At 37.0% G+C, this 144,179-nt stretch overlaps 1 protein-coding gene across 2 annotated transcripts; it reads left to right on the top strand.

The window, feature by feature from the left end:
* Nucleotides 1-48,075: 48,075 nt before the first annotated feature.
* On the top strand, nt 48,076-118,561 carry pde4ba (phosphodiesterase 4B, cAMP-specific a). 2 transcript variants are annotated; one of them, XM_014980307.2, is made up of 14 exons: nt 48,076-48,677; nt 63,752-63,946; nt 65,386-65,422; nt 65,626-65,696; nt 67,981-68,033; nt 98,302-98,414; nt 110,608-110,701; nt 113,453-113,736; nt 113,834-113,998; nt 114,293-114,392; nt 114,500-114,654; nt 114,765-114,887; nt 115,009-115,191; nt 115,284-118,561. In XM_014980307.2, the coding sequence occupies exons 1-14, from the start codon at nt 48,577-48,579 to the stop codon at nt 115,722-115,724; spliced, it is 2,115 nt and encodes a 704-aa protein (XP_014835793.1). In that variant the 5' UTR covers nt 48,076-48,576; the 3' UTR covers nt 115,725-118,561. The 2 variants fall into 2 exon arrangements, with proteins under 2 accessions (XP_014835793.1, XP_087864143.1); XM_088008017.1 differs by lacking the exons at nt 48,076-48,677; nt 63,752-63,946; nt 65,386-65,422; ... (1 more) ...; nt 67,981-68,033; nt 98,302-98,414 and adding an exon at nt 104,297-105,315.
* Nucleotides 118,562-144,179: the final 25,618 nt, after the last annotated feature.

The raw sequence follows: 144,179 nt of genomic DNA on the forward strand, positions 1-144,179 counted from the left end.
CTACCTGGATGGACTGAGAGAAAGAGTTGGTGCGAAGGTGTGCAGTTAACTGGCACCAGGACCAAGGGGGAAATGGGAGAGCAGCGTAGTTGAGAAGAGGATTTTTTTTCCCTGTGTGACCCTGTCGTAGAGCCTCACATAAAGAACAGATCTGCAAGAAGGCACTGGGGATGAACCAAAAACAAAGAGAAAGACAGGGGGCTCAACTACTGGCTGGCTATTCCTGAAACCTGTGAAAAACAGGATAAGGAGGGAGGATCCCATTTCTGGGAGAAAGTCTGTGTGAACGGCTGCTTCAGTCTGTCTTGCAATCTTTCAACAGATGAAAACTTATCTGATTCTTCACTGAAATTGAGGAATCAACTTTACATGAAAGACAGGTTGGTCAGAATTTAACAGAGGAATTACAGTCTCCCAAACGGGAGCCAACTCCATCCTGCAGGTATGTCGTCCAACGAGCTGAGCGTGGAAATGGACTCATGCATTCGGACATTCAAGGAGCACATGCACCTGGAGCTGGAGCCCCCAAAGATGCCGGGTGTGGTGGGAGGCAAGAGAGGAGCAACGTCTCCCAAACTGTCCCCAAGAAGCTCCCCGCGGCTCTTCCGCAAGCTGATGGTGAACAAGAGCATCCGACAGAGGCGGCGCTTCACCGTGGCTCACACCTGGTAAGGCCTTTGGGTGGTCAGTCAAAACAAATGAGGAAGACAATTTAAACGTACTAAGTGTGAATGAGAGGAAATGATAAAGCACACATTAATGTACTTAGGTGAAATTGTTGGAGAATTAGGAGATAACTGATAGAAAGGATTGTAAGGCAAAGTCTCAACATGGGAAAGGATGGAATAAACATGAGCGCTAGGATTCAGACAGAAATTAATTCAAGAGTTAAGCACAATGGATAAAAATACAGAAACAGAAATAATGGGAGGGTATAAAACCTCTTGAGCTTCCTTTAAAATTAGGTTGTAAGATTCTCTGAGATGTAATGTGTTGTGATTTGTCGGTGAGTTATGGGATTACATAATGCAATAAAGATGACATTCAGCAGAGGTTCCCCTCTGTACTACTATGTCTCTGCCTTGTACCTCAATGCATTTTTTGATGAACTGATCAGACCTTGTTTTGGAAGACTGCTGAGATGTGCAGGGATTGCTAGGTGCGTTACGCAACCCGGTGGTCCGTTTTCGTCCGCAACCCCAGGGAGCAAATGAATGCCTATATGACTCAACACGAGCTACAATGACTGATGCATTGCAAAATCACCAGGAACATTAGGATTTTGATGTCACAGACATTATCTAGATGGGATTCAAAGATGCTCTGATTCAGTTCTGACTTTCTTCATGGGCTGACCCCAAGGTATACCAAGGTTAATAGGAATTCTCTGAAAATCTCTAAAGTATAGTCATATTTAATGGAAATGCTACAGAAATTGATGGATTAATGGCTAGTTTTCTCTGGCTATAAGAAGCATACAGTAATGGAGCACTGCTGCTCATGATGATTCATTTGACCCATTCATTTAGATAAATTAATGTATTGAATCATATTACAAAGTTTTGGTTTGTTTGTGTAAAGTACTGGCATGACTGTGAAAAATGCTACATCTATTCTGTCCACTGCTCGTCAGCAGATTCTAGGAAAGCTACTAAGAAGAAAGACAAATTGATCTGTTTTGAAACATTTCCATTGACAAAACACACAGTGTCATGTCACTGAAACCAAAAGAGCACCACCTAGTTAAAGCTCTACACTTGGCAAGTATTTTTTTTCAGTATTTTTTCTGAGGTCTCTGGATCAAAATCAAGATGACAAAGGACATCCCTTGGATGAATGGATGTTTTTGTGTGGTAATTTTTTTTTCTTCTTTTTTTTAGCAGAAATAGGAATAATTATTATTAAAATAAGCTTCTAGATAACGAATTTTATTTTAAGTAAAATGTGGGATTAAATATAATGATATCATGACATTGTCATGTTTTTAATCATGAGTGTAAAGGAATTGACAATTTTATACAGTATAAACCCCACAACATTTTACATTTCCCCTTTCTTATTTTTTCTTCAAACCTGCCTTTAGATCTAGCAGCTTTCAGGGTTTATATTATGTGGCGAATGTTTTTTTTTAGTTTGTGGATTATTCAAAGCAGGGAGCTGGCTTAAAGTGACTATTAAGGAAGCTCAAGGTGACTCCTTTTGTTTAAACTGAGTCATTTGAGATGCTTCCTGATGCTGGTGAAGATGAAACGCATCACTCTGAAAAGACAGGATAATGAAAAATCCATACACACGAGTAGTTTTTTCTACTTAATCAGACTTATCATGACTTGTGCAGTGGAATAAAAAGAGATCTTGTTGTGGGAAATGAGGGTCAGGAAATGAATCCAGATTTTAATCCTCTCCTATGTTTTGCCTAGAAAGGAGTTGTCTCAGCAACGGGAGGGAAAAACTAAAATACATGTTTGTTTCTGTTCGTGTATTCATGCAGCCACTAGTCGAGAGAAATCCCATCTTCTCAACCGTACGTTTGGTCATGTCAGTGATTTGAACCACACATATTTGTCATATAATTCTTGTTTATTCCTTCTTCTTCTTTTCTAGCAGCCACTTCAATTTCTGTCTTCCCTTTTCATTGTATAGGCTGCGATGATCTGTCAGAGCCGGGTGGGGGTTGGGTGGGTATGAGGGAGAAAAGGAGGAAGGAAAAACAAGGATAATGGTTTTATTTAAGAATCATTAAAAAGTTCTTTTCTTTGTTTGTTCTCATAAATCTGCCACATGTAGGCTCAATCCAGGGACCAGACAAAGGCCTATTACACCCATTACTGCCATTAAACACCAGGCGAGCCCATTACCAGCCAAGTTCATGATAAATTATCCTTGAGCGAGACACTCAGGTCTCTTTGCTCACTTAGTCTGATTCTCTGACATGAAGCTAAAATTAGAAATATTGGAAAATAAAAGCAAGTTGGACTCATACGAAACACAAGTAGGAAGAGAGAGTAAGCTAAAACAAACAAACAAAAATAAATCGATAATTGATGTGGACAGCCAGGAGAAGGTTTCTTTTAAAAACTTCACTTAATGCTTGTTCTTCACCCATTGTTTATGCAGCCACATTTCAGACATAATAAAATAAGCAGCCGTATTACAAGCCAAAAAAATGTGCACAACTGTGGGTTGTCATTATTCATTAGCCTATAAAGAAAACAAAATGCCCCTCCTGGAAGTCCCTGTGAGTATTACAGGCCGTGAACTCTGTCTGACCTACTTGTCTGCCCACCTGTTCCAGACCTTAAAGAGAACATAAAAAAATATGAATTACTGAAAGTCTCATAACCTTTCTACTGTTGAATGAATAAAATGAAAAGGTGTTACATAAACATGCTTCTGTATATTGTTTGAGTTAGCACTGCATTAATTATCATAGAATAAACAAACCGAGACAAAGGAACTACTATTTATAGTTTAGTTTGCTCCTTTTGAAGAATAACCTTGAAGAACAACTCAGAATTGAATCACTATAATTAATGTGAGGATAGCCGAGCAGGTGAAATAGTTTGGCAGCTGTCACAAAAATCCCTAAATCTTTACCTTTTAATTTGAAACACCCTGCTTATGATGCATAAGGAAGCTTTTTGCTTTCCCCCTTTCCTCTATCTGCCCAATACCAACCACCACTCAGCAACTAGCTCCTGAATAATGTTATATGAACAGTCATACTATTGATTTTGTCTTTACAGATGCTCAAAACTAAAATAGTTAGCACTTGACCACAATTTAACCGTTTACTGGCTTGTAAGCTGAAAAAGATGCTTCAGAATGATTTGTTTGCAAATGCTGCTGTTGTGTAGATTTTTTTCCTTTATCCATTCTGCTGTCTTAATAGTGATTTGTTGAGTGTGGTCTGGTAATTCTGATTATTATAAAGAACTGTTGATAACATCGCATTGTGACTAACTGGCTCTGCTGTGGACAAGTGTCTCGTGACCCCCTGACCTGCGAGCTCTCAGACAACGGGTCTTCTGTTGGGACAGCTCAGCTTTTCCCGAATCCTTTCTTTCATGCTTTCTTTGTTCTGCTCTGACTCTCTTCTAAACTTCTCGCTTTCCATCTGGTGTTTTTTTTATCTAACTTTGGTGCTGCCTTGTCCCCTGTTTTCTTGCCGTCTCTACATGCCTCCTTGTGTAATTTTTGGGCACTTCTCTCTTTTTCCTGTCTGCCATTCTGTCGTTTTCCCTTTTTGCTCTCCATAACACCACATGATGTAAATGTTTGATGGTTGGCCGAGGGGTACGTCGGCCTCTTTTCCAACTCACACAAAAAGTGCATTAAGGAGAGAGAGAGACGGCAAGAAGGTATGAAATAAGAGAACAGAACAGGATGGAAATATATTAACAAATATAACACTAAGCTTCAGTGCTCATGAAAACTGTTCTGACAAGGTTAGAAATTGAGCAAGTATATTTTTTTTAGTCTTCAAGTCGTTTTCTCTTTTAAACCTTTATCCAGATTCTTCAAGGCAGTGCATGACTTGCATTATACAGATTTTATCTGAGGAAGAAGAAAGAGTGTTTATGCGAAGCCTTTCCTCCTTCTGAGTGATGACCATCAGATGCTTTTAGTGGAGTGAAGAGGCTTTTGAGAGAACATCATAGACTTATAAACAAGAAGAGGTAAGAAAATGTCAGATGTTGTTTGTGCATATGTAAAAAGACAGACACATAAACAGAAAAACAGACTTCATTTACCGCAGCGGTTTCAGGCTTGGCTCTACAGAGAGGGCTATTTACCTCAGCTTAAATGTCAGTCTAAATATCCATCTTTCATCACCATTCCATCCAGCGCTCCATCTGCTATTGATTTGTTTCTTTCTCTTCTGGCCTCCGTGACTCATCTAAAATCATCTCTGCACGAGCGTCAGGGAAAGATTGACGTGATTATTGTTGCCTCTGCTGCCAGTGTGTTTCTGCCAACTGCTCACTTGAGTAAGAGACAGGGAGACAGATGGAGAGGCGAAACAAAGAGCACTCGATTGCAGAGCAAATTGCTCTAAAATTAAATTAAAATATTAGTTTATTAAAGCTGATTACTAAATTCTGCTAAATCTCTGGCCTCTACCTTAAACTAGAAAAACTCACCTCCAGTTACTTTGTCCACATTACCTGATTTAGATTTTAAGTGCAAAGGTTTGCAGCTTTGACATATGCCCCATCCATAGTAGCCCATTCCATACTATTTTATAGTTGGATATTTTTCTACTATTTAATATACACTGCTCAAAAAAATAAAGGGAACACTCAAATAACACATCCTAGATCTGAATGAATGAAATATTCTCATTGAATACTTTGTTCTGTACAAAGTTGAATGTGCTGACAACAAAATCACACAAAAATCATCAATGGAAATCAAATTTATTAACCAATGGAGGCCTGGATTTGGAGCCACACACAAAATTAAAGTGAAATGTTCCCTTTATTTTTTTGAGCAGTATATATACATATATCAGTATTCATTTTCCTGACCCTTTCTGGTACTCCATTAATATTCAAAAGAAGATTCCAGTATGGCTAGAGCAGATGGAGGTCAAAGATCCTCTAGAAATCTGACAACTTTTACTCGTTGTGCTTGGTGGAGGGAGCATTAGCCTTTTGGTCCTCAGCTAACTTCCAAGCACAACAAAAACTAACCTCTTTAAGTGAAATCTGCTAACTTTACAATGAAAACATACAGGCTAAGATCTGCTTGGTGCTTTCTAACGTGGGCAGAACTTTTTTATAAATGTTATGATTTACAAAGCCCATCCACTTAGAGGAATGATATGATCGGTTGATGGTTCCTCCCTAGTAATATTTACTCTCGATAAAAAACACTCAAACAGAAAGAGGATCTCTCATTAGAGAATGAAGTGTGATAGAGTAGGGAATAATTGCATTTTAATCTGAGTAAACAGAGTTCAAATAAGGGTGAATTTATATGAGGCTGTGTATGTTCATACTAACTGGGGTGATGCACTAAACATTACATTTGCAGCACAGCAAAGCACAACTATCTCTTTTCAAGATTGTTTTTGCTGGATTTCTTTTTCTTTAGCCCTGGGTCTGACCCTAGATCCTCTTTATTGGACTCCTCTGGCTGGGTAATGGAGCATACACCTCTGGGATCTCTGTGCTGCAGACTACCTCATATCTTCCAATAAAATATGTATTGAATTTTGATTGCAATTTTATTGTTTTTGCTATCGTGAGGCTTTTGATTTTAATAACTCCTTAAAAAAAGTAACAATTTCAGCACTTTGGGTCAATACAGTTTACTGTGTTTGACTAGTCTACTTTTTTATCCCAATGAAAATTTTAAATCCAGACACTTAATTCAGAAAGCCAGGCTGAAACCAGCTTTTATGTGATTCTTATCAAGTAGTTACATTGATCTTGCAATCCTATTTCCAACGTGCATGGTGGTTCATCCTAGCTAACACACCAGGCGGAGTTGATTGTTGTCTGTTTTTAAATAGCATGCTATCCTGAAATGTAGCAACACAGATAGATTGCCTGAGTAAAATAATAATTTATGGACTTATATTGACCCAGATACATTTAATTTGCCACTTACTCATTAGCCTACTTAGCTCCAACTATCAAATCATGTGAAGCACAGCCAAATCAACTTTCCTGCATCCAAATAACTTCAGGAGTGTCAATTACAAAAACGCAGCCTGCGTTGTGTGTAAATCAAAACCCGGGCTCTTAAGTGTTTTGCAGTGTTTCATTTCAATACCGTCTTGACATGAAACACAAATATTTATCTGTGCTTGCATACTTACGTTGAAAAGTCATTTTCTGAACATTCCAGCGTAAAAAAGTAGATGAAATCTCCATTTCAAATCTGCATATGTTGGCTGTTTGGTTTTGGTAGAAGTTCTATTGAATCTGTTTTCCTAAAGTCAAACAGAAAATAAATATGAAAACTGTAAGAAGCAAAAGGTTGGAATTTAATATGAAGTTATGATGGTTTGTAATCTGAAAAATATTTCACCTATTTTCTCTTGTCAATTGAGAACAAAAATATTTGACAAAGAAAAAGTCTAAACTGTTATACTAGGACTTTAAATTTGTGTTGTCATCTACATTTGTCCTGCCTACCAGGTGTTGTGATTGGTTTTCTTGCCACGTAAGAGAAAAGCAGGCACTCCAGTCCTTTTTGAGTCAGAGATGTATTGGGTGATGTTGGCGGTGATTCAGAGGTCTAGAAACAGTCTTCCTCCTGTTCTTTCTCCTCCTCCTCCTCTTTATTTGCTCATGCTGCATGACTCGGTTCAGCACCCCTCATCTCTCTCTCTTGTCTCCCTGAACCAAGCAAACCAACCAAGCAGAAAGTTAACTATTCCAGATGGGTGACGGAGGATGAACATTAAGGGTTGTGCATGTGTGAGTGTCCCTGTTCACGTTAACATCTTCGTATGCTGTAATCATGGTATGGACTGGGGTTCAAAAGATGAATATTTGTAACACATGGATGATGGGTTTCTCAAATTACAATAAAACATCATGTATTAGTTCTGAGATTGCACATTTTCATTTCGCATCAGTGCAGCAGGAAATACATTAGGCTGTCCCATTAATGATCCCATGATTCATACTGACGTCATGTGTTGGAGACTTTTAATTTAACTCAGGATGTTGTTAGTTCACGACATTATGATGATGAAATATGTGACAATTTCTTGTTAATATCTTGATAATGTCTGCAACCAACCTCCAACAACAACAACAATAAAAAGATGTTTTTTTTTTTTTTTTTTCCTGGTTTGGTAGATTTATTTCAACAAAGACATTTAGCCAGTTTCTGGAAAACATGTGACTGTGCTGGCTTTCAGGAAACACATAAAACCCCATTTGTCTTTGTTGCATTCCATGTTTATTAAATGTTCTCATTTTTTGCTGCAATTACTTTGTCCACATCTAGTTTGCCATTTGGCCTGTGCTGAAGTGGCATTTGTGATAAAGGATGTAATAAAGTAATTCAGAATATACACACTCAAGTTTGACATCATCAGATTTCAACTATATTTTCTGCTGAGACCAAGCCAGTGCTTCTGCATTGTATCATAGTACTCTGAGTTTTTTCATTTCTTTTTTTGTTTTTGCCTTTAAAACTGCTTTTTGGTACATTTCAGAAGAAATAAAATTCCTTCTGTGACTTAGAAGAAACACTTGGAGACAATATAGAAGCAGATGAGTCAAATCTAATAAGAGTAGTTTGTTGATATTTTAGTTAAGAGAAAATATTTGTGTGTTGTCTAAAAGGTGCATTTATCTTATTCACTGACAATTAGAAAGACTACAACTGTGACTTTTTCCATTGCAGTATTACTTCTGCAAGCTTTCATGAACATGTTGGACATCCATTTATTTTGTTAAAATGTCTTCAAAATGTAGGAGTATCATGAAGCCATTGCTAATAATGGTGTGCTTGTGTGTCTTTGCCTTTGTGCATGGAAGTCTCAAAGTTGAATATTCTTTTTATCAGACAAAAAAGCATACACACATTCATTAATAACAGCTGCTCTAAAGCTCCATTTGGCCAATCTGAAGTAAGCCGAACACAACAGTACATTTCCTTTCTGCTTCGTCACCTCTCTGCCGGCTCTAAGACAGGAGCAACCATTATTCAACACTTGATTGCTGCCTATCACGCTGAGTGAAAGGAACGATGGCAGCATCCTATTTTTTTTCTGCTCAGCAGGCGACGATGTGCAGCCATGCAGAACGGGAGGCAGAGACGCATTAGGCTTTATCTTATCAAATGAACATGGGCTATTGGAATCTCGAGAACTAAAATTATTCAGAAATGAGTTCATTTTTTGAGCATGAATTAAGAAGTGATGGTGATTTGAACTCACTTGAACTTGGGAAATAAGTTTCCGTCTTGACCCTGCACTGAAGTTTCACTCATCACGATTAACCTCATGAAACAATAATTGTACTGGACTTGAACGTCTCACACTGGGCGAGCCCAAAATGACACAAAGTCCTGAAACAGACTGTACGACTTGTTGCTGCAGCACAATCATGTCTGACAGAAGAAACTACAGTCTTCATATGCTGCTTAAAATACTCGTATATTACCCTTATTTTGGGTCTTATTTTAAATGTGCTACACCTGTGAGCATATATATATTAGGAATGTGTAGCTTGAAAAAAAACATGTTTTCTTCAAGTACTGGGCTTTGGTATGAGCACTTGATGAAGGGTTGAAAGTCTTTGACTGTTTCTGTTCACATTTTTTTTATATCTACGCTGTAATTCACTGAAGTTTGAAATATTCTAGACCTGAGTGAGGGGAAGTGTTTGTCGTATTTAACGGTCTGTATGGTATGTGTGTTATGAATCTTCTCACCAGAATAAATTAAACTAAGCTGCAATCAGTAGGGAATGGGTTTTGTCCTGTATTTCCAAGTTGTTTTTATTGCAGCATCAGCTTGTCCACAACTGAGATGAAAATGCAAGAGGATTGATTTGTTGTAGTCTACAACACCCCCTGCAGCATCCACAGCTGAGATGTACCAGAAAGATGAGTACAGATAAGCGTGGGCTAATTCATGTGTTGGCGAAAAGTGAGCTCAAAGCTTACGGCAAAGTAAACTGTGCTGTGAATGTTTTTGTGATGCCTGCATCCTGGCAGACATCGAGCTGCAGCTGCAGGTGAACAACACTCCGCCTCTCAGAGCAAAAACGGAGCAAGATGTGCATTTGAGTTCTTCTTGGTCTCGCCCAGCATGTCCTGAGGCTGACATAACCTCAGCCTTTTAGTCTGATGAATTATGAGATTTAATATGTGCAACCTTACATACACTATATGTCCCATAACATTTATGTATAGGATTGCTTATATAAGTGGCTTACATAACCCATGAGAATACAATAAACTCATTTGGAGTGTAGCATTTTAAAAGAATAAAGGAAGATGGGCAAATCTGTGAAACTGAAAAATCTAACGCAGTTGTTCCCAAACTTTCCAGCTTCTCACTCGCAAAATAAAAATGTAAGACTCCTGGTGTAGCATACAAGTATTTTTACCGAGTCATATTAAAAGTAACACAATAATATAGTTTTAATTTATGTTCAAGTTTTGTTTTTCTTTATTTCAATGTTAGGATTTAGAATAATTTCTGAAGAACATCTCATGATTCCAGATGAACAATATTGGGAACTGCTAATCTAATGAACTCATCTTTAATTGATTATTAACACAATGACAGAAATGTAAATGATCCACTTTATTTAAAACGTAAAATGACTAAAGATACTAAAGCCAAAATGTGTGCTCACATTAAGCTGTAGGTCATTTCTTCTTTTTGACCATTTCTAGAGCCATTTTGGAAGCTTATCTTAAGCCATTTTGGATCAGCACAGAGACTTTTCATGTCTCTGTAAACAAAATTGGTCTCCAGAAAATTTCAGTCCTCAGAATGGAAATCATTGAGCTCATTAATTTATTAATGAGGTTTATGCCTCCTCAAAATCTGTAATCTTCCTTTAACATTCAAATGTGGCAATTAAAAATATTAACTCTTTCAACAAAATCCCATGAAAATCACATGTGCTGCATGAAAACCACACATGTGGTTCACACAACTTTTCATACGTGAATGATGTGAATCACATGTGGAAAGCACATGTGTGATTTTTGAATGTTTCGTGGTAAAACCCCATGTGATCACATGTGGAAATATGTAATCACATGTTGAATAAACCATGGATCACATGAACAAAATACTTTTTCACATGTGGAAAATGGGAACCGCATGTGGAACATGTGACCCCATGTGAATTTCATGGGATTTTTTTGTAGGAGAATCGACAAGAAAAATTATTTTCAATCTCACAATAGCTCAGTGAAATTGCAATAGATCACAAACAACATAACGACTCGCTTGCCCATCCACAGTGGTCTCTCTGTGTCTATCGGCAGCTCAGCAGGTGAGTCATCTTCCTACTTCTGGGGCTCATGTTTAGCTGCTCTTCCTCCTGTGTCTTATCACTATCACACAGATAGTGATGAGTCATTTCAACACTGTCTGAAAAATCTCCAAATAAATGCTCCTGACAGGAGTTTCCAAAAGCAAATAGGACACTTCATTACTGTCATAATGTTTTAAGAAGCCATTTGTCAGTTGAGTTTATCAAAAGTTATTGCAGTAATTAAGTAGCGGCTGTCATATTTGCATTAGAAAACCAAAAACTATCATGTACTGTACATTACATCATACAGAGTTGCATGCCATATCTCAGCATTTTCTTTCTTGTCTGTTTTAGGATTGAGGTTGGAGCTTTGCAAAGTTAATTTGTCTTATGTCATAACCTTTCTATTATTTAGTGAGCATACACATGCTCTCTAAATAATGTTGTTATATTTTTTATATACCTTTTTTATTTAATTATGTAACACAGTTGCAGTTATGTGAATATTGTTAGCATTTTTATAAGGCCTGGGTTTTAGTTTGCCTTAAAACTAAGTAATAAATGGTTAAAAGGTTTTCAATGAAATTTTAATAAATACATCCTGGAGACATCTGTCAAATCTGAAGTGAAAAGTTTTGTAGCAAATAGATAAAGTAACACAAATATGTTTAATAAAGAGATGACCTCAGTTGAGCTGAACATTTTTATTATTTTTTGACTGGAATGCCTTTAAGTGGCAAATCCTGCTGTGATGATTTGGATAAAAGCAAATCTGACAATGACTGGATCAGTCTTGAGAATATTTTTTTCTGTTTTTTTTTTCAGTTTTCACTTTGGCAAATTAGACGAGACTTTGTCAGTCTTTATGGCTCAAAGGCAGTCAGTTTGAATCATCATCTTCTGGGACAATAAGATGTTCAGCGCGGCTCTCGGATAAACACGACTTGTACAACACACTTGTACATTGCCTCATTTTCACTGCTGTCTTTATGCTGCTTGTTTCACATACAGTCATTATCACAATGTGCCTTGCAGACTGTGGCGATTTGCATTACAGAAGACTACATGAATTTGTTATATGCATGTCCATCCTAGCACAAAATTTTGTCTTTAACTGTGCGCATCTCCTGTCTGCTCGAATCATGATCACTGTCAACCTGTGGGGGAACCACCGCCCACACAGTCTGATGTAGTGTTAAAAAGTCTTAAAAAAAGTTGTGTGTGTCTTGTATTTGCTACCCATGTTGTGTGAGAAAAATGTGTTTGCAAAATGTGAAGTCATTGGGAACACAATCTAAAACCAGGGTAGCAGCAATTGTTGCATAAAGATTAGGAGACGGTTAGAAAACTCGGATATCTGAACTCATCATATGTCTGTCTGCATCCCTGAATGTATCTGCACTGAGTAAAAGTGCAAGGCAATGTTTAGAGTTGGTTCCCAACATTAAACTGATTTCTTGGCCACATAAATCAGTTTGGGAAAATGTGGAGCTCTTTGTCATGTTTTCAAATGTGTTGTAATTTACATACATTGAGACTATACTGAGTGTGTCACATGGATACATGTACCGCCATAGAAGATTGGATTTGTGTCTCCTTGTTAAACTCAAGCAGAGCCACAAACAATGGCATAAACAAATCCTTTCATCAAATATAAACTGATGACCTTTTCATTGGTTACCATTGGTGATTGTCTCTTTTCAATCATTTCTGAGTCATCGCCAATTCTTCAGAGAATGATTGACAGGAAAGTGTGATGAGAAACTGTTGAGTGACTGTTACATCTACTTAGTGTAGTAAAAAGCAATTTTAGTACAAAAATGCTTGGTGCAATGATTTCTGAACCATAATATCTTTGATTTGCATTCCAGATCTGCTTATCAGTCATATATCTTTTGCTAGTTGGATGTGTTTTGTCTCTTAGGCATATATAGATCTTAGCGCCTGAAATAATGAAGCTCAACAAGAGTGTTGGGGTCACTGTGACGATAGAACTGAGAAAAACAAGAGAGGAATAATTACTTCCATATTTTCAGTGCAACATTTATGTTTTTCTGTTAAGGGGCAATCCAAATTATTATTTTATTTCACATGAATAACTTAAACACCAGACGGCCATTGAAACTTTATTAATCTCTTCAGTTTCTCAAAGATCTAATGCAAAAATTTTGAAAATTAATCCAAGGCACCAGATCATGAAATGGACCAGGTGAAAACAGAAAAAATATTTTTGCTTCTTACACAAACAAGTTGAATATTATTACAAAGCTTTGTCTTTAAGCATACCAAACTTTTCAGTAAAATCAGCCATAGCTAAATATAGAAAGGTTTATGCAATTGTATAACAAAAAATACACAGTATGACAGTTTTTTCATTGAAGTACAGACAAACCAAGCTCTGCAGAATTTTAAGCATTTGCTTAAACAAATGTATTTGTATTTCTCAACCCTAGACTCTTCATTTTTCCAATCTCATTGCAGTGGGAAACCTCTTGCAGAATGAATTTCTTTAACAAGATACTGAAGCAAATATTAATTCAGCTTGCAAACTTCACCTCACCACCATGCTGATCTTTGTTCAGTTTGTTTTCAAAAACCCAGTGTTTTCAAAAGACTGCAAGCTGCATAAAAGTATTTCAGAACATTTTTTATTTTTGCTATGTAGCTACCTGCCAGTTAACTCCAGGTTGTATTTCAGTAATTTAAGAACATGCGGTAATTTGTAACTGATTGCTCTTTTTGCTGCTCTATGGGTTTGTCCTTTAAATAACAGCCCTCAGGGTCACACCGAGCCATTTGGTCAGTGTTTATCCATGCTGGGATGTTGGCAGGGAAATGTTGGCTCTAAACCTGCATCCAAATGTCAGCCACTCTCTCTCTCCTCTGTCTCTGCTGTCTTCATTTGCAGACAAAATTCACACTGTGATTGAGCAGTTTCCCATGGGTGTGTTAATTTGGTCAGATCACCCGTGGCTACTCTCAAAATTGCTACTGTCCCACTTCAGTTTTGACCTGTCCAAAGCTGTAGAGTCTCCAGAGGCGACAAGTTTTGCTGCTATTCATGTTTAAGGTAGCAAAAAAAAGTGGGAAGTTCCTCCAACTTTAATACATAGCCCCAAGTGTCTTCTTAGAGCAGTTTAGAAAGGAACAAACAGATTTAGTTGAAACCAGTGTGCCAGGGTATAACTGCTGCTGGACAGGCTAAAATTAAAACCATTTAAACTCCCTGAACTGTAAAAGAACATTTAATTCAACCTGAAGAGCTATTGTTTGAAATGGGTGTGCAGTGTAATATTTTCAACTTCCTCTTCTGCTTCTTTTTAAAGCAATTTTCCACCTGCCTTCTCACTTTTCCTTCTCGCTCCATCACGTCTGTCTCATGATTAAGACTCTGTTTGCTTCAGTCCTTTTCTGTTCATTATCTCGGGTCTCCAGCAGTGTCTGTTTAGTTAGTGTCACATTGATTTACACACGCCCACAATGTGTGAGGGCTTTTTCATACACTGCGCACACTTTCCTAATGACCCTTTAGCTCTACAGCCAGCAGGTGTGTACGTGTGCTTGTCTAAGATTAATTTTTGCATTAAAACTCTTTAGATAATCATTGTAACACCAGCAAATTAACCCTTAAAGAAGAAGACCCCACATGTGCCAAATGTGATTACACCAAAAAAGCCCAGGTGAAAATTACTTAGCAAAAAATGTTACATCTGAAAAAGGCTTTTTCACATGTGAGAAGATTTCTGCATGTTGCATAACATGGCCAAATGTGTTACCTTTTTCTGCTTTGTCCACAACTTTAAAATCGTAGACTAGGCATACAAAATGGAGGATTTTATGTACAAGGATATGATTTAAAATAATCATATGGTCCTCATCAAGATTTAAAATGCCATAAAAACTCAGTTGAAGTTTGTCATTATCTAATTTTAATACCGGAAAAGAATCAGATTTCTCCAAACGACATAAAACCTTCCAAATGAAAAATGTCTCATAAAAACATTCTAAACATGTGGAAGATAATTCATCTTGGAAAACGTTCCAGCTGGGGTGCAAATGCACACAGTGACTAAAACAAACACACCCCCAGAGGGACACGCACATAGAAAAACACACACCAACAGTACACACAGACTGATATGGATTAGTGAAATATATTTGGCACTTAGCAGGAAAGTTAAGGGAAACTATATTCCAGTGCAGCACTGAAAATACACACAGACCCATAAATACGCTCACACAACCCACCATTATTTAATTGGTATGACAAATCGCTGGCTGGAATAATATTTCACAAGATGTGGCTTTTCGATCCAGGTGGGATTCATGACCTCGTTTTATCTGGATGTGGAGGGAAGAAGTGAAGCTCTGTCCCCCACACATAGAAATCCACTGCACCCGTCTTTATGCATGTAGGCAAGCAAGACTGACTTCATAATGGTAAATACAAAATAAAGAAAAAATTACAACCTTTGTGTTTACATTTCTCTCTATCTGCTTTCACATGTGCCTTCCCTTTCCAAGCCTAAGTTTTATTTTCCAAACATGTTACAGGATGTTTACTGGGGGAGATGTCACGCTGATACCAATCAGTTTAGCCTAGTTTATTTTCTTGATCACAGCTTTAGATATAAATGAACCGCGAAGATTCATTTCAGCTCGCAGGGATCAAACATAATTTCCCACCGTCTAGATGAGACATTTGGATGTTGCTGTAAATTATTTGATTCAGAGTGAAAGAAGATGACCCTTTTAAGGAAAGTAAGGTGATGGCATAAACATGCAACTGGTGGATGTAGAAAAACACTTCTTCCTTTCTGCCAATGAGAGATGAAGCAGGAGGGTTCATTCATTTACAGCTGGACAACAGTTTGTGTAGTTATTGTTCATTATTCATTTTCTCTAGTATTGACCTGCTCTACATTCCTTACACATCCTGCACAGGAAACCTGGGAGTATTGAAATGAGAGTGAAGCTCCAGTTGTGTATAGCCTATTTTCTTCTGCAATGGAGCAGCTGAAAAAAAAGTGGGTGGTGGGAATCTAAACAGATTATTTTATGTCTGCCCAACATTCGTCTTTTCTTTGTACATATGATAATATATTCTTCTTTTTGTCTCTTCTCTTTGTGATCTTCTTATTTCAGTGAGCTCAGTGAGTGCAGAACCTTTAAGAAACCTCCCTGTTTTCTATCTTGGTGTTTCCATGTGGGAGCTGTCGGGTATATTTTTAAGGAGAATCGGAGCTCTGATCCAACAAGATTGGCTATTGAAGGTCGTTTGCAGGTGACCTTCAATAGCCACAGAGGAGCCAATGATCAGACTGCACAGCTTTTTCAATTTAAAGGAGTCAAACACCTCAACTGGCTATTTATCCTGTCTATTTAATCTAGGAGAAAATACAGTTTATGGCATTCTGACCCCATCAGATTTCTTTTTTCTTTTTTTCCCTGACAATAATATATTTCTGCATACGTGTAAGGGACAGCACAGGGAAGCCTTGAAAATTAAAATTGGAAATTTTTTCAACTTTGGTTTACTGACTTACAGTATTGTATGTACAGACTAATTAAATAAATTAGAATATTATTGAAAAGTCTTTTTTTCCCCCAGGAACTTTATCACAAATATTAATTACACAGATGTAAGTTTGAAAGCCTTTATTTCTGTGAATTATAGTAACTTTACAATTACAGTTAAGGAAAACATGACATTTGAAATTAGAATATTATATCAGACCAATAAAAAATATTTTAGCATCAAATGTGGGCTTAATGAATAGTAGGTTTAATACCTGCTTAAAGGTTGTTGTTTCGAAAGGCCCATTAAATCTGACAGACGAGACTCATCTGGACTTTAATTTATTGAATGTGACTGCATGTGTAGAGGTAATGTATTACTCTGCCCTCTGGAAAATGAAAGTTGACCCCTGCACACCACACTGTAGTCACAGTAATACCTTCCATGTAAAGATAATGTCTCCCAAGAGCCAAGGATCTTCTGTCTTCAACTTTGTTGCCTTCATCTGCTGCGGTTTCTGTTCCCCAGAGTCCTTCAAAGCCCTCTGAGTCTCTGTTGTTTTTTTGTTGACTCATGGTTGGGAGAAACGCAGACCAATAGTCTTGGAGGAGGCCGTTTCATTTTTTCCTTTAGAACAATGCCATATTTTTGATGTACCACCTACAGCAGTGAAACTTTTTTTTCCCCCTTTCTTGTCATCCTGTGACATCTTCTCATTTCCACTTTGTTCTCCAGGCTGTTCTAAATGCTCATCCATTAAATAAGACAGCTCCTGCTATGAGGGCAATGATTAAGTTGATCGCACTATCAAATAGTCTAGTTTCTTTTCTTTTTTTCTACTTCCCAGCTAGGTACTGAAGTATTTCTATTTTCTCATAGTGCAAGATCAAAACTTCTCCAAAAAATATTGACATTCTTTAAACATTTTCACATTTAGTCATGTTACAACCACAAACATCAATTTATTTAATTGGTATCTTATGCAGTGAAGATAAGATTGTGCACAATAGCAAAGGAAAAGAAAAGAAAATTTAAAATTGTTGCTTTACAAAATAGTGTGTGATCTGTTTGTATTTAGCTCATGTGAGTGAATATTTTGTTGAACCTTTTTTCCTAATCTTCCTGTTGGGGTGGAGGGAGATGGCGGAAACGTCTACCTATGGAGACGCCCAGAAGGCATCATTAAAAGATGCCCTCTAAACTATTTTTGTATCTCATTTAAGCGTTCAATAATTGAACAACTAGAATCCGCCATCATTTTGAGATGAATGACAATGAATTTATTTGTGCACCTCACGAGAGAATCAGAAAAGCACTGAACCGTGTTTATTAACATGTCACCTCTTGCGTGTATGTATCTGATTTGGCCTTGGTCTGTTCACTTCTCTAGGCCATTATGGTGTGTTTACTCTTCCATAACTGACTGAGGTAATTAAATCTTCCTCGTTTTTATCTCTTTTCTCCTTATTTGTTGGAACACTCCTCCTCCGCTCTTGTCTCTTCTCATTAAATCCTTTGCTCTCTTTTCACCTCACCCCAGTTTCTTATAGTTGATTCATTTTATTTTTTGCTTAGCTACTTGTTTACCACAAAACCTAGGCATGGTATTTATCGCTAACATTAACCATGAAAGCTTCTCCTCTGTGACTGATGGATGTTTGCATTTGCTCAAGACATTAATGTCAAGAAAGTGTGGCTTGACTTTATGGCACACTTTCTTAGGAAATATGTTAAAGAGCGACTTTCTGAATTAATTTAGTTATTAGAAAAGCTCCAAACAGCTACAAAAATGCAAAAAAGGTAAAACTGACACAAATCCTTCCCAGTTTGAAGGAAGAACCCTAGAGCTTAAATAAGAAGATTTAGAAGAAAATCTTATTTTGTTGAACCAGCGGGCTTTGAGATTTTACTGTAATTATCTCTCAACCACATTCCATGCAGCTACTTTAATAAAAAAGGAGGATGTCTCATGCAATGTCCACTCTTTCTTTTTCTGCTTTATTTTCACCTCCAGGCGTCTCAGCAACACTGATCCAAAGCCTTTCTTCATTGTAATCTATCAGCACAATACATTTTGTTCATCGACTTTGTGTCATGCATGCTGTCTAATAACAGTTATCTTAATTGAAATCAATAGAAGGATACAGCATTGATTTTGGCCAGAGGGGACTGGTGACAGTGGCCTCCTGCTGCTCTGTCTTTACGTGTTTGTTTCTCTCACATGTAATGGCTCAAAGATAAATTTGTCATAAAATCAACCTACAGCCATTAGCTTATTGGATGAAATTAGTTGTTTATGCTGTAACTGTTTGTCTACCTAGCTCCAGGCTTCTTTATGGTTGTTTTTTTTTCCCTTATCACTTCTGTTGTGTTTGGTATTTGACAGAAGAGACAGACAGGAAAGATGGGAGAGAGGCGGGATGGCATGTGACAAAGGTTGCATGCCAGATTGGCGGGTACACAATCTGCGCCTGAGTCATCTGGGCTGCCACAACACCATCAAGCCCCGACGGTTTATAGCACTTGCTTTAGATGTAGCTCCAAAAAGAATACTAAGTTGTGAAGGATGAAAGCTGCTCTGTTGCATCTCTTTTACTACAAACTGTCTTCTTTACTTTGACTCCTTTAAATAGGACTGCACGTTTGTTTTTTTTTTTTTTTAATTTCTTACACAAGCTTTCAAAGTGAATATTTTAAACTACATTTTGATTGGAGAAGCTACATGATTTTGAAATCTCATCTTGTCTGTGATTTTCATACAAACTATACTACGGCCATATGAAAGTTACCTTTAATTTAATTTCACCTTTTTCTGCCTTTAATAATCATATGTTGCAAGAACTTTCAACAATTACTAAGAAAAGCAGCCCAGATTCATTGATTTATTTTTACAAAGAATTCTGCAAAACCTGTTCTTGTATAAAAGTACATTCAATCCTGTCTTAACCTTTTCTAAAGCTATGTGCGCTATATAAATAAATGGTTATATGAATAAATATAATATTCTTATTTTGATATTAAACTACCTCTCATAGTTTAAACTGGATATTTTGAAAAGATTGTAAAGAGACATATTTTTATTTTACAGTGCAGATGGGGTGAGATTTTATATATATATTGAAATTCAAAAGTATAACAACAAACATCAGATAATGAACACAAAATGCAGTTTAAAAAATTCAATGCACATGTGTAAATAGCATTTCTATGGACTGAAATATTGTTTCATTGAAATAAATGTGTAACAATATAGTGTCATTGTGCATGACAATGAATGCACAAAAATGCTGGCTAACGGATAAAATCTTAGATTTTTTCCCTGCTCTTACCTATGGCTGTGAGGAAGCAGCTGGACTGTAAGGCTCTCTGTGTTAATCCATCCATCTCACTCTTATGAGTTAAGCTCTTTAATGACTTAAAAGACAACACTGTGAAATCAAGTGGCTTAAATAAGAATGTTACAGTGGTAACATCTGACCAATCCAGATTTTAACTCGCACAGAGCGGTGCAGTCAGGAGATGAATAACCCTACAATTCAAGATCCATTTCTTTGAGAATTTGCAGAAAGTATCTAGTTCAATTTGTACTCATTAAATATTTGAAATGCTTGCCTGTAGGATATGGAAGTAATGTTTTTGTTTTGATTGAAGATGTAATAACAGTTAACAGGGTGTTGACAAAATGGGGCAACACGCTAGCCCTGCAGTGTTCCCAGTTAAACACAGAACACTAAAAATCACACTTTCTTTGTTGATTAAAATCACCATGTTGTATCCACTAATATTCCTAGACTGTAAAGTTTCAAACTGTTTCTAATAATTTCTGCTCTTTCTCTCTGGTGCACACCTTATTATTTCTCTTTTTTTTTGCATTAATTGTATTTTTACATCAGCCTTGACATGGCTGTCAGCATGGCAGCGGGGGATTTTTAAAAGCCAATTCTTAAAGCAAATGCTGCTTTAAGTGAAGCACATTGAGGAGGGAGGCAGGGTGGCACCTGAATAAAACGAGTTTAACGAACGAAAACTTTTCTGTAAACGAGTTTACATAAAAAGTTCTGTATTCTGTATTGACTAGTGAAGTTTAAATCCCAAATTGTAGAAACTACCACCATCCATCTTTCAATACAGCAGTCGGCTACCATGGAGACAAAATACAGCCTGGTTAACAGACATTACTCACTAGGAGAAGTACTGATTTATTTAGCCACCTGGTTCTTATGTGTTAATAGAAATTTTCCACCTAGAGCTGTCTGATCTCCTAGATCTGAAGGGGGACATGATCAAAAACACCCAAACGGGTGTCATTGTATATAATTTTGAAATATCTAAAGTGACAAATTAACTTTATTATGTGGCCTTTTTGAATCCAAGAATTAAAAATAATTTAATTAACAGTAAAACTTAATTCTGAGAGCAGACAATCTTTGGAAGTATGTTTGCTTGGAAAGAACAAACAATGTTGTATTTCAACAAAATATACACCAAATAATCAGTTTAATTTGAAAAAGTTAAACATCATTTTCAGTGCTATAATAATCATACCCTTTCACACAGGGTTACAAAAACGCAATGACATAATTGCAAAAGACTAGATTCTAGAAAATGTCTTTTAAGTCTTGTCATATCAACCTAAAATGTTGAAATTTCTTTAGGGCTTCTCAGACTGAAACAAGACGAGCCGTGATGTTTCGTCTTGCTCACCTTTGTGTATTAGGCAGTATGTTTGACCACATATTGTGTATAGTGTGTGTGTGTCTGTGTGTGCTGCAGTGGTGATGAGGTATGAAATCAGAGACGCTTCATTCTGAGGGGTTATGAATAAAGACTTAGTTGTGCCTATACACTATTCAAGCACTAACAGTGCTGGTGCTGTTGGTTCCCATGCAGGATGTACCCTGCTCCCCATTTTCAGTTCACAACCCCCTTGAAATGCTGTATATCCCCCCTCAATACCCCTGAACACACACGCACACACACACACACACACACACACACACACACACACACACACACACACACACACACACACACACACACACACACCCCTCTTGTCTGGCAGTGTGACAGGTTGGAGTGATGTGTGGGCACCAAGCAGTCTGGCGGTGACGTGGTGAAGGCGAGAGGAGTGATGCTTTTCAGCCTGATCACGGTCATCCTCGTGACCTTCTGGCCCCGGGGGAAAACAATCACTGAATTGCATCACTGTGTGTGTGTGTGTGTGTCTGCGTGTGTATGTTTAGTGTGAAGAAAGAACTCTGACTGTTGTGCGTTTGCCTTGACGACAGACGTAGCGTGTTTCTACGTCGTGTGTTTCTACGACGATGAAATGCCAGGAGAGGTGGGGCTACCACGTTTTTTTTTTTTTTTTCTATTCTGTCCACGGAGACAGCTGCTTAGTCGCCATGGTAACAGAAGGATAAGGGACCATGGGGTTTAGCCTCCTTGTGTGTGTGTGACGTGATCACTGAGAAGGATGAAGGTTAGCAGGTGATGTGCCACGATCACAGGTTGTCAGGTGTTGTATCTTCCAGAGCTTCCAGTTCATTGTACTGCACTTAGTTTTTGAGCAGATGGCAGACGTAAGATTTATGATTCTTCATAAAACCTAGGTGTTCAAGTCAAGCTGAAAATTATTGCATTTTGGTCGTCTGTGCTATGCTGCAAAGACATTACCTTATCACACATCAGCAAGAACTTATATCTCATCAGATGTTTTACTTTCTGCTTTTAATTTCTGCTAAGAATTGTTGACTAATTCTTTTTAAAGGTGAAGAAATTCATACAATTAGCGTTTTTATTTGTTTGAATAAAACATATTTAGTATTCCTCAGGGACGTAAATTCACACCCAGCTCTTGAGACAAGTCAATACAAGCTACTGCGTACAGTATTTGGGATAAAACGATGCATCCAGATGCATTTAGTTCACAAGGTGGTTGGTATTACTTGGTTCACAAGCATGAAACAAGAATTCAACATTTTTTGGTTGCACACAAAACAGTTTTCTTAAAAAAAAAAAAAATCTGTATGAGTGTGACAATACCAAAGATGTCGAATTCAATAATGATTTCGACTCATATTACGCTTACTTCACAATTTTCATCTCATTTAGATAAAAAAGAAGCAAAAATCTCCAGTAACTGATGTAGGCAATCTACAAAAAACAACAACACACTAAAAATGTCACTGGGCCTGAGCTGCACTCTTAAATATTAAACAGAAAAACATTGACTACATTTTTTTCTTTGAAAACTTAGAAGTATTAAGATGAAAATGTTACGCTTATCAGTCAGTATTCACTGAAATGATATTCAAGTGAATAAAAGTAATCATGCATTGAAGAAACATTAAGCCATTAGTTGTGTAATATCATTTACTTGTGGATAAAGTTAAGTAAAGAGCTGTAGACTTGTCTCAAAAAAGATGATTAGTATTTAACAAATGAAATATGATTTTCTTTGAATGTCCCTAAATGGAGAGACCAGTCTAGCTTTTTTTCCTGGCTTTCTTCTTTTTTATTGATTTTGACAGTTTCATCAGGTTTTTTCTGAAAGTAATATTAAAAATAAGAGAGAAATGTACCACAGGATTCTTGATGGAGGAAGTAGTTCAGAATCCAACAAATAGCACCCAGTTTGTGCAACTAAGTAGGTGTCTATAATATTATAATTTTTATAAAAATCTACATAAAAATACATGCTGTTCATTGATTTCTATATGCACCAGTGAGATTTATTAAGCTTATTAAATGCAATTTTAAGCATCTGACATTTCAGATCAGAGCTAATAATGGAGAAAATGGCCTTTCTCAATTTTGGTGTGATTGATTGGAGCATCTTTATCCTCAAATTAATGCTACTGGGAGAGAAAATAGTGCTACTGAGAGGGGAAAAAACAAACCTTATGGGGTTTTTATGAAGCCTGATTTGTTTGAGTTTTAATATAAAATTGTGGTTTTTCTGTTTTGTGGACTTATTGTGATCATTCCTTAATTCAGCACCAAATAAACAAGAAGGCTCAAGCAAAACTCTAATTACACCAAAACTGAACACTGAACTGAATATTTTATTAAACACAAGCTAAGATTTAAGTAATCGCTGTCGCTAGAGTTATAATGATTGTGTGGATTTATGGATAATCTACACATCTTTGAGGAAGTATGCCATTGAAGATACAGAAAACCTTCTCACTAAATCAAAATATGTCTTAAAAAAAACCTCAAAAAGAAAACTATATACATAAAACGCTTTTTAAAATGTATTGGTTGAAATTTATTCACAGAATAACGTCCAGAAGATATTAGTTTTTTTTTTGTTTTTTTTTCTGAGCTACACACACACACACACACACACACACACACACACACACACACACACACACACACACACACACACACACACACACCACACACCACACACACGGAGACAATTTCCTGCCTCCTCTTCATAGTAATCATCTGACATTTTAACCATCAGAGGAAATTGAATGGGCTCTTTGGCTCTAATGTCACCGTGTCCAAACAAATGGTCCTATGTCCTTTTTTTCCCAGCAAGATAAAACTGCACATCTTGTGGGAGCTTAATCCAATACAAGTTTGAAGAAATTAATAAACTTGTTCCTCATGCTTGTTAAATTCAGATGGATAAACATTATATTTCCTGTTCATCGCCGCGCTGTCTAGTTCTGCAGAGTTGAACCTGGTAAACATCTAAATCCTTCAGGACACCAGCAGTCAAACTCTATCCCATTTTTTTTTCTCTTGTTTTGTTTTTTAATCTGTTATTGCACTGTTCCTCATGCTCGTTAAATTCAGCATGCACTATCAAAAACATACAGAACTACTAAATAACTGATGCAATCTGAAAGTTGATGTTTTCTTGAAAAATAAGGAGCAGAAATAAGCTGCAGTGTTCTTGAATAAGTCTGTGGAATCTGAAAATTCTTCCTCCTGTGGAACGAATTAACTTATAAGTGTTTTGTTAGTATTACCTGTACTGAAAAAGCTGCTCTGTGCTGTTCATCATGCTGCTCTGCTCCAAAAATAAACATGTTTTGCTGACAAGATGTTCTACTTTTTAAGGTTGTTGATTCCCTTTGGTTTGGATTTGTTTTTGGTCTATGAGTAAGTGGTGAGCAAACATCTCACTATACACCTGCAGACACATCTCTGTGCTTGAGGGAGTTCCTAATGATTAACTCGTAGTAAGTAGAGTGTTGCTCATTTTTGACGGAGCTTCTCCCTGCCTCCATTTCCTCCTGGGAGAGTCCAGGCTGTTTTAAAATTTGGCCCAGAAAAGCCTAACCGGTCCGAGGATGAAATATGTTACTGCTTATGTTACTGGTGATTACATTTGTAATGAACAGCAGTGATTGCAGACTTCTGTGTATTTCTGAGAGCCTCTGTTGTGTGTTTAGGGTCAACCAGTGTGCCAGCACCTTGTGTCAACTGTGTAAGACCTAAAAAGCCTCCTTGTATCAGTACACCACAGTGCGCTCTGGCAGACGGCATACAGCGTTGCAGTCCTGCCAACACCCGCCATCTGCCAGTGTCCTTGCAGGGCTCCTCGAGAGGAGTCCAGACAGAGTGTTGATCAAAAAACAACAGACCCCTCTGGAACACAGTACAGCACAAACAAATTTCACACTGACATACACTGGCTCGCACACGCATGCACTGTCACTCGGTCGCACTTTTTTGCTCATCATTCAGTGGCTGTCAAGCATGATGAACTGGAGAGAGCGTCGATGATAAATGGTACTGACTGAGTGGCCTTAATAGCTCGATGATCGTTAATAATGACAGTGGTAGCAATTATGCAAGCATGGTAGTGAGGATTGGATGAAAATGCTGGCAACAGCAGCACTGGTGAAGAATGTCAATGAGTGATTTTTGCCACACAAGGCTGGCATGACGCTCATCCGTTTAATGTTTAACCCTGTGAAACCATTAAGCGTCATTACTACAAGGGATGACGGATACTATGAATACTTAAACGTTAACGAGATCAACTTAAAATGAGGCAGACAAAGTTGGTCCCATAGCTGACAAAACAACAGCCTCCCTGTCTGCTGTAACTACGAAGCTAAAAATGCTGGTGCCCCTTTTGCCCCCGGGGTAAAGTAAGAGGAGGAAGCTATCTGCTTACTGCCACCAGGGAGATGAAAAGTTATGAGCTTTTAATTACAGACTTGTTTACTGTTGTCATTTTTATCACCTTAATATGTCCCTGCAGGGTTATCTGCCCAATGCAGTGTCTCATCTGTCATTACAAACCACTCAGCCAGGCTGGGCGATGCATCTGGGGCTGCAGCAGTAGACATAAATATTTCCATCTGCATCTGGGTTGTGCAATAAAGCCAGGGCTGCATCAGACGCCTATCTGCTCAAAACGAGACAAACATGTAACAGAATCTCTTTTTAAAGGGAAGATGACAGACGGGGAGACCATCTGCACTGGTGCTCATATGGCTTATGCTGCCTCACCACTGCAGAACGTTGGAAGTTTCTGTCTTGTCGGGTTGCTAACCACCTGCAGTAGCGCTGACTCATTCATGTAATCTTTATGTGAAGAATTTGTCACATGAAGACATGATTCTGAATATATATATTTGGCATCAGTAGGTTGTGTGTCATTACTTTTTTTTTCTTGGATTTTATTTTCCAACCTTTTTGGTCTGTTCAACTTATCAGCCTGTTACATTAGAAACATGGCAGAGAGGGAGAGAGAGAGAGAGAGAGAGAGATCCAACAGTTACAATAAATTAAAACAGTTGCTACAATGTTGCTATAATTCGATGTCCATGAAATATAGATGTCACTTGAGATGTGCCCCTGTTAGTGCATCAGTTGGATAAAGTGTTTAATTGATAGAAACAGAGGGAATAACTTTTTATGCCAGTGTCATGTCTTTTTGTTTATTTTTCCATACTTAATAGATGCCTGAGCAGAAGTCAGAGACAGCTTTTTATTAATATTTTAACAGTTTGTTAATGGGTTTTATCAATACATTCTGCTGGAACCGACACTTTGAGGACATTCCTAATCTTGATATGACCCAAAATGAAAATGACTTTGACACCCCTGCTGTACACTATTAAAATGCAGGGGTGTATTTCAATAGTTCACTCCTAGACTATTGAAGTACAAGGGTATTGTATGACAATTTTACTGATAAAACACTTGATAATCATAATTCCCAGGTACAGACAGTGCTGATGTCTACAGAAGACCCTAGCAAATGCTAATGGGTGGTGTTGAGATGGTAAAAATGCCATTACATTGGCTTTACTAGTAGAGTTAACTAGGAGCTGTTATTTAGGCTTTATTTGTCCAATCTCGTCATTTGTCTGCAAACATAGTTGTCTATTCTGGTCAGATACTGTGAAATCATAGCACTTTATGTTTTTTCTTAGTTGTATTACATTTTACGTTTAGCAAAGCTTAATCTTAAGGTCAGCATTGCTTTTATGTACTGTGCGAAATCCCCTCCGGTTCTCAAAGACTTTTTGTTTTGTGTTAGCACTATCAGTTTCTGAGATGTAATACAGAACATTTGCTATATATAGTGCTTAAGTATCCCAGTGTCTCCATACAAGGACAATCTCAGCCTGATATAATGGCTGCTGGAACATTTGTTGCCATTATAGCCAATGGAGTGCTGCCAGAAAATGCCACTTAGGTCTCAAAACAGACGACCCTTTCGAGCTCCACATTCAGGTAATCAAATCAAACTGCCCTGCAGCAGATAAAGAAAAGAGGGCACTTTCAGTTCTGTTCTCAGATTCTTAACCCCCTAATATCATGCAGGTGACGGTGAGAGTGCAAGCATGTCAAACTGCAACGTCTGGCTGCATAATTTGTTTGGCTGAGTGTCATCTCTTTCATTTTTAATGTGCTTGCTTATCTCACTACTACTTCTAAATTGTAGCTCTCACATCTTTACAACAAAAGCATTTTTACGTGTGAGGTAAAGAGTTTTAAAACACTCTTCTGATGTTTAAGAATGTTGAAAACACATTTTTGCTACATGCTATTTAGTAGTTTAAACACTTCAGCAACTTACTTCCGTGTCTTGCTTCTTTTTCAAAACAAATCAAGCATATAGAAGAGATTGATTTGCAGTGTTTATGTAGAGCCACTGGCTATATGTCTTTATTAATTGAAGCTGTAAATTGCCTAACAAACCACTAGTCCCATGGCAGAGGTTGGCTGTTTGGGTTGTTAATCTAGCTCTACTTTTTCACTGTGGCTTGGTAAAGCTGGGAGGCTGCACACAACAGTGCACTTGCACAGCCAAACTATTTAAATTGCAATTACTTTTGCATGATGACACAAAATATGCCAGATAATTTTGCACTGTGGATCGTAAGGGACAGCAAGAGCTTATTGTGTTACTAAGTGTTACCCTAGGCAATGTAACAGCCATTGTCAAAACCTTATTCATTAGATTTTATAAGAGTCTCAAAAAGAGATAATTACATGTTAAAGTGAAAGTCCTGTGAGTAAGTATTTCCCCCTCTACAGATTGCTTCACTTTTTGCTACAGTGTCATCATAAACAAAATCACTAGCGTCAGTCTGGAAACGGTTGCAAAGCAATTTGTAAGGCTTTGGGACTCCAGTGAACCACAATGAGAACCATTAACCACAAAGTGAGAAAATACAGAATAGTGGTGACCCTTCCCATGAGCGGTCATCCTACCAAGATTACTCCAAGAGCTCATGAATGAATCACAGACGTCCATCTCACATTTGCTAACAGATGAGTTGTTTGACCTAAAACAAATCATCCAAGCAATCAAACATAAGTAAGAACAGGGCTCTGTACTTTTTTACATTTGTATCAATTAATTTCTTTTGCTTTAAATTATATATATATATATATATATATATATATATATATATATATATATATATATATGAAATAAAATAAAGTAACTTGAATGTTTTTTGTGTGTTTTTGCCTCAGGATTGCAACATGCTTTGGTTATTAAATTAGCATACTCTATGCTCTATTTATTAGACATCGTCAGAGATTCAGCCTCAGAGCTACAGTGGTAACGGTGACTCTGCTTGTTCTATAATTTAACCGAGCCTGTGCTGTGAAATTAATGCAGGAATGTCGAGGGGTGGCACTACTCTGCAGTTGCTCCGCAGTGAATGACTCAGCTGGACCAGACCTGGGAAAGATTGTTTTTTTTTTTTTTACTTATATTTAATCTTGATCTTCCTCATCCTTTACTTCCTTATCTGGAGCACCCTTGTTTCCATTTTTAACATGTTTTCATGCACATTTTATCTCCTGCATTTATTCTCTCTTATTTCTTTTCTTTTCATTTCCTTCCTAATCCACATTCCTTTAAACCACTGATCCCCCTCCTTGAAGGGCTTAAGACTTTGATGCAGACTGTGTATTTTTTTTTTTTTTACTGCTGCTCAGCATATAGACTTACAGGTAACAGCAGAGGATGAAACAATACTCTTAACGCCTACACAAAGCTTTTACACCACAGGTCTCATTGAGCTCATCCTTAATCACAGGCTCTTTTATGTTCACCAGGATTACGTGTGAATTCTGAGTTCTAGATGCTGCCCAAACGACACCTGATACCGTCTTCACTGATAAATAAAACAATAGGAAGTATAACAAAGGGTAAAGTAGCAGGATGGAGCAACTGAACGAGCAACAGTTAAGAGTTGGTATGAATGGCATGAACAGAACTGGAGGAAGAAGGAAATAGAAAAGTCCAGTGTGTTAAAGCTGGTAGGAGTCTGGACTTTATCATTTGTAAATTAAGTTTCCTTCCAATGTGGTTCAACTGACGTCCTGATATCATCTAAACTAAATGACTGTCTGTGAAGCCATGTTGGTCCTTCTAAGGCAGAAGCTTCTTTGTGTATGCATGAGATAGAGTGGCATCTGAATGATGGGCTGGAATTTCATTCTCAGAATCAGATTGCAGACAGCATGGTGTTGCAAGGGCTGTTTATGTTTGAAAAGTCCCTCATGTACAGGATTAGTTTATCAAAACATGAGAAAAAGTGTATGTACCAGTTGAACCTTTTTGCATTTTGTTCTATAATTAAAACATATGTGCACATATTTTTCAATTTCAAATGAAATAATTGCATGGTTTTTAAAACATTTACCAAACAAAAATATGACAATTGTGTTTTTTCCTTTGTATTCAGTCCCTCATTCTCACTGTTTACTGGCATTACAACTGCAAGTCTTTAGGAGTATGACTGCCAGCTTTGCACATTTAAAAAAGTGAAATCATTGCAGACAATCTCGAACTAAGTCTGATAGGACGGCAACCATTTATGAACAGGAATGTTTATCTGCCTAAAATATAGGCTCAAAATAACCTCTTCAGAACATATATTCTACTTTATTGATAATGATTTTCTACCTTTTTCTCCTGACAGTAACACATATTTAGTTCCCGCAGGAGTAATATTCAGCTCAAGAAAGTAATCATGGTGCATGCATAGCTTGATATTTTTTCCAAAGCTATATTTGACTTAAAATTAACTTCCTCAATAAACTCATGGCTTTCTCCAGTTAACTGTTTTCAGTAATAGTATGCCGTGACTCGATGATGACTCATTTCATGTTGGTTCTAGGTTATCATGTGCAGAAAAAAAACATACAGAAAACTTAGACTAAGGTTCCAGCTGGTTTCCATATAGATTCTGCAGAGCAGGCAGGGCAGGTCATATGGCATGACAGACAAACTGGGGAACTGCAGCACCCAATATAATCTCACTTACATTGTAAATATTGTAAAAGCTTTATGGCTCGCTGGGGTACAGCAGACATAAAAATCACCAATCCTTGTTGAGATAAGTCAGACTCTGACTTGATCAGGAGTTCAAGCCCATTCCTGGATGTGAGTCAGAGAAATCTCTTACAGCTTGATGTTCTAACTGTGACATGGTGAAATCCTTGGATGCTGTTATTTTGATTCTTTTGTGGTTTGCTGTGGTGGCAACCTGAGAGCTCAACAAGGGCAGTGGTTTGTCTGACGAAACCTATTGACTTGTGAGCCGGATTAACAATGAGAGTAAGACTGCAGCTTCTCTTTGTAAAATCAACAGCATGGTCTTAAATGAACAACAGTGGTCACAGAATTAGAATTGTGAAGGGAACTTTTACTAGAAATAGACCCATAGCAAAGTTGAGGTACTGACTGAGAAAATACAAGGAATAATTTTTCCTTTAATTTCCAGCTTTAAAATAACTTACCAGAAGTTCCAGAGATGTCCCAGAAGCAGTCAGCTCAATTGAATCTAAATAGGAAAGGGGAAGATGGAGATTTTCCATGTTTATTTTCTAAGATTGAAGCTGTTTGTGAGTTTTTAGCAAAACTATTGGTGTTCAAATATTGAAAAAAAATGAGCAGCAGATGTACTCCAGTTGTTCAGCCTCTTTGAAAAAGCAAGAAAATCACTGGGTCCTGCAAAGTTGTCTTTAGCCAACTGAAATATTTTTTATAACATCTGCAAGTGTAAATCTGCATTAAGTTTGTTTTACAGTCAGATTTGTTGAATCATGTTCATACACATGGCAATTCAAAGTCTTTACACGATAAGGAACAAAGTTAATTGAAATTACATTAAGAGTAAGTAATTCAAAAATAAAAATAACACATAACTAAAAAAAAAACAATGCAACTTTAAAATGACAAAAATCATTACATAAAGCAATTTACTGAGATAAGTTTCCCAGACTTTTGGGAATTAATTTTCAAATTTAGGAACAAAGAAACCAAGAAAAAAAATCACTTAAGATCATGGTGTGCTAATTGGTCCCTTAACAAGATTTTAAAGTAGATTATTTTATAAATCCAATGAGCCATGCAGTGATTTAAGGACTGCTGTGATGTGATCCATCTTCCTAATGACGTTTAGGAGTTTAGAAGAAGCACTTTGGATAAGTAAAGAAGATATTACTTTTATCTACTAAAAACAAGCGCATGCTCAAGTTTTAATGTTTTGGAGGTAAATCCTTTATTCTGCCAATGTTTTTAAAAATACTGATTCAGGATTTGACTTTGTGCAGACAGTAATATTTAAGTCCGCATTCTCCCAGTTGTCCTCAGTGAGTAACCAACTGCTGCTCTATAACCCTGCCTAGGAAGCAAAAGCTTAAGTTCTATCTGCAGTAAGTGGGAGGAAATTCTGCCCCATCTGCTTATGGATCTATCAAACTGACTCGGTGACTGCAAGGCCCTGAGGTCATGTGGCAACACAGAAATATAAGGCTGTTATCATCAAAAGTGTTGTAAGGGATTATGTCGTTCTTCACAGTTCGCGCTAGAAAGGGCACATATGCACTGAATAAAACCTTGAGAAACCCAACATTTGATCTTTATTTAATCAGGTTTAAAATCACCAAACGTTGCAAAGTCCTCCTCATCTGTCAAATAAGACCTGTGTACGCAGACTCAATGATGCACAAACTCACACAGGAAACTGTTCAGCAGGAAACAGTGTTCACATCAAACTTTTTTGAATGTGATGCCGAGCTGATATTAGGAATGTTGTTGAGTAAACATTGGGAATTCAGAGATGACAGTTTGTGGAAAGACGGATATAAATTTACAAATGTAGTTTCCTATGGTTTTCCTGTGGCATTCTGCAAACGTCTGAGTGTATTGCTCAAAAATGTCAAAGGCTAAATGCTTAATGACCTAATCAAATCAATGCAATTCTTTAAAAGCTTATATCAAAAACTGAATCTGGTATGCAAATTGTTTCCTTGCCTACACCCCTTCCTCTGGTGGACAAAAACTAAAATAAATAAGGAATTGCATGCTTCTTCTTCCTTCTACCTTCTATTTAGAAGATGATGTTTACTGAATGCATTGCACATAGCCATTTTCATATCAACTGGGCACATTTTAATTGGATCCGTATCATTTTATGGATATTTTTTTTATGTTGAAGTGAAAGGTTTCGTGTTGCTCCCTGCAAAGCATAATTTCATGTCGGCAAAAGTGAGCCCAGACTAAGATCAATGCAGATTCCCTGCAGGGGGAAGCATGAAGAATCTGAGCCCACAGGTCGATGGTGGGGCGGTGGCTGTCCGTGACATGCGTTGGCAGCCGCAGCGGTGGCGGTGGCAGCAAGCTGAGGAGGATGATTTTCTTCTTTTCTAGTCAGAATGTGACCTGACAGCACAGACATGAAGGGATTCTTGTTTTATAAATAATACCCTAAGTGAGGAGGCATTTCTTTTCCAGATTTAGACACATAGCAGATGATTAAACACGCACTTTGCCTTCTTCATATTTGCTAAGGAAAAACTTGCTCTTCTTCACAAGCTGTTTGCAAAGACTATAACCACATCTTGGTATCAAAGATGTGCTTATGAACTTGGCATTAACATGGTTTAGTAAATGCCGAAACTTTATAATGATCAAACAGCATAAAATCTGAGAACTCGACACTAATTTTAGGCTTGTATCATTTTATGTATTTTAGACGTGTAATAATTAGATTGTTTTGCATTAGAGGAGAAATTACTTTTCAATCATTCCTAAACTCCTCTTAATTGTTGTACCTTTTTGGCCAATTAATCAGTACACACACAGAGGATCTCCAGTCTTACTACTGCCACGCATAATGATTCCCAGGACTAATGAAAACTTCACATATTGCGTCTTCCTTAGGGTTAAGAACACATAATCAGTCATAGCTCATAGTTTTGTGTCCTCCTTGTGCCAGCACTTACTAATCAGAGATTGGAGCAGGAATTTCTGAATAGCATTGATTGTCTATTATTATCTTTGAGCCTTGTGCGCCATTAACAGCCAACCAACTTTAAGCATGTTGCCTAGGTGCTGCTCAGGTTACACCGGTCGACTCATATTACACTCTGCCTTTCTGTGTTTCTCAGTCCAGTTAGAACTTATTTGATTTTGGCTGTAAACATGCATTTCCTTAAGACTCCTCAGGCTGGGAAGGGATTTGTTTTGCTGACACTCTGTGGGGGGAAAAATGGATGAAGTGAGTGTACATTTAAAAGAGAAACTGCATGTGTGCATATGAGTGAGCTGAACTTTATATCACACTCCATCTGTGAGGTTTTTGCTTGTGAGCAGGAGGTGGAGCTCTCAGCTACAACAAAAAAGAAAAGTAGTGGTTCATGATTTGGGTATATTAGCCAGTTGTAACTATGAGCTCACAGAGTAGCAAAGGCTTAAGATGAGGTAAACATCTGCTCTTTAAAAACAAAATCATACTGCATCGTTTTACCCATTCAAGATGCATCTTTATTTTTGCCTTGACTTATTTATACTGAACAAAAGGTCAGTGTAGCTCAGGTATTTACTCTAGTTTGTTATGATTGAAAAATATTTAGCAGACCTTTTATTTAGTTAGTATTCTACCCACAGGGAATTGACAAACCTCTGTAATGTCAGTCTGGGTAATTTTTTTTAGGATTATGGTTAATAGTTAGCTACTGATATTAATGAAAGAGTGCCTACCTGTTCGATAAATCTATTTTTCTGGGCTTTGTGGTTTTAAAAACTGCTTCAGTTTAAGGTGAAACAAATGGCAGCCTTTTAAACCAGAAAAAGACTCTTTCCTGTTGAGTGAAATTGTATAAAAGAATAATTACCTGAGTAACCCACAGTGCACCGAATGCAGTGAAAAGCAACTGAGTTCAAATTCAACAATGGCCGACCACACAAAGCATCAAGTCAAGTGGTTTTGAACCCAATGGTTGCCAGGCAGTTTCACACGTTGTCGTATGGAGGCACTCTGTATGGACCAGAGAAACGAAACGACTGACAGCATTCAGCTTGCAGGATATTTGTGCTTGGTGAAAGCTTGATAAATATAGTTAATCTGCACATTAGCCAGTAACATTTTTAGCACATGGTCTGGTTTTATATGTGGGGTTTTTGTTTACCAATGTGCGTTGCCATTGTTGCTGGTGATCTGTCTAAATAAAATAGTGTCCTGTTGTTGTGTAAACGCACTCTTGTACAGGATCCTTAAGCTTGCAAAACACAGCAGACTGAGTAATTTTGACAAATAGTGCTATAAAAGAGATGATACAAAAGAATTTGGGCAAAACAAATACTTTCTTTGTCAAAAAGAGACACCAGCAATGAACTCCCAAAAAAGTCTTGCTTGTTTAGCTGTTGTTGATCCTCCATGAAAATCTGGGCTTAGATTGGATTTTGGGATATTGAGCATCCGTGAAATGTGACTGGGACGTGTTCCAGGGGGTTTGAGTTGATACCGAGACCAAAATGAAACAACAGTGTGAAACAAATCAGGATGGAGACGGGCTGAGCTTGGAAATGAATGCTTAAAGAAAACTGACACATCAACAACAATCTGATTAACATTTACAGTCTCCTATTTTTATTTTCTATTTTTGTTTTTGTGCCTGTCCAGTTATTGTGAGAATGAAAGAATATGCTGGGAAAGCTTTAAACATTGAGGTTTGTGGTGACAGAATGAGGATTGCTTTCATCGTAACCCACTTTTTTCTCTTATTCTGTTTTGAAGTTTATGACCTGATGTGTTGTAGGAGTGTTTTCTTATTGGCTGGTTGGATATTTGAGCTACTATCGTGTGTTTTTTATTTTTATTTTTTTTGCATTACATTTACAAAAACAGCCCTGGGACTCTTCACAGTGAGATTACAAGGATAAAATTAAATACGTCTCAGGCTTGATATTTGATGACAGGATTAAGCGAGAGAGTAATTGTTTTCTGACCTCCGGTGTGACTGAGTTGATGATGAAATCACCCAGGCTGGAACTTAAGGTCATATCATATCAGCTTTTAAATGAACTGCATTTTTGGCTTTTTTTTAAAACATATCTTACTTCAATCAGAACACTTTTGATCTATTTTTTCTTAAAACACATGTTCCATCTGTTCATTGGTCAAGCTATCCATTAATTTGTCCATCCATCCAGTCACCTATCCATCCATCACCTTCTGCTTATCTGAAATAGGTGGTAACAGCTCTATAGAGCCATATATGACGTTTCTTCCATATGTGGCTCATTTCATTTCAGCCACTTGTTTTAAGTCATGCAGTCACAGCTCCATCCTAACATACCCATGATCAGGGTACCATCGGATATGAACTCTAAAGCAAAGACTCTTCCCCAACCCAGAAGAAGTAGCCCATCTTCTTTATTTCATGCTTTATCGCAACAGTGCATGCATCTTCTCAGTAACATTTTGACAGTATGAAACTTGTGTATGCAGCATTTAGCCTTCTAAATAAGACATGATTCCATCTGTCACAAACTGTCAGCTGCAGGATTATGCTGGACTAATTTGAGTCTTACTGTGACTTTACTGGGTTTGGAAAGGAACCCAGATTAAGCTGACTAAAATTGTTTTTGTCCAACTTAAATATGACTTATTGAGCAGAATTCACATTTTGCATGTTTTTGGAAAAGTTAATGTTTTTCAGTGTCTGGAAAGTGAGCTGCTTCAAAATCCTCTCGATTCTTAAGGCACATCTGATGAGCACTGCGCCGTTACCGAGCAACCCCCAGTTGAGCCAAGCTCCTTTAAATCAAGATTGAAAAGAAGAATCTCAGTAATGAACTGTTTGCTTGATTATTGATTAATAATTCAAGAGTGAGATTGAAGATGGCCAGCAGTGCTGCTCTTGCAGAGCAGATTAATGCCTAGAACATGATTTTTAATTAGCCATTAGTCCATTTTAAAATTACATTAAACCTTTCCCTTTCTTTTTATCCAATGCTCTTTAGTGTTTGACGTATTGAGTTCTCCATATGAGCAAAGTTTAAAGGTTTATGTGATCATAATGTCTTTTTTGCTTTGCCTAAAGTCATTTCTTATTTAAGAAGTATAATATTTTCTTGCTGCTGTGAGCTGCGTCATTATTTCTATTAGAAGCAGGGTCGAAATCACACCACATGCGAGAGCAAAATCTTTCTCTGCTTGACAGCTTGATCTCCCTGGGTGAGCTCAAAGTTGACTTCTTTAAATTGTCAGTGTTTTTAATTCTGTTCAGTGCAACATTTTACAAACTGTGGTTATCACTTTTTTAAAATGGTCTTTGTGGATGTTACTAATTTGTAATATGTTGTAACCGTTTAGTTCCACTCTCCTGCCAGATCTCACTTGAAAAAGACATCGTTAATCTCAACCTTTTACTTAACTTCTCGGTTAAGGAAAGGTTGAATAAATATAAAAGAAACATAACCTTAGCTCTGACATTTTCAAAATGCTCCCAAATACAGCAAGTTCCAAGACAAGGCATATGTTGACAAAAGAGCAACTTTGCTGCTGCTCCATTGAGCCTTCATGTTATCTGCTGGAAGCATTGCCTTTTTTCTTCTCTCTCTCCATCTGAATACCATGTCTCTACCTTTGTGCAACCTTTCAAACACCTAACCAGGCGCGGAGCTATAAGGGGGCCTGGGGGGGGCTGCTGCCACCCAAACCGGGCCGGATGGGGGCCCGGGCCTGGTGGTGCCAAGGAGGGAGGAATGGTTTCAAGTCATTGAAATATGTGATTATAGACAGAGAAAGTGCGCCCTCGCCTGTTGAGAAGGGTGTATTTAATGTTAAATATATACCCCCCCCCCCGCTCAACAGTTTCAGTTTCACTCCACGTAAGGGGCCCGGTGATTCATTAGGGGCCCGGTCATTGGTTAGGGGCCTGGTAATTGGCCCCGCCCCCCGGCCCGACGCCGACTTGTTCCGCTAGTGCACCTAACTGATACTAAAAATAGCTAGCTTTTGGTCTTCTTCACTAATAATTACCACCATTGTTATGCAGTCATTCATGGAAAAAAAGATCAGATTTTTTTGAGTTTCAGATCCAGTCCCCAGCTGATTTCTCAATGCATCTTTTGCAAATATGTGCATATTTGGCATGTTTGGGAGAACTGTACACATAGCTCTGTTCCAATCGCAGGAGGCTTATAACTGGACCAAGTTGGACTGTTGAGTAATGCTCATGAGATGTAGTCCTTAGGCTGAGGCTTAGCTGTTCACAGTTTGTAAATCACCATTAGAAGCTGCTGATAAGCCTTACAGCTGCAGAAACATCACCTCATTGTCGAGGCAGAAATCTGTGTTGAGAAAACTGCCCCTTTTATGTTCACTGACAGTCATAAACCTTTCTGCTGACTAGCTCTCTTTCCTTCTATTAGTGGCACAGATATTTCCAGCCATAACACTTCAATAATTACTATACTTTTCTCTTTTTTTATATGTTTATACCTCTTAAAAGGAATGTAAAAAAAAAAAAAAACCTACTCATCTGCTTGAAAAATCAGTACTACAAGGCAAAGTCATGCTTTACTTGGAGTTCAAAGACATTCAGTCTAATTTTGTAACTTTTTATAGGCTAATTCAGCAATTAATCTAAATTTAGCCTAAAGCAATAATATTTATAGCTCTACACAACTTGGTTATTGTTGAAAGCGGAAAAGAAAAGCTCCAACACATGTCCATAACAGCTGAACAGGCTACAGTTCTGCCAGCATACCTTTGGAGAACATTACCTCATTTGTTACCCCTTGATCTGTGAACTTAAAGTGAATCACTGTTTGAAACTGCAGCCACTTAGCAGTTTAATTCTCCCACAGATGTTATGGCCTGGCAGCCAGAGATGAAGATGATGAAAGCAGCATCACTTTTTGGAACAGAGAGAAAAGAATCGGAGCGAGGAACGTTGACAAATGTAAATCTTTTTACCTGATTCTCTGTTTTCCGCTCAGGATGGCGTCCCCCGACTTTAAACACAAACCATCCTTCTTGTCCTTAGTCTTTAATGTTTTCACCACAATAAACACCTGTCCTTGAAAACAGTTCCAGGAAAAATGACGCAAACATTTGTAGAAACAAAAAGAAAAAAAACATGCTTTGTGTTCTTCAATTAAAGCAGTGCTGTGTGACTTTACTTTCTGTTTTTGTTTTCTTTTTCAAAATCTTGGCAAGCAAAAAACAAACAAAAACAAAAAACTCATGATGGTTTTGTGGAAAACGTCATTCACTAATGTTCTCTTCCAAACCTCTGGGGCTTTCACAAACATTTAAATTACACAAAAGTGAATCTAATTACTGATTAGGAGCTCAGAAAATTGGTTTATTTTATTTAAAATTATCAGAGAAAGGTTGACTCAATAAAATTATATGTGGCATTTTGCAGATTTTACTTGTAAAATCTCACCGTTCTGGTTGTTCAAAGCTTCACAACATCTATACATTAAGCTCATTCAGTAGTTCTTTTTATTAAATTAATAACAATACCTTTTCTAGTAACAAGAAAAAGTAATTTAACAAGCCTCCAAGTTGACAAAAATATTAATTCTGTTGTGGGAATAGCACATTGGTTAAAAAAAAAGAGAAAATATTTAGACAACTGTAATAGGATCCTACAACAACAAGTCAGAGTTTTTTTTTTACCTGATAATTATCTTTTTAAATCTGGAAGCTTGTTTTTCCTCCGGTGAACAACGTGGCAGGAAGGAAAACAAGTGTTAAAAAAAGAGAGAGAATATATGCTGTGACTGAGGAAAGTCTGCCAGCTGCAGCATTTTATTCACCAGCCAGTGGGTAAACAACACAAAGCCTTAAAGGCACATCTGTGTCGCTTCTATACTTTACTGATCTGGAGAATGTTTCATCTCAGCATTTCATTAGCAAGAAATGCTGATATATCCAAAAAACATCTTCAAATTCAAGCGGTTGTATGAACTATGGATTCAAAACTAGTTTACCATGTTTGATTCACCAGAGGTAAAGCACGACAATATGTAATCCATTTTAGCTTTTGGAATTAGCTGGCGGGTCTGACGTTCAGTGTGTCGCCTGTTACAACATTAGGAGCAGCTTGATTTTGATAGCAGATCCTGCTTTTCAGAATAACATGTTCCATGTTGTTGGATTTTCATGCATCTGAACTGACAACCAAAGATGGACATATTGACCTTTACTGTCAGTTTCTGTTTGAAAGAAATATGTAAAATATTTAAAACTAACCTCTGAGAAAGGAATGTGTTAATTTTAGACATTTACATTTGACAGACTTAAGAAATGGATAGAACTGGATCTGAAAAGAAAAAAATATATAGATATTTTTCTGAACTTCATGCAGAAAGACCCCAGGTTGGGATTCAAACCCAGGACCTTCTTGCTGCAAGGCAACATTGCTTTCAAATACACATGAAAAGGATTCCCAACCAAGTATTCAAGTGTACAGCACTTTTCAGTAGGCTGATGCTCTATATTAAGATTTTTTTTTTTTTTTTCGCCAGTCGTATCCCAGAAACTAATCTTTGGATCGCAATAAAATTAGTTTTATTTTTCAGTGAATATTGGATCTAACATTTCAACAAGATAAACACTTAATTTTCTTTACTCTTCTAAAAGACACTTAAAGTTTTCAATAGTTATTTACTTACTTGTATGTAATGCCTTGTTTTCAAGCTGCAATGCCTCTCTATTTAAGACGGTTGCTGGCTGTAGATGATGGTGAGGTGTTGGGCTTTGCTTATGATTCCCAATTCTGAGTTCCCCCCCAGGTTATCATAACCTGAGTGCAGCTGACGTCAAGTACTTAATATTGCAGCCAACCAGAGAAGCCCAACTCTGTAAAGGGATTAGGTTAATCACAGCGGGGAATGACTGCAGTGCCCTCTTTTCATCTGGGAGAATTAGTTTTATGGTGAAAGAGATAAAAATAGGAAGGGGAAGCTGTACTGTGGTTAAGACGGCAGGACAAATGTTATTGCATTTTAAATTCCCCCCTTTATCTGATGATCGGGTCTGTCAGCAATGCAACCTGGAAGAGGTCGTAATCTGCTCCTCAATCACGTCTGCTGCATTGCTTCTGTCCAGAGCGGCTGCAAGCTTTCACAGATATGTCAATGGATTAATGAGCGTGTGAGAGTGAAGCTCTTGCTGAAGCCAAAGCTCTCTGATCTTTGGGTTTTTTTTTCATTTCTCTCTGCTCACACGTCCAGGTGAGGTTTCTGGGGAAACTGCAGTTGCTTCAACCGTGATGTAGAAGGAAAAAAAAAAAAAACATGACAGTGAACAAATTCAAACCAGGTAATTTTGAGAACCATGAAAGAGAGTATCTGTATTAAAGTACTACACAACTGAACAGTCACTCTGCATAAATCCACATATATGAAGGACACTTCTTATTGAGTGGTAGGTTTTTAAGCAGTTTCTGCAAACCCTCTGATGCTCTACCACACAGTCAGATGCATTTTGGAAATCGTTGTCACTTGAGTCACATTAACATCTCTATGTTACGATCCGTGTTTCTGTGTGTTTATTTTTTGACATTTTCTGTTTAGTCCTGTTTCCCTGTGAGTTTCTGTCCTGTCCTCCCCGTTGATTGATCCCAGCTGTGTCTCGTTCCTGTGATTACCCTCCCAGTGTATTTAGTCTCACCTGTTGTCTGTGTTCCTCGTCGGGTCCTTGTATAACGTCAAACGTGTCTAGTGGTTTGTCTATTGCTGTCTTACGCAAGTCGTTATTCTGTACTCTTCAGTAGAACTGCCAAGTCCTGGTTTGTGCGTGCTCCAGTTTAGTCCTTACCAGTTGCTACCGGCATTTAGCTGCGTGCTTGTTTCCTGCCGTGCTGCCTGTTCTTGGACTGTTTGAGCATCTTCACCATTAAATCATTCATCATCATCACAATAACCTGGGTCTCAGCGTCTCTGTCCTCACCACCAACCACACCACCTTATGACACTCTATTGTATTGGATATTTTAAAAGTTTAGACATTCTCCATCTTCAGTTCCATGAATGCTCTCTGCATCAAATATCTAAAATGACTAAATAAGTTCTGTTTTGTTCTGTTCAGTGCTCCTTCATTTCAAGGAGCAACAAATGCAAAAATCCTAATGCTATTAAGTTGCCATAATGGTATGGCTTCTGTCATTTCTGAAGTTTAAAAGTCTAAATGATCTGAAGCCACATGCACAAAGAATGCCTGAATCTTCTGAGCACTATGGAAAAACATTGTTTGCACAAACAAATCCAGAAGTAAGAGTATTGGAAATGAATATTTTTGAATGGATCCACACACAATTTTTTTGTACATCCAACATGGAATTAAAGGCACTTGAGAGAAAAATTGAGTCCTCCCTCGATTCGCCTCCACTCATGCAAACAGATGTAAGTATGTTCTTCAGGTGTCATTCTCCTGTGAATTACAATCTCATTGTAAGTCATTGAAGTGTGCCAGGAAAATAATGAGTCTGAGGGATCCCCAAGTTTGCATATGTTTATTGGCATAAATATAAACTCAGAGGGGCTTGTGAAATTTTAGCTTACCCAGCAATAATTCAAAGACCAATCACATGCTGTGAAGTGGAAGAGGTCGTAAGTCCATCAGGGGGGATTAATATTAGGATTAATACAAGGACAATAAATGAACATACACTCTAAGAAGCTAGTCATCCTGAACTGCCAGCATTTAATCCTTTCCAAACTATTTTGTTTATTAAAAGAAATCAATCATGCGCTGAACCAGGCCACCTTGTTTCAAGGTTGGTTAGCAGTATTTACCTTGAGGATGAATGAAATGATGATGGTGCTCGTGTGACATGCTTTTGTTGCTAGAAATCTCAGTTTGTTTAGGATCTGAATGTTTCACACTCGGACTGCACATGGTTCTGACAAGACTGCTGATTGTTCATCAGCCAAAGCAGCTGATGAAGCAGTTATTATCTCTCTGGTTGATCATCAACCTGTTTACTTTGTGCCATTTGCATTGTTGTCTAATAATGATCTAACATAGTGTTCAAAATACATTCTTCTTCCTCATTTCATAGCACACATGGGGATGTATTAACTCGTTAGTCTCATTTTTCTGGTGTAAATAATATTTGTTTTCATATTCTTAACAGTGTCCTCCATAGCATACGTGTCAAACTCCAGTTGTTAATGTCTGGTGCCCTGCAACTTTTAAACGCGACACCTGAATGACATCTGTTTAACATAATAAAGTCATTCATAGGACTCTGTGGTGCCAAGGAGGTAATTAAATAATTTTATTCATTCATGTTGGAGCTGGAAAACATTCAGAAGTTACAGGACTCCGCCCTCGATGACTGGAGTTTGAGAAGGAATGGAGGGGCCCTGCACAATTATTTCAGGAGGTGCTAGTGTTTGCCTCTTTTCAAAATGCTCTAAATCTTACCAGAGTGTCCAGACTTTCAGATTTTATTGTTTGGATAAACAGAGATTAATAAAAGATTAAGTCTGTGAACAACTACTTATGCCTCTGAAACTCCTTAGATCTAATGAAAAATGGGGTAAAATCCAAATTTTTGTAAAATAAACTGAAATAGCAATTGGTCTTTCTTTGCTAAATGTCTGAATGTAGAAGAAGAGCTTTTTAATTTTTTATAGCTTTTTTGACATTTTGACCTTGCTGAAGCAAGTACTTGCTTATTTACAATATGTGACAACACCTTAAGAAGATTGATTAGAGAATAATGTTAAAATAGATAAAGGTCTATGCTACAGAATCGGTCTTCTATCTGGGAGTCAAATAACGAACTTACATAGAAGTTGGATGATTTGATTGTCATATTTGATTGTCATATTGAAAATATTTTTGCCATTCCTGTCATCTTCTGTTGTTTTTGATAAACTTATCTTTTTGTCAGTCTGCCCTTATGAACTGGAGCCCTCTGCCTTCCTTTATAAAGTTTATATTTAAACTGCTTTCAGGAAAACTGCTCACTGTTTGATCTTGATTTAATATGATTGTGTGTGTCTGTGTTTGTGTGTGTGAGGAAAGTGTTGACATGAGAGGTGATACTGCGCCTGTCTGCTTGAGTCACAAGCAGCTGTGGTCCCGTTTGCTGCTGTCCGTCCTGTTTTGTTAAGACAAGGATTATTTATTTGTGTTACAGTAACAGCTGAGGTCAGCAGGTTGACAATATACATGCAAACATTTCATTATTCAATGTTCACAATGAAACACCATCAAAGTTCTAAATTAAAATAATGGTGAGGTATGCAAGCTTAGATGGTGTTTGCGTTGACTAAATGCATTTCTTACAACCCATTAAATTTTGGATGCCAGTTAAATTTAAAAGGGTTAATTGTGGCAACATCTTTCAATCTATAGATTGCAGAGGTCTAATGATAGGCTTGTAGATTTCCGTATTGAGAAAAGCTGCAGTGTAATAGCTCGGTCTGCAGAGCACACCGTCCTTCTAATTGCTAGTTATTATGTAGGCATGCGAGGCGTCAGCTTCCGATCACTTTCTACATAACCTCTCACCAGTGTTATCACTGCCATTTTAAGCCAGCAAAAACAACAAAGAACAGACCTGTGCTTACATTATGTGCAGCATATTTCATGTCACTTCTTGTAAACGTGAATTGCAGGTCTCAGTATGACAAATTCTGGAAAATACACTGATACAACACTGTCATCTTGTGGCCATTGCTGTTCACAGAACCCTGGCTACTGCCAAGTTTATTTGTAGAATGAAATTGTGCCATCTAGTGGTTATGAAAAGGACTTGCAGAAATGTTTTCATATCTTTGAGGGAGGGCTTTGGAGATTTCTGTTGTGAAAGTTCTCATGGTGTGAGCATACTTTCACGAGTTCTCCGCCCCACAGTGAAAAGGATGTTAACAACATCTAACCCAACAGATACTTAATCACTGACTAAAATTAGAAGTGGCATCCGAAGTAGTTTTGTTATGTTGCCAGAGGTTTGTGTATAGAGCGTGACAACTGCCTCGTCATGATGTTTATACTACCAGGTGAACGACTGAAACTAAACAGATTCAAGTTACATAACACTGCAAGTTTATTTGGCCTCCATGTTATGACAGAGGTGGTTGATTTAAATGTTCAGCTATATATATATATATATATATATATATATATATATATATATATATATATATATATATATATATATATATATATATATATATATATAGGCCCTCATCCTGGCCGCCCAGGAACAGGCACTAAACACCAGAGCAATAGAGGCTCAGATCTACCACACCAGACAAGACCCAAGGTGTAGGTTGTGCAAGGAGGCCTCTGAGACAGTCCAGCACATAACAGCAGGGTGCAAGATGCTGGCAGGGAAAGCATACATGGAACGACATAACCAAGTGGCGGGCATAGTGTACAGGAACATCTGTGCCGAATATGGACTGGAAGCCCCGAGGTCAAAGTGGGGGACACCCCCAAAGGTGGTGGAAAATGACCGAGCTAAGATCCTGTGGGACTTCCAGATCCAAACAGACAAGATGGTAATGGCGAACCAACCGGACATTGTGGTGGTGGATAAAGAACAGAGGAAAGCCGTTGTGGTGGATGTAGCAATACCAAGTGACCACAACATCAGGAAAAAGGAGCATGAGAAACTGGAGAAATACCAGGGCCTCAGAGAGGAACTGGAGAAGGCCTGGAAGGTGAAGACCACAGTGGTGCCTGTGGTCATAGGGGCCCTCGGGGCAGTCACCCCCAAACTGGAGCAGTGGCTCAAACAGATCCCAGGAACAACATCAGACATCTCAGTCCAGAAATGTGCAGTTCTAGGCACAGCCAAGATACTGCGCAGAACCCTCAAGCTCCCAGGCCTCTGGTAGAGGACCCGAGCTCAGAGGATGAAAGAGGCCACCCGCGGAGGGTGAGAAGGGAATTTTATATATATATATATATATATATATATATATATATATATATATATATATATATATATATATATATATATATATATATATATATATATATATAATCCCTGCAGAAACCTCCTGTTACCCTTCTCGCTCATACAGAGCTTTGGGTTTGCTTTTGCTGTCTTTATATTTGTTTTCTGATTGTTTGCAAAAAACTTAACACTTCTATTAATATCACAAATGTAATTATGCTACATTTATCAGTGATTAATTTTATGATGTAAAGTTTGTTGTGGCCAAATTAAATATTTCCTCAATCAAAAATAAAAAGTCTGCATATTGCAGTTTATATATACAGATTGTTTGACATTTCATTTATTTATTTTAATTATTTAGATATATTTTGGGATGTATTTGGTCAATATTGTTTAGGGGTGATTTATAATTTTAGTCATATCAGGGATTATAATCTGTCTTTCCATGAGAATAAAATGCCTCATAAAGGGAACTGGAACTATAATAAATGGAAATAGGTTTTGATAAAATATTTTGAGATAATAATTAATGATTTAATTGAACAACAATATTTAAGTAGTTTTAAATTATGTCTCCATAATGCATAGAAACCATATTAAAACATTCACATGTCAGAAATGGTAATAATTAATCTGAAAAGTCAAAAATGGTGAAATGTCTGATATTTTTAAGATCAAGCCTTGTTAACAGAATATTCAAAAGTGCAGATTTTAACTCAAACATTTATTTACAAAATGTTTAGCTATAAATGGTCATCACAACCACAAGAACTGTTGTTAGATAAAGAAAAAGTCACACAATGATTGCAGAAAAAGAAACTATTGAACTTCCAGGAAGTCTTTATCCTCCAGGGCTGTCATAAATACTGCATAAGAACACAAAGAAAGACTTTCTATATGTTCTCTACCTTGGGTTTCTGTTTCAGACATTAATGGGAGGTGTCTTTTCTTTTTTCCACATTGTGTGCAGGGTGCCCTGTGGCTACCATATCTTCTTCCTAGTGTGCATTTACAAGCAGCGGGTTGAGCTGCCATGTACGTAGTGGCTATTCAGGTTTCGGTCTCTGCGATTGGACTCCTCCCATTGTGTGGTTGTCTGAGTGCCTGTCTAATGTGTCATCCATCTGAGTCATTCTTAGTTAAGTGATGTGGCAGCTGGCTTGTCCTGTCGTGTTGTTGGTTTTGAGAAACACCTGGGGTTGTTACTCAGGATGGTTTTCCTACGGAGCTTAATTACCTCCTCTTGAAAGATGTGAAACGTAAAACACTTTCTCACTCAACCAGTGTCACATTTTATTTGAGGTAAGAATATGAATTTATGAGTCCTGCTCGTGCACATTCTGCTGCAGAAAGGTTAAGCTTGAGGAGCCTGCATCCTGAAACTCAATACAATTTAGAATGAGATTACAATTTAGCATTTATTTTTAATATTAGTTTGAAAGATAAAAGAAAAAATTAGAATCAAGGTTCCAAAATTTAAACTATTTCTTTGAGCCCAGTGGTCACAACTGTTTGAATAAACAATAGGGTAATAAAAAAAAGTTTTCTCCCTCACTTTTATTATCTTGAAGCAGTTTCTCCACTTGCTCAATTATTCAGGTGCCTAGTCAGCGTTCAGGTTAATATTTTATATGATCTGCTTTACATGTTTTTAAAATTGTATGCAGATGATGCCAGATTTTCATCAAACACAATGATACTAATAAAATAAAAGAAATATGAAGTAAAGGTTTAGACATAATTTATTTTGCATTCTTAATTTTTTAATGTTGGAAATTAGGAGCTCTATATATCAAAACTGACGCGAATGAGATTTGTGTCAGTTTGGCTCTTTGATTTTTATATTTAAGCTTTACTGTGATTATAGAACATTTTATTAGCATATTTTGTCATGTGCTGCTATTTATCACAAGTGTACTTTTCATAAACTGAGGTCTTGTTGGTTTCCGTACCCTTTCATGTGAACAGGCACTGCGGCCCCCTGAGATGACACCAGATGCCACCTAGTTTTCACACAGAATGACATTTAAGGTGGACTCGATTGTTAATACCAACGTCCCTGTTTGAATCCTGGAACAAAACAAAATAAATTTGAAATTTTTATTTGTATTGTAAAATATATATATTTAGTAAATTAAGCAATTAATGTTTGCAAATTGTGATGTTGCTACTGTAGGTACTAAGAAGCTGGTTGTAGCATTTTATATTTAATGTGTCTTAAGGTATTTGGGAAGAGTTAAGAATAATAAATAAATAAAAAAATCATACTTTTTATTTGTCTGTATTTACACCTAGATATCAGATTCCCAACAAACAGATAAGCCTTTGTTGGACCTTTTTATTTAAATGTTGATATTCTAACAATTTGTCAAGCTGTACTCAAAACAACGTATTTGGACGCTGATATGGATTTATAAGACACTGGGTGGAGCCTGACTTCTTTTTTTTATCAAAGCAAACAAAAATAATCAGAAGCCATTAAACAACATTTTACAAAGTAAATCATAAACTATCCCTTAAAATTCAAGTCATTATTCATAAATTACTGCCAAAAGTGTTTTATCTATAATGTTCCGTCATAAGAAACAATCCCATTTTGTACTCAATGTACTGTTCAGTAGACTATTTTAATCCTGTGAGAAGCAATTTTATGGGGAAATTAACTCTTATCTCACCACAGTTTGGTCAGTTCTGTTTTGACATGCTCTTCTGTGTGTACTGCATTGATACAGGATTAATTAAAGGCTGTCAGCAGTGGATGAGTTATGACTCCTCTCCAGCAACTCCACTCCGCAATTTAAAGCTTCCTGCCAAACTCTGCCGGGTCGCCTGAAGGGAACAGAGCTCCCCATAGACACACAGACACACACGCATACACACACGCAGCATGGGGAGGAAGTAAAGTCTGTGACGAGAAGAGTCCGTAAAGAGAGCTCAGAGAGAGAGAGAGAGAGAGGAGTGTGACCAAGTGTAAAACGGGATGAAAGAGTTCCGTGATGTGACGTGTGGATTGCTGCTGACATTGTTGTGTGTAACAGGAGATCGAGTGTGTGGAGAAGATGTACGGACACCTATTTGCTGCATGTTTAGCACCACGGACAGGGTGGCCAATGGATGATCTGCTGAGAAACTTTTCTTTTACAAAGGGTTTATAGGTAACAGTTGTGTGAATGTCACGGAGCATGCCTGAGTCACGTATTACTGGACTCAATGAGTTTTTTTAGCACAGACATCAGAGTTGTGTATCCACGACTCTACTTTGCAGTTATCGCTACTGGAACTGTGTGTGTGAACGTGTGACGTTGGGTGGTTTGGGATGCTTTAGGATTAGTTTGACATGTTTTTGGTTACAAATGTGATATGTGCAGGGTAGTGTGTGCATGAGTGTGTGCTTGTGTCAGGGAAATGTACCGGCGTTCACCTTGTGCCAGAGGAAGAGTTCATTTTGACTTCAGTGAGGAGGTCATCAGAAAACTTCACGCCGCCAATCACAGCCATCCTCACAGGTTAGAACTTGGTTCACAAGTTTCGACTTCCATGCATTATCATGCTTTTGTTGATGTTCATTTGGGCAGTTCCGTTTTTTCATGGCTTCTAAATCCTTTAATAGTCCTGCTCGAACATACTTCATATTTTCTCCTGTATTGAAGCACTTACTGGTTTATTTCATATCTGTATTTTTCTCTGTCAATGTTTTAAAATGCCTGTTACTTCCTTGTTCTATGTCATTAGAAAATGCACTATCACACCATCACTAACCACCGTCTGCTGAAATGTGGTTAAATGCACCCTAATGCAGTTTTGATGAGAAAAACATTGAGAACTAGCTGACATGTTTCTGCGTGCAGCAGTTTTTGCAGAGGAATGTATCAAACCGTTTTTGTGCAGTGAAGAGAGTCAAGTTGTTAGCCATGCAAATTACTCTGGAAGTGTTTCAAAGATTTGTTTATTATCATGGCTTTTTTTTTTTAGCTGTGGTGTAAATATAGCCATGTGTCTTTGGCACACTGGTGACCAAATGACCTGGAGGATGAAAACACAAAAAAGAACAAATGATGACATTGAAGGGTTTGTGATGGCTTTAGGCATTAGCAGCTTCTGTGTATTTGACATAGTTGCCATGCAGGCTTTCTAGTCTGCCTTCTTTAATGTTTTTTTTTTCTGAACCCTTTCTGCCAAGAGTTTTTTACTCTTGCCCCAGACCTTAAGAGGGAGAATACTTGTATTTATGGTTTGTGCTAGTTGGTCAAAGTTTGTGAAGCAAAACTTCTTCTTTTTTTTTTTTAACAGATTTTATAGTTTTGATATAATAAAATAAAACACTGATTGAAATGTGTAGCCACATTTTAGCATTTTGTCATGTTGGAACCACAAACTTGAATGAAATTTAGGTAGTGGTTATTTATGAACTGTGAATCTACTGTGAGGATGCAACAATCTGCCGTGTAGGAATCAAAAACCAAAACTTGTCTGAATGTTTAAATTCCTCTTCAACCAAACTGGAGGGTAGATTTATCCACACGTTGCAGCAACAGAACCTCATTCAAGCACAACTCCAAACTTTGCTAGTAATAGTTGTGATATTTTTGTACAGCAGTTCTCAGAGGGTTAGGATCTTGACTAAATTACTAAATGACATGATGGGATAATGATGTTGTGGCCTAGATTTAATCTTAGAATGCAAAGAGCTTTGTTGAATTTTAACTAACAGGAAATGGTAAGATTTATTTATTTACTTGTTCATTACTCATTTTGTTTTGTATTGATACAATAGTAAAGATGGAATCTAAAGGTAATTTGTTGGTGATGCACTATCCAGCTTGTAGTTCTACATTGTATAAAGTGTGGATGTTTATTTGTGTCTGATTCATGACTTTCCCCCATTTTTCAAAGCATATTTCTCTGAAATTAATTCAGCAGAATGTGTTTACATTTGTTTTGTTTTTTGTATTAAAACAGCTTGTAAAACATAGAAATTGGTTCTCTTATAGTACAGAAGGAAGTTTTACCATACAGTACGTAAACATACAATTTAAATACCATATGAACATTTTAATAAAAACCTGGGTTTAATATGTAATGATGCAGCTCATGAAGCCAGAAATGGGAACTGATTCATGTTGACTGTATCAGGGCAGAAATAAACCAAGAGAAAATCTAGGCTGGGTTTCACCCCAAGAGGACTATAGGTGTCCCAGCTCAGATGGCACATGAGGAGGGGAAAAGCCGAACAAGCAGTGGCCATATACAGACTTAACATAATTAACAGTTTAACATCTCCCAATTTGTGAAATTGGGAGATGTGGAATCTGATTGGCAGGAGACTGTCTGTGGAGTACCACAAGGATCAGTATTGGGACCAATTTTATTTAATCTTTATATAAATGATATCAGTAAAGTGTCCAATGTATTAAAATTTATCTTATTCGCTGATGACACAAATATTCTAGCCTCTGGCGACAATTTAGAGCATCTTCTCTCAACAGTCACTTCAGAGATTAGTAAGTTAAAGATATGGTTTGACCATAACAAATTATCCCTAAATTTGGACAAGACGAAAATCATGGTCTTTGGGAACTGTTATAAAAATACTGAAATCCAAGTTCAAATAGAGGACGTAACTCTACAAAGGGTTTTTGCTAATAAGTTCCTCGGTCTAATAATAGATGACAAAATCAGTTGGAAACCTCATATTAAACATTTACAGAGTAAACTCAGTAGAAGTATATCCATATTGGCTAGAGCTAGACATGTATTGAATGTTAAATCACTTCATATTCTATATAACTCTCTGATTTTACCATATCTATCATATTGCTGTGAAGTGTGGGGAGTTAATTACAAGAGCTCTTTACATCCGGTAACCGTCCTACAGAAACGAGCCATTAGAATCATCCATAATGTCGGTTATTATGAGCATACAAACCCGCTCTTCATAAAATCCAGAATTCTCAAATTTGACGAGCTTGTAGAATTTAAAATGGCTCAGTTTATGTTCAAAGTATCTAAAAAGTTGTTACCTGAGCACATACAGAGCACGTTTTCTGAAAGAGAAGGGGGGTATAACTTAAGGGGTCACTCAAACTTCAAGATCCGCAATTTTAGAACAACAAGAAAAAGCTTCTGTATTTCAATTACAGGTGTAAAGTTATGGAACAAGCTACATGAAGATTTAAAACAAAGCAATAGTTTAACACAATTCAAAAGAAAGTACAAAGAGGTAATTTTCAATAGATACACATATGGGTGACAGAAAGCAATAAGGTGTGTATTGCAGATAACTTGGTGTAAGGGTTTAGAAAGACAAACCAGCATAAAATGGGAAAATGTATAGGTAAATATTAGTAACTGTTACTTCTGACTGCCACTTTGATTTTGATTTTTTTAATGACAGTAGGACTATAAAGTTTCAAGTGTTTAGGGGGTAGGAGTTTATAAGTTCTCACTTCTTCCTACCCCATTTTGAGCATGATATGTTAACTGAAACAAAAAAATCTGTATTTTCTCTTCTTTCTTATGCACTTCTTGTTACTGTGCACTATTTTATTTTTATATTTGTATCATGTTCGAATAAAATTTCATTTCATTTCATTTCATTTCATTTCAAAAACAGTAGATTTTTGTAAAACTGTAAATATTTCTTGCAAGATTACTGAAAGGACCTTAACATGGATGAAATACGACAAAACTTTCTTTTGCCTATTTTAAGAACTGGGTATCAATTCATAAGGATTCCCTGTGTAATCACACAAAATACTTAGTGAGTGTGTCTATCTTTTAAAGCCATAATGCTAAAGTTAGTATGTGTCCATGGATGTCTGAAGGTGTTGGGCTAAGGAGACGGTAAACCTCCACCTCTGTTTGGGTTGGTTCCACCTCTGTGACTGAGGATTTCCTGTGGAAAGTACTGGCCTCTACAGCAGAAAAGAGAAGTACACACATGCTATATTGTGCTCTGCTGCATGTCTTAAATATCAGAGAAGCTTTTGAACTCCACACAAGATTTCTGAATACACCAGGGCTCCTCCCTTATTTTGCACTGTAAACATACAAGGTTTTGTTAGTTTATGACATATTTGCACATTGCTCTTCTTGAATGTATTAGTCTACATAGTGTATATGTCCCAGACATTGTTTCTCACACTTCCCACCAGGACAGTTAATCTCCTAGACAGGCAGGATAAACCAAATATTTGTGATCAGTGACCCGGATTCATATAGAATAATCCCAAAGGTTATATTATGTTTTGTAGTTTATGAATGACTTGATTATTATCCCTTGTCACTGCTGAGGAGTCCATTTCAGTGGAGGATATTTGGATGGTGCTACAATGTGCTCTGGCTTTGTAAATTTGAAGTTCTACCTCTGAAATGTGGGGATAAAAACACAATTACATGTGATGTGGTTTTACAAATCACTCCACAGAAGACCTTCTGGTTTAACTTTTGAGTAAGAGCTTCAAGACCCACAGCCTAAAATATATAATTCACACAGACGCTGCACTGTAACTTGGGACATTTTAAAGCAGAGTTTTTTACAGTGTGGTGACCCATTTCTCTTTCATGGCAGGACTTTGAATAGTGTTTTGTGCTTGCTTGCCCATGGGTAGAGAAGCTATGTATTAAATAGTTTTGTGGTTTAGCTTTATTTTATTTGAAGCAGCCTTTACTCACCATTTGACAAGCTTGTTAAGCAGAGTTATAAACAAAAATACAGTGAGGAGTCACAGAGCTGCTGTGGTTATGTGGTGTGGGATTCAGATTGTTTTAGTTGTATTGTTTTTGTGAATGACTAAAGCTGAAATTAGGTGCTGCTGCACGCCAGTGAGTTTGATGATGATTGTGATTTCAATTAAGATGATGAAGATTACAAGCAGTGGTAAATATTGCGGGTGCCTCTGATAATGAGGATGGTGTTTTGAGTAGGAGGTTAGTGGTTTTCAGGATGTTATCATTGGAGTTATGGAAACATTTGGAGCCTTTTCTTAAAATTAATCTTCCCTTTCTAGAAGTGGTCCATTGTATAGAGTAGACCCACTTGAAGCTCCACAAAGTCTGTGTAAATCATTACAAATATATACAATCTAGCTTTGTCAAATTAAAATGATGACTAAGTCAGTAAAATAAAATAGGAAAATGGGCATTCTCCGGTTCTCTGAGCTGAAATGTAGCTTGGCGGTCATCTTCTAAAATTCCAGCCTTATTTTTAGATTTACTTACAAAATTATCTAGTATTTTTTTTATTTTTCTTGTTGCACAGATGAAAATCTTCACAATGTTTTCCATGATGAAGGTAGAAAATGTATCTGGCTAGTCTTCAGATGCTAAGCTAGTTACCTAGCTAGCTAGTTTGATGCCAATGCATAGTAGTCTGATTAAAAAAAACATAACTTGTATGACCTCAAATGATAATTACTGTAATTATTTGAGGTCAGAAAAGTAAAAACATTACAGATGACCTGCATTGTTTTTGTTTTTTTGTTTTTTTTAGTCGATAGTGAGTCAAAATAACACCAAAAACGATCACAAAGAGCAATCCTGACCAAATAAACAGTTTTACCAACAATAATTTTCCTTGTAATTATTATACTGAGCTACATTCATATATTTAGTGTTACTATTAAGTGTGGAAAGCACAAACAATAAAACAATGAAAAACCAAATCATTTTGTTTTGAAAACTCTAATGTTACAACTTCTGTGTGTGCAGTCCAGAGGTTTCATTTGAGCTAATGTCTTAGCAAACGAGTAAAGTTCCAGCCCTCAAGATGAACTTGACAAGTTGTGACGTCTTTGACACCTAGGAAAAGCATTCGTTCTAATTTAAATTAAAAAAAAATTCCTACTTACTCTGAGGCATAAATGAAAAAAACACATGAAAATTTTTTAATAAAATGTAGATATAGAGGGATAGAAATTTCTGACAAGATTATAGCAATACTTTTCAGTTGTTGACTTTTGTGAGAACTGCTGTATAGTCACTTCCCTAAGCTATCAGTGGTTCTAAAGATTAATAGATCCTAACGTTTCCACCTTTGAAACAACAACATAGCTGTGTAAAGAAAGTACTCAGATTATTCAGTTAAACTTGGTTGATGACATACACAACATCAACTACCAGCATAGATTTATCACAAACAAGCGTTTAGCACACAACGTATCGTAAAAGTTATGTGTTTGTGCTGCCAGGAAGAAGGAGGAACCGTGACCTTGGATAGCCTACTTGGGAATACACTGGCATTATTGGGATGCAACACTGCTGTTTCCCATCTTGATAAAATGTTTAGAGCAAAAATATTTTCTTCCTCTGTATTCTCTGTCACTGTCTGGTAGGATTATTTGACAAGTCATAGTCTTATTACTATGTGTAAAGTAGCAGTTTATTTCATTTCCTCTTTTCACTTCAAATTTGTGTGTTCATAACCTTTATCATCATACATTTTGCCAGCATTGCTCTGGGCTTCCTCATGTGAGCACAGAGCTCATATGAGAAGAGCTGAGTATTTAGACTGTAAATGATTGTGAATGAGAGCATTTGCTGGATGACTTTGTACATCACTGTGCAAGTATAAAGACAGTGATTGCGTCAATGGCCTCATTTCTATTATTACATTGTGTATCTAGTTGAAGTCCAGTTCTCTTCTATTTCTGGCCACAGAGGATTAAAGGTTGAAGGAGATACTTGAATTTATTTGTCAAAGTTTACTACTAAGACTGCCAGTGACTGTAAATGTGCTAATAAAATGGATCCCATATTTGTTGGTATTTATTAATTGCATCACAGTTGACCAGTCAGAAAAAACAAATTTTGGATTACAGTGTGAATAAAAAAAAAACATTTAAGAAATTAACTTCCTGCTGAATCAATTTCTCAAAAGTGCAGCAACAAACTGGGGAACCACCAGATTAACAAAAACTAGCTTTCGGTATATTTATGATGCTGGTTCAGATTGTTAACATAAAAGATATATTTTAGAGAGAAAACACACAAAAGAAATCACCGCTCCAGCCAGCCCAAAGTCTCTGTTTAGACTAAACTTATTTGTAATACAAACACCTGCATTAGGAAGCAAAATATGTCTATTGGTGGTGACATTTATTGAGCTCATTTAATAAATCTGATGTTGATATATACAGTAAAAGTTCAAAACTAAGAATATGCTGCCTCTCACTGATTATTGGACTTTCAGCTGAAATCTCTCTTTAACCTTTTAACTATATTCTATGCACATCTAAAATTCACATCATTTTATGAAGCAGCATCAACATTTACATAGAGAAAAATCTTAAGGCTTCCTTAGGGGTCAGTCGTATAATTGTTGTTTGATGTGACAAATTACATTTTTCAAGTTAGACTGTGGATTTCAGCTAGAAGCCGTCGGCATCAGCTTGTGTACTCTGCTTCTGGCAATTACCCCAATTTATGTGACGTATATTTGCCAGAGATTTATGGAAGGAAAATGTCAGAGAGATCTTTGGGACATAAAATTCAGTGACTATTTTTACTTTGGCTGATGGGATAAACTTAATCACTCCTTCTAGGGAATGTTAGAGAATCTTATTTTATTGAGCTGACTGTTTGGGAGATAAAAAAAAATCTCCTAGAATGGACAAATATATTGTCTCCATGTCAGTATATCCTCTGCAGTGCCAGCAATTTTCAGTGACTTTTAACCTCATTTGGCAGTCTGCTTGATTGTCATTGTTAGCACTATCATTAATCTGAAGAAATGACATCAAAACTCAGAAAACACGGTGGAAAAACAGGAGGTGTTGCCATAGCGCTTCTGTTTGTTCAACCCCAAAGGGTTTCCTTTCCAGGAAACCCAAGATGATCAGTTAAAGCTAGTCAAGTTAAGCTTAATAGGTAGCAGTTTCTATTTTTTAGGCATCTCTTGTAACAATAATAAAACAGTTTCTACATCTTCTTGATAGACTGTGGTATAGCAACAGTGTTTGTTTTAGTTGATTTTGCATGTGAAATAGCTTAGCAACAGAAAATCCGTGTCCAACTCTCAGCAGGAAATAGATTAAATTAGTCTGTTTGTTTAAAAAAACAGATGTTAGAAAATTGTTTGAATGCCTATGTATCTGTCTATCCTTTATATATATATTTTAAGTTACAATACAAGGTTCTGGAGCTAAATTAGAATATCTTTTTACTTTTGTCATGAAGACGAATAGACACATCAATGAAGGTTAAGTTACAGTCGAGCAGCGTTGCTTCGCTTTTTCCAGAAGTAACTAAGTTCAATTGGAAATGCTGTAAGAAAACTTATAATTAGTTCCAAGTGATGTTATTTAATAGTTACCTGTTCAAACATGGCTGACCAGAAGCAAGAGCAAGTGAAAGGGAATGTTTGAATTGTATTTGCCTCATAACTGGAAGAACCAACCAAACTGAGCTTTATTTAAAACTGCTTTATGTAAATATGCTTCTGTTTGCTCCTATGTTTACTTTGCCATCTTTAGAAGAACACATAGTGTATTGATAGCTGATTTCAGCTGAGGAACATAAATTATAAGTCATCAGGAGGCAGTAACCAAGCTCTTAAAAAGTTTAGTTTCAGCGGAGCAAAAGTTGTCCGTCACACGATTCCTACACTTTAAAGTCGTTTTTAATGAGATTCCAGGAAAATCACTGGAGTGAAGAGAGTTTTCTCCAGTTTCATGGACCACGGTGTAACACAGTACTGCCCCTCCTCCACCTGTCTCTACAAATATGATAGAAAAAGGGAGCCATTTTCAAAATATTTCTGAATGTTACAAGAAAGTCTGTCAGTATTTTTGTGCAAACTAAGAAAATGGTGAAATATTCTATGCGACAAGCGCACTCACTAAAAAAACTATTAATATCAGAGGTCATTTTATAAACAGTATATGCATGCATTTAAACATTTATAACATTTAAATATTATTCATAAATATACATGCTGGAGCTAAAATCTTGTTTAAATTATTTTATCAGCAGTTGTTTTTGGTTTTAAAAAAAAGGATTACATTATACTTTTCAGTTTTGGTTCAAAGTCCGTCATACCATGAAAACGTGGCATCTTTTGAATATTAATTATGTTATTGTCTCTTAGTTGTATATGGGGTGTCACAATCAGAAAGACTTAGTTTTATCACCAGCGTTTTCACTGTTGTTTATTTGCATGTTCAGTGAATCCTTATGTTTTTGACTTTGTTTATTTAATTATGTTCAGCTTTTTCCAACATCTGTTTTCCTGTATTCATCCTTGCTTACTTGCTATTTTTACTCAGTACACCAGTTCCTTTTCTCCCACTGTTACATAAAGCTTGGTTATTAAACACATTTGTTCAATATTCCAGGAATCGCTCCTCACAGTCTATGTCTTTGTTGAGTTGTCATGCTACCACAGATGGTTTGCTTTTTATTAGTTTCCCTTCGTGTTAGCTGCTTTTTTGTGACTGTTTTCCGTCTATTATTGTCAACATTTTACTTCAGGATGATCTTTCCTGCCTCTTGCTTGTACTTGGGTCTTCCGCCAAAGTGACACACTGACTCATGTTAGAGTCGGAGTTTAGTTTTTAAAAACTGTCCATCCTTCCAGCATTCATAATGATCAAACTTTAGATAAGGGTTCTGATAAAAAAGCATTGGAGCACATCAATTATTCCTATTATTCCCACATTGTAAGGTGGGGTCATCAGATACAGAAGACAAACAACTATCCATGTTCTCACTCCCTGAAGGGCAACTGAGAGCCTCCAATTAATATAATATGCAGGCTGAGACTGGAATACCCACAGAAAACCCAATATGGTCATGGAGCAGATACCAGCTCCGCCAAAACAGGAGCCCAGGATGTTTTTGCTGCGAGGCAACCAGTGCACTGCAGATTTGTCCAATTTTCAAACTGCTGTGACACTTACCAAAAATCCTGTCAGACTCTACAAACAGGATGCTGATTACAATACCATTGTCTCGTAGCTGGGAAGTGGAGTCGCATTTCCTAGAAGAAGAAAGAAATACAACTGGCTGTCTTAATCATAAGAAAAAATGTGTTGAAATCCGTTACACAATGTTGTTATTGAATTTAAAATGTCCTAAATTCCTGATTTTACAATTAATGTTTTAACTAACATCTAAGGCTTTAGACCAGTAATGTGTATAATTAATCTTTGATTGGGTTGAACTGACCTGCGTTGAAAAACAAAACTATGGAAAAAATACTATATCAAATTTAGTGGTCTTCTGGTAGATAATATACAGTTTCAGTAATATGAAATGACTGCTGTGACCCACAGCCAATAAATCACATTTAATGCTGATTACCAACTACATTAAATAATTGAGTTCATCCAATTATCCACCCCTTAACAATCATAGCTCATAATGTGGCCCTTCAATTTCCTATTCCTTCTACTGGAGAATATTAATGGATTCATTTGTCTGGCATTTACCGGAGTAACTCTTATTTACTCATTTTAGCAGTTTTCTTGAATCATATTTAATTTTGTGCTGGTTAGATTTGCTAAAGCTGAGGCTCAAGTATCTAAACACTAAATGGTGGGAAAGCAGTTCTGTCCCGTTTCAGGGGGTCTATCTTCACACTGCCTGACGTGTGTGGATGGATCATGGGAAAGGAATGCTGTGTCATCCTGGCGTCAAAGTAGGACAGTTCTGATGGCTTTAGTGATAAAATGGAAACAGTATGACTGAGACGCACATTGTAGTTGCTTAGAAGAAATGAAATTACAAGGGAATTTCCATAAATGTGCTCTCCAAGGACTCTGGGGGAAAAAAATAAATAAATCTTTATAACTACTTCCACTTAATTTCTGTCCACACATTCCCGAACTCCACGAGTGTGTTGAGTTTACTCATTTCCCTTCAAAGTGGAAAACTCTTTCTGTTTCATCAAGTGTTTGAACTGTGGGTGCTTTTATCTTCAGTTTGGATAAACATTAACTGTTCTCATCCTTGAGACCTTACCGGTTCTCCTGTGGTTGGAGAAACATTTAGATATTTAGTTTTTAATATGTCTGTTTGAGATTGTAAGGTGTTAGTGTTTGTACAAAAAGTTTTTAGCAAATATGTAACAAGATCGCAATAATCATTGATCATTACAGCTATCTGTATCATGTATTTTAGTCCTGGCATACAGAATTAAACAAAAATGTTTCTAAAACTTTGTCCAAACTGGGGAAGTTTTAAGCTTGCTGTGTCACATAGTGTAGCTTTTTCTATTCTGCTCTATAGAAGCTCATGTTAGTCAGGCTATGTGCTTCTGTAGCCAGCTTACAATTGGTTGCTTTATGGACATGCTGCTAATAAGAGTTTCCACACCCTCACTGTTTCTGCTTTTCCGTAAATTTAAATATTTCCAAACATCAAAGTTTGTCTTGTTTTTTGTGCATGGAAGAAGCTTTGTAGTCTTAGTTCAGTTTGCAGAATCTTGGTTCACAGCAACAGGTTTTCCCTGTCTCCGTAGAGAGGAAGAAAACGTTGGCATCTTCTCTGGCAGCCAATTGAAAAGATTTACAACAGTAAGAACTGTAATGTGGAACATTTTTGTGTTTTGTTTTATTTTTAAGTCATTTTAGTTTGCTTTATCAAGATGTAAACTTTACAGAGAGATAATAAATTTGTGGTTTCTTGCCAGCTTGCCAGACAAATCTCTTAATCCACCAAACCACCACAGCTCTCGCTCCATCACATAGCAAAGGATCTTTGTTCCCAAACTTTTCCAAGGCTAACTTTCTTGATGTCCCTCCCTTTGTACTAGAAGGCTTGCTTACTATTTGTGTGTCATTACCGGTAATTACTTTCTAAACCATAAAAAATGCTGTTAAAAGCTTCTGTGTCATAAAACTGACAATGTGATTTAGTCTGCTGGATGAATCGGTTCTCTCTTTATTGCTGACTGCAAGAGCACACAGATATAAAGAAGGCCACCGGGGCATTGAGTTGTGCAGTTTACAACCATAATAGATTATGTAAGATTTTAATGTCAACTTTTGGTATTTCTAAGTTTTGCTGCCTCAGAGGAGCTAATGAGTGGACATTTTCTGTCCTGAAGTATTGAGTGATCTTTGAGAATCCTATATTTCCTCAATCATCTCCCTATTATGGGTTGACCTCACATCATGTGTAAAATGTGCAACAAGACCTAAACGTTGCCATTATCTGTTCACAGGAGAGTAATAATACTTGTTTCAAAATGTTGTTTTTATATAAAAATCAGACTGCCCTTAAATGGTAACTTTTGAACTTCAGTTTATTGTAGAGACGTTTTATGCTGTTACTTTATACGCTTAGAAATGAAACTCTTCTCAATGTTTGCTTTATTCTCTTATTTCAGTAGCTAACAGAACACCAATCTAACTTAAATACAAACACTAAGGGGCATACAAATTCTTTTAAATGTATACATTTTAAATGGTTTCCCATTTTGTCACTTTATAATTTCACACTCACATATTTAGTAATAATCAATAGAGTCTGTAAATATTGTTGTCAGTGCTTTCGATTTATGCTCACTTAGTTTGGTCTATTTTTGCAAAGAAGAACTGGCAACTATTCCAGTTTTTGGATGTGTGAAGCTGGTAGAGACAAACCTCAAAAGACTTGCAACTGAAGTGAAAACTCCTTCTACAAAGTTGACTGCTGGGACTCAACACATGCAGGCCATGCTGTGCACTTCTTTGTGTTGGCCTGTCACTTAAAATCTCATCAAAATTCATTCGACTTTTCAATTTAAATGCAACAAAATGTGAAAGATTTCAAAGAATGTGAAGATTCTGTGTGTGAAAATGTGAAAATGTGCTTCTTATATATATATATATATATATATATATATATATATATATATATATATATATATATATATATATATATATATATATATATATATATATATATATACACACACACACACACACACACACACACACACATCGTTGTTTTCCTTCTCTGTCTGTGCCAAGTTTCATGCAAAATGCAACAGCCCTCTGTCTCTAATAGCACATTTAATACCTGTTCTACAGCAGTCACTTTCTGACACGAGTTACTGAACTGAAAAGTCTTCCCTCATGAAATGAAACCCAGACCATTGTTGGTGTGCACTGTTCTGCTAATTCAGTGGTGGTAAGATAAAAAAAAAAGTCTTCCTCAAATAGTCTGGTTGAGCAGAGCTTGTTAAAAGCTATAGTTTTATCACACGTGAACATTGCCGTTAGTAGTACTTTTCCACATTTTAAACAAGCCTATTTTCTTCAAGGTTTTAGTAGCAACAAAGATTATTTACTCCCCATTTTATTCTTGGCCTGGTATTTTTTTTTTAATTTGAAACAAAAATGTGAAGTTTGTCTTGTTTTGCTTTGAGGGGAAGCAAGACTACACAAATGTGAGATGTGTTCAGCAGCACTCATTTCAGAGTAAGTCGTCTGTACATGTGATAATGCAAAGCAGTGGGTTGACCTGAGGGCAGAACAGTCAATCTTTTATTGCACAACACTCTCAGGGTAACTGATACTGTCTATAAGTTTTATTGTTGTTGCTCTGAAATTCCATACTGCTCCTTTATTTTTTTATTTTTTTTATTTTTAGGTCTCTGTACGCAGCAGAGTCTTAAAAGTGTGGGAAAGTATGAAAATAATCTTTAAATATTTATAAGGTCTGGAAAAGTCTAGAACAAAGAAAACATGGAGCATGCTTTCATAACTATACTGTTGTTAAACTGAAAAGTTGGTGCTATATTTGAGTGAAGTTATTGCATGATTAGAATGAAGAAGCAAATCGTTCAGATTGGCAACATGATTAGAGACACCAACCACCAACTAAACTGATGTCAACACGATGTGTAAAACACCACTTTTTTTTTCCATTTAACATTTTACCATGAAAAAAGTGTTAAATGAAACAACAGAAGCATTATTGTTAAATACCTTTGTTTAGATTTTAGTTTTTTATTCTGTTTTAAATAAATAATCTTGATCCCTGAAGAAATCTCTGATAACAAGTCCAAGAAGAATTTTGTTTATAGAAATCTAGAAAATGTGTCAATGGACAGCATTTGCTGAGAAACAAATGTTGGTAATGTTTAATTTTATGAATAAATACACATAAGATACACAATGCAGTTCATAATAGTTCTGCTTAATATGGTTTCTTTTCACATTTTTTGCAGATTAAAAACTACGACTATTCTTTCATTTTAGTTGGTGTCTAAAATTTGTTTAATACCATCCCAGTACCACGATGAGTTTGTTGCTCTGAAAGCTTTATTTAAGTTTCATTTAAGTGGCCCCCTCAAGTTTAGAGGACCACTTACAGAGTTATTGCGGGCCGGATTTGGCCTCCGGGCCTTAAGTTTAATGTGGTTTAATGATTTTAAATATTAAACCTCTGAAAAGCATTACTTTTACAACTTCTGATACCATCTCTCTTTATAGATCTATATGCCTGTAAAATTCTGTCGATATGAAGCAGAAAACAGTACTTAGGTCATGTTTCTCTTCTTTAATGTTATTTTGATCTTACTTGGTACTATAGCTCCTAAAGCTCCTCTTCTTAGGCTCAGCTCCCAAACTAACAACACATTTTTTTAGTCTTTGGCCTTAGTCTGTATCATTCTTTTCAGTTATTTGTTGAGTCTTATTAACTTCCTGTTTTTCTTGCAGTGGGTAAAAAAGTCCAGTGTTTCTGTGCAGGGACGGCATTCATTAAAGTAAATAAAAAGCCCTCCGCTGCAAATTTCCCACAAAGAGCGTACAATTATAAGGGACAAGCCTTTTTGATCGCTGTTTATAGTGAAACAAAGTGATGCCAGTCAATTTCCAACTTCATGCAGGTGATTTTTGTCACCTGGAGAATTGTTTTGCATACATGATTCTATCTGGGGCTGCACAGGAAGGACTCGGCATGTTTTGGTGGAAAAGCAAAGGTGAATATACCTGAGTTCTTAGTCTTATTCATGATCTCATTTGTTGTGTAAGCACCAGACTTTTTGCCAACCTGAGTTTACTACACAAAAGGGGCAATGAGGGCAGCAGAGCAGAAAGAAAAAACAGACGTTAGGAATTTCAGCACTGCATATTAACAAAAATAAAAAAAAGTTTGTATGCTAGAAGATCCCAGCAGGACATTATGTTGTCCACTCCCTCCACTACCGGTTTTCCCTCATTTCTCCATTTTTTTCATCTTGTTAGACAGAAGCGTCATTCTCTCTACTCATCAAGAAATAAACACCATGTCAACTTGCCCTCCCTGGAACGCTCATGTTAAGTCATTTCACTGCACTGTGTGCTTATTCAGTGACATAAATAGGTAGGAGTGCACAAACGCATCATAGGGATATGAAAATATTTGCCCTCTTTGTCTTTTCATTCACAGTCCGCAAAACCAAATGATGTGTTAGATAATAAAACACTGATCACGAGAAATTCCTTTTGTGGACTGATCTATGTTTTGTATCTCATGTCTTATGTATATTTTGTCTAAATTTCAGAGCCGAGACTCTTCGATGATTTAATAAATTATGAAGACAGTCAGTATTTAAACAAGAGAACATATTAACTTTAACATTAACATTAAAACTTTGCTCTGTTTGCAGTTTTGACGTGGAGAATGGCCCATCAGCTAGCTGCAGCCCACTGGACCCCCAGGCGTCCCCTGGCTCGGGTCTGGTGCTCCACACCAACTTCCCGGGACATAACCAGCGCCGGGAGTCCTTCCTGTATCGCTCTGACAGCGACTATGAGCTTTCTCCCAAGTCCATGTCACGAAACTCCTCTATCGCCTCTGAACTGTAAGTTATTGTACCACTGAGACGTTTAAAAACAAATAATGGTGTTGGCCTGTCCTTTGCAGCTGCAACAGCTCCAACTCCTCTGGGAAGTTTTTCCACACAGTTTAGAAATGTATTTCTGCTATTTGACCATTTTTCTAGGAGAGCATTTGTGAGATCAGACACTGGTGTTGGTCATCCTATTTATTCTAAAAGCATTGTCTGTTTGAAGTCGGTGCTTTCATGAAGCTCTCTGGGTACTGTTCTTAAGATAATCTGGAGGTCACACAAAATCCGGAGGCCTGTAGCTGTTGACTCTGCAGACAGTTGGTGATTCCAGCATACTGGAATCACCAACTGGAATCAGCAACTGATTCCAGTTGGTGATTCCAACTGAATCAGTTGGAATCAGTTGGAATGGCCAAGTTGTTGTTGTTTCCAGCTTCTTCAGTTTTTTTAATATCACTTAAAATTGATTTTGGAGGGTTTTGTGCTAAGAAATTTTCATAAAACACTTGATTTCCCAAACTATGATGGGAGACACAGTATCTTAGACTCTAAGTGCTGGATTTCATACTCTTTTGGCTACAGAAGAGACCAAAACACCTGCATTCATTAATTAGGAGGGTCTCCGTTAGGAGCTTTTGAAATTGCAAATTTCTCCAAGTTGATTGATGATATTGCAGGATTGGATCTACAACGTTGAACAATCCAATATTGCAGCTCCCTTGTCACTACTCCCATTAGACTATACCTGCAGCACGCTGAGAGCTGAGGGAACAAAAGTTGAATAACTTCTCACAAACAAAATGATAACATTCTGTGCGTATGATACTGAAGTTTAACTATGTATCCTCACTAAGAAGCACAGCAGTTTTCCTTTAAATAAATAAGATTTAAAGAAAGGGTCAGGTATCTTGCTCAGTTTAAATGAAAGCAGCACAATCTCCTCTGTTTTCACCTCTGACCATTCTGCAAATGAATGGTAATGTAATTACAGTTATATAAAGCAGGGGTTGTGATCTTAATCTGGAGCTCTTACCTAAAAATAACTGAGTCCATAAGCCTGACAGCACTCTAAAATTTGCTGCTCTCAAAAATATTGCCATAAAAATGTATTACTTTGTTTTCATTTGGTTAACATAAAATTGCTAAACATCCTAATAACTTTTCCATTAAACATGTCAACAGGGTAAAGACAGATTTGATGTCATTTAATGTTTTTTACTTCCCAGTTGTTAAATGATTTTAGATCAAATTGTTTACTCACTTAGACATTGTCTGAATGCCACTCACTGAAACAGAAGGAGGAAGTTATTTAAGTCACATCATATTTTATGTTTGCACTTGTTGCACAGTATTTACCATTTCTAACAGATGCTTTACTTTCCAATTATGTGAAAATATATTTGGGGCATATTTCTTTTTATAATTTACTTACTGTATTTCTCCCCATGCAGACATGGCGATGACCTGATTGTAACTCCATTTGCTCAGGTAAACACCTCATTGTCTGCTTTCTGGAATGTTCCTGTTTTCTTTCATTTCCCTATTGATGAATAATGTTTGCTGAACCATGTTCGACAAAACTAAGCCAAATAAAACAAATATTTAATGGCCGTGTAATACATAAATAAACCGGCTGCTAAACTAACAAGCACAAAGGATGCCACTGATCACCTCTCTCACTTCCTTTGTAGGTTTTGGCAAGCCTTCGAAGTGTGAGGAATAACTTCACTGTTCTGACAAATGTCCAGTGTGCCTCCAGCAAGTAAGTATGACACCATCAAAGACCAGGCATATATATTTTTCCTGCTTTGAGAATACATCAGCAGTTGTTCACAACATTGTAAAAATACCTCAATCAGTCATAAAAAAGAACAAACATATACAAATCTGCATCTGCAATCAAGTTCAATGTTTATTCTAAATAAACATAGACAGAAAATTACATACCCTGAAACCGGTATTGTTTTTTTGTTTTTTTTATATATAAAACAAAGCACATTAAGAATTCAGATTGCAACTACATCCATTTTCCACATGGTGTCAGTATCGAGTTGTAAATAAAATTGAGGTTAGACGTGTGACATCACTGCTGTTCCCACCGCTCACCAGCTGAGATGCTAGTTGGAGCAACAAACACTACCCTCATGCAAATACACAGATTGAGACCATCTGCGAAGAGTTTTAACATTTTGCAGTAATAATAATTTGTCACATTTAATAATTTGTTGCAACTGATTTTTGCAGTGTAAACAACCTTTTTGTAAAATTTCTTGAAGGTAAACTGATGTACAAAGAGCTGCTTTGTTGTTCTGAGGCAAATGCAGTCCCACATGGACCCACTTATTGTTTTTCAGTGTTCACTGAGGCTGCAAAAATAAATTTTACATTTTTAAGTGTGACAGCAACATTGTTTTTCTTACAGAATCAGCAATATTCTTCAGCATCAGTAGTCGGTACTGATTCATTTGCTCTTAAAACATATGAATCATAGTAGGTCACCTTACTATGTTCTTTCCTAAGTGAGGGCTTATTTATTTGTGCATATTTCACTTTCTTAACATGCCAAGAGCAGTCTGCTCCAGCAGCAACCAGATTAACAGTTGGAATGGAGTTCTGTCTACCTGAAGGCTGTGTGACCTACATTCATCTGACTCTCCTTCAGAGACAAGAGTGAAGAGCTAGAGACAAGGGCATGTCGACAGACAATGGCAAATATATTAATATGCAAACTCAGTATACTTATTCTACACAGAATGTTAGATGCAAAATTCAGTGTTTTTTACACCTCCTTAGCACAAATTCACACATTATCATTGAAGTTATCTATTGTGACAAGCTACACAGCATTGGCCATGCTGACAGTTAACTCGTTATAAGCAAGGATATTTAATTTTCCTTTAATATCCTTTAGCATAGATTCCAACTAGATAAGTTTGAATCCCACCCAGTTTCTTATCTTTCATCTCAGACACATCAGTTTTGTCTTCTTTTTCTAAAGCAATAGTGACGGGATTGAGACTAGACATGAAATGTAAAACGTCACAGAAGAGCACAGAATGAACTAGTCTAAAAGTAGACTAACAGGAGCAACCTCTAGTTGCATATTGGCAAAAGAATCTGATTTGGTTTGTATTTGTCTGCTGTGTGAATATAGCATAAAATTGTCTGCTGAACAATTTGTATTAAGATTCTTGGCATTAAGTAGATAACATTACTTAATCAGGCAGCTCTGATTGTGAAGCAGCTAAACCAAGGGAGATAAGATTTTTGGAAATGCTGAAAATATCCATGGTGAAGATTCACTCACCATTGCATGCATAATGCTGAAATAAGTAAATAACGGAAAAAGACCAGTAATACCACAATAAAAAATCACCTACTCCTTCCTTACATCATATCAACTTGCTGCGATGTACGTCTATTTCCTTATAACTGTGATCCAAAGAACATCTTCAAGATATAGATGTGACCAGTGTTTCATAGAAATACATGCAATAAGAGTTTGCATAGACAAAAAATAATCCCTGCACCAATGTTATTAAACAGCTCAATTAGAGATTACATAAAACTTGAATGCATCCTTTTGGTAGCATAGAAACATTAAAAATATGCTAAAAACACTCCTAGCTTCCTTAATGTGCATACCTGAAGATTTATTGTTCTTAAGAAGATAAAACATAAAGTATATATATTTTTTATCCTGCCCCCTCATGCCCTTGAGCAAAGCTAACATAGCATCTGCTTGGCTTCATTGTTTTCTTTCCCTTTATTGTGCAAAAAGTAAAAAATGTTTAAATTTTGGATAGGAACTGTATTTCCTAAGTTATTGGACTAAATATACATGTATATACATGTATATTTTACATGTGTATATACATGTAAAATATACATGTATATGCCTGCAGTTTAAAATAACATATAGGCTGCAGAAAGTTTGGAAACCAACTAAATGTATACACATGTTGACATGTGTATACATGTAAAATATACATGTATAGTTTATAATTTTTACTTCATATCATTTTTCTTTCTTTTTCTTCAACCAGGAGGTCTCCAGCAGCAACAACTCAGCCTCCAATCACCAGAGTCTGTCTGCCTGGTAAGAAGTCTCATGTGATATCTCAGCTCTAATTAAGGCTTTACTTATCTGAGTTACATCTGACTTGGACGATCTATCACAGAATATGTCTTCCTCCTTTAGCACCCTAAATCACTCTTTTCTTTATTCATATTTTTTCTTTCTTTAACTCGCCTACGTGACAACTCTCACTTTTTTGCCATCTGTCTGCAGCCCCAACGCTGTGCTCCAGACAAGTTTGTCATCAACCTCATTAACATTGTTCAAACTCATTTTATCAGGCAGCTCAGACAAAAAAAAAAAAAAAAAAAAACTTGTCTATGCACATACAGTCTTGCAAATACACAGCTGTGTGTGTTACAGCAGCTCGTTCCAAGATAACAGCGAAACTCTCTGTCTTTCATCATATTTTTAACTTTAAACCGCTGTGTGAGAGTTTGTGAGCTGTGGTGTGTCCATGTATGTCTAGATCTTAAAGACGTGTGAGAATCTATGGTTACGCCTTTAGGATTTTCTGAGCAGTCTGTAATACAATGTAGGTACACATGGGAAATACATGATTTAAGTTGCTCTACTTTTCTAAAGAAAAAAGAAATCTTCTGAATTTTTTTGTCTTTTTATTATTGTACAGTTTCAACTTAAAACAACACTTAAAATAGGTGGTATATGTGTTCCAGGCACATACTGCCATCTTATAGTGCAATCAAATAACTGTTACCTTCAGTTATTCTAAAATGTTTTATATCTCAAACATGACTTAAAGAAAATTAACTTTGTAATCTAATGCCTTGAAATTGTGCCCCTGTCTCTTTGAGAAGCTCCTGTTCTTCATGATGCTCTACCTTCAGCAGGCCATCACATCAGTGCATCTCATCATGCCTTCAACCACCGTTTGACTGAGACGTAGTTTGTATGATAAAGATCAGCAGAAGCACATTTCAGCAAAGTGTTTACTAATTGTTACTGACGTTAGTCTGAAGGAACTGAGAGGGGGAAGTGGTGTTTTGTGAGAGCCGGCGATTAGGTAGGCACCCCCAAATGGAGCCTATCAAGGCATCAGAGAGTCAAAGGATTCCTCAAACATGCATGAAAGAATCAAACCAACTCCAAGTATATATATTTTTTTGATAGTTGTCATGACATAAAGGCCCACTTTTAATGTTGGTATTGACCAACAAATCTGAATTTTGATTAAATATTGCAGCTGATGTCAGCAATGATGTCCATACACCAAGCAGAATACATTTGAAAGTATATATATTTATATATCTTTACTGTCAGAATATTGTTTTGATATTTGGGACATCATCATTAACACTAAGTTGTTATGTATCTTGTGTTACCAAAATATGGAAATTTAATTTAAAGAAATATTTAAAAAATAGTAATGAGAAAGGTAACTGTTGACATAGAGCAATGCCTACTGACGTCTTTTGCTTCACACCTATTGGCCCTTCATGTTTTGCACTGTCAGGTCAGAACAAGATTCACAATGAAACTGAGAACAGTGAGCGTTTTAAACATCAAATACCGTGTTTTAAAAGAAACCCACTCGGGTCAAATGTGACGAAAACATAGGACAAGTGAAACTACAGAGTTGGGCAGTTCAGTAAAGGTTAGTTCTGTTTTCATACATCTTTCCTCTACCCTGGCTTCTGCAACATGCATCATTTAATTTCAGTCTCTATTTGGACCAAATTACAGCCAGAAGTTAAAAAAAAAAATTCTAAAAATTTGTCGCATATAATACAGATGCGACCAGTTTTCAGATAACTCTGGTTTGTAAAGCTTGAATCTTGTTGCTCACTTTGGATGCTGAGTATATTTGTGCAAATGACTCTTCATTTTAGTGTTAAATGGCCCTGTGAGCATTTCATTGTTTTAAACAGTTTAAAAGTTAAGCCTCGCTTAGTGTTGCGATTGTGGACCGATGTGAGATCTGATGCTATCGAGTCTATCAAGGCATATATGCATCATTTATGAGTAATGTGAAGCGTGTGTGTGAGTGTGTGTGTGTGTTATGGGGAGGTGTTCCTGTGGTTCTAATTGACGTCAGCACGCCTGTATGTGGCTTCTGTTGACTTCCTGTTAAAGCAGATGGACTGAGTTTTCACTTCCTTCTTCAGAACCGCAGCTCATCAGGTGCTCATGAGTTTGACTACAAGAGTTTGTGTGTGTGAGCGTGTGCGTGAGCGAGCGTGTGTGTCTGGGTGTGCAAAGGAGTGTGCCTCATAAAGCTCCATGTTGTGAAATGTGACCTATTTTGCTGCGATTATGAGTTACATTTAGGAGCATTTTTTGTTTGTTTTGTTTTTATATGTTTTCACATGTTTAAATATATTACTTCGTTGATCATAACTGGAAACAAGAAATGAGATGCAAAACCCCAGACTGAATACGACTGTGTAACGCTAACAACTGACGCCTGCAGTTTAAAATAACATATAGGCTGCAGAAATTTTGGAAACCAACTAAATGAGCCATATGGTTAAAGTGACATTTTGAGCATTTTTACCATAAACGGTTTGATCTTGAACATTGCACAAGCCAGCTCCTTTCAGAAAACCTATAAAACATTTTGGATTTTTTTATAACTTTGCAGCATTAATCTTTCATTACATTGTTTGCTCATGTTTTTCAATTTAATGATTTTTTTTTCTCTCTCATTTTTATATTTTAGAGTCAAAGTTATTGTATGCATAGATTAATCTCCAAGACTTGTTGAACTTATTTTGGTTTTTATCTAATTACTAGTTGCAGAGTATTCAGAGGTTTTGAAATATTTGCTGCTTTAAAACTGCAAACGATTCCACTGCTGCAATTTAAAGTCTTCTTAAGTGTCAGATTGATTTGTATTTACTTCCACTTTATGGGGTAGTTAGTCTAAGCCAAACCGTCTCCCACTTGTTGCTGAGACAGGTATCCAAATACCTGAGGTTTTTTTTGTTGTTGTTGTTTTTGTTTTTTACAAATAAAGACAATGCACTGGGATTTTGCTATAGCTTATACAGCCCCCCCCCCTCCCCTCCCCCCCCCCAACCCACATTCACACAATTTCCTCTCAGCTAGATTTCATTCAGCTCTCATGATCTCAGACCACATCCTCACTGAAGGCAGCCCACAGTCACATAAAAAACACAAATTTACAATAAAGACCCCCCACACATCTACCCTTCCAGTTCTTCCTCTCTGCCTCTGTCCTCTCTTCTCTTATTTATTCCAACTTGTGTTTTTGCTACTTCTTGTTTTCATTCATCTTTTTGTTTTACTTCTCTTTGATTCGGGAGTTGCTAGACCAGGAAATATGAGGCAGGAAGAGAATATCGGATTGTTCCTGTTTTGCTGTCTCTCAGCTGTTGTAGCTTGATGGGTGGAAACCATGCAAAGACCAAGTGTGTGTGTATATGGGGAAAAATAGGATGCAGAAAGACAAAGGCCTATTGTCTGTCTCCACACACTGCACAGACTGACAAACTGATACATAACATGATATATGTAGTACATAAATATTTGAAATAAATGCAGGTGAAGCTGTGAACCTTACTTTACTGTTTTTGTACCAGATGTGTAAAATTCTTTAAAAGAAACTTAACTTTTATTGTAGTGCTATTTACACTAGCAAAACAAATAGAAGGTAACTTTAATGAGTGCATTTATTCTTTGAGCAAAATATTCCTCTTAAAAATAGAATTTCCCATCATTTGTCGCTTCATTAGAAAATAAATGTCACTCAAGTTTTCCCTTGATACATTATTCACTTTTTTAAAGTGAATCGGAGAGTTGAGGAAGTTTTATTTAGTAAACCGAGACAAAACGTTTTGGATTACCAAATAAAAGTTCCTAACTTTTACCTCACCACTGTTACAGTGGGGCGCTTGTAGAGGAGATTTTTTAAATAATCTGCCCAAAGAACACTATGGTAGTTTTTCATTGTTGGATCATGTAATAAAGATGCATTTGTTTAAAGGTTTCTACACATTGCTGTTAACAGTTTACCAGTGATTCCAGTTAGTATGCAGGTTGATGAGTGAGTTGAGACATTTGTTTTGAATTGGCTCTATGTACAGTACATTGATTACAGTTGTTAGGATTGACCCACCTATAAAATACTGATGGGGGTCATTGAGATGTGAGCCACTAAACCTTAAGGGGTTCATAAATTCTAATGATCATGAATCAAATCCAAATTACAAAAGATGGAAACTTTTTTCTTCTTTTATCCCAAGTTACATAATTTCAATTATGTAACATGCAGGCTGCATTCCCTAATCAGTTAAATGTAGGAGTTAAGGGGAACTTGCACAACCTGTAACAACAATGGATGAACTTCCATTTATAATATTTTTATTAAATTAATTTTGAGTGGAAAAACCCAGAGAATGCATTGTTTTCCAGTACATTGTCTGCTAAAGTTTCGGTATAAAATCTCAGAGCACCCTGTACACACCAATGTTGTCATGCCACTTATCCAAAACCAGCAGAAAATCAGCAGAAATGGTCATCCCTCAGTTATAACTGTGGACTTTCTCATCAGCTGGTGAGTTGGGCAGGAAAACTACAGCACTTCTTTCTCAGAAGATAAAGGCAGAAATGCCACAGATTATCAATACATAGATTGTGAAAGTAGATGTTTTCTAAGGGATGTCTGACGGATGTCGGGCTTTTTTGTAAAGGAAACTTTTTTAGAGCTGAAAAATTTTAACAATATTTACATCAGTTTTTGCAGAACTCTTTGCTAAACGGTTAGTGATGATAACAATAATAAAAATTATTTCCATCATTTCATCACAGTTATGCTTTGGGCACACTCAAACAGGTTAGTAAGGTCTGCTCACACAAATGCTAAACATTTCTGCATAACAGACCGTCACAGTCCCAAAGCAGCTGTTTGGTCGTCACAGCAACAGAGGCAGGAAATATTCTGTCAATTCCTGCAGCATTTAGCTGTGAGAATCCCACCAAGGTATGACCTGACTTCCTGGCCATGTTGACCAATGTGATGAAATGTGATCATCCAGGATACATGTGATGTAAAGGCCCATTGAACTCACCAGACCTTTGTCACATTCACATCTTGTACGTCTGTGTGTTTGTGCATTTAGCTGACTGGTGATGTGGAAAGGGGTCAGAGAGTTGATTTTTTTTCATTCCATTGTGTCCTTCCATTGTGTCGATGTTTTCATATAAACCCAGCTGGCCCTAATGGCATCATCCCAAAAGGAAGCCGTCTTTATTGTTTGATCATCTGGTCATAATAAATATTATTAACTTTGAAAGGTGTTGAGTCACTAAGGATATCTTGCGTCATAGCCTAAGAAATATTGTATTTAAATCTGCTGAAGTTTCCCAAAAATCAGAATTAAAATCAAAACTTGGCAAATTTTAGTTACAAAAGGAATAAAAAAAAAGATTATGGACCAAATAATTGCATGCTCTTGGTGGATAAACGAGCAAGAGCCAATTTAACACAAAATTTGTGTGAAACACATCAAGTGATTAATAGTCACAGAAACTGGCATGGTTAAAAAAATAAATGCAGATGAAACGGCCAGATATCAACCGCAAAGCCCTCTCTCATTTATCTTCAGTTTTAAAAACACTTAAACAATTTGATAAATTTTCATTGAAAAAAAAAAATTTCTTACACTAATGTCTGTGGGTGGCAAACAATCTAAATGGCATTTTTTTGTTTTTCTCCTTTGTCATTGAAACCAAAACTGCCAACCTCCACTTGGTAAAAATGCACCACTTGGTGCATTTCCCCCCATTTTGTAAAAACAAAATGTTTTCTCTGCTCCATAGTTTTTAAAATAAACCAAATAGTTATTTAGTTTCACAATAAGATGCATTCTGTCATAGGTGTGCAGGCTCCGAACACGTCATTGTAATACAGGAAATAAAATTGTGTGTTTTGGTTGAAGCCTGGTGTAGTCCAAAGGTTTCTGATAGATTTTAAAAAATGTTTTGCCAGTTTTAGCTGAAAGGGAAACTAGTTCTTTTTTGTCTCCATGAATTTTCTTGCAAAACTGTTCATACCATTTTTGACAGTGTGTTAGAATACAGCCACAAACTGTAGTTTATTTGGATAGTATGTGATGGATTAAGACAAACAATTGCAAAATTGCAAAGTAGAAGGGAAATATAACATGGTCTTGAACAATTTTTACAAAGAAATATCTAATAAGCAAGTGTATTTAACTCCCTCCAGTATAACAAAATTTAATAGAGAGCATACGTGTTTTATCAAACACTTTCCTGTAAGTACACTCTAGGGATTCACCCAGGAAACATTCACTTAAAAAAGGACAAACAAACTGAACAAGTTTGTTGCAAAGGACAGGAAATTATATATACATATAAAAAAGCAAACAAGCTGACTTCTCACCTTTGCACAGTCAAAGAAACATTTGAAAATCCTTTTCTCGTTCAAAACTGCAGAGTAAATAATTGTCTCCTTTTGTTGAGAATATTGATTTTTCAAATTTTCCTTAAAAGAATCTGAGCAGCAGGAGTGTTGGTAACTCTGAACAGAACTGGTACTTCTCATTTAAGTTGAAAGATAAATGGCTTGCTTTATGCAAGCTGTGCCTTTATAGAATCTGACTAAAACTGCAAAGTCTCTTTATAAATGTTGTTTCAAAGGAGCCATAGACAGCCCTAAACTCCCTTCACCAAGCAGTGACCCAGTGCGTGCAGGAATGCACTGCTGAGGTCACAGAGATCAGGAGGGAGAGCCAGTACAACAGGAGGGATGAAAGAAGGAAAGCTATGCTGGGAGGGACACCAGAGATAAGTCATCTTTGGAAAGGAGGAAAAGTTGACTAAAAGGTGCTGCAGAAGATACGATGCAGAGGACACAAGAAAAAAGCTTTTTACATCATAATGTAGTCATAAGTCAATATTTGTTAACTTTAGTTGACAGTTTTGTGATTAAACAGCCAGCAGAACATATACCCAGATAAACTCTATCTAAAGAAAAATCCTACCTGTGTGCATGCTTTTTAACAAACTTTCTCACAACTGCACCAATACCAACATATGAGGCCAAAATGTAAAGATAAACATATATTATTTAAAACAAATATGGTGCAGTGCAAAAGCCTTGAGTCAGTCCACATTTTTATTTATGTTTTGCTTCTATTGAGCCAGACTTTCTTGTAATCTTTAAAATTATATGAAGCAATAATTCTTTCAGGTGACACAAAATAAGCTTGAGTATAATATTGTCAATTTAAGTCTTTGTTTTTCATATCTGGCATCCAAGTCCATTGCATTTCCATGTCAGTTACCTCACATCAGCGCCTTTTTGCTGATGTGAGGTAACTGACATGATTTTGCTAATCTTAATAATGGTTATTGATGGCATTTCCATGACGTTGGACACAGTAGGCAGACAAAACAACAAGAATGCTTCAGTTGTCACATTCCTTGACCAAACCATTAGGTCAAATTCAGAAGCATAAATTGTCCCTAGTTGAGGTGGTTTGTGGCTCTGCATCTTCTGTCAGAATGATTAGAAAATAATAAAATTATTTGTACATTGTTAAATGATTTGTGCTAACATATTAATGATAACTTTGCTTATAGTTGGTAAGTGTGGAGCTCTAAAAAAATGATTGTCTGTGCTATCAGTGCGAATTTGATGCTTGAAAATCAGCTGATTAGAGCCCTGTACTCCAAAAACAAGCTACAGGATTTTAAAGTCACTGGTCCTGATGACGTCAGAAGAAATTACGTTCTCCATGACAGATTTATTGAAGATATTCTGCATTTTGCTGCAAACACTGAAGGACCCAATCTTCCTGAAAAACTACTGTCTGTTCTGTCCTTTCTTGTAGACGGCTTCATTGTTGTGTCTACAGTTCAGTCTGTTTCCAGGTGAACGCTGAAGTATTTGTACTCCTCCACCACCACAGTGTGCTCATCAAAGTAGCACAGTTCTATACCGTAGTGAGAATGAAGGTAACACTAAGCCAGATTTGTTGGTTGCATCATTCAGCAACGTTTTTGACAAGTTGTTGGTCAAGAATAAAACCAGAAAGGCAGAGATTTAGATTTAATGCACACACTTATAGCTAATGGAGGAGCATAAGCATCGGATTTCTGCACTCTAATTTAGGTTTTTCAGTTTACACTTCAGAAGCAACGCTGCTGTGCCACAGCCATCTGTGTCGGTGATGTAATGCCGGTAAAGTTTCAAGGTCGGGTGTCTATATATGCATCTGTTCGATAGGGTGACAGTGTGACGGTGTAAGCATGTTTACATGTAATAGATATGGTATGCACAAACATCTCTTTCCATTTCTCAGCTCACAAACTGCTCTGCACGTACACCACGTAGGCTGTTGCCATGGCAGCGGCATGCTCCACATCTATAGTGTCTCCTTGTCTCTCCCCTGTGTTATCCAGGTGTCCCAGCACTGAGAAATCCACACTCCTGGCTCTGTTTCCCTGTTTGTAAGCAGCTTAAAGGTCTCGGTATTTCTGTGTCTGGGTGTCTAATGATCCTAAGCCTTTTTACTACTTCCCGACAGTTACTGCTATATTACATTACATTATACAAGAGAGTAGCAACCTCATTCTAATTTGCCAAAGTTACTGTTTTATTAGTTGAAATAGGTTTTTTTCTTTTTTAATAAAGACATATCCAGGCAGACCTGCCATGTTGGCAGGCGGTGTAAAGAGGTTAAAGCTTTCAAGATGCAACTTATGTCATCATGAGATGGTTGGTTTCTCATAAGGGAACTGTTTGGACAGCTGGCAGGAGAGGGTGTGATATCTCAGGATTACATTTCCCCTCTGATTTACTGCAACCGTTCCTTAGACAGGTATTTACATCAGTTGACAAGATTTATTCCTCCATGTTTGCCTGACAGTGAGAGAGATCCTTCTACCATCTTAATTTGTGCCACACTCACAAGGTGAAGCACTCATGTTGCAGACATCCGTGCTTGTCAGGATGTTTACTACACGGTTTGTGTGTTGTATATCCATTGGTCCTTACAGGTAGCTTCTAGTTAGAAGGAATGAATCAGTGCTAACATTGTTAAAATTATGTTTGCCAGGACGTTGTTTTTGTTTTTATCCTGGATTTTTAGTATTATTCGTATCTGTGTTTTCTTAGTTTTTCTTAGTTTTTATGAGATTAACTTTGCTTCTCTTTTATTTTATTTCAGTCATTACTTGCTATTTTACTTAGATTGTTGTTGTGATTAGATTTGTTTCCCCAGTTCACTGTTTTATACTTCTCCTCACTCCTTTGTGCCATACTCTCTCACTTCCTCAGCCTGCCGTCTGCTCTCTCCTCTCATAACTGCAACCTGTTTGTAATCAGCCCCAGACTGTTGTTCCAGTATTCACTCTCTCAATTTTTAACCACCTTTCATTCACTCTCTGCTGGTTTCTCCTGTTTAACTCCATGCACACATGGAGTTAAACAGGACTTCCTGCTCTTGGTATCATCCTGGTCGTTTTTCTAAGTTCTTATTTTATTTATATTTTCATTGGATCATTTATTGCTTCAGCCTGTCTGCATTTGGGTCCCCACCAAACAATACATCACGACAGGGTAATTTTTTTGATAGTCCATCTTAACCATGAATTAAAATTATTAAAGGCACGGTTTCACTAAAGCCGCAACACATTTTCGGTAAATGACTAAGCTAAGGTAAGGTATCTATAAAAAAAAACCCCAGCTGTGGAACAGTAAAATATGATAGTACAGAGCTTAAACAGGCTATCCCCCCCTGGAAAGCAGCTCCTTGGCAAACATGCTACACGTGGTTAAAAAGACATTAAACTGCAGAAATGTCATGGCAGAAAATCTAAACAGTTTTGAAACATTACATTCAAACGTTAGTATAACTCATAAGAGAAATGAGCCAATGCCTATCTGGGACATATAGTAACACAGTTAATAACTAAAACAGGAAAAACCCTAAAATGGGCCGTATCCCATTCTAAGCACTATTTCATATTGATATAACACTGATACGCAACTTTACCATATTTATCTGTAGGCCCAGTTCAATCATTACACGGGTCAATTTAAGCACACGTGTATTTTGGACTGTCTTTAGCTTCTTCCACACTGTTATAGCAATATAGTGAAATGGCATAAAACTACTTTGAAGTTTGAGAGGATATGTTGAGTTTAGGTATAGCTGACTATTTGACTATGATTAAAGTATTGCATTGAAATAGACATATTTTCCCACTTAAAACATCTAATAAAAATTAATAAATAAATTGCAGTTGGATATTTTCAGTTGATATTTTGCATAAATCAGTGCCCTACACTGATTAAACCATTCTATAACTTCTAAATTTCAAGTCTTGTATGTGGAGCCACATTTACCATACATTTGGGATAAATTGATGTAGAGGAATGCATGCATCTGCAGATGATCTGACACAAACATGCATGCAAATCAAGTCTTTGATTCTTCCACGAGTGTCCCATGCAGACACCTTTCTGTCCATAGAAGGAAGTGCAAGCTGGGCCGGACTATGATACCAATGAGGAAACGGCCCACCGAGATGATAGTGACTTCCTCACACACATGCACACTCAAGCGCATGCACACCCGCAGAAAGGCACATAAACAACCAGCCTCCTGTGGAAGCTTTTTCAACAGCAGTTCATCCATCTTTCTCTGAGGACAAATGAGTTCCTTTGGTGTGACAGGGAGACAAAGACCAGACAGGGACTGACCTGCGTCACAAAACTCAGCATGAAAACAGTCTTTTATTACCCCATTCACCATTCATTCACTGCTGCTGGCTAGTTCACAGGCAGGTCTTAAACCTGGCTTTACACAACTGGTCTTTGTTGTTAAGTAAGTTGCGGGCTGTCTCCTAAAATGTTTGATCTTGACCATGTTGCTCAAGTTTCTACAAGCTTGTCATTGGAAGATGTTTTTTTATTATTATTAAATATTAAATTAGCCTTCAGAAAGCTCTGAATGTAAATTATACATCTGGAGCTCTGCATTTGCAGACCCTCCATCTGAAAATTCATAACATGCTGGAACAGTTTTACACCAACGAATGAAATATAAAAATCATGTTGTTCTTAAACATTCCGCATTTTTAAATATGTCTCCCAGACATTTTGACATAAATTCCAAATGTAAGATTAGCATAGGCTGGCTTGTAAAACAAAGTAAACTATTAGTTAGCTTGTGGTTTTTACATTTAAAAAAAATTAAGAGAAAGTTTTTGAATAAAAAAAAAACACCAAAATGGTTGTTTACATTACCTGCAGAGTTCTATAATACATACTTTGATGGGCCTTTGATGGACCTTTAATTGCAATTACTTACAAATAATTGCAATTAAAATTAAACTGCTTTGAACAATAATAATATCCTTGTTTCTATAATGACAAACCGATATTTCTCTGCAATTAAGACTGGACTGAAAAGTGGTTGTAAGTCAATAAGCTGATGTTATTCTGACCACATCACTCATCAGAGATAACCTGCTGAATGTTTACAACAATGTCTAAAAACATTATCTATAATTAGTGTTTCACGAATCTGGAAAATGGGACAATATCTTATACTGCCGGTTGGCAGCAAGGCAGGGCTGTCATTTAGGCATCAATCTGCTTCTCTTTCATCTATCAGAGTTGGCATTTTAAACTCAGCAGGGTTTAATAGGCTTTTGATATTGACAAGAATATATATATATATATATATATATATATATATATATATATATATATATATATATATATATATATATATATATATATATATATACATATATATATATATATATATATATATATATATATATATATATATATATATATATATATATATATATATATATATATAATATATATATATATATATATAATTTTTTTTTTCACTTTTTATCAGGGAAATGCTTGATCCATTGGCCCAGCTACTCTCTTGGCACGTATTTTAGCTTTAAAGAGAAAGTCAGTGAAATGGTTGTAGCTGTAGGTTTTACTTCCTTTTTGCAAAGAAATTATTGGCCTAAGTTCTTTTGAAGCCTCTGAAACCACTGCTTTTTTTGTCAGACCTTCATTGGTTTGTTATGCAAGTTTCACCCTAGACAGAAAAAAATGTCTGTCAAGTTATTTATAAGATGTAACAGTTAAAAGTCTTGATATAAGTCCTTACAAATTGCTCCAGTGTTTAGAGAACAATTAAAAAGTCTACATGTTCAGATAAGGCCTCATTCCTTTCTGAAAGGGGATAAAGATGTGCACTTAGCCAGTCACTTTCCTTTTCAAGCTTTTATTGTTTTATTACTCACTGTCAGTTTAACAAAGCAGCACAAAGAGTTCAGAACAAAATGTGCCGGCTGTTGACCAAATCGGTGACTTTCATACCTGGGTAAACACTTCAGACTTTACTTAAACCTCTTAAGCGTTAAGTGGTATACAGTGTGTGGAGCTGGATTGTGCAGGGTGTCCTGCTGTTTAAAGAGGAGCTAGTTTTGTTCACTCAGTCTGTAAGAAGAGTCTGTTCTTGGAAAAGACGTGATGCTCTCTATTTTGGAAAAATGAAATTGATGACTAGCGTTTGCTTAATACTGGAATGTGTAGGTTATTAAACATCATGCTGGCTCTCTGATATGTCCATCACCAACATATTAACATAAATTTTATTATTAAGAATAACTACAAAGCTGCTTATTTTTGACTTTTTCTGTTATTCTTTGAGTTAGGTTTTATCAGAAATAACATCATGGCAAAGGTCTTTATCAAACTTTGTTGGCTGAAGGGCAAAAAAAACAGCCTCGTAAAACACTAACTCATCTCAACTGAAGTGAAAAGTTTATTTTATTAAAATTATTTAAGCATACAAAGGGGGTTATAACTTGACTATGGAATCATTCTCCATTTTTGCACCTCTAAAACTATTTTGTGACGATGTAAGATTTTTTTGGTAAATCCTTAAAAATCATTTTCTCACATATATTATCAGTTAATTCTGTCTCTTATTAGTGAGGATGTGAATTAAGCATTTGTGTTTCATGTGTACTGTCCAAACATACAGGAATAAAAAATCTCCTTTGACAATCTGACCTGTTTTGCCAGTAGCGGCTTGTCTTTCTCAAAACAACGTCCACACTTCTTTGAAAAACTTCGACTGTGGATGAGCTGTTTTCAGTGAAGAAGCATTCCAATGAAAAGCAGGCCCCCACTGTTGAGTGTGCAGCAAGATTTAAAAGAAAGGTAGAAAACTTTAAATGGAATACTCTTGTGTTGTCAACACAGGTGTCCCAAAACAAAAGATGAATCCTTTTGTGCGAACTGAATGTTTATAGTGCTCATGACCTCCATAATCGGTGATTAATGTTTCCTCATCAACAAACATATTTTCAGATTTTTTTTCTGATTTAATTAAAAGGGTTGGGGTTAATCAGTTTAATTGCGCCTGAACACTGTGTCTCGCTTGGAAAGGGGGCAGTGTCAAGCTCATTATAAACACCCTGTTTCTGCGTTGGTGATTGACCAGGGGTCGTGTTTTACTCTCTTCAGCTGTTGGTTGAATGTTCGTCTCTCATTCTCACACCATCTCTACAAAGCATGTTTATAAGTTACAAGTGACCTGTTGTTTAATTTTCCAGTTTGATTTTGCAGTTGTGATTCAGAACAATGATTCTTTCAGACATGTCCCCAGAAGCACTGTGGCCTAATAAAACAGCATCTGACCAGCTTTACTATGTCCAATTGTCCCAAGTTAGTCATTTGTGGTCCAGCTTCGGTTTGTTTCCTCCACCAATTTTCACTATTAATATATTTTTTTCTTTTTCATGGCTTTACGCATGTCAATTTTTTTTACAAGCATAAACTATAATAAAAATGTAGAAAAAGATGGATAATTGTGAGCAATCATCTCTTTGTTATTTGTGTAACTTTAAATATAATTGTTTGACAGTTTTTTCAGTTTTTTCATTTACACTAGTGCTATCAATCGAATAAAGTGAGTCACAAGCGAGTGTGATGTAACGCACACTCTCAGCGCATCTATCAAGACTGATTGCAAATTAATCACAGAAGTTTTGATTATATTAAGGAAACAAAGTATAATGAATGAAATGTAACAATTGGGTAAGCAGGACAGATGTAAAAGGTTGAACGTGGGCTCATTTTTCATGTCTTTGTTGTTTTTGTATTCATTGTTTTTCTTTTTTTTTTCTTTTTTTCAAAGATTATTGTTGCTTTAGTAATGAATAACACCATGCAAAATGATGCCAGGCTGCATTTTCTTTTTGTCTACACTAAAATAATTTCTGAGGTTCTTCCTGTTTCTGCCCTTCTTAGCCGTAAAAAAATAAAAAAATATATTACCAATATGACCAACCAATATTAATAATCAACATTGGTTTATACCAATGCAGATAGCGATATATCATGCCCCATATAGAAATACCTGAAACAAAGAGCAAAATAACTACCAAAACAATACCAAAGCCTGTGCCTTAAAAAATTATGGCATTAAAAGGAATTTGCATTAATGTGCAATTAAAATAACCTTTTACCAAAAGTTTGTCTAATGCAAATATAAACTGTAAAAAAAATCAAATAAACTTTATTGTAAAGTTTATCATTCAATATATTTTATGAGAAAATCTAAAATAAAGGATCTTAATCAAGCTACTTCTGTTCCATTTATATCTTATAAAATACTTTGATAGGAAAAAAATTACACATCTTACTTATGCTTGAAGATGTTTCATATTACTGCCTTTCATCCACAGTTAATTAAACTGAATCATCTATTGCCACTAATTGATGGACACTTTATTCTTCTGTTGCAAGTTCCCACCACTTCTCTTTGAAATGGAAGAGAAGAGGGAGGTTGTCAGGCCAAGCAAGATTCCCTTACAAACTTGATTTATTTCTTAACTGAAAGTAACTATTGCATAATATTTAATACATATTTTTGCTTTGTGTCATCAGTAAATCGCGTCACTGTTGTATAGTTCATGGCATCCTTCACATGAGATGACAAACACAGCTAAGCTCTTATTTTAGCGCATATGACTGCTGCTGTAGCCACCGGCCCAAAGTAGAAGGCTTGGTGGGCCCAGCTTGTGGGTTTAATATATCTGGTCACAGTTGACTGTGTTACTGTTTACACATACCATTTAGTCTCTTGTATGCAATAAGGAGGACACATTACAAGTATTAGTTTCCAAGATCACTTACAGACACTTGAAATAAACTACAAGTCACGGATTCTCAAAAGATTCATGACACCATAAATATGGCATTATATCTATCATGTACTTTAGATGCACAGAGGTCATGAATTTTGTGGTCTGCTTTGACTTGTGTTTAATGAAACAGGATCATATTGTGACATTGATGTCTCTTCTTTCTTTATAACTCCCCACTAAACAATAGATTAATTAGTTTCATTGAAGTTCTCATGAAAACTTGGGGACAGTCTTAAGAAGATCAATAATCTTGGTCTAAAGCTATGCTTTTAATGCAGACCTCCATGGTTACTAGTGGTCAGTGCCATAATGAATGAGCTAGAAGGCTACTGTAAAGATAACAGGCATCATAGTTTAAAATCGGTATGTAAAAAATTAATACACCCCCTCCAAAAAATGTATAGGTCTCATGCAAAAAAAAATCACTGTTCTGTGCATTCATGAACAATGCTTGATGTCTTGCAAAAGTAAGCACTTTATTTTTCTTACATTTCATCATGTTAATGCGTGTGAAGTACGAATGAAAAGTATTTTTCAAATAAAAAAATTTATAAAATCATGATTTTTGACTGTTACATGATCTAACAACTGTAGAGGGCCGACGCTAATGTCTTAGCTTTCTGTTGCTGTTACATTTCCATATGCTATTTTGTTTTAAGTTGAGGGAATGGCTTAAAAAACTCTGTAGAGTCTGAACCTGATGCAGAGTTGTTAGTTTGAAAAAAACAAATGATCTGCAAATCAAGGGTTTTAAGTCTCCATAAAACAGGAGAGCTATCATAGTACGTAGTCTAAAATGATAAAAAATAAGTGGGAAAAAATAAGTGGGGTTCCTTAGTCAAAAGGGTCATCATTCAAAATGTATCTTCATAAAGAAAAGAATGGCAACCACCCGTTTTTATTTGTCCATTAGCTTTTACTTGTAGGGCTCTGCAGCACTTGTGGTTGGGCAAAAAAGTAGAACAAATTAAAATTAAATGGATGCTTTGTAATAAGTAAGAGCAACCAGACTGCATATCTAAACATACCCATCATCTTCACTGCTATGTGTCACATCGCGGAAACATAAACAGCATTGACAGTACAATCGGGAACTTCTGCCCACTGTTTAATCATTCCAGTAATCGACTCTGTCTCATTGACTGTTCCTGTCCGGTAGCACTGACTCTCTACTTTGCAGTGTCGCATGTGTACAACTCAGGCACATTCACCTCCAGCAGTGTACTCCAGTCCACAGGTCTGTGTTTTTATTGGCTGCCTCGACAACACCTTGCATCATCAGGAGAAGCTAGGAATACGTCTGAGATCATGCCGTATGTGCGAGTCTGACATAAGTGTGTGCACACTGTGTGACAGATGTGGGTAGATGTGCGTGTTTGTTTTCAGGGCTGAAGTGACGAATTTCACAACGTTCCACCAAAAACCGCCTGTTCTCCTGCTCTGCTCAGATCTGCTCGTTGTTTATGTGATGCAACTTGGAGACAAGGTGACGTCACCTTCAACAAAGCTTCTATATCATACAGGTTACAACAAGCATGTGTGTGTGAAAGCACAAGTCACTACGATATAAATCAGCTTACTCCCTAAGTAACTGATATGTTAGAGGAAATGAAACAGCTTGTTTTTAATTGTTGTGGAGACCAAACCTGATTTCTTCACACCCCCCGTTCAACAGAATTATTTGAAAAAATGAATTTAGATTAGTGGTTTAATGCACCTGGATCAAATGATGGCTCATTAGAAGGCCTCAGAAGAACGTTGACATGCTGAAAAGGTTGTTATTTTCAGCAGGGAGAGAACTAAAACATGCAGGATGCCGGCCCTCGAGGACCCACTTTGGGGACCACTGCTCTAGACAATAACTTACAAATTCTGTTGTTTTACATGTCAGCCAAGTTTCTTCAACTATGAAAAACATATTGAGTTACAACAGAATTTAATTTCCACTTGTAAAAATGTATTTTTGATTCAAACTTATTTGATTTGATTTGAATGGTTTGTGCACAATTCCGTACTTCTCCTTTTCCAACACCAACAGAAGCACAAAAGTCAAATCTTATCAAAATATGTCAAGATTTAACTAGAGGCATGATTGATTACATTCATCCATGAGTGATTTTGTGCATCTTTTAAGAAAAGATGATAGCTTATCTTCGTTAATATAGCTGAACTCTTATTTTTAGATATTATTGAACTTGTTTGGAAACTAAGCAATTTCCAGTCCTTTTCTTTAATTCTTGGAAATTTTTCTTTGTTTTTTTCTGTGTGGTGTGTGATTGATGACTTGGCTACAGCAAAAAAAATAAAATAAAATCCTCAGACATGCAGAGAGAAATAAAAAAGGCTGTTAGAGACTTTTGCATTCTTACACTGGAAACTTGTTGCGTAAGAACTGAGCTTATTATCACAACGTGTTAGAAAGACATTCTAAAACCATTACTAAAGTGGTTTTCTTTGTTTCTTTGACTTCTAATTTCTAAGTCATTTCAGGATTCTCTGAACAACTTTAATACTTGCATAATAATCAGTTGTTGGAATCTCAAGTTGTCTTATTTTTAGAGTTTGAAAATTGTCCTGTTTTGTTGTATAACTGGCCCCATGCCTCTGTTTCTTATGTTCTTTCTAGTGGCTGATTGTAATATATTCAGGCTACACATGTTACAAAAATGTTCCTTCCTTCTACTTGCTCATTTGTAATTTAGAGACAGCATTATAGAGATGTGATTCTCTGAGGACTTGCTTTAAAGTGCTTTATATTACAGTATGCATGCTACCAGCTCTAATTTCAGTTGCCAATAAAATTAAACCTTTTCCCCACAGAGTTGGAATCCATTTTTAGTCAAATTTTGTGTGGGTGAGGAAAGCCAAAATGTAAGATTTCCTTTAGGAAACATAATGTTTTAAATAAATTTGCCACCCTTTCAGCTGGCTTTTTAAAAATTATCCTATTTGAAAGCAAAGGCCACGTCTCTGTCCATGGTGAGCCTTGTTCTGCTCTGCTGGCCTCTGGCTCTAAGCTGCTGCTGAAGTGCTTAAAGTGGATTTTTACAATTAACTAAATGTCAATAGTGGTTTTATTGATTGACTAATATGCCTTCAGTCATGTTAACTTAACTCTTTTTTTTCAGATTTGTATTAGCTGCCAAAGTGTTACTTCTCGAACTAGGATATTTTCTTCACCTTAGCAATTAAATCTGACTCGTAATGATTGAATGTCAGATGCTACTCGACATATTTGTTGCCTTTTGTATTTTATTAACTCTTCTGTCTGCTCTGCAGGCTGATTATGTAATTCCTGCCATCAAAATGCTGCAGACAGAGTCACTGCAGTTCATCACTGAAGCCGTTTCTGAACAGTTTCTAAGTCAGTGTCTTGTTTCCATTGCACTTTTACAAGTCAAACATAGAAAATGTTTGACTTGTAAATAATCAATATTGTCCGATTGAATACTTTGGATCTCCTTTGGAGAGTACCAGCATTTAACGCTTTAGATTACATTGACCATAGAACGCGCGATGGAAAATAGCATTGCACAAAAATCCACAAAACACCATTCCAACAGTGAAGTTCAGAAATGATTTATGTATTTTTACAGTTAGCTAAACATTAAATGTAAAAGTTAGATCTAGTGTGGTAATTCTGAGATCCAGTTTCTACTGAAATAAGAGTACTGAAATGACACACTACACTCGTCAGTGTCATAAACAAGCTGCCATGCCAAGTGCTGACCCTACGCAAAGCTCTTCATGGCCGCTGGCACATACTCCTGCATCTCCTAGCCAAGGGAGATTCACAGATCAGCTGTGGCAAAAGAATCACTTCACCTCTTTGTGTGTGTGACTGTGTGCTTGTCGGCCCACAAGCCATAACGACAGTTTGATTTTACTTTAGATTTTGTTCTTCACTGGGATCTGTAAACAGAAAACATGGCAATATCTCTGCATCTTCTCAGAAGAACTGACTAACCCCAATGCCAAAAGCAATTTACAAAGACCACAAAATCTTTTCCCAGATGTTTTCTTTCTTTAAACCAGATCTCTGAGCGGTTAGCAACCTGTCTTTGTTTATGAGTGAAAAATATACGAGCCACGCACTGATTTTGTGCAAGACAACTGGCAGAATATAAAAGAGTTTAACAACTATTGAAACACTTCAAAACTGTGATGTAAAGTTACTTTTTAGAATCAAGGACTGACTTTGAGATTTTTTGAAATTGTATGAGTTTATTGTCTTGCTTAACTCTGATAATTATCTGATTTGGAAATATGCTGTAAACTAGATTATTTCTGACTGCAGAGATCATTGTGATTGCTTGAGTTTTTGAAACTATCTTTTAAAGTCTGTCAGTCATTCCTGGCTTTTTCCAGTTATACCATCCTTTTCTTACACAACATAATTACGGACTAGCTAAAAACATATTTTCCTTATCAGAAGAAAACAATACAAGTTTGACAATCTGTCTTGAATTTATCATTTTTATTTTCATATGAAGCCAATTCATTTTGTTACTCATTTTAATTAATTAAGTAATAGGAAGGGATTTTTTAATTACTGTGCCGTTCAGCTGAACATTTTTGTAAACTGCATCATCAAAGTTACTAAAATAGAAAGGAACCAATAAAGTATCAGTACTTATATTCCTTGAACCTGTTCAAGCTCAAGGGCTGTGAATGCTTAGCATTTTATAGGCATTTTCAAAAAGCCACTTTACACATAGAAGAACTAGAACTTGTAAGCATATCCCCTATAACTCAGAGTATTGTTACATTGAGTTGTTAGTGGTGTGTTTCCAACCCACCACTTCACACTAAATGGGGCTCACTTCCTTCTTTTAGTAAGAGGGAAAATGTCTTCATAGAAAAGGGCTTAATTGTTTATAAAGTAAGCTTCCTCTTCCCGTTTTGCTATCCAAACTATTTGTATTCATGCAGTGCTTGCTCTTTAGATTTTATTTTATTAAAGCTGTTTTCATTTTCACAGCTTTGCATTGTAGCTTTATTTACGGACTGGAAGCATGTCAGCTTAAAATTGAAAGGTATGTCAATCTGTGTTAGGAAAGCTAAAGGCCGATAAAACCAACAATATGTTTATTGGTGCTATTTAATTCTGATATGACGTATTTAGCTCCAATAAACAAAAATATTTACTCCAGGGCGATTGACCAAAATAAACAAGGCCTACCGAATTCCACTCCAGTTATTTTCCTAATTTGTTTTTGTGTCCAACTCCATGCCAGGTTTTGACTGCACCCTGCCACAGAAAGACAGAGCAGGTTTAGAAAGCTGGAAGCCTGCACTCTGCAAGTATTTGAATTATGCCATTGACGTCAGCACAGTCATAAAGTAGACGGCTGCCCTTCCCCTGAAGTATTCCCCTGCCAGCAGGCCTGCTCAGCTCTGTGCAGATGGATTCAAACGCGCTCTGCTTCACAGACAGGCCCTTTTGTTTGGGTATTTGTGGAGCTTTTCTCCCTTCTAATACATGCCCTGTCAAAAAAAAAAAAAAAAAAAAAAAAACGTGCACGAAAAGCGTCCTTTTGCAAAATCAAGTCAACAACAAAACGGAACCTAAAAAAGCCAAATGATGATTTAACTAATCAGCAGAATCATAATCAGTTTATCTATCTTCTTTTACTTTTTTCCGAAAAGTTAACATCCGGAGTCTTGAGGTTATCGATCATAATAATTAGTCATTTACTTGAACATTTTGAAAACATGTTTATTTTATTTCCAGTTTCAATTTGGCAGAAATGAATACTCATCATTAGCCTTATTTAACAGAGCCAATAGCATACAAATGACTCTGGCTGTCAGAGACATGCATCTGTTTTACTTTTAGTCCAGTTGTAGCTTTCATTATATCTGAATAGTTTTGATGGTGATTGGCTGAAAGTCTGTCATGTCTTAGCTATTATTGCTTCTCGAACCAAAGCTGTTTTCCTTTACCAGCAAGTTCTCTGTATCAGTTCAACATTTCTGATCCTGATAACTATACTAGTTGTTGGGCTGTTCTAATAGTGTCACCATGTGACATGGATGCAAAATGTTTTCTTCCCTAGTATGGAATGAAAAGTACACTGGAGTGAAATGGCTAAAAAATGGAGGAATGAACTGCAAAAGGACAACATTTACCAATAGTTAATCACACACTCATGGTTATGATTCAGATACGGCGAATTTGGCTTACAAAACAGAAGTTGTCTTACAATCTGAAAGTTGTGGTATTTATTCCAGCCTTCACTTGTAACATATCAATGTGCCTCAAGGCAAGGCAGGCACCAAGTTGCCTAGCGATTTGTGTGTCTATGTTTGAAGGTATGTACACAGTGTGACTGGGTGAATATAGTTCTAGTGTAAAACACTTTGAGTGGCCAGTATGACTATAAAAGTGTTACATAAATGTACAAATTTTACCACTTACATGAGACTGCGGCTACTTCTGGCAAAACTAGAAGTAAAAGTGTTTTGGACAATAATATGCTTCACTTAAGATCAGCTGAGCTAGAGACAACAATTATAGGGCAATGTGTGTTTTTATTACTATGAAATGTACTATTGTAAGAAGACATTTAAGAGAAAATTCAGAGCCATTCAGTTCACTCATTGCTTTGGTTCCAGCTGAGGGGGTTAACCAGGTAACACCAACAAAGCTTGCTCTGTTATCTTGCTTGTTTATGTGTTTTGCCTGTTCAAGTGTAAAGCTGAGTGAAAAGAAATGATATGCAGGGGAATGAAGACAGTAGGGGGGAGACAGCTCAAGGACAGTGTAACACTCACCAGGTCTGGTTGTTGATAGGTCAGAGAACCTCCTGACGTCTATCTTATCAGAGAGAAAGAGATGAAGAGCCAAAACTGATGTGTTTTCTCTTTTACATCAGAACACGATGACCATCCAGATAGCTGCAAGAACTGCATGTAACACCCTGAGAATCTTGCCTTAAACCTCAGAGAACCTTCAGACTCCGTGCTGTCAGACTGTCTCTGAACAATATTCACTGATCACACTGTGTCCGTCACATTTACATCACAAATGTGTCTAACCCCTGTCTGTGTTTGCTGATGGCTTGCATCTATCAAAGTCATTAAGTCGATGAGAATGTTTCTTACAAGTATTCACTGCGATGGGAAAATATTTAATTAATCTCATGATTTTATAATGTTGAAAAGGAGAAGGCTGGAGCAGAGCATGAACTCTGGGTTCAACCCTTATTTTCCATGTACAGTAACCCTGACACCGACAGTGTGTGTACACCTATTGTGTATTTTGCATGTTAATTTTTTCAACTCCAATTTTGGAGCTTGTTGAAGATTGTAGGCCTGAAAACTACTATACAGACTAGTATTGTCTGAAATACTCAGACGAGCCAACCTGGCAGCTGCAAATGTTTAATGTCAGCTAAATAAAAATAAGTCAGTGAAAGACTGACTGGTGCATATCTAGCCCTGAGAGGAACCGATTAGGATTCTGATTTCAGTTTTTAGTACTACAAAGCTCATTTCATTTTAAATCTGTGTTTCTATAAAAAAGAAAATATATATATAATAAGAGGTTTCTTTGAACCTACATCTTCAGATGCAGAATATGAAAATATAAGCATTTGGCGGGGGGATCACTTAACAGACTCAAATGAAAACACTTGACAACCCTAAAATTAAATGTAATGGTTTGGAAATACATCTATTATCAGTCACCTCTCTCTGTAGATCCATTGTTGTCAGTGTTTCTTTCATTTTGAAATATACCCTTAGAAATGTAAGGACAAGTTAGTTAGCTGCTCAGGAGTAAATGTTGTACGTGAGAAAGCAGAAAGTTTTTTTTGTTTTTGTTTTAGCTGTGATCTCTGCTTTTTCTTAGATGTTTGGTTGTCAGCTTTATGTCAGTGTAAACGTAAGAAGAGGAGGTACAAGTAAGACTCAAAATCATATACATGTGAAACAGGATGACTGATCTTTTACCAAGTCAAGCTTGAACCGAATGCTCCCCTTTTGCTACAGCAGGCACGTCACACAGTCTTTGCTGCAAACAACTCTGAACATTTCCTGCCATGAGCTCATTGAAAATACACTTCTTGTCAATTCAATTTAATTCAGTCTCTGTTTTCTGTGTCTGCTGTTTGGTGAGAATGAACAAATTAGAAGAATACTAGGAATTGGGGGATTTATTGTTCCTGGCAGACATGAAAAAAACTCGCCCAGAGAAATTGGGCAAGAAAAAACCAGCAGAATACATAGATTCAGTTGGGCTAAATCTGACAGTTTTTATTCAACGGAACTGAGCTGTTGGTAGTTAGAATCATTGTTAAAGATAATAAGCTGGTAGCTTTTAGACTAAGTCAAATATGCAAGCATATTTTCTTTACAAAAAAGATTGTGTGTTCTTATTGCGTGTTTTGCAGTGCTGCTTCTGCAGGGTCACCACATTAAAGAGCCACCAGCATGTTGCACCAGCACTACATCCCAGAACAATAAATTTAGTCATTACAAGCTTTTATCAGAATCCCTTTTCTCCATTACAACAGCGTGTGGAGTCATTATTTCCCTCCCTTCTGTTTTTCATTCACAACCACAAAACAACATGCTCTTGATGCCATCTAATGACACATGTCTCCAAGTCTTTGTAGATCAGATAAATGAATGTTAACAAAACACAGACTTGTGATGTCATTTTGTTGCTTCTCAGAACCAGCATAAATATTCTGTCTAATTGAATATTTGACAGTCATGTCAGGTCACAATCCGCATCACCTCTGCCCACACTTTCCAAAATTCTTTTTGACAATTCTCTAAAAACATGTGAAAACTGAGCAGGTGAGGTCACATTGTAAACAACAGCAGCCTTCTGCTTCTCCTCACAGACTCTGGCCTTTGTTAGTAAATGTTGTGCAACCACATTGGTGGTTTTTCTGTTTCTTGTAACACTTTTTTCTGGCGTTGCTACCAGTTACCACAGGTCAAAAGTCATAATTTCTGTGTAAGGGTGGCACCGTTTCATGCGAAATGTCGCATGTAACTAAAAAAGAAATAAAAAAAACCAAAACATTGATACATGTTTGTGCAGTAATTAAAATGAATATGGGAATACAGACTAAGAGGCTTCCCTCTGTTTATACCCTCTCGGTTTATAAATGAGTCTGCTTGCATGTGTCTGTAGGCCTTCTCTGCTTATAATAAACTATCGAACTAAATTATAGATTTTGACTCCAGGGCCTCCATACTCTGTATTGACTGTGACGTCACAAGCAGGATGTAATGATAGGTGATGAAGGCGCTAAACTGCCTCTCAAGGGTAAAGTGACATGCATTTGTGTCACGTTTACAATCACGTGGGTCTGAAGATTTCTCCTTGAATAATGTTTTGGAGCTACATTCACATGTAGCAGTAATAATGTCTCCCTTAGCCATAAATAATAATAATAAAAAAACATCCACTTTGCATACTCGCTTTATTATTATGGGTTGAAGAAAGGTTGGTGGCTATGTCCAAGAGTAAATGGGCAAGAGACGGGGTCCATCACAGTGCAACACAATGGACTCACAAAGCGTAAGAGGGTTTCTGATTGTAGCATACAATTTGGGAAATGCTAAAGGGTAAATCGACCTAATATTTCACTACCTGGAGCATCTTACCCTGCTCTAGTTTAAAAGTAGATACTCTTCAAAACTGGACCAGATTATTCCACAACCTTTATTTAATTTGTGAGCATTCGATAAATGGATATATATTACTGCTTTTTTTCTCTCTCTGAACTACACTTGAAGTGGTCCAACTCAGAAACTACAACCTTTACCCTCCAAACTCAGGGTACAGTACTGTAGTTTGCACTAAAAGTTTTACAAATCACAAACTTGGTTTTAGATATTCTGCTATTAGTGTAGAATAATCTAGTTTGGGTTTAAAAAGTGTAAGTCTTGCTGCTTTAAAACTAGAGGAGATGCTCTAGGTTGTGAAAAATAAGGTAGAATTGCCCTTTAGTCCTTCCTGAATCAGAAGCTGTAACCCTCATCACACACTCAGACATAAATTAAAGTGGACACCAGTAGGGCTGCATAACATGTTACAAACACACTCCTGAGCCATTTTATTATGTATTCATGTCAGTTACGACATATACTGAATTTCTCAATCACTTGGTAGAAAATTACTGCATCTGGGCATCTTGACTTGCTGAGCACAAGACTGAGAAAGAAAGGGGCTTTAAATGTGACATGGTTACTGGTGTCAGACAGGCTTGTGTGAATATTTCAGAAGCTGTTATATGCTTTTCAACTCTAAGGTTTACAGAGAATGGTCTGAAAATGAGATAATATTGAGTGAGCTGCAGTTTTGTGGACAAGATGATGTCAGAGGAGAATGAGCAGAGTGGTTTCGAGGTAATACAACAGCAAGAGTAGTTAAAATAATAACTCAATACAACTAGGCTGTGTGAAATGCCATCTGACATGTCAAATTTTGAAGTATATGTGCATTAGCAGCAGCAGACCACACCGTTGACCATTCCATCAGCTAAGAAAATTAAACGGAGGCTAAAAAGTTGCACCAAAGTTGAACAATTACAGATTGGAAAAGTGTCGCCTTATCCAATTATCCAATCAGTCTCAATTTTATCGTCAACATTTTGGTGGTCAGATCAGAATTTGATATGAACATAATCTGTCAACATGTATCCGTCCTTCCTCGTATCAGTGGTTCAGACCGCTGGTGATTTGCAGTAGATCTGTTCAAAAGGTAAAACCCACATTGAATGAGGTTAAATACTTTCAGATATCAAAGAGAAAGTCTATATTATACATTAAACACATCTAGAGGAATTGCAACTTGGGAGACACAGTAGATGAAGTTCATTTACTATATTAAGGATTATGTTGTCACTCATTTCATTTTCATTAAACAATAGGTGTTTTTAGTACTTCATTTTATTTCAACGTAATCTTCCACTAACCTGAATGTAGGCTACTGAACAATGTAAGTAAAATGAGCACAGAGGTGTTTTTTGTGGGTATTTTGTGTAATTTTACCCAGTTAGTGAAACAAAGGGAAACTGAAACGGAGCGTGCTGACCTCATATCCCTCGTTATCCTCTCTCCCTGTCTCTTCAGTTTATTAGCTCTGCCTCTCTCAGCTGGAAAGTCCATGTCTGTGTGTGTGAACACAGTAATGAGACCTTTCAGCAGATGTATAAGTGTGTGTGGACTGTACATGTGTTTGTGTGTGGGTTTCCTGTCTGCCCCAGTGGGACACTCACTGTAGGTCTGAGTGCTGATCAGAAAGGTCCTTGTGTCGGCTGGAGGCTGTGGAAATCCCCTCCGCTACTCACATGCCTTCGTATGTGTTCATCATTTGGACATGGTTTCATTCAGTGCATCTGATTGCAAAAAAGTAAAAGAATAATTGTCTAAACTCCACCCGTTACAATGCGTTTTTAAAAACATTGAGACGCCACAGACCTTCTTCTACATGATTGAATGTTATTGAGTTAAGCAAGTGTTTGTTTAAAATAACATTCTTAGAGTTTCTCCTCTTTGAGGATCGAAATCTGTTTGAAACAGTTTCAGTCAACAGGTCTTTGTATTTCTTTTGGCTGTATGATTTCACATCTCAGTAAACTTCAACTTCACCGTATCCAAACTGATCGGATTGTAGCGCAGAGGTGGGAGAGAAGCAGAACTTAAATGAAATTAAATTAAATGAATCACAAAAAGTCCTGAAAAGATGACTTCAGCTGGTAAGAGGAAGTTGAACATATCACAGCAAAGATGCTGCATCGTATCCTTCTTGTTCTGTTTTTCAATGTCAGCTGCATTATTAAATGTTGGTTGTGTTTTGGTTAAGATAAGGGTCTGCTTATTCTCCAAAGAAAACACATGGAGACTGTTTGCCATTTGTAATGCTAACCGCTAATAAACAATGCCACTGACGGATAAATATTTGTGAAGTCTTGTTAAAGTTTAAATTTGTATAACAGCAACTGTTCTGACTTCCACACCTCTAGATATAAGCAAATTATTGCTGACAACAGAAAGGTGTCTTCAGGTGCCTTTATAATCATATCAAATAAATGACTCCAACACATTGGAGTAAATCTGAGCTTTTTTTTCAAATGTTAGGTTTGGCACAGCTGATATGTATTCTTTAACAATCATGTAGGAAGAATTACATCTTGTAATATTGTGCATTTTCGCATTTTGGGTGTTTTAAATTTGAAAAGAGTTGCTAAGCTATACTCTGCCTCATAAATGAGCTATGTTGTAATTTTAGTTGGATATTATTTATGAATGCCTTTTCTCATAATCTGAGTATTTTTTGTATTTGTAGATTACAACTCTTGAGATTACAATGACTCTAACGTTTTGCCCATTTTGAGATTTTCACAAACTGTTGTGTGTGCGTGTGTGTGTGTGTGCGTGTGCGTGCGTGTGTGTGTGTGTGTGTGTGTGTGTGTGTGTGTGTATCTCTATTTCTGTTTTCATAGCTTTAGCTCAATATAACAAAACAATGAGTTTGTTAACCAGCTAGTCACACTTTAAAACTACTTACAAATTATGTAAGTTACACTGATAGATTTAATTTAAAGTTTTTGCTAGATATAAAATAGAACAGCAAAAATATCTAACTCTTCTGTAGTCTTGCCTTTTACAAATCAGAAGACCCCATGATCTTTGAAAAATAAACCACCTCAAAGACATTGGAAATACTGGAAAGCAAAATCTCAAATAGGTGTAAACCATTTGAACATCGGGCGCTGGTGGTGTGAAAGTAAACACATGCACAAACTGCCTCTCCTTTTCTCGATCCCCTGATCAGAAGGAGAGAGGCCAGCTGGCAGAGCGCCAGCTGCCTCTCGTGTTTGGGAGAGCAAACAGGCTCACGTCTTTGATGGCAGAGATCAGAGCAGGGGACAGATTCTACGCGGCTGCGCTAAGGTCGCCGCAGTCCAACCCGGCTGCCATGTTGTGCTCTGCAGCTAGGAGACCCGGAGTGTAAACAGCGCTGGGGCGTCAGATGCAAGTGTGTGTGTGTGTGTGTGTGCGTGGGTGTGTGTGTGTGTGTGTGTGTGTGTGTTCCTTGAACCCAACCAGCAAACTCTCTTTGCTTTCCAACACGCCCTCTCCAGATTTGATTTAGAGCTTTATAGTTATAAGAGAAAGGATTGAAATAATTCATTTCTAATGCATGCATTCACTTTTTCTTTATTTCTATGTCTATTTTATTAGGTGTTCAGCTTATTATTATACCACAAGTTTATAAAACCATTCTCTTTAACATGTTGGCTTGGGATATAAAAACATTGTTGCATACTAGCGAAATGAGCAGAGGCTGGTTGTAAAGTTATGGTGTCAAAACGGCTAAAGTTTTTTATCACAGTTCTTACAGTTCAAATTATTTTAATAAATACCAAAACGTCCAAGAATTTTCTCTGACTGTAAGGGGCTTAGAGTAACTTGGTGCTCCCCCTCCCCCACACGTTGCTGCAAACTAGTCAGCCAACTGAAAGAGTCCAAAAAAAAATTGCGTACAACAAAGATAAATCCTCAAAACTCACAATCAGTACATGATAAAAATTACAACTTAACTTCCAAAATCTTTGTTGTTTTAGCAGCAGTAAAAAGTGCTATTTTGTCTAAACTAAAATTAATTAAGTAATATTAATGTTTTTCTTTTAAATGTCTGTTATACTATGATATTGTGATATATTTTTCTCAAGGTTAAAATCTCACATATAAGCCTATGCCAATATGACACCAAAAGAAAATGAATTTCAATTTAAGAATGCAATAGAAAAATTACTGACAACTACTTAAATAACTAATACGCTTTGTGGCATTGATGATCAAAAATTCCAAAGAATCTGAATATTTTAGGTCTCTTCAAAATGTTTCAACCAAAAATGTTTCAACACAATGTGGTTGAGATGAACCTAGTAAGTGAGAAGTTTCCTGCTGCATTTAATTTCTGCAGATTTAATCAAGATTTGTGTCTTGTCTGTGGTTTGACCTTTACCGTCATGTTTGCACGCTTCCAAACAACTTTGCTTTCATATTTTCACAGCAACATTTTCTGTCAGGATGGATCCCTGCAGATAGTATAAAAAATGTTGGTCCAGGGATGTTTTGGTTTTTCAGGAACTCTGCAACTTGCTCTAAGTGATCCAGAAAGTTTTAGAGTAGAATGTCCTAAGCTTGATCAAACCTGTCGTAGGACAGAGAGCTGAAGCACAACAACAAGTGAATGGCTCAAAAACAGAGGAGGAAGGGTATATATACCTTTAAACATTGTTTGAGACACTCTCAAACAATGTCTTCAATGTGGTTGTATTAAAACAATCCTGCAAAAAAATCCTGCAAAATTCTTCCACAGGGATGTAAAATGGCAGTTGTTGCAAATATTTGATGGCACCTGTTGCCATTAAAGCTCAAAAAATGGGTTTGAAGACTTTGTTTTTCATAAGGCTAGGCTGGTTTGGATAGATTTTTTTCCTAATTTGATTGAATTTGAGAATAACTTTTATATTAACTTGTATCTATGCCAGATTTAAAAAATGTGTTTAAAACATTGAAGTTTGAAAAAACAAGTCCGTTTTGGAGTGATGGTTTTTCAGAGGTCTATAGTCAGAAGAAAATAATGAATGAAAAAAAACTTGAAAAAGAAGTGCTGCTGGATGTGTTGCCTTGCTGTGAGTTGGGGTAGAGTGTGTCTGTGTGTGGCAATGGAAAAAGGTGGGGAGTATCTGGTTTCCTGGAGCTGTGTGTGTGGTGGTGGGGGGTGACATTATGCAAATCAGCTGAGGATCTCAGATTTGGAAAAGGAGGGGGGTTGAATGTGTGACATGCACACGCACCGAGGCAGACGGAGCGAGGTCGGGGTTGCAGCCTTCCTCTGCTCTATCGACAGCTGCGAGTTCCAGCAGCTCGCCACGGCTGCACCTCCTCATGATGAAGGAGCACTGCACCCGGGTGGCACAGCTAAAGTTTCGCCCTCTTCCACAGCAGCCGCAGCAGAGCCGTGCAGCGGGTGGGCAACACTCAGGCTCCATGTACGGCGTCTGTTCTGACGGTGTGTCTCTGTGTACCGGGTGTCTAACAGATGAGGCGTACCAGAAGCTGGCCATGGAGACAATGGAGGAGTTGGACTGGTGTCTTGACCAGCTGGAGACCATCCAGACGTACCGGTCAGTCAGCGACATGGCCTCCAATAAGGTAAGGGAGACCACATTTCCCACTTTTTCTTTGTGAAGAATTTTCTGAAGAGCGCAAAACGGAAAGCTTTATCATATTTAAGCAAAATAAAAGTTGTTGCTCCAAACCTGTAAGGAATGGTTAACCCTTAGACTGCTTAGAGCAAAGAATCCAATCCAAAGTTTTAATGCATCTCCCAAGCAAGGTCAGAAGTTTTCTCCCAGGTCTAAACTTGTCCAGCATGCTGAAAAGGAGAGCATTGGCTGCACAGGGGGCGCTGCAGTTTTTACTGACTGCCTGTATACATATGTTTCTTATCAACTAATTATTTTCTAAATCAACATGAAGCTTGATCAGTTTTTTTTATTTGTCCACATTTTTACAAAGTTGGTTACACAACGGTTGTTATTACCTCGGCTTGCTGTTTATCTCAGCCCATGTTTCCTGTAAAACTTGTTTTCACTATCCGCTGGTTCCTCTGCATCATTGATTCAGTGTGATGTGCACTAAGATTCAGTTCAGGTTTTTTTATATAAGTAACCTTATAACCTTCACACTCAGATTTGTAGTGGTATTTGATATTGACATTTTAAAGTCAGTAAATTAAGTTCCTTTGTTTTACTGGAAATCAAATAATAATGTAGAAAGCACCTTGCTGTATTTATTCAGCAACATTTTTAAAAAAAACTGTTGTAATACTTTCAGCTATGATGGCTGAAGAAAAAACACTTTTTGCATAATTAACCTAACTTTTAGAGACAAAGTTATGCTACCAGAAAGAAAACATGTAAGAGGAAGCCACTGTGGATCTGAACCAGGCTTGTCAAAACAAAACCTTAACATTTTCAAGATAATAGCCCCAAAATAAAGTGCAAATTACATATTTAGAGTACTTCTATTTCAGGTTGTATTCCAGTAACAAGTAGCATGTCATATTTGTGCATCTTCATCAATTCGCACTTACATCTTACTAAATAATTTTTCAGTGCCACTCTAACTGTGTTGGCTGTTGCGTCATTGATGGTGGATGGGAAGTACTGGTAATTTCGTCATCCTCCTTTAGAAAATAAGGAAGTTATTAGAGAATGTTTAAATATTTATGAAGCCAAATGTATCTTTGCGCGGACCAATTTACTGTAAAGGGGAAAAAAAACGTCATTAGAACCAGTGGGAAATTTAAAAACTTATTGAACAATATTCAGATTTCTTTTCATCATAATTTCTTCTAATTAAATTCTGCAGCAGCTTAAACTGGTAGTGTTCCGAGCAAACCATTGCAGAAATATTTTTTTCTAAAGTCACTGCTTGGCTATTGTTTAGTAATCCTCATTTATATTCCTGTATGTGGCTGTGTTTTAGAGTCATATTAGTGATCTAATGAATCTGGGATTTTCCTAACAATCTAAGATCCAGCGAACGCTCTGTGTTCAAAAACCAAACAAGAAAAAGTCCACACTTTTTGGAGAGTCCAGTCAAAAATTCTGCAATATGCATGCTAAAGCAGCAGGTGATGACAACTTCTTCACCCGCCTCATCTGATGATCGTAGTCAGAGGACACACTGATAATCCAATGACAATTGGATTATGTATGATTATGGATTATGCACATCTAATAAAAGTTGAAAGATACATTTCTTACCTTGAGCATGGTAAGAAATGTATCTTTCCTTACTATGAAAAGATACATTTTCTTGGTATCTTTTCACGGTACCATGAAAAGTTCAAAACTTTCTGAGCTAGTCTAGAACTAGAACTAAGTTATAGACCAGCCTTTTAAATAAAAATGTGCAGTTTATATGTGACTTGATGTTTCTTCTTAGTCAATAACTTTTTCATCTTGCATTTTAAGTTTACTGTAAATAGACAAACTGAGGCAGATGTAAAATATCCATTAAAATGTGCAGGTGTTGATGAGGATTTCTAGCACACTAAACTTGAGTTGGTCTGTCCAGAGTGATGGTTTATGTCGTTGAAAAAAGATGTTGAGTTTTTCAATTTTCTGAATCAGTGGCTTTTGACTCTGACCTCTCTAATATGATTTGGATCAGAATTGAAGAGGGGAAAATTGTTGACTGGGATATTGCGAGTTTACTCTTTGTGCTATAAATGTTTAGTTTCTGAGGCTGTTTACAGACTGTTTGTACAAGTTTGTTTTTATTTTGCTGGTGGACATATTAATGTTATTATGGCCTTCTGTGGTGCAGTGTGCCACTGGGGAATCTATAAAAACAAACAAAAACACTTCGGTGGGAATTTTCCGATTCATAGGAAGTTGTTTTTTATGATTTAAAGAAGCAAGACATATAATCCATTTTTGTTTTTCTCAGCTATTTATCAATGCCTTGAACAGGACAACAAAATCTAATCACAACCTGCTGTATAAGTTGTTTTGTAGACCTGTTAATTTGTTGTCTTGCTTGGCTAAGGTCAAAGAACAGATATCTGAGAGTTAAAGTGAGAACAAAATGTAAAAACAATTTGTCTCGTAAGCTGAGAGGAAAAGCTTGTTATTTCTCATAAAACTGGACAACAGGATGTGAGAGATCCCCCAGTGGGTCAAACACAATAAACTCAGGAGGAAGAGAGAGAATGTTTGTGTGTGTTAAAGAGTATGAGTGTGTGAGGGATCCTTGCAGACCGCTGGGCAGAATGACTCTCTCTTCCTGTCTCCATCCGGATCTCCTGCGCTCTATTCAGACGACAATAGACGTCCCATCTCACTCTTCTGGCTAGTTATTGGTGGTGGTTGTTTATCCTATTGCTTTCATCATCCACACTAACAACCAGAACTGAACGTCAGCTGGACTGCTCTCTCTATAAACAAGTGATTAAATCACTGAAAAAAAAAAACAATTTTGGACAACAGCATATCAGAACTGAATAATACCTGTTTATTCCAAAGGCTACTATCCCTGATGTTTGCCATGATTTAGTCTCATCTGACATGATAGTGAAATGATAGCGCTTGGCCAGTTTTAGCTTGTTGGAATTGATTCAGGAGTTCAAAAATTTCCAAAGTCTTGAAATAATTGAGAAATGTGGGATTTTTAAAAATCTTTCTTCCTAAGAAAACAGATTAGATGCTTTGTTTTGCCAGCATAATCCTAAATCAACACAACTGAGCTAAAAGGAGTTTAGTAGAACAACCTGTCATATTTCAGTTATTTTTTTTATCAGCATCATTATAATTTGTATTCTTTTTGTTTCCTTTTGCTTTAGTTTGGTTTTCCCCTCAGGTTTTGCTCACAGGTTGTAGCTCATGATTTGTCATAAACATTGAGATTTAAGCAAGCTTGGATAAAAAGGAAGTACCAAGCAGAAAAACGTTTTTGTCCAGTGACCAAACACAATAACAGACACACATCACAAATGTAGAGATAACAAATGAATTTCACCAAAACATTTCAGGAGAAACTTCAGGAATAATGAGGTAATAAACCACCTGTCTGTAGGCACAGTGGCAAACAACTGCTTGTTAAAAATATATGTATATGTTCATAACAAAAATATAAAAGTGTTGCAGCCTTTAGGCTGACATTGTAATTTCTGCTCCAATTCTAACCAACATTGTTAACTTGATATGCCAGAAACACGTCAGTGTGTTTCTATGAAATGAAAGGCTGAATAAGAAAGTAGGGTAAAAAGCAGCTGCAGTTGTACATCTGAGATGGAGAAAAAACTTAGCTAGACTGATGGACAGAGCCGGTATTGATCCAATATGATTATCAAACATCACCAGAGGATCTGTAGTGACAGCAAAACGCTTTGTAAAAAAGGACGTTTCCACTTTATATGGCTTCAGTTATAAGCCGTTATCCTTCAGGCTTGGTCCTTCCTTTAAATCTGAATTTCCACTTGTTGGATAATCCTGGAACAAAATTAGCTGCATAGATGAACTTTATAGTAGAAGGGTTAATTCAACAAAACTTCTAGATGACCAGCAATAATAATTATTTAACCAGATAAAGAACGTCTTTTTCAAGAGGGACGTTGCGAGTAGCAGCAATCCAAGCAACCACTGATGAGTTCAACGTATTCTACTAAGGAAAAGTTGTTATACCTTAATGTAACAATTGTTTTCCACAGTCACTGCGTCTCAAACCTAAATATGGGGCCATCAAAAACGTATCATCCACATATGCAAGTGCTCACTGGTTTTAGTGAGCTCAGAGGGACCTTTTTGTTAGAAAAGTGTGTTTTGAAATCACTCTCCCACATAAAAAAAAACAATGCTCAGTTGAGTTGTGATTTATTCATGCTTCATACTTTAATGTTTATGGGTCTTCTGGCTCTTGAAATGATTATTAGTCATCGTGATAAATTTCTGGACCACAGTGAAGCATATCAGGTGTCACAGTGTTCTCATTGTGCGTTGCAACCTTTTTTCATCTCTGTGACTTTGGCGGGACAGTCTACGTGTTCTTACATGCAACCAAAAGAAGCTTTTCAGAAAGCATGTTTTCGTCAAATGCATGTAAACTTTAAGTCTACGTGTGCTGCCATGCTTATGTGCTGCTGTGCATCTGCACTAACTGCAGCTTAATCTCCCTCGGATCTGCTATCTCTGTCTCAGGCCTGTTTTTACAATAAACTCAAACATTACACAACTGTTGAGCCCCCTTTCTGATGTGGGTTGCCACATTCAACCTGTTTTTTTTTGTTTTTTTTTTGTTAACAAGAATGGGCTAATCAGCAAATGTGCATCTATTGTACTGCGGATGGAAAAACTGTAATTGAAGCTCCAGCAGCGTATGAAACACGAGTCAGGAGGGGGAAGTGAAATGTAAGAGGTTACGGCTGCAGCTCCAAGGTGAGACACAGGGGCTGCTCCTGCTGCTGAGGGCTCTCAGTACGTGACTGTCCTCTTTGTTCTGCATCACTGGCATAGATGAGACGAAGTCTGTTTGTGTGCTGGAATGTTTTCGTTTGTCAAGGCCGCAAACCCCTCTCTGTTATGCAAAGAGGGTGAGAGTAGAGCTTCAGAAAACCGTTTCAAAGGTAGTTTCGTGAAAAAAACAAAAAACTTTAAAGTACTACATATTCACACTTGCAGCTTTTCATACTCATTTATATAACCAGTCATCTGATGTAAAGGCATGCAACTAAGATTTATTTTCAGCTGATTAACTCATCTTTTAGTGTGTGATTAAATAAGCAGTCATAAGCTTAACTTCCTACTTGCTTAACACAAAGTGACATCATGTTGTCCAGCTACTTCACCTCAAAAACAGACATTACTGCAATAAAACTAAGTCACTTGGTGTTCTCATACATAAACTGTCAAATGTGTGATGATTCATTTTAGTACTTTGACTTTTCCAGTAATTGCTTTGACATACAGTTCAACCAATCTCAATTGAAGTTTTAAGTCAAATTTGAGTTTTAATCCCTTATTTTGAAAAATAGCTACTACAATTAAAAATTAGAGTGTGTTCCTTTTTATTATAATGCTGAAGTTGTGGACTGAATTTCAACATAATTGTCTTGGTTGAGCATGTAGCCAGAGGAGATATGGATATGAAATGAATCAATGAATCCATGTATGTGGTGGAAAGAGTCAAAACATTTACATAGACACACTTGGAAGAGTTTTAATGAAAAACTTTGTCTGGATTTTTTATTTTAAATTTATATTTATCTGCACATTTTGCGTGTGGGGGCAGTTATTTCCTTAACTTCTTTCTATCATGTTTACCTACTAAGCTTATGTCACTCCAATAAAGGCAAAAACAATCAATAAAAAAGAAGGAAATAGTAATTTATAATGGTAAAATCTATGGCCACTTTTTTAGGTACACTTCTTCACCAGCTCAATGCCTTTATGTGTTTAGATGTGGGGGAAAACAACTCTAATCTACCATTACTCGCTATGTAACAGATGTGTTGGGGTTTGGATTGTTGTTGATCATTATGGCTGCAGTATACTTCATTCAGACGTTTTGTTTTTTATTCTTTTAACATGACGATGAGTTTCCTCTACAGTCAACAGATCTCAGTTCAGCTGAGCATTTTTGGCATGTGGTGGAAAAGGAGATTTGAGACAACAGCTGTTAAATCTGCAGCCACTGTGGGGATGCTTTTAAAAACAAACCAAAATCCCTGGTGAGGGTTTCTAACACATTAAGATTGTCATTCGGAATAGGGCAGTTCTGAAACGAAAGGGGATCCAACCTCTGCGTCACTACGTGTTTGTAACAAAGTGGCTTGTGAGTGCATTTACTCACAGCTGGAACACAAAAAGTGTAGTTAAACTCTTCATATCAGATTTATGTTTGGATCAGCAGAGGGGTTTTACGCTGTCTTGCAGATATTTAGTGGTGTTGAATGCTTCATGTGGTGGAGCGTAGCCAACGGTGAAGCTGCTGGTATCAGACTGCTGTGCTAAGATGTTGGTCTGTTTACATCAAGTTTAATTTCCAAGAAGAAAAAAGAAAAAAAAAAAAGTGTTTCGCTTCATCCTATTCTAGGAAATTCAAGCCTTCTGTTGATCAGATTGATCAGAGAGATATTGACAGCATAAACATCAGAACTGTGACCGCCAGCTGCTGGAGAATGAGCAGGCTGAAAAGGAGCAAAGAGACTGGAGGCGGGCCTTGCCCCATAAGGGGGAGTGTGTGTGAGGCAGAGCTCTCTCTGCCACACACACTCTCAAACACATTCAGTCATTGCTCCACATACACGGGGTGTGAGGTAAAGCCAAGTCAGACTTCGCAGCCCAAAGTGAGTCACCAGAGTTGTGGCGTTTCCCAGAGTCAAAGAGCCGGGGCTCAGTCCTTTTACTCATACTGTAGTCAGAGCGAGACAGACTCATTAACGGACGGACGCCCTGCTCAGGTCTGCACTCCGCGCTCAGCAATAATGGGTGCCTGCTGCTTTGACAGAAAAGACAAGAAGTTAGGGAAGCTAAGTTTTTGGAAAAAGGTGAGTTTACTTAAATTTCATGTTGTTCAAGGTCCTTTGAGGACTTTAAGTCTATAACTTCTTCAGGAGCTTTTTGTATGTCACTTTTTTGTTAAACATGTGTTATTGCTACCAGTCCTTTCTGTTTAAAGTGGAAGAACTTTAAATGTATTCCACAGCAGTGGAAGATGACTGCTGAAGTTTGGTGACATTTTTGGTTTCAACCTTCTGCAATTACAATCTACAATTTTATTAATCAAATTTAAAAAAATATTTTTTTATATAAAAGATGCGTCTGTATCTCTGTTCAACATTCAAGAATCTCTATTTATCCTTAAAGTGTTGGTGAAAATATTCTGAATGGACAGAAATTGTTCCTGTCGCGCTTTTTGTTTATGGGAATAACTTAGTATTTACTGCCAAGGAATTGAAAGAAACCAAAGTTGAGGTTTCTTTTTAAACTAGACTTTGTCTTATTTGTTGTTTCACAGATGATCTGTAAAGTGGCAGTACTGAAATAAATTGAGCAGTCTGATGAAAAAACAACACATGGAGTAGAAGACAGACTGTGAGCTTGTTTGTGTTGTTTGCCGTAGTTTTGTGTTGTCAGAAGGGTTCAAATTAATAAGAAAAATACTTAATGAAATTAATTATATTTAACTCAAGCAGTTTAAAAATTACATATGCAAACATTTTAACGAACCCAACGGAGAGGGAGTTTGAGTTTTGGCAAAAAACTCATCTAGGAGTCATACTGGGCTAGAAGGAAGAATGAATGTGGATAATTTTGCAATGTGTTCAATACTTTATTTCTTTGAAAATTAATTCATTGGAGAAACATCTTGAGTTTTGCATTTAATATGTGAGATATTGCAGGTTGAGTGAAATTTTGCACCCAGCCTGAAAGCTGTTTTCAGCAACTTGTGAAAACATGTCCAATTTTGTAACTCTCTTGTTTTTTGTAATGCTTTGTACTGCGTAATCTGGGGTAGAATATGCATGAATACACTCTGAGTCTGTAAGTCTCTATAGCATGGCTTTGTGAGTCAGAGGAAGTGAGAGGTAGTATTTCTTCTTCACCTCCAGCGAATTTACGCACAACACATACGCAAGACTCTTCCCCTGATCTTTACAGAATTATGTCACTTTGAGTGGCTTTGGTGCCAGTTTTACCGGCTTGCGTCATATAGACAAGCAAAGTGGAAATAAGTTCAAAGCCTTGCAAAATTTGGCAAACAAGAACATGGAAATGCAGTTTAGGGGAAATGATGGTAGATATTCTTGGGAAACATTGATTTCAGGAGAAGTGAAAACAAACCTTAAAGTTTTCAATTCTAAAAACCTTTCAGCATTTGATGCAAAGATTATTAACTAAGTTATTTGCAAGCTCTACAAAACTTTCAATGAAGGTCTCTCTGCAGCATGAGTGTAGTGTAGGGCACCCACTAGTGGCTGTTGGCTACAACTTCAGCTTGGTGGAAAGGATACAAGTAGACAATGTACAAAAAATGACTGAATACATAATTTATTCTAGATTTCATTGTTTATTTTTCATTATTATTTGAAATGGTAATGAGGTCAGAAGTAATCGATAATTCCACCAAATAGTGGAATAAATACCTAAACAAAACAGGAAATATTGTGATGGTTTAGGACAGATTGGACCATTTAGCAATTTAAAAAGTTGCTAAATTTCCCTTAATATCATTCGTAAGGTCCTTACGAGACGCCAGAGAATGTGGCAGAGTGCCCAGAGGTTCAGAATCTCACATCAGGCCTTCCCTAACATCCTGTTATAGTGCAAGCAGAGTGGATCCTCTCAGCCTCGTGTCAGGAGAGACTCCGTGCAGGCCTACCTGTCTGCCTGGCTGCCCTGCACAGCGAGCTGTCCGATGAAATCACATCTAAATGTAGGAGCTCAGCGTTATGTGTCCCCCTTTACCCATCCCTCCCGTGCTGGTCAAACTAAAATGCCACAGGCTTCATTCACCTTCCCTGCCTCTGTCACGGCAGCTCTCTGCTGAATCAACCCAGCCATTGTAGGCAGGGACGAAAACCAGGGAGGAACACGGGATTAAAATGCATGGATATTAAACTCAGTCATAAAAGGGCGTGATGAACTGTGACGGAAATTGCACCCAGAGAACTTCCAGTCCCGTCAAAGCTGCGTTTCATTTTCACCACGAGTAAAAAAACCCCACATCCTTACTTTTTTCTTCCACTTAACCTTCTACTAATATGCTGGCATTTCACTTTGTGTCTAATCTATCTACATAATGAGTTTAATCTGATTAAGTAATACTAAAAGAAATTACCATTCTGATGCTATTCTTAATTAATTCGACAGTGCGTCTGTAAAATCTGCACATTACATGGAAGCATCAACTATATTTAAGTGTATAACAGCAACTCTGGTAGGTTTTGTGCATTTGTGCCTACTAATGCATGTTTGCAGCCTCCAGCAAAGCCCAGTTCTCTGACACATTGTGGAGAGACACCCCCTGCTGTTATTTCTGGTTTTCTTATACATTATGTAGTGAGCTATTATATAAAGGGCTGCCTCCTGTTTTTTTTTTTCTTCTTTTCCTTGCAACTACCTCCTCTCTTCTGGTCCTTTCCCTCAGTGGGAGGATAATCTGGAATCCTCTCAGAAAAGCTTTGATCTCCCACTCACGCTCCCCATTTCGAAGAAACAACGTTGGACCTAAAGGCTCCTACGGATCTCTGTTTACAGTTTCCAATTGATTGGTTCTGACGTACAAACGCCATGTTTTCTCTTTGGCAAACCGCCACAGCCTTCCTCTCTGGGGCTCCACAAATAACAGTCTTGACAGAAATTGACAAAAAAGCAAATTCACACCTTGAAATGGAACGCTGGTTCTGATGTAAGAGTGGATTCCAGTCAGGTGGCCCCAGCCTTGTACATTGCAGCACCTGCACCAAGGACAGCTCATTGATTCTCTCAGGAAGGCGGGCAGAGAGATTGATCGCTGCCGGAAAATTGACACATAAGTGGTAAAGAGCCAGGGATTGATGAGGCGGAGGGAGGGAACGGGGCACTCTGGATGCGATGTGTGTGGTTTGTCCTCATGACAGCTCAGCAGCTTCACCACATGAGGAAAAAGGGAAAGCCTCTCCTGCATTTCTCCCCCTCATTTTTTCCATTAAATGAGTAAAAAAAAAAATAGCACTGATGTACTTGTTCTCTTATGCTGTTTCTATGCCGTTGGGGTGTTCTGATAATGAGCCCACACACACACACACTCCTCTCACAGCCAAACACAGAAGCCGTGAGCTGATGTCCCCCAAACTGGGGACGGATGCAATTATCTGCCATCCCTCTGCTCTTTTTCTTCTTTTTCTTATTTTCTCACCTTCTCCGACCAGCCTTCCCACTCCGCTTGTTAAAAATAGCCGTCCACAGACACCCTGTTGGCATCCAATATTATTATGGGATGCAGATAATGAACAGGCTTATGAGGTCTATACAATGACCGCCACACTTGGTTGTCAGGAGACAACAGAGGACTCGAGAAGAGGGGAGGTGAAGAGGAGCGGGCGATAGTGGAGATAATGGCGATTAAAAATACAGTTCACACAGGCTCACATTCCTCAAAACGTGGCTCATTGTTTCACTGTAAAGGAGGAGGGTTTGTTTTAACTTCCTAATTACAATCCCCTTCACTGGATGACTTGATGTAAGTGGCTTTAAAGAGGGAATTAGAAGGGCTGAAAATTGAAAAGGATGTAAATTATTTTTTTGGGGGGGAAAAAAACCGTGGAACTCATATCTGCTTCAAAACTTCATATAAGCTGTAATTAGGGCTCCCCCTCTTCCTATTTCTGTCAAATCATACACTATGAAAAGAGTGTTGCTATGGCTGGCAGATAGTGAGAGGGGAAAAAAGAGATGGAAAAGGGGAGAAAAAAACACAGAAAGATAGCGAAGCTGGAAAAGGAGGGGGAGAGAGAGCTAAAGGGAGAGCAGCGAGGCGAGACAAATCCAGCGGAGGAACCCCCCCTCCAGTCAGATGAACATCGCTGCCTCTCTCCCTCCTCCTCCTGTCTCCATCGCTGTGTTTTTCCCCTCCTCCCTTCCCTGCTTCCTCTCCATTATTCATCAGTGCGCCGAGAGTCCCCAGCTCACGGCTCCAGCTGCTGCTGCTGCCGCTCCAGCCCCGTACAGCTGGATCTTCCTGCCTGTTTTCCAAACGTCTTATCAATCTATTTCCTCTATCTGCAAGCATGGAGACTTGGAAGTGGCCCTTTTCTGCTGAGAGGGAGAGCGAGCCGTCATAAAGCTGCTCTCTTTGCTGTCGAGAAGAGGAGAAGATAGAGGATTGGTTTTTTGGTGCCAAAAAAAATCCTGCTTGACTTCAGTAAATTTTTTCCCCACATTGGATTACAGTTCTGGCTTTGTGTAGGAACCAAACAACGGGGTCCAAAATGCCTGAAGCCAACTACCTGCTGTCGGTGTCTTGGGGTTACATCAAGGTGTGTGGTGTTTAACTACGTATCACGCTGGGGATACCGCACTCATATTGTCCTAGCTCTCTCTGCTCCTTAGTTATCATATTAGTTATTTGCTCTTACTGAAAAAAATGTTCTCATCAGGCGCATTTGTGGAGTTTAATTTTTAATGTTTAGTGTCAGATCTGATAACATTTCCATCTTTTTGGGTAGATGGGGCGCAGACAGAATGGTGTTTTGAGGCTCGGGCTCCATCTTGAGCCCTCTGCAGAGCTGTATCTCTGTTTGTCTGTATGTGTGTGTGCACGCGCATGCATCAACCTGTCATAAACATCTGCTGCTACAGTCCCTGGGTCTCCATGTACCATCAGCTGCACATATTTTCTCGGTCTCTAATGGTTCCAAATGTATGGAGAAAATGTGAAAAAGGACATCAGGGACAACTGTGCAAAATTTCCTCTTGCCTGCATTAAAATTCCTCCACACTGACGCAGTCGACTGGCCGGATAGATTCCTGAAACTGTGAATGTGTTTAATAAAACTTGAAATTGGTACCTGTGGAGGCTTTAAAAGGGGCATTAAAAGCTTCTGGTCCCCTGCTGGTTACTCAAATAATGGTGGTATCATAATTAATTCCTGTGTAAATGGAGGGGAAAATACACAGTGTTCCCCACTGATTGTAGGCTGTAACTGAATGGCATTCTTGACCTGATTAAATTAAACGTGGGGCTGTTGGGTTTTCAAGATATCTTGTAATATAATTTTTTGCCAGGTTTCCCCCAATTTGGAAAGTGACGACATTTTCCTCTCTCTTGCCCTCTCCCCTCCCCTTTTCTCCTGCAGTTTAAGAGAATGTTGAATCGGGAGCTGACGCACCTATCCGAGATGAGTCGGTCTGGGAATCAGGTTTCCGAATTCATCTCCAACACCTTCCTAGGTAAAAAATAAAGTAAAAATCACAAGAATAATCTGTATCCAAAAGTCGCACTAATAGTTTTTGTTAAAGGCATTTATTGTGAGTTGTGTAATTACAATTAAATGTGATAAATCTGCAAGTATTAAGTGGTTCATTTGAACACATTTTCATTTGAACATTTGTGGAGGCTTCATTTTGTTTCCTACATGATGAGCTGTGCAAGTTGTTCTGACTGGCTTCACTGTGGGGGCGTACCAGTAAAAAATACTGCGCCATCAACCTTTCCTCCAATATTTAGAGAACTAGTTAAAATGAATGTGTATATTTCTTAAGGTATTTGGGCAAAAAGAAGCTTAATACTGGTTCATTAGTATCTAAAAGAGGTAAACTGGGAGAAAAATATGAGTTTATTGCTGCATAAATTGCAAATTTTAGTGTTTTTGACACTGCAGCAGAATCAACCAAATGCAAAAGAAAACATTCCATAATAGTTTATTCTGCATATATGAAACATTACAACAACTAGCGTGAGATATAAGGTTCAAGACTAAGAAAATGATTTAAAGGTGCTGTAATATGTGAGGAAAATGGAGGATTCCAAACAAACAAGTGAGGGAGGGAGCTGAGAGCAGACAGAAAAAAGATCTACAGAGGAACCCCCTTCGCTAGCAGTGAGATAAGCTCAGCAGATTGGGTGACTCATTCAGATCTTAATGCTTCTCTGTCACTGGGGACACCTTGTTGTCTCTTTACCCCCCCCCCCCCGCTGACCTGACACGGGAGAAGGTGACCGCTTTGACCGATGTACATGGCAGAAGGTAGAAAAATAGAAGGCATGTGCCCACATTAATGACTAAAGTGGCGCAGCTGGCCTGATGTGTCCTCAGCTGACCAGCAGGACCTTTTAATCCGTCTATTCATGAACACTAACGTCACGTCAGCAGTGCGCCGATGTTTGCTTTCTGTAATTTTTTTAAAAGCACAGATGTGGAAACAGGGAAATTTGATTTTTATCCAGTGTGATTTGCGCTCCATAATTCCTTTAAAGAGCCACCGTAAATCCTTTCAGTTTAATGCTGCCCATCTGCTTTCTTTGTTTATAAAAACAGTGATGTGAAGCTAAGCGCGATTCTCTGGATCAGTTAACAACTTCATTCATTTATTGCACAAACCTATGGAAGACTTCTGGCTGGCAACATGCACACTATTCACGTGTGCCCTTTTTTGCCCCCCGTATCCTGCTGCCCACTCAGGCTAATTCCCTGTGACAGGCCAGCAGCAGAACTCGCCTAGATTAGGAAAAAAGGAAACAACTGTTTAACCTCTGCTCTTAACGGAAAAGGAATTTAATTTTTGCCTCATAGAATTAAAAATAATTTAAACCTTTTATTGAATCCATCAAAACTTACAAACCACACATCACTTTCAGTCTTAAAACACATCGATCAACTGCTTGGACTTTGATGAACTTTTTTGAATATTAATAAAACACATCCTCACTACCTCTTCCACAGAATCCACACTGTATTTTTTTCCTATATCTTGGGGAAAATAGAGAAGCTAGACTGAAAGTGCATCCTTTGTGGACACATTTTGAACCAGATTTTGACATTTAATTGAACAGAACAGCAAAGCAATAGATCACTCACCCATGTGTGTGCAATATGAAGCAGAAATTAATAACAGGCATGAATAAAATCTACTTTACACCTAATGCTTATATGGGTCATGCATCAGCGATGATTATCGCGAGTTGCAATAAATTACAGTATGATATTGCCCTTCTCTTCATTTTCCCACACAGCACGTCAGAGAGCATTTAATCGCGATTCTAAATTACCAGAGAAGAACTGTGAGAAAGGGAAAGACGCAGAGAAAGTCCGAGACAGCAGTGGATGAGAGGGAGAGTGCTTATTTAAATTACAGCTGGTAATTGAATAATCCTCCACAGGGGAAGGCCGATAGGCCAGCAATGAGCTGAGTCGAGGCTTGAAAGACGAGTCCGCGGCTTAAACGAATGCCGATGGCAGGTCCTAGCAGGATTTCTATCAATTCCTCAGTGACTGCAGTGAACACAGCTCAAAAAGGATGTACTGGATCTTTTCAGTGTTTGGAAAATAGTGTTTGGAATCATTTTTTTGGAAATAAAAAAACACAATTAAACACTTCGGTGCCTTTAATAGTTATTATTTGTACCATTTGTTCATTTTATTAGGAACCAAAATAGAGATGTGCCAGTTTCTTTTTCTGTTAATCGTGTCAATTAAAACAACTACAGAAAATTTGTCATTAGAAACATCAGCTTATGGCATTTACTTTAATGCACTTTGTTTTAAGCTAAGTAAAAATCAGACAGTTTAAGGATTTGTGGTTCCATCTTCAGTTCATACCTTTATCAAAGAACGTCAAAAGGAAAAAGGGAAAACCTGACTTGTGCATCTCTAGATCTACTGCAGCTGAATAACATAAACATGGCATGCTACAGGAAGAATGTTGACATGGTTGTTTTACAATGTGTTATGTGCTGCTTTAGCTGTGCTGAGTCCTGGGTTGGATGGTTAAATACTGTAAGGTCAGACAAACTGCAGGTGGACAAAGAGGGCCATGAATGAAGAAAGAGTCAAGGAACCTGATGAATGAACAAGCTGCAGGTGTCGGCTGGATTTTTTTTTTTTTTTTGCTGAGGAGCCTGTGCAGGCCATCTGGAACCTCACACTGCAAAACGAGTCTCCAAATAACACAAGTCGTCCTTTTTTCTGTTTCCTCACACAGATAAACAGAATGAGGTGGAGATCCCTTCGCCGACATCCAAAACGCGAGAGAAGAAGAAACAGCAGAAACAGCAGCTGATGACGCAGATCAGCGGGGTTAAGAAAGTTTCCCACGGATCGTCGCTCTCCAACAGCAGCATATCGCGTTTTGGCGTCAAGACCGACAAAGAGGAGCAGCTGTCCAAGGAGCTGGAGGACCTGAACAAATGGGGTCTAAACATCTTCACGGTTTCAGAATACTCCAACAGCCGACCTCTGACCTGCATCATGTATGCCATATTCCAGGTAAGGACTCTTCCTTTATTGAAACCATACAATGAAGAATAAATCTATCTTATTGTTAATGTTGCTTTATTTAATCCACAATTTGCTACTTTTGCAGGAGCGAGATCTGCTAAAGACATTCAAGATTCCAGCTGATACGTTTGTGGCCTACATGATGACACTAGAGGATCATTATCATGCAGATGTGGCTTACCATAACAGTTTACACGCTGCTGACGTAGCCCAGTCAACGCACATCCTGCTCTCTACTCCTGCCCTGGATGTAAGTCTTTCTGTAAAAGCTATGTATTCTTCTTGAAATTGGCCTCATTTTCAGTTTTTCATGCATGCATTTTAGACAGCTCTCCTGTGCTTGTAGAAGTTGGTGTAATGGAGTCAGGTCTGCATGACCTGGTTTTGCAAAATGATTAAGTCCACTGTGCTCCCTGCCATGCATATAGCACACTCAGCACGGATGAGGCAACACATAGCAAACTTATAGTTGAATGTCTGCTGTTTGCCTCTTAGCCAACTTACTTTAAGAAATACTTAAATTCTGTTTTCCTCTCTGGACTAGGCGGTCTTCACAGATCTTGAGATCCTAGCGGCCATCTTTGCTGCAGCAATTCATGATGTCGATCATCCTGGAGTATCAAACCAATTCCTAATCAATACCAGTAAGTTCAAAATAATACACAAACATTATGGTTTCTCTGACTTGATAATAGATAGACTGAAGCAAAGTTTACTCAATAAACAACCAATTTTTGTATTGAATATGCAGACTCTGAGCTGGCCCTGATGTACAACGATGAGTCTGTGTTGGAGAACCATCATTTGGCTGTGGGCTTCAAGCTGCTACAGGAAGACAACTGTGACATCTTCCAGAACCTCACAAAGAAGCAGAGACAGTCCCTCCGCAAAATGGTCATTGACATGGTAAGATATTTTTACTTGACTGTTGATCTAGGCATGTATGAGGTGACAAAGCTGATTGGTCCATGTCATCGTTATTGCCAAGCTCACCATCTTTATCTTGTGTTTTGCAGGTTTTGGCTACTGACATGTCCAAACACATGAGTCTGTTGGCTGATCTGAAGACTATGGTTGAAACCAAGAAAGTGACCAGCTCTGGAGTGCTGCTGCTAGACAATTACACAGACAGGATACAGGTACATTCAAAATAACAAAATAAAAAAATTAAAAGAAATGCATAGCTCTAGATCATATAGACAACTTGTAAGGTCTCCCAACTATGACTTACGTCCCAACATTTTATGTGTTTATTTCTAGGTGCTGCGAAACATGGTACACTGTGCCGATCTGAGCAACCCCACAAAGTCGTTGGAGCTCTACCGTCAGTGGACTGACCGGATAATGGAGGAGTTCTTCCACCAGGGAGACAGAGAGAGGGAGAGAGGGATGGAGATCAGCCCCATGTGTGATAAGCACACAGCCTCCGTGGAGAAGAGCCAGGTATGCTTTCAAAAATAGAAAATCATACAACTACAAACATATTGTGAATCTAGAGAAAAAAAACCTCTAACACAATTTTTTTTTCCTGTTAGGTGGGTTTTATAGACTACATCGTGCACCCCCTGTGGGAGACCTGGGCCGATTTGGTTCACCCTGACGCTCAGGACATTCTGGACACCTTAGAGGACAACAGAAACTGGTACCAGAGCATGATTCCCCAAAGTCCCTCACCGCCCTTTTACGACCAGGGCACACATGGACACAGTGGAGGCACAGGAGGACAAGGAGGAGGGGAGAAATTTCAATTTGACTTGACATTGGAGGAGGAAGACATGGACGGGATGGAAAAAGACTGTGATGGGGAGGATGAGGAAGGAGAAGAGGAAGAAATAGAGGTGGAGGATAGTCTCGCAAATTCGCGCTCGCCTCCTCCAGACTATTTGGACAGTCAGGCAGAGGAAGAAGATGGCATGATTGAGCCAATGACGGCAATAGAGATTGTGACGCATGAAGCCTCACCCACAGACACATAGGGCTTCCAGCAACAGGCTCTCATGGTGGTTTGAAAGTTTTTTGAAAAGAGGGGGAATACCCTCTTGCAGCTGTGCTTTTAAATAAGCCCACAGAAGCAAGGGCTTAGTTTAGGCCTGCACAGGGGCAACTTGCACTTGGGTGTTTGAAGCCAGACACAGATGGACAGTTTCACAGAGGTGGCTTCAGAGTTCTCAGGAATCATTTGCTGCGAACATTTCAGTCTCAATGGACGAGAAAGGAACTTGAAGGATTTCAGCCAGTTTAGAAATTGGCTCATTTTCTTTTCTGGACTGGCATTATATGGACAATGACACTACTGAGAGAAGTTTTGTACCTTAAGATGTTTTTGTTTTTTTCTACAGATCTTGAAGTAGCATAGAGTAAGATCTACTGATGGAGACACATTTGTATAGCAAGAGAAAGTGTTTACTTATTTCTGTACCATTTGTCAAAGGACTTTTGTGTGCCTTTTTTACAACTGTCTTTATAATAGTTTTTTTATTTATTGAACACACTAGTGTTTGTGAAATGATTTTTTTTCCTTTATGACAAAAAAAAGAGAAAAAACTGTTTTTGTATGGTAAAGAGCAAAGTCTTCCACGTACTGGGCAATAGAGAAATCCAAGCAAATGTTGACAAACAGTTCTTAGACTCATCTACAGTTAATGGGAAAATGTACACCAGAATCACTCAATATGATTTCCATCGGAGCACAGACAGTCTAGACATATGTTCAGATATGGTTCATGTTACAAATTTGATAAGTTGCTTTTTGTATCAGTCAGTGAATGTCAATATTACACATCAACACATCTCTTTCCATACTGCACCTTTTGTTTTTGGTGAGCTGCAAACCATTGAGCTTTCCTTCTGTTTCTTTCTTCCTATAGCTTCAAATTTCTAGGTATTCTTTCAATTTCTATATAGTTTAGGAAAATATTTTAGTCTAGTTTGATCTTTTATGGCATTTTAAGATTTGATAAAAACACTGCATATATGCAAACAATGACGAAACAAATGTCTCCTGACATCCAGCTGCTTGGATCAATGGTAAAATAGGAAAATAAGTTGGCCAAGGACAAAATGCACAACAGTGGTGAGTCTATTTTTAGCTCCCAGGTATGCTCCAGTCCTAATAATCCTGTTAGCTGAAAGAGGTTCAAAACCCAGATCTGTCTGATGTAACGCTCCCCTGCATTTCCTGCAATCAGGACCAGACCAGATGATTAAAGCTGCAATTACAGTAGCCTGTCTAAAACACGCTGATGGACAGAATTCACATGGTTTACACACCCTCCGGGCTCTGGCACGATGACCCTGAAAAGTCAGGACAAGTATTCCTTCCTCGTGATAAAAATCTACTCATTGACGTCAGCTGGCTTCCCGGCAGGGTAGTTGAATTCCACGCAACGCAGCAAAGCTTTGGAACTGCAAAGAAACTAGAAATCACCCTGAAAGCTTCAAAATGGTTTGCACAGCTTCCTACATCTGATCATAATGGGTGTCCTGGCTGCATTAATATCCTTACATAACTTTGATATAGGTTTACTGATACTCAAAGGTACTTAGTTTAATTTCCCAAAAGCATGCTTAAGTGGCAATCATTTGTGTGTGGTATGTATGTTTTATATGGGAGTGTGTTGTCTGTGTGTGTTTAGATCAGGCCTTACAATCCCCAAGTCACTCCATACATTTGCTGTTTGTCGCTATGAGCTCAAGTTGGTCCTTTTTGCTGTTTATAACAGTGTGTATTTATTCTCTACTTTAAGCTTGTAAATAAGAAATACTGGTTTAGTGTAAAATCTATTTTAATTTATATGCACTTGCATTACCTGGAAGTGGTGGTGTCTAATGTGTAGAAGACTCTGGAGTGGAGTCTTTTTTTATATAAATGTATATTGTTTTATATAAATATATCTCTATATAAATATATCTAAGAATATATTCGCACAAAGTTTCGAGTGCCCAGCAGAGCAGCAGCTAAAGAGGCTTGTTGTTGTCATATAAAACCCTTGTAACTACATTTTTTGTTACATAAAAGCTACATTTGTTTTACGTAATTTCAAAAAGATTTTATTGCTAATGATGCACAAACATAAACCAAAAATGTTCTTGAATTTAATAAATATAATAAATTCAACAGAGATTCCTATATTTTATTTTGCCAGTTTCTAGTTAATTATCTTGGGTTGCAAGGCTTTTATTTGACATCAGCAATTTGATAACCAAAAGGCCACATGGAGGACATTTTGAACTTTATAGGCTTGGAGATAGGATACATACAAGTTAGCTAAAGAATACTGAAGCATAGGTATTGCTAAGTTCCAGAGTACACAGATAGCTTAATTTTGTCAGTTTTGACAGCTTAAATAAACCAGGCAGATGTTTGACTGACAAACACAAAGTGATAATTTCTTTCTCCACTCAATGCACTTCACCTAAAGTAGAGGACATCATCAGTAGCATGCTACAGTGTGCCCAGCACTGATTGTTCTGAGTTGACAACAAATCCTGATCTTATGTAATTGACTGTGCTAATGTGTGAACTCTTCTGACCAAACGTGTTAGCGGTTTTGACAGACAAATTTGTCAGTATTAATGTTATCTATGTTCAAGCTTTTTTGGTCCTAGTTGTGTCCAAATGGTTAGCCAGATTTAGCACTATCTGCATGAGAGATGGGTTCTTTTATTTTTTATTGTCCATCTGTTGAAGTCCACCAGTTGTTGGTGGGTTGATAAATGTTTCACACAATGTATGGTATGATATTGTATATTGTGTTTAAAATAAATCTGAAATACTTTTTTATCAAGTGATTAAAAGCAAAGCATGAATATATTTTTTTCTGTGTTGTGTCCTTCCACTAATACATCAACATCTGACCTTTCACATAATTGACTCTTGGAAATATCTTAAAGCCTTTAGATTACAAAAAACAGTTTATCTGTTTAAAAGTTATTCATGTTAATAGTTTATGAACAACTATTAACATGAGCCTGAAAGCCTATGTGCAATAAATTCTTTGAATCTCTTAATACATGTAAAATTATTACTCATATCAGTGATTATATTGTAATACATACTTGTATTTTAAATTACATTTACAATCATACATTGTAACGTATGATTGTAAATGTCACATTCGTCACTTTAAATAGTGACGAATGTGTTAAATGCAGTGTCTTTATTAGCACAACTACTTGTTTGGGGACCTTGAACGGAAAATAGATTCAGCAGGAAATTATATTCTATCTACAGTAACTGTTTATATTCCATTATCCTTGACCTTAAACAATGTGGCATAAAAAAATCTAATCAGTTTTTTTGTTGCCTGGCTTAAGCGATGTGGCTAAACATTTCCCAAATTATTCTTCTGATTAGTTGATCAGAGCTAAAACATCAAGTTCATTGGATGTCCAGATGGTTTTGGAAAATTTGAGCGACTTCAATTTAAAAATTATTACTGAAAGTTAGGTTGCAGTCCTTTCTAATTCAAGAATGGAATATATTTTGTTCATTTTCAATCAACCAGAACTTACTATAAGGGGTTACAAGAAAACAGACTTTATGACACTTTATATTACACTTCTTGCAACATTTTCATGAAAAAAATACAGTATTACAGTTCTGGAATATCTGAGTCATATTTTATTCTTAAAACCTTGTTTGTCAAAATGATGTGAAACTGGACCAGAGGTTCAAGTGTGGTTGAGGTATTTTACAAAGAAGAATGAGTAGTTTCACTCTCAGAATGTGTAAAGCTTGTAGATACATACCACCAAAGAACTGATAGTTAATAGATTTAATGCTTTAATTGCAGGGAAAGGTGGTTCAACAAAGTCTTGACTCAAGGGGGCTGAATGCAAGAAGCTGCATATACACATGGCATCTTTTTCATATTTTTGTGTTTCTATCTTTCTCTTCATACTTATGCTCTACTTTGTGTTCATCTAAAATGCGTTAAGAGTTGTGGCTGTAACATGACAAAATGTGAAATGCTTCTACAGGTATAAATACTTTTGTAAGGCACTTTACATACATGGATATAGAAGCAACATAAATACATGCAAATTACCACTGTTGTGAAATACTATTGAAACTATCATTTAAAAAATAATAATAATATGAACTAAACCTGAACCACAGCATCCAATTTATGGTTAATGCTGGAAAATGACACAGAGCTGGTGTTGTTGAGAAGGTGTTTTTATGTGCGCCCCGTGAGCCTTCATTCTCTTTGATGTGGCTCTGTTTGCTGCATATTCAGAGGTTTGGCTCTAATGTGCCGAGATGGGAACACTGTGTGACACAGACTCAACACCACAGCCTACGCACAATCCGACTTGGCTGTCCTGACGTGACATAAGGCCAACAGACAGACACACACATAAACACTGTGCTCATGTTTGCATGACCAGAAATGTTTTTGCACACACATCATAATGCAGCAGATGTCTGCAAGGTCTCTTCTCAACCTAAACATCACAGACTCACTGAGGATGATAATCGAAAGAACAAACACTCTGATAGGGGGAATGTTTTGTCCAATAAGGAGTGTTGTGTCCTTACACATTTTGGAATAGGGAGGTGACTGCATAAAGCCAAGAGAAAAATGGACTAGTAATCCATCCAGCCATCCATTTTCTTTACACCCTTGTCCCATAGTGGGGTCAGGAGGGGTCCTGGGGCCTATCTCCAGCTAACGTTCCGGGCGAGAGGCGGGATCACCCTGGACAGGTCGCCAGTCTGTCGCAGTAATGAGACTAGTAATGAGACTGTAAATTATTACATCATCCAAGTCGCATTTGGATGTCAGAAACACAGTCACTGCTGCCAATAAGCTACTTGGTACTTAACTGGCAACTACTTACTTACCAAGTATGGAGAGCATTAACAAAGACAGACTGGTGAAAAATACCATACCATACCATACCATACCATACCAACTTTTTTTATTCATCCATGTCTCTGCACTGTGTCATCCCACAAGCAATTAAATGTTTAAATGAGTTAGCATAAGACTTTATATTTGGCCTGGTCAAACCCAATTGTTAAAGTGCTTGTGTAGGTAGGAAAGCTGTTCCTTACATTGTCTGTTGCTATTTGCTATGTCTGCTGTTTGTGTTCTGTAGCAAGTGCCTGTGATTGTGACTGTAAAGTAAATCCAATTGCCCCATGGGGACAATAAAGTTATCTAAAGTTACTACTGTTTTATATCTTGGAACCACATTACTTTGCTTAACTATCAAACCTGGATGAGGGGACAATAGGCAGAGTTAAGGTTTTCCCTTTCCTACCAAACTCTGCATACATGTAAGTATATATCAAGATAACGTTTTGAGATGTACACAGATTTATGTGTCGGCTGCTATTTTCAGAATCCATATTGGAAATATTTCAATTCACTTACTTACTACTTAAGTAAATCAACAACAAGAGGGGAATTAAACAATAAAAGTCTTTCCAGACATAAACTTAACCCCTAAGCAGTGTTTGTAACAGTGTTACAGTAGCAGCTGCAACAAAGGAAATGTATATAAATCTAATATTAGAACTCAGTGATAACAGTAAAAAAAAAAAAAACTGTGTATGTTCCATCCATGAGACATTTCCGGGTTGCTCTTACATGAGCTCTGACCTTGCATTAAAAGATTTACAAGTAACCCGTCATCTGTCACCTTGTTTTCTCCATTATCTTCTTAGCTCACATCCTTGACTCTAAGTGAGTAGGCTGTTCTCTTCTTTGGAATAGTCTAATCTTTTATGTCCTTCAACCCTCTGACACACTCTCCTATTTCCCATTGAGGAAATCTCTCTAAGTCTTGCTTCTGATTTGATGAAAACTGCTTGCGTACATGTATTACATATGGGACCAGAGGTCTTTCTTGTAACAGTGGAGCAGCGATCCATGGGGATGATCCAGTTATCTAACAAATCTAAAAACAGATCAAATCATTTCCCAACAGTCTACGTAAATGACACCACTTAACTTTTCCCTGAAGTGGCACAAAGGGAAAGATGAGACATTTTCACCAGGAAAAATAGGAAATGGCTGCTTCAGAGATAATAGGAGCTAGACCTCATTCTGAAAAATTCCCAAATGTGTCTTCAACTTGTGAATGAATTAAAAAGCTAATAAAATAGAAGGAAATGTAGTTTTAATCAATAAGCCCAATCAAAAATGTATATATATTTCTTTGTAAGGTTTTTCTGTCATTATTTGCAGTAGATTAGACAGGAAATGGACAGAGAGAGAAGGTGGATAGACATGCAGCAAAGGTCCCAGGAGCTGGAATCTAACCCCTGTTCAGCAAAAAATCCATCTGGGATATTTTACCCAAGTCATACATTTTGAAACGCAATTATATCAAATGCTAAGTATGTAAAGTTTTGAACTTGAAATAATTAAAATTATATATTTTCACCCCTTACTCTGGTGTTTAACAGTGCAATATGTAACATTGTTTTAATGGGTACTTTCACAATAAAAATAAATAAATAAATAAATAAATAAATAAATCTTATCTGAATAGAGGCATGAGAAATGAGCTTTATCTACAAAAAACTGAAATTCGGTGCATAGAGTGGTCCAAACCAACAAAGTGTTGTTGACATCTAAATTAACAGCCATAAAAAAACAGAATCAGTCCTATCAAAAGCAGCAATTATGTTTATCAACCAAAAATGTCAGTTTCTCCCCAAGTTCCAATAAAGTAACAATAATACCTTAAATAAAACTGATGCTTATGACAAAACTGCTGAAGAAATTAGTTAAACCAAGTTTAAATATTCCTGTCTATGTAGGTCAACTAGATACTTGAGCAGTAGATACTTAGGTTGTTTTGGAGATTGATTTGATTCTAGTTTCATTAGTATTCTGTGTTAGTTCATTTTTTGATTAGATCAGTATTGTTCCTGTTTTTCTTTGGTTCAGTCTTTTCTTAGTCATTCTAGTTTAATATGTTTATTTCTTGTCTAGTTATTCTTAGTTACTCTAGTTTATTATGTTTAGTTTTGTTTAACTGTTAGATTCACTTCCTAGTCCCCTGTGTACTCTCACTTGCCCCCTGTGCCACTTTCTCTCTCTCTCTCTCTTTCTCCTCAGATTTTCTCTCTCACCTCACACCTGCAATCAGTTACCTAATCAGCCCAGGTCCATTGTTTCAGCATTCTGTCCCCCAGTACTTATACAACTTTTCTCCTCTCACTTCTTTCTGGTTCCTTCTGTTATTTTCCTTGTTTTTTACCTTGTGTTCCTTGCTGCTTTTTTGTAGGATTTATGGTTTTTGTTCTGCTCTGGCTCCCTATGGTTTGTGAGTTTTTAATATTTTTTTTCTTTATAATACAAAATTTGCCACTTCTGCCTCTGTGCATTTGGGTCTGCCATCAAACACACATACCATGACAGTTCCAGGCACAAATATGCAAAAACAAGCATAGTTTGTCAGAAAGTCGGTGACCAGAAAAACTTTTTTTTTTAAAGTACCATCTGGTGTTTTTTTTTTTTTTTTTTTTTTTTTCGTTTTTGTGAATATACAGCACTTCTCAGATTCAGCATTTCAGGATCAATCATTCACAATTGTAACATAATGTATGTGTTTGTGTTTGTTTTGATCACTTCTGTCTTAATTTATGTTGTAAAGGTCTTACCATATTTGGTTTATTTCTCAATCTGATTGAGAGAAACGTGTTGCCTTAGTTTATTGTTGTGATCTACTCTTTGTGTATTTTGATTCGTTTCTCTTTGATTTGTGTGAATCTGATCCCTTTGTTTTGTAGTTTCTCTTATGTTTTTCAGGACCCTGCATTAATTAGTCTTTTCCTCAGTAACCCTGGTGTCCATTTGTCACACATCTACTCTGATTAGTTCATCTGGTTCAGCTATCATTTTCTACTTCCACCTAACTATATAAGCTCACTGCTTTCTATTTTTAATTTCTGGACTTATACAGTTGGTTGTATGTCAATGAGCTTCTTCCTCTCAAAGTTTGTTGTTGCTGTTAGGTTTCTGCAGCCAGGGTTCACAGCTGATTCCTCTGATGAGCAGAGTTTTAAGTTGGGAGAGGAGCTGGCTCCATGATCATTTGGTAGCATGTGTTGCATGAGTATATTAAAGTCTTGGTTTGCCTATTGCTTTTAGAAATCAAGTAAAGTGAGGCCTGGTTCCTAGATGAAGTGTTTTGTATAAGTTGTTGGGAACCTGGTTGTAGTATTTCTGTTCTGGCTTGTGGCTGAGCAGTGTGGTTGTGGAGAAGGAAAGGGAGGTTGAGTGTTTGTTTTGCTTTTACTTTTTTTTTTTATGAGAGCATAGTCTGTCCTGTTGCTGTGTGCTGGAGGTTGGTTTTCTTAAACCCTGTTGTTTTGAGCCCTTCTCCAAAACACAGGTCTGCCATGTGGAACGTGACAGGCTGCATATAAACAAAGGCCATGTCCACTACTGCTGATCTGAAATTTGCACAAGAGATTTACAAACATCCAGAGTCCTATTCAGACTAAATAAGTGAGAAGATATTTTAGGATTCTACCAATAAGGATTCAAAGGTGTCTTTAAAATGAATAACTAAAAATAAGCCAATATCTTAATCTGGCATAACTCTAATGATGTTCTAAATATTCCAAAGAAAATGAAATTCAGGAAACTAAAATAACACTTAACAATCCTACTTGATGGGTTATTGACTAGCATTTGGAAAGCAGCCAATCCAGGAATGCCATTTATTTTGTCAGTGTTAACATGAGTTCCACTGGTTATATTCAGGCATATTTGTTGTTTGAATTAATAAAGTAGACAGTCATAAATATTTTTTGTTGAGGTCTCAAGTATTTGCAGATTTGAGCTATTTTCTACTAATAAAATTTAGGATAATTTAATCAAAACATGGACTTGTGCAGCAGCAAACAATTACCTGGAATCAGAATAAAAAGATTGGCAAAGAGAAGCTCATAGCTGTGAGACAAGTTATTTTTTTAGTCACAGTGCACACAGAACTTGTCCTTCATGTTAGCAGGATAAAATGATTAATCTGACATGTATGGTTATTGGTCAGAAACCACAATCAAGCAGCCTAAGCCACGGAAATATTTGTCAGGAACATTCATGACGAGCAACCCACTGGTGTATTTAAGATACTTATTTAATTGTTGTTTTTTTTTAAATAAGCAATTAGAATCTAAGAGTTCAGAAATATGAGATCCATCCAACACAGCTGGGTCTTCATGTTGTCCATGTGGCAACATTCAATCCTGACCACAGAGGGTTAAATATCTTCTTACAGCAAATTATGTGGCCCCTGGATTTGCGTCACTGTGGTTTTATAGCTGGCTGTAGGGCCAGCAGGGTCACGTACTGCTGCCGCTCTCACAGGAATACACTGCTGAAGTGATGAACGTAGCAAATGTTTTTCTTCTTTTAACTGAAAGTAATTGAGTGAACTGGAGAAGATCATTATAAAAGGAAAATTGTAAATTGTTTCGGACTTGAGTTTGTCTTAGAAAACCAGTTTTGTCAGTTTTATATTTAATTTCATGTGTGCGCTTTTTTTTTGGGGGGGGGGAGGGGAAATCCACCTAAATGTCCCCAGTAACTCCCCTGAGGAATCATTAGCCTCATAAGTAAAGCAAGTAAATATACATGCAGCTATTTATATCACTACAGCCAATTAGTGGAGTGATTATGAAGTGTTCGAGGGTGAACAGAAATACCAGTGACAGTCTGTTAGAGAAAAACATCCTTAAGCTCTCATCACAGAGTCCCAGACTGCCACTGATTAGTTGCAATTTGTAGTTTATAAATTAGGAGTGAGTCTTTTTTTATCATTTTAATGACTTTAATAAATGGTCCAAGAAAGAAATTTTTAAAATTTGAAAATGTTAAAACTTTTAAAACAAAAACCAAGATTGTGGTATCATAAAGCTTATTGTTCCAGACTGGTGGACTAACAGGATTCTGCAAGAACATCTTTGTTGACTCAGCTAATTGATGAATCTGTAAGGTCATAAATGCTGGTTCGATATGCTGTATTTAGTTCACTATCAAATTTTGCGAAGTAGAATATTTTGAACAAAAAAAGCAACAAATGACAGAGCCCATTGTGCTCATTGGGACCTTCAAATCAAGCAGATTTTTTTTTGTTTCCTTCCACAAATTTGTGCCTCAAGAAAATCCTGTCTGAGATATACAGACAATTCCTTTCATTTCATGCTTGCTTTTTGCACTAACATGCACTGTTGACAGAGGGATCCTATATAGACAAGTGTATACTTTTGCCAATCAAAATCCAGTTGACAGAATTTATCACAGGAAAACTCCATTTCATTTGCAGAAACACCCCATGGATAATCAGTGGAAACAGATTGATTTTGCACTTCCTTGGCAAAGGCTGTAAATACTTAAAAAAATGTGAATTTATATAAGTAAAAATTCCACATTATCATAATGGGGCATGTATAATTTTGAGAAAAGAGCTTAGTTTAACACAATTTGGAATAAAGATGCAACATAAAATCTGGAAAAAGTGAAACACTGTGAATGCCTTCTGGTTGAACTGTACAATGGATACATAAAACAGTAAACACTCGTCTCAACTGTTTAGCACAGAATTATGTCCCTAATCTAATACAAGAAACATGAATGTGAAAACCTTCCTGAAGGGTGATAAATCACTTCTGTTTCCAATTGCATTGGTTTTGTCACAGCTGTGGTGATGAACCCTTTGGTTCTAAACTTGGTCACCATTTGCTGCTCTCACGCAACTTGCCAAATCAAAAAGATCTTCAGCACATGGGAACAATTCTTTGGCTTGCATGAGAGTTTGTGAAATTACGTGTGTGTTTCTTTTACTCACTGCTGTTGTGTAATGCCGTGCCTAATATAATTAGGTTATACATCAAGGCATTTACAGTCTACTAAAAATGCAAGGAAAACATCTACACAACTTTTCACAGGACTTTTCTGTTTAGAAACGCATCATCTGCCCACTATATAATCAGTTTAGATGATTTTATGATCTAGGCTGCTTACATCAACATCTTTTGCCAACAAAAACGGCAAATTAGTTTGTTCATGACATTGTATCTCAAATGAAATTATATTAATTCAACAAGTATGAGAAGAGTGAGAAAAAGCAGAAGAAAGATCCTTATTTAGAGTGGAGTCATGTAACAGCAGTTATGCAACAAACTCATAGTCTAGACATATTTTCAACAGCCAAAGGAATGAGTGTAAAAAGAGAAAATTGTTCAACTTAACTTGGATAATATAATATATTTAATAAAGCTTTGGAGAAAACTAGCAAAAAATATTATTTTACAAAGTGCAAGCATGTAATGGCAGAGCTCCACAGAGATGTTATATCAACATTTGCTGACAATCAGAAAAACCTTGGATGAACAGAAGGTTGCCTAGCTGCACTAAGAGTTCCAGTTTTTCAGATGTATTGGCAGAAATGCAGCCCTAAATTTACAAATATACTCTATCACTTTATTAGGCACATGTGTTCAATGACTGCAGAAACTGCAGATTTACACACAGCAGATGGAGTTCAGCGGCAGGAGGCCATACTGATCAAGAGCGCCACTCTTGTTGCAGAACGGGAAACTAAGGCTGCAGTTTCAGATACCTACCAATAATGAACAGAACAAGTTGGAAATGTTGGGTCTCAATTTCAGCTGCAGTGTTCAGATGCTAGATTTAGAATTTGATGTACAAACAAGAAAACACAGATACGTCTTGCCTTATATCGATGGTCAAAATAGGTGATTTGGGGGAGTTTGTCTTGGCCCAGTTCTGCAGCAGCTATGTAATGTTATTATGGTCCAAACACATATGGACGTCCAGTTTAATCCATCAACATTTTTGGAAAGGACAATGTCTGGGTATATATTTATACTGATAATTTGGTATATTTACATATAGAAGAAGGGTAAAGTTTAAGACTTAGAATAATAGCACAGAATCTGGTAAAGGAAAGCAGACAGATAACTCTTCTCCTCATTATACATAAATATAGCACTGAGTCTTTTTCACATGGACAGTCCCTCCTTCCTGCATATGACACAGCTTGTCAAGTTATATCTTAAAATATATCCCATTTAGATTTGCAACAGGCATGCATCTGCCAGGGGGCTACAGAGGTGAAATGACACCATTCAAAGCTCTAAATGAAGGATGTTACACCATAGAATAGGTAAATACATAAATTATGGGGGAAAGGGAGTCTTTTATATGGATATCAAAGCCAGAGGTCAAAACACCAAAAACAGAAAATGTGTTTAAATTGGGGATCAGTCCTACAGTGATTAAAATTGTCAAAAATGTTTTTATGCAAACAGTCTGGAATTGTAAATGCTTCTTCTATCTACCTTAAACTATATAGTCCCACTAAAACAGGTCTAAATTTAGAACAGATTAATCTAATGTCATCTGATACACTTTTATTCCAAAGCAATGTATAAACACAGAGAGCATTTATGCTTCGCTTGTTTTCTGGTGGAGAATGATTAAACATTGTGACATTTAATGCTCAAAATCAAAATTTCTTTGGAAACTTAGAATAGAATTACAGAATTATAATTATATGGGACTAGTGATTAAAAACAGATACAGCATGTTTTCCTTCCTCTCAGCTTCCTATATTTTCTAAATCAAGAGCCAGAAAATACATCTTAATATTGTGGTACTACAGCTGACAGACATTAATAGTAGTAAATAAGAGTAAAGCATTTAGCAGTTAATAAGTAAGTACAATTTAGAATAATAAATAAGAAGAAAATTAAACAATAAACTTCCCAGTTCATAATCAGTACTTGTAAATAACTTCCCAGTTTAACAATAACCACACCTTGTTTCCACTGCCCCCTGCTGGGGAAGAAATGAGTTTAAACAAATTGGAAGGATTATACAACCAGTTTGGAATAGGTATGCAAAAATAGAGCAAATACAAGACATAGCTTATACCATAGTGAAATATCTAAAAGAAAGTTAGTAGACTATTTTTTTATCTATATATTTGACCACAACAGCACAGTCACACCAAGATTAAGGGTACATCTTAATCTTGGTTCAACAATGAATTTAAAGCTCATTGTTGAGCTTTAAGTTCATCAAAGGCAGAAAATCTTGAGATCATTACCACCAAGATGATGGTAATGATCAAATAAAATTCTTGTCAAGATCTTAAATTGACTTCATAAATGTCCACCTATTTACTTGTGTAAGAGTACAAATCTGTTCTTAATGGGATTATTTAGGCCCCTTTGATGGGCAATGTTCCCTCTGCATGTATCAATTAAATGTGTTCGAAAGTCTGAAGATGTATACAAGTGCAGAGTGAGGATGACACTAACAGGAAAACAGGGCTTTTCCTCTCACATTGTATCACAGACATGAATAAATATGCTCTGTCGATCGAGTTGCCACAGCAACCGTGCCTTGAATACCAAGAAACGTTTTCAGTGTTTCTCTGTGGGATAACATCAAAACAGTGGCATGCTGGTAATGACTCAAACAGCACGTACTAGTAAAGATTGCCTGACAAGGGACAACGTGCGTTCTTATCTGCACGTGTTGACAACATAAGACAGAAAGTAAAACCAGATGATTTTGACCAATGAGTTTGCATTCATTACTACAAATGCACTTTAATTTGAATTTGGCCACTGGTGTAGTCTGGTAGCAATATCTTAACAATTTAACAAGATATCTTAAAATAATGCTACCACATTATGGCTAATTAAACACATTATTGCTAATTAAAGACATTATGGCTAATTCATACTTATTAACTAATACATTTTCCACACTTTTGTAGTGACATCTTCTTGGCATAGAAATTATCTTCATGATTAGCTTTTTTCTAACTGTTTTAATTAGTGCTGGTAACCAGTGGGGTTTTTTTTCCACAAATATTGTCTTGGGTGAGCTCCACCTTCTGTTCCCCTGCAGACCCACAAATAACAAACACAACCAAAATGAATATCATTCTGGAGATGAATAAATGCAGTCCAAATTCTAAAAAAAACAAAACAAAAACATGGCTAACACTATTCAGCTACATTGTGCAGCCATATTTTATTAAGTACTGACAGAGTGAAAAATACAGGAAAGTATCAGCCTAGATAATTTAGGGTGCAACTGACTGAACGTTTTTGTCTGAGTCTCCCCCCACCAACAAATAGCTTACATATAAATTCATTAATGAAAATGCCTAAATGACCAAACTTGTTCCTGCCTTATTCTAGTAGTATGCATACATTTCATTTAGATATGAATGTTTACACCTGAAGAGTAAGATTTATTCAAGACAAAGAGATCAAAAGTTGCCATATTACCACTTCTTACACTGTTTACATGCAGACAAACCCTGGTTTGCTGTGAGCATGAGAGCCAGAACTTTCAGTTTCCAATTCACCATTCATTGCAGCACCTCAGCACCTTTTCAACAAAGCTGTAAAACCAGAGAATCAACATGTGAATCAGATTGCACGCTAAAGCCAACCTGGTGTCAGGCTGTGTTTTCTATAATCCAAACGTGGGTGAGCAAGAAAAAAACTTATTATGTAACCTTATTGGGTGGGTTTTCAAAATGTAGTGATTTGCCAGAGGAAATTACTTTTCAGGACTGGCTTTGATTAATTATAGTTAGAGTCAGTGAGACCAGAAAGGCGAGTTGCTGTATAGCCAGAAGTATGAATCAGCTCAGCTGGCTAAATGTATTTTTTTCAAAACTCATTTATTAATTTTATTTCATAATAAACAGAAACATGCAGGTAACCCCCCAGGCTGTTTAATGCATTAAATTTAATGTGTTTAAATTAGAGTATTGTTTCTTCCTTTTCTGATGGCAATGGTTTCTCCAAATTATATTTTATATTTGTGACAGTAAAATATTTGATTTTACTGTTATATTTACATCTATCTAAAATAAAAAAAAAAGAAAATTAAACCATCAGTTTAAGTTCTTTCTTTATTTTTTAAATAGAAATTATAAAAATAAAAATTGTGCACATACAATCTTTCAGATATTGGTAAATTAGGAATAAATATTATTTTAAAATATACATATAGATACATTTATATGAAATTAAACTCCGAAATACATCTTTTTCCTTCATTTTTTTGTTTTCACCGTGAAAACAGACACAATGATTCTTCCTAGATCAACTCAGAACACTTGCAGGAGTAGGACGTACTTCCGGGGAGAAATGATTGATTTACAAACGCCTGGAAAATAGGTAGTTACTTATATGTTTCCCAAACATAAAAGTACTAATGAACTAAAAGCATGGCAGTTTTTAGCAATCTACAATGGTTTAAATTTAAACATTGTTGAAGCGTTAGCATACTGCCAATTGACAGAAGCTAAACACGTTTACGAGTAAAAGGTAAGCTAATGTATTAGTGTACACCTTAGCTTGCATTTGATACGCAATACCTTTTCACAATGGAAAGTTGTAGATTATGTCCGGCTTAGTTTACAAGGGGCAATGCTAACTAAGCTCAAGTGAGTGTATGAAAAAAGTTTTGTTTTGTTGGAAATGTACAAAGTTTTGGAAAATTCCAAAATCGTGTAGAAGCTGTGTCACCATGGCAACAGGCCTATGGGTTCCAAATAGAAGGTCGATCATCAACTGGAGCATGATTAATGCTTCAGTTGTGCAATTTCCTTTGTTTCTGCAATAATCCAACTGTTCTAGTATAATAAGTTGCTAGGGAAGAGACAGGAAGTGTTTTTTTTGTTCGAGTTAGCAACTTTAAATTTGGCTTAGAATAATAAAGTTTCTAAAAGATTGTACAAGGCGAAAAGTTAAAGAAAACTATGAGAATATTTTATGAAGTAAATGTTAACATACTGATAGCTTGCTTATTCAGCAGAATATCTTGAAACTAAGGGACTTGGTTAATTATAAAAAAAAATCTAACACGTTTAATCTAGAAAAATGTTATTGACAAGTAGTTTACTGAAATTCTTTATTTTAGGACAAAGTGACTGACACTTTCAAAAGTACAACTGTACATTAAAGCAAATGTGTGAGTAAAGGTAATTGTATTTATATAGCACATTTTCAGCAACAAGGTAATACAAAGTGCTGTACAGGAATTAAAAGGAAATGCAAACAAAATAACAAACCAAGGGAAAGACCAAAAGAAGAAAAAGAATCTAATGTTGATCTAATCAGATTAGAAAAGCAATTTAGGTTTCTTTAGAGTTTACACATAGTGCTATTTTATAGCAGAATCAACTAACTATGTTACCTTAAGTTGTTATAAAAAATGCTGTGGATATCAAACATAGTTTAAAAGAAATTTGACTTCACAATATGACGCCTTGAAATTGGCCTGTGTATCTTTAAGAAACCCCCATTCTGTAATATAATTTTTTATGTCACAATTACTTTATGATTGAAGTGTATCTTCAAGAAGAAGATACACTTTTGGGCTACAGTAGCTGTGGAAGTTGAAACTAAAAGTAATTCCGGCATTTTCCTTTCTATTACTGTAAACTGTGCACTTCCCACACTGTGTATTTTAAGGTTTGAGTAAGATTCTCATAAATGATGAAACCGTGGGTAAAATATCCTTTTTCCCAGCAACAAATTGGGAAAGAGGGAATTATTTTTCCTGGTAACATAAGTTAATGTCTTTCATGTGTGCAGATCAATGAGATTGGAAAAAAGTTGGTCCCTTGTAAAGAATCCTCATCAAATCTTTCATGCACACTACTATCCTTTATTTCCAATTAACTGTAAAGTATTTTACAGTTAAAGTTAAAGTATATGTATTTCCTTTTAATTCATGCAAAGCACTTTGTATTGCTTTGTTACAGAAAATGCACTATATACCGCAGTTTTCGGACTATAAGCCACTACTTTTTTCCTATGCTTTGAACCATGTGACTTATAACCTGGTGCGGCTTTTCTGTATATCTTTCTTCAACCACCAGGGGGCTCTTTAGCAGGAAGTGAATCATTGGAAGTCAAAATAGGAAATTAAAGAAGAAAGTGCAAATTTTCATTTAGAACAAGGACATGCTAGCAGCATGCACGACGGAGAAATGTTTTCAACAAACTCATACTCCTCCTCACGGAAACCACACCAAGAAGTTCATATGATGCAGCTTTTAAGTTGAAGGCTATCGATCTGGTAGTACAGATGATAGCCGCTGCACATAAACTCGGTGTGAACGAATCTATGATTCGCCGTTGAAGACGGAGGGCTGCATCCTTAATAGGAGATTTATTAAGTTGGAAAACCGAGAACGGCGGAGATACCAGCGGTTTATAGCCAGGTGCGGCTTATATATGTATGTTTCCATTTTTAAAAAATGATACTTGAGGAAAACTCACTTTTATTCGTTGTTTAAATAGAATCATTTGTGTTGTGGGTGTCATAGAAAAAATTGTTTTGAATTTTTGACAGCTAAGCAGAAGTCCTGTATGCTTCTGTTTTATATTATCTAGTAAAAAGATAATTCTTAAAATTATCTCTTAAGTTTAATTTGAAATGTTTCCAGTCAGGCACATGTTGTGTTCCTGCTTTGCACGAGTTTTTATGCTTTACCGACAGTGTATACACATTAGTCCGTTTCTTCAGGTTTATTTCCATGCACAGTAAAACTCTCTTCAGCTGGATAGTATTAATCATTTGTTCGTCCATTAACAGTCTGATGAATAATTTAGGCTTTGTAAGTCTGGAGAGAATTGAATCAAACTACTAGAGAACAGGCTGTACCTTATCAGAATAATTTTAGTTGGATTCAATGAATGTGGAAAACTCTGAGTTTTTTGTTTTGTAACTTGAACAGAACAGGTGCTGGTACATGTGATCGCTCACATGGAGGTACACCTTAGGCCCAAGCATGCATAAATATTTGTTAGAAAAGAAGAGACTCTCTTTTAATTTAAGAAATTGAAGAAATGTGAAAGACATCATCACTGTAGATATTGGATGTACAAATCATTTGAGAAAATCATTTGAACATTAGAGTGGAGAAAAAGAGTGAGTTCAAGAAGAAGTTGTCCATCATCTTGTAATGAACTTCCTTTTGGAAAAAGAAAACACTGAAGTTTTAAAGGAATTACGTGATGAAATAAGAATGAGGTTTCAGTTTTGGGTTTACTTTACTTGGGAATTCAGCCTGGGAACGATTCTGATCTGTTTCCTGTTTGGAGCTGAGAAAACCCCCTAAAGTAATTTTTTCTGGGTCGAGGTTCTGGGTATTGGACATAGGGCCATGACTGGGCAAATCCGCTCCCCACCCATAACTATATGACTATTGGGAGTTAGGATGAGTTAAAAACGGCTTTATTTTTGGAGAAATATGTAAAGTTGAATTCATGAGGCTTTTTCTTGGGCAATTAGTATCTTGTCCAAGAAAGCCATGTTTGCAGTCCTGTCACGCTTGTTGGGCAGCACTTACTCAGTTTAAAAAAATATGTGAAGGAATGACTCAAAAAACTGAGATGATTAATCTGATGTTTTTTTAACTTGACCTCCAGAGTTCTCAGAAATCTAACTGGTCGAATTTGAGAGCATTTGTTTAAACTAAGTCAGGAGAAAATCTGAATTTCTACAGAAATGTGCGGCCAAACAGATGTGAAACATCAATCTGATCGGAATTAGCTAACTGTAAAAATTTGGGAACATCAGAGAAACACATTAAATGTCATAACCATCAAATAGAAAGGATATTTGCGATGAACATTGCAATGACTGGCCAGCCTACCAATGTTACTCCAAGAGTTTAAGGACTTATCCAGGTAGTGGTTCTAGTCTGACAAGCTTGGGGCCTGACAAGCTTCCAGGCAGATAGTGCCATTTTATATTTTATAAAACCACACAACTGTTTTTTTAGCACGAGAGTGCTGTCAAAAATAACTTAAAAGAAATTTGACTTTGTGTCATAGCTGTATCTGACGCCTTGAAATTGCCTCTGTCTCTTTAAGAAGCCTGAACCCCAGCTGACGCTCCCCATTCAGCACGTAATCACAACAGAGCTTCTCCATAAAGCTGTTTATAATCATTCTGAAGAGCTTTGTAGTTTAGCTCAGCAGACGCAGAGTTCCACCAGGTGTTTGCTTATTCCTGCTGCCACTAGTCTGTTGGAGCTGCGGTGGTGATGCATGAACATGAAGAATGAGTAGATTAATCACAGTCTAAAGGGACGCAAGGTTCTATTTCTAATATTCCAATTTCATGTCTGCCCAATATGATGCAGGTGTGATATTATAAGTAGCAATATTTTTTTACCCCACAAATGTCCAGAAACACCTTTATGTATAATTGTGTGGGATTCTTGAAGTTACAATGTATTTTCTGACTTGTGTGGTTAAATGCAGAAGGTGTTGTTGCTGCTGAAGATAAAGTGTTGTTCATGCTGCCTTTTTCATTGGTATTTCATAGAGAATCCTTACACTCTGGTATAAACACATGGAGGATTCCCACAGCGTCAGTGATTTAGAGCTATTTTTAGGTCCTTGTTCTAAAAATTCTCACTGCTCTGTGTTGTGCCGGATCCAAATTTAGTTGGCTGTGAAACATGAGCTTGCTAAAAATAATCCTCAGTCCTATGTGAGTGAGATATTTTTGAAATGAATATTGTGAACTGTGGGGGAAATGGATTTAACGAATTATCTAGTGTCTGAGTCTGTGTGTGTGTGTGTGTGTGTGTGTGTGTGTGTGTGGGTGTGTGTGTGTGTGTGTGCAACATGAATAGTGTTCATTTTAAGACTTAAGAACTCACCGGAAGTGTTGGTGGTGAAGGATTTATGTGAGCTGTATGAGTGTGGGTGAGCTGAGGCTTTCTGTGAGTAGCCATTACATCCATATTTATCTGTACTTCTTCATATATAGGTTTGTCCATAGAGATGCCCTCCCTATGTGCAGATTAATTTCCGGAGATTTGATTTGTGCATTCTGACCTAGAACTGGTTAGTGCTGCACTGCTACGGGAGTCCAAATAAGATGTTTTTAAACAGCCTCACTGGCCAAAGCAATCAGCTCATCCATTGCAAAGTTTGTCACATGTACCTCTGCTTTGTAAATGTCACTGTTAATTTGAGTAAATGTAACATTAGCTAACAGCTAATGACAGCCAAAATTCAGGCAACATTTCTACAATAAAATTTCCCAGGAAACTAGTTTTTATTACTACTATGCAATAATCATCAAAATGAAAAGAAATTAAAACTTGACATATCTCGCTCTTTGTGTAATTAGTCTGGATTTAGTTTTACTTTTTGGACTGATTGACTGTAAGAAAGTAACATTTTGTTGATGTTTTTTATTTTTTAAATCCTTCTGATTGTCTTATTTAAGCAGCTTTTAGCACCAGACTCCGCACTTACTTATTTTTTTAATAAAATACTGCTTTTAAAGACGGGATCTTCACACAATTGCCTCTGCATTTCTTCCCACTCGTTTGTGTATTTTTTAGAATGCAGAAGGAGATTCCCCTAAAGTAATGGAGTTTCGTTTGGTAGGTGACTCAGGATGTTTGTGGAAGTGGGAGTAGAGGAAAGCCACTGTGATCATTTGCCATTTTTCAGTGTATTCTTCTGGCATCCTGACGAGCCATTCTGATGACCTGTTTTCAGGTCAAGGGTTGGGATCATTCTTCTCTGTCTGGTCTGACGGACTGTCAAACCCGAGAGTTTTAAAATGATCTACCTATTTTAAGAAGCCTTATGAATTATAGGTCTTGTTAAATGCGTCATTGGGAGGCCTGTGTGGACTTTTATTAATGCGTCACAGTTTCTACTTGCACACATAACCTACATTAGCAGCGTTCTCGTGGGTGTCCAGAACGAGCAGGAGAGAGCCAGAAATCAGGCACAGGAAAGGTTTTTTTTTTCTCTTTTTATCTCAAAATTTCGTATTGGACTGGTTTTGTTTCCCGTCTTTGAGCATTTTCTGTTCTAATGCCAATTAGGCAGAGGTGTTGCTTATCATCCTCTTGGGAATTACCACCAACCAAACACCCTCAAAATCACAATTTCAATGTTTTTTATTTTCTGCTTGTCTTACATATAAAGATACCAGTTAGTGTTTAACTCTTGTACTTACAATACTTGTTTGAAACTCTCTGTGGAGGGTTAATCTGACTCCATTATGTCACCTTAGTCTGCTTGTCCAGGCAAAGTCCAGTACTCACGGGAGCAACCTAATTTCAACCTCCCCTCTGTTTATAAGTGCAAGCTGATTGTAAAGCAAGTCTGGTGTGTGTTTATTTAGGCCTTGGTCCTGTGTGGAAATGGTAATTGGTGTGAGTAAGAGGGACATATTGGACCGGTGTTGACATCCTGGAGACCATTAGTGAGACCACAGAACAGGCCGGCGTAGTATCAGAGAGATGAGCTCATCTTTTCCATCCCATGATCCAAGTCCAGAGGAAAGAACAGGGATTTCACAGGGTGTAACATGACCCTGACTCTGGATGGTGATCCAGGTCAGGGAATAGTCGGAGTTAAGCGGCATTTCCTTTCAAACTGGTGAAAAAGAAACTGGATACTATGGGAAATCTATAATCCAGCTTTACAGTCGACTTTTCAACCTGCTTCTCATTTTGTCCTGAGGTGACCATAGGCATAGTTAATTTATTTTATTGGAACACTGGATGTCCAAACTTCCTTTTTTCCCCTGGTGATTTCAGGCTGCCCAGTTCAGGGTTAACTGGTCCTCAGTTAACCCTGAAAACATGTAGAAAATGTGACTTTTTTAAGGTTCTTTTTCCTCTCCTAACTTGTGCTAATAATGTTGGAGCAATGTTGAAAGTCAGGCTAATATTTTTAATTAACCTCATTCTCATCTTCCATTGTCTTCAACGTGTCTTTTAAGTAGTAATTTTGTGAGAACTTCGACACTAAAAGCATTTTTACTGCAGTGTTAAAATGAGAAATGTTGAACATCTTGTGAAGTTATGCTTTAATATCGGTTTTACAGATAAGTAAATACTTAATTTTTTAACAAATCAACATAAAATTTTAGCAGTAGAAGGATTTTGATAGAATTGACCAATTAAAGTTTTGAATAAAGAACTACATAGATTTTCTAAGCTGGTCTCATCAAATATTGTTAACTCAAAGCATTTTTCTCAAAAAATTTTTTTTCTCGTAGTTTTACGACTTTCTATTTATAATGTTATGACTATATCCTCATAATATTATGACTTTATTTCTGTAATAAGAAGTTTTCTCATGAAAAAAAAAAAAGTTTAATCTTGCCCCAATCTTATAAACTAAACATTTTATTCTGAAAAGGTTTAGAATTTTTGCATGAACATTTTTTTAAAACATTAGCATCTCTCATCAAAAACGTGAAGCCATAATCAATTTACTGTTGCTGGATCAGACTAAACAAGATTAAGTTGCCAGTGAATCTGCACTGAACCTCCTTTGCATCATCAAGCAATCAGGAAGCAGAGGCTAATTTCACAAAAAGGCTTAATGGCTGCTGGGGTGTGTATATTTATGTGTGTGTGCGTGTGTGTGTGTGTGTGTGTGTGTGTGTGTGTGTGTGTGTGTGTGTGTGTGTGTGTGTGTTGGTCTGGTGTTTGTTCCTGCACTCCTAGACAGGGCAGCAAGTGGGATAATGGCGAAGAAATGTGTCTGCATGGCGGTACAAACAGAGAGGTCGTGTGTGGCTGGATCGCACGTAGGCACACAACGCTGCACCCTGCCATTCACACCCCTTATCTACATGCCGTTGAGCACAATGTTATGATTTGAGTGCACTCACCACTGAGGCTTCGGTGAGTGAGTGTTTGTGTACATTTAATGTCTGCATGCTAATCATCATCCTTCATCAGGGCACTTTGGCTGTGAGGAGTGACGGAGTGGGTTGTAGGCTTGGAGACTTTTTTTTTTTTTTTTTTTCCGAGCAGGAAATGGCAAGAAGGTTTGGGATTTGGGACGTGACAGCTGCAACATGAGCTCAGGGAAATCCCTGCATAGAGATGACGTTTTTGTTTTGCCGTATCTTATCAGCAAAGCTTGTCTTTGTTGGCAGTTGACTTCAGTTGGAATTCACGTGTGTAAAAAATGAATTATTGCTGGTGTCATCTAGGTTGCTGACCTTGGGTCAAATACAATCATGTGCTGTATACCATCTTCAAGATATTCCAACATTTGAAAAAGTTACACTTTCTAAATTAAGATTTTCATTCATACAATCCATATGGTTGAAAGATTTTTAAATGAGATACCAGAAAAAGTGTCAAGAGGTTTCTCAGATTTTGTAAAACAAATTAATGCAATCGTGCCCTTTCTCCACCTGTTTCTGTCAGTTAGCCTGCTGCCGTTGCTGTCGGCAACTAACAAGAGCAGTAAGTATTGTGAAACACCATGAGAAAGATCTCATACTGCTTCATGCTAGTCAAGTTCAATTTATTGGTCTTCCCTATTAAAAGATGTCTGCCACTAAAACAATGAAAAAAAAAATCAACATTTTCTCAAATTTGACAATTTTACCATCATTTTATTAATAAGATCTAATAAATAAAATTACAATTGTTCTTACTTTTCTTTGTCCTTGTTTGACCAAGAAAGCAGTTTGGTGCCAAGTGTTGCTATTATAAGAAAAGCAGCTGCTTTGTTTTGTATGGAAGTTGAGGATTTAAGTAGAACACATTTGATGAATGATCATAAACTCAGAGACCTAAAGAGCCTCTACTCTCTTCTCACTTGCTGCAATAAAGCAGTTGTATTCTACTAAATGCAGCTTTTTTCTTTTGCTTCTTTTTTGGTTTAAACTGTCTTCAGATAGCAGGGGTGATTACCTATTTATATTAATTTGTCTTGTACGTTTTGCTACTGGTAAAGAATGACTTCAAATAGATTCAGAGCAGCGTCTCTGAAGAATAGCCAGATTGGAGCAACAGCGCACCCTACAGGTAAAAAGCGTGAGCAAAGGAGATGGGAAAGTAGGTCAGGAGGGATGGATGTGAAGGGCGTTTTACTGGTGGGTGGAGGTGAAAGATGATGGATGCAAAGAAGATGGTGGGAACAAGGGAAAAGGGAGGAATACATAAGAACTTTAGATTTCCTGTATTGAAAAACTCTCCCCTAACACTGTTTCTACCATCTGGGAAGAAGAAATGCAGTCTGCCTCAAGTAATGATTTTCATCTCCTTCTTTGTCTGAATTGTGTTTGTTTATATGCCAGAGAGTGAGGTCTGCTTTACCTTGATAAGGACGTTGGCACATGAAGCACTCTGCCTGAATCTGACAATGATATGAAATGTCACTGCAGATATCAAGCTAATAGCTTAATTATTGTTTGTGGACTATTCTTTCACACTATGCTCACAGAACCTGCTTAAAAGTCCCATTTTAAATGGTCATGTTCATAAAATAGTTGTGAAATGTTCAAATTATTCAGTTTTGAAGTTATTTGTTGGAAATGAAACTGGACTGGATAGAGTTTTTAGTTGGAGTAGTATACACTGCAGGCACTTTCAGTACACTGACACCTTATCCTTTTACTTTTTTTACTGAATTTTTCTGGCTTTGACTATTTGTTAAAATCACACAAAAGTAATTAGGGTCTGTAACTAAATGATCACATTACAATATTTTAATTTAAACCTTGATTAAAGTGTTGCAGGTGTAAAAGTGTATACAAATTAGGATATTTGAGGTTGAATAAAGCACTTCTTTTACGTTGTCAGCAGATGGCGCTAATCACTTGTGATTAAATTGGTTAAAGGAATTTTAACTAATTTCTTCACACTTAACCAGTAATTGTGAATGCTTTACTTTAATATGACAGTAATAGTTCATCATATTTTTGTATTTTACTTTGTGTACAAATTTCTGCAAATTGGATCTTAAGAGTTTTAGTAAATACTAATTCTCAAATGTGCATCTCAGAAACATTAGTTTGTTTTAATTATGCAGGGCTAATATATTTTTAAAAGTTTTTGACATCCTATAAGTATTAATTTCTTTACAAACCACTGTTTGTACATTGATTTCTAATCTAAGTTTTGTTTGTCTTTGTAAAGACATTTAATTGCACTTGACAAAAATAATTCTGCTTTACTTAGGAAAATATAATACAATGTTACGACACACTGCCGTTTAACTGCAATTCTTAGTCCATTCGGTTGAAATAACTTCATCGAGATGATTCTTGTAGTTACTCGTACATTCGTAGAAATTACTTGCTACCTTCCTTCACCGGTAGGATACGAAAGGCGATTCTTGCATGTATCCCTCTGCATCTGTGTGAAATCATGATCTGGGCTTTAATTCTACCCAAAACATTTTCATTTTTATTTCTAAGCCAATGCGTGGTGGGTTTCATTGGTATGTTTTGTGTGATTATCTAGTTAACTTTTTCTATCTCATCATATTGCTTACTCTCAAATAAAATGCCAGGACTACACTCAACTAAATATCTTGGGTTTAAAGAGCAAACCTCTGCAAAATGCTGAGTAAAGATGTAATCATGGAGACCTGATGTGATATGCCTTGTAATGTTGTATGATAAACATGGAGGAGTCCCAATTCATTCCTTTCTGAAAACTGCATTCTTATTTAGATTTTACAAAAGTTCAAAAAATAATTTTTATTGGTTTGTTTGTTCACATTGACTGATTGTAAGTGGTCTGGTAAATGTATCCAAGATTACTTTAAATGCTGATACCAGATATCTAGACTTAGTAATCCATAACCTGTTCAACAACATTACCAAGACCAACCCACTTCTACTTTTATTCTATTTAAATAAGTGGAGGTAAAGTAAACTATGAAACAGAAGAAACAAGCAAGTATACTCAGTAATGTAAAAAAGGAGCAAAGCTATTCATAGTTGGTGCATCAAAAGAACGACCTTCAGTGGATGACAAGTTCGGACGCCTAGCCTGCTGTCCCACATTGCTATTCTCCACAGGTTATGTGAAAGTCCTTCGCAGTGGACAATCAGTTGTTGTATGCAGGTGCTGCTGAGAGCTGCCGCATACAGGTTTGTCTTCTCCGGTTCGTCTTTGTCTTTTATCAGTACTTATCCTGTTTTTCTTCTTATGATTTTCAGTGAAATAGTTCTTCGCCTGTTCTTGTCCCATCTCTGACCGTGGAGAGAGCAGAGCATCTACAGAGGAAGCAGTAAATGGCTGATCAGCTGGTTACCGGTTGGCTTCGTATCGTTGCAGGTACAGCAAGTTAAGCAGCAGTGCTGTGTCTCCTTAGCATGAAGCAAATGGATTGCTAATATATGGCTTCAAGTTAATCTGCAGTTCATATTGTCAGGTCATTAAGTATGTGAGGCCTGTAGTGGGACCGACTTTTAGCTTTGTCTTTTTAGCTAAAAATGTTATATTTTTGTGCATGAGGAATTATACCATGATTTGTAGTGTAAAAGAAAATGGTGTGATTTGAAATGATTTGAAATTGTTTGGTTTGAAATGAGGCCTTTTACTCAATAATGTAGCATTCTTCAATTCATCATATTGTTCTTTACTGATAACATATGTACTGTATTCCTTCTATTCAAAATATTCTGAATTTTTCAGATCAATTCAAGAGAGTAATTTCTTAAATTAAGTCTGTCTTCCCTTCAATGTATTCAGCCGAGATTTTTCCAGTTGAATACTGTTGTATAAATGTCATTCTTTGGTAGGGGAAATTAGAGACATTAATTTGTGCATTAATTACAGTTTTCCTCTTCCTGTGCAGTCTTTATTAATTATGTTGAAAGACCCACATCACTAGACATGCTGACTACACCAAGATGGCATTAACAGAAAGAGTCTTTATTGAACAACTTTATTTATAGCCTTAGTGCCAGAAGAAAAATATTCACTCGATTTTGTACTGAAAAAATTGGCCACTAATTGACAAAAAAGTACTATAATGGTCATACTATAGCTGATCCAAACCAGCTTTTTTTTTAAACGAAATTATATGTTTATGTTTTCATAAAAATATCTGACACAAAGAATAAAATGAAAAAAAAGTTTCTAAACAATGAAAACAATTAAAACTCCATATTGTTCTAATATCACTTAAAGTCGTCTATGTTTACATGCACTGCATAAAAAGTAACAAAATCTTTTTTTTTCTCTATTCCTTATTAGACATTAAATCAAAACTTTTCCTGTTTGAAGTTGGTTAGGATTAGCAGATCTTGTATTGTTCCATTGGATTAAGAGTAGGGGTTTCTGATGGTCACCCTAAAACATTGAATTTGTTGTCCCTTGAGCCACTTTTGTGGTTAAATCTTTAAAGGGAAGGACTATGTAATATCAACTTTTTTTTAGCTCTATGTTATGTTAGTATGTTATTCCATCATCAAAAACACATCTGGAGTGTTTGATTGATTCTTTCATGCATGTTTGAGTCCCCAGCTGAGCTTCCGGCTCTTACCCTCCCATGTGTCTTCCCCACACAGCTCCTCCATACTAGCAGAAATTAGCAAACACCCATAGGACATGTCTCCAAAATTAAGGACTATCTCGCTGAGTATATTTGCAAACTATAATATACATTTTTAGCCAAGTAAAAATTCATATTATAGTTAGGAACATTTGGCTTCTTCTTCTCTGAGGAGCATTTACACTAGTAAATTTTGTACCGAAGGATCACGTATGTATAAAGTCATGTTATATTTAAAGGGACACAAAGAATGTAAAAAAAATATAGTAATGTCCAAAAAAACCCATATTATTATATGCTGGTATTCTGTGGCATGTTACCACAGAATACCAGCAGATGGCAGGATTTGTTGAGTTTTTTTTTTTTGGTTTTTTTGCCGCAAACCACTTAAAATTAGCTTAGCTCTGAAGAGTTGCATTTATTCCAGGATGTGCATGGACATATCTCTTTTTTATTACTGTTTCTGGTTGGTCTGTGAAATGTTGAATTGGAGGCTTGGTTTGCCCATTTTATAAAATCTTTTTACCCACTTTTCACCGACACAACAATGGCTTCTTTTGGCAGAAGCCATTGTTATCTTTGCGATGCCTTGTTTTTTTGTAAACCTTTGCAGCAAAGGATATGCATATCCTGGTATGGTAAAAGCCATGGTTGCACAGTATTAGCTAAATAGTGCCAGTCTACTTATTCTCCAGAACGTACATTAAATATACGCCCCCCTCACCCACAACTAAAGACATTTAGAAAAATTAAGAATTCAATTCTAGTTCTGTCACATGTATTCTCATTAAATTAAAGTCAGTGTTAGCTTCAACATTAAGTCAATTAAATTATATTTTAGACAAATGCACACGGTGGTGGCAGAACAAACTAAACATTTTTATAATCTAGAATAACCAGTTCGTTTTTTTGTCTCGACATCAGTGGTTTGCATTCAGCCAAGTTGTGCAAACTCAGTGTTGCAAAATATATCTCTGTTCACACAGAGATTACAACTGAAAAAAACAGAAAATGTTTTGGAAAATGTAAAGGAAGTGTTGATAAAAATGTTGCCAGTTATTTAAATTCCCTTAACTAACATTATTAT

Source organism: Poecilia mexicana, unplaced genomic scaffold, assembly GCF_051168715.1.
Source record: "Poecilia mexicana isolate PSO_F unplaced genomic scaffold, ASM5116871v1 scaffold_8, whole genome shotgun sequence".
In the NCBI taxonomy this organism is placed as follows: Eukaryota; Metazoa; Chordata; class Actinopteri; order Cyprinodontiformes; family Poeciliidae; genus Poecilia; species Poecilia mexicana.

What these genes read in the sequence shown, in the direction of transcription:
- pde4ba (XM_014980307.2), top strand. Translation starts at nt 48,577, where the DNA reads ATGTACCGGCGTTCACCTTGTGCCAGAGGAAGAGTTCATTTTGACTTC. An exon ending in CATCTCCAACACCTTCCTAG is followed by an intron (nt 110,702 to 113,452) that starts GTAAAAAATAAA and finishes TTCCTCACACAG; the next exon opens with ATAAACAGAATGAGGTGGAG. An exon ending in CCAATTCCTAATCAATACCA is followed by an intron (nt 114,393 to 114,499) that starts GTAAGTTCAAAA and finishes TTGAATATGCAG; the next exon opens with ACTCTGAGCTGGCCCTGATG.